General features: G+C 47.7%; 16 protein-coding genes and 3 long non-coding RNA genes across 33 annotated transcripts; 9 read left to right on the top strand and 10 right to left on the bottom strand.

The window, feature by feature from the left end:
* Nucleotides 1–6,581: 6,581 nt before the first annotated feature.
* rhbdf1b (rhomboid 5 homolog 1b (Drosophila)) lies at nt 6,582–27,418 on the bottom strand. The gene is made up of 20 exons (XM_084669995.1): nt 27,353–27,418; nt 21,027–21,168; nt 20,683–20,816; nt 20,027–20,176; nt 14,703–14,928; nt 13,725–13,931; nt 12,780–12,902; nt 12,447–12,610; nt 12,008–12,262; nt 11,722–11,833; nt 11,062–11,136; nt 10,810–10,971; nt 10,183–10,283; nt 10,009–10,072; nt 9,843–9,937; nt 9,573–9,648; nt 9,358–9,458; nt 8,732–8,885; nt 8,113–8,336; nt 6,582–7,868 (listed from the first exon to the last, which is right to left on the bottom strand). The coding sequence occupies exons 2-20, from the start codon at nt 21,138–21,140 to the stop codon at nt 7,673–7,675; spliced, it is 2,733 nt and encodes a 910-aa protein (XP_084526121.1). The 5' UTR covers nt 21,141–21,168; nt 27,353–27,418; the 3' UTR covers nt 6,582–7,672.
* Nucleotides 27,419–36,137: 8,719 nt separating this feature from the next.
* Nucleotides 36,138–37,663, top strand: hbae4 (hemoglobin alpha embryonic-4). The gene is made up of 3 exons (XM_084671126.1): nt 36,138–36,504; nt 36,969–37,173; nt 37,416–37,663. The coding sequence occupies exons 1-3, from the start codon at nt 36,413–36,415 to the stop codon at nt 37,542–37,544; spliced, it is 426 nt and encodes a 141-aa protein (XP_084527252.1). The 5' UTR covers nt 36,138–36,412; the 3' UTR covers nt 37,545–37,663.
* An 870-nt stretch (nt 37,664–38,533) lies between these two features.
* LOC146259916 (hemoglobin subunit beta-like) lies at nt 38,534–39,479 on the bottom strand. The gene is made up of 3 exons (XM_084669728.1): nt 39,355–39,479; nt 38,914–39,136; nt 38,534–38,742 (listed from the first exon to the last, which is right to left on the bottom strand). The coding sequence occupies exons 1-3, from the start codon at nt 39,444–39,446 to the stop codon at nt 38,614–38,616; spliced, it is 444 nt and encodes a 147-aa protein (XP_084525854.1). The 5' UTR covers nt 39,447–39,479; the 3' UTR covers nt 38,534–38,613.
* Nucleotides 39,480–40,724: 1,245 nt separating this feature from the next.
* hbae5 (hemoglobin, alpha embryonic 5) lies at nt 40,725–41,623 on the bottom strand. Its single transcript, XM_084669729.1, has 3 exons — nt 41,492–41,623; nt 41,125–41,332; nt 40,725–40,930 (listed from the first exon to the last, which is right to left on the bottom strand). The coding sequence occupies exons 1-3, from the start codon at nt 41,584–41,586 to the stop codon at nt 40,802–40,804; spliced, it is 432 nt and encodes a 143-aa protein (XP_084525855.1). The 5' UTR covers nt 41,587–41,623; the 3' UTR covers nt 40,725–40,801.
* Nucleotides 41,624–45,707: 4,084 nt separating this feature from the next.
* LOC146259914 (hemoglobin subunit beta-like) lies at nt 45,708–46,590 on the bottom strand. The gene is made up of 3 exons (XM_084669727.1): nt 46,433–46,590; nt 46,035–46,257; nt 45,708–45,941 (listed from the first exon to the last, which is right to left on the bottom strand). The coding sequence occupies exons 1-3, from the start codon at nt 46,576–46,578 to the stop codon at nt 45,813–45,815; spliced, it is 498 nt and encodes a 165-aa protein (XP_084525853.1). The 5' UTR covers nt 46,579–46,590; the 3' UTR covers nt 45,708–45,812.
* A 1,464-nt stretch (nt 46,591–48,054) lies between these two features.
* On the top strand, nt 48,055–49,445 carry LOC146259913 (uncharacterized). Its single transcript, XR_014729587.1, has 2 exons — nt 48,055–48,240; nt 48,430–49,445. It is a non-coding gene; the product is annotated as an uncharacterized LOC146259913 (long non-coding RNA).
* Nucleotides 49,446–50,048: 603 nt separating this feature from the next.
* aqp8a.1 (aquaporin 8a, tandem duplicate 1) lies at nt 50,049–52,911 on the bottom strand. The gene is made up of 5 exons (XM_084670039.1): nt 52,599–52,911; nt 52,121–52,247; nt 51,659–51,873; nt 50,834–50,968; nt 50,049–50,371 (listed from the first exon to the last, which is right to left on the bottom strand). The coding sequence occupies exons 1-5, from the start codon at nt 52,871–52,873 to the stop codon at nt 50,329–50,331; spliced, it is 795 nt and encodes a 264-aa protein (XP_084526165.1). The 5' UTR covers nt 52,874–52,911; the 3' UTR covers nt 50,049–50,328.
* Nucleotides 52,912–53,438: 527 nt separating this feature from the next.
* lcmt1 (leucine carboxyl methyltransferase 1) lies at nt 53,439–59,218 on the bottom strand. The gene is made up of 11 exons (XM_084669723.1): nt 58,806–59,218; nt 58,586–58,677; nt 58,229–58,350; nt 57,967–58,043; nt 57,588–57,649; nt 57,058–57,160; nt 56,144–56,264; nt 55,783–55,884; nt 55,086–55,177; nt 54,884–54,981; nt 53,439–54,362 (listed from the first exon to the last, which is right to left on the bottom strand). The coding sequence occupies exons 1-11, from the start codon at nt 58,889–58,891 to the stop codon at nt 54,340–54,342; spliced, it is 978 nt and encodes a 325-aa protein (XP_084525849.1). The 5' UTR covers nt 58,892–59,218; the 3' UTR covers nt 53,439–54,339.
* A 619-nt stretch (nt 59,219–59,837) lies between these two features.
* Nucleotides 59,838–81,454, top strand: arhgap17a (Rho GTPase activating protein 17a). 7 transcript variants are annotated; one of them, XM_084669718.1, is made up of 22 exons: nt 59,838–60,402; nt 66,726–66,765; nt 69,489–69,593; nt 69,888–69,920; nt 70,655–70,731; nt 71,154–71,265; nt 71,516–71,592; nt 71,754–71,871; nt 72,686–72,754; nt 73,032–73,113; nt 73,658–73,785; nt 74,590–74,701; nt 74,784–74,865; nt 75,022–75,102; nt 75,319–75,432; nt 75,546–75,637; nt 75,739–75,895; nt 76,305–76,562; nt 77,371–77,522; nt 77,674–78,192; nt 78,466–78,488; nt 79,773–79,898. In XM_084669718.1, the coding sequence occupies exons 1-21, from the start codon at nt 60,350–60,352 to the stop codon at nt 78,468–78,470; spliced, it is 2,466 nt and encodes an 821-aa protein (XP_084525844.1). In that variant the 5' UTR covers nt 59,838–60,349; the 3' UTR covers nt 78,471–78,488; nt 79,773–79,898. The 7 variants fall into 7 exon arrangements, with proteins under 7 accessions (XP_084525844.1, XP_084525840.1, XP_084525843.1 ...); XM_084669714.1 differs by lacking the exon at nt 78,466–78,488 and having other exon boundaries at nt 79,773–81,454; XM_084669717.1 differs by lacking the exons at nt 66,726–66,765; nt 78,466–78,488 and having other exon boundaries at nt 79,773–81,454.
* Nucleotides 81,455–81,462: 8 nt separating this feature from the next.
* LOC146259909 (testis-expressed protein 47-like) lies at nt 81,463–83,327 on the bottom strand. 3 transcript variants are annotated; one of them, XM_084669724.1, is made up of 7 exons: nt 83,177–83,327; nt 82,974–83,055; nt 82,561–82,664; nt 82,386–82,447; nt 82,082–82,280; nt 81,753–81,903; nt 81,463–81,602 (listed from the first exon to the last, which is right to left on the bottom strand). In XM_084669724.1, the coding sequence occupies exons 1-7, from the start codon at nt 83,291–83,293 to the stop codon at nt 81,565–81,567; spliced, it is 753 nt and encodes a 250-aa protein (XP_084525850.1). In that variant the 5' UTR covers nt 83,294–83,327; the 3' UTR covers nt 81,463–81,564. The 3 variants fall into 3 exon arrangements, with proteins under 3 accessions (XP_084525850.1, XP_084525851.1, XP_084525852.1); XM_084669725.1 differs by having other exon boundaries at nt 81,753–81,900; XM_084669726.1 differs by having other exon boundaries at nt 82,974–83,038; nt 83,177–83,313.
* A 61-nt stretch (nt 83,328–83,388) lies between these two features.
* grid2ipb (glutamate receptor, ionotropic, delta 2 (Grid2) interacting protein, b) lies at nt 83,389–103,478 on the bottom strand. Its single transcript, XM_084670178.1, has 23 exons — nt 102,589–103,478; nt 101,477–101,730; nt 100,793–101,143; nt 100,376–100,530; nt 94,779–95,066; nt 93,368–93,453; nt 92,448–92,517; nt 91,557–91,874; nt 91,174–91,325; nt 90,711–90,851; nt 89,847–89,932; nt 89,402–89,531; nt 88,732–89,033; nt 87,665–88,483; nt 87,090–87,177; nt 86,617–86,706; nt 86,147–86,343; nt 85,782–85,937; nt 85,596–85,682; nt 85,357–85,486; nt 85,081–85,199; nt 84,720–84,884; nt 83,389–84,564 (listed from the first exon to the last, which is right to left on the bottom strand). Exons 1-23 carry the CDS (start codon nt 102,671–102,673, stop codon nt 84,493–84,495), a joined length of 4,341 nt encoding a protein of 1,446 aa, XP_084526304.1. The 5' UTR covers nt 102,674–103,478; the 3' UTR covers nt 83,389–84,492.
* A 1,171-nt stretch (nt 103,479–104,649) lies between these two features.
* On the top strand, nt 104,650–107,103 carry zdhhc4 (zDHHC palmitoyltransferase 4). 4 transcript variants are annotated; one of them, XM_084669911.1, is made up of 7 exons: nt 104,650–104,767; nt 105,194–105,324; nt 105,452–105,525; nt 105,743–105,837; nt 105,998–106,123; nt 106,312–106,556; nt 106,692–107,103. In XM_084669911.1, exons 2-7 carry the CDS (start codon nt 105,202–105,204, stop codon nt 106,986–106,988), a joined length of 960 nt encoding a protein of 319 aa, XP_084526037.1. In that variant the 5' UTR covers nt 104,650–104,767; nt 105,194–105,201; the 3' UTR covers nt 106,989–107,103. The 4 variants fall into 4 exon arrangements, with proteins under 4 accessions (XP_084526037.1, XP_084526034.1, XP_084526036.1 ...); XM_084669908.1 differs by having other exon boundaries at nt 105,659–105,837; XM_084669910.1 differs by lacking the exon at nt 104,650–104,767 and adding an exon at nt 104,814–104,832 and having other exon boundaries at nt 105,659–105,837.
* A 170-nt stretch (nt 107,104–107,273) lies between these two features.
* On the top strand, nt 107,274–109,183 carry LOC146259906 (uncharacterized). Its single transcript, XR_014729505.1, has 3 exons — nt 107,274–107,289; nt 107,421–107,599; nt 108,797–109,183. It is a non-coding gene; the product is annotated as an uncharacterized LOC146259906 (long non-coding RNA).
* A 181-nt stretch (nt 109,184–109,364) lies between these two features.
* On the top strand, nt 109,365–110,964 carry LOC146259905 (glycerol-3-phosphate phosphatase-like). The gene is made up of 2 exons (XM_084669913.1): nt 109,365–110,245; nt 110,372–110,964. Exons 1-2 carry the CDS (start codon nt 109,651–109,653, stop codon nt 110,695–110,697), a joined length of 921 nt encoding a protein of 306 aa, XP_084526039.1. The 5' UTR covers nt 109,365–109,650; the 3' UTR covers nt 110,698–110,964.
* Nucleotides 110,965–111,990: 1,026 nt separating this feature from the next.
* LOC146259904 (uncharacterized) lies at nt 111,991–113,441 on the top strand. The gene is made up of 2 exons (XR_014729504.1): nt 111,991–112,167; nt 112,863–113,441. It is a non-coding gene; the product is annotated as an uncharacterized LOC146259904 (long non-coding RNA).
* Nucleotides 113,442–113,655: 214 nt separating this feature from the next.
* LOC146259903 (glycerol-3-phosphate phosphatase-like) lies at nt 113,656–116,038 on the top strand. The gene is made up of 2 exons (XM_084669912.1): nt 113,656–114,552; nt 114,678–116,038. Exons 1-2 carry the CDS (start codon nt 113,958–113,960, stop codon nt 115,001–115,003), a joined length of 921 nt encoding a protein of 306 aa, XP_084526038.1. The 5' UTR covers nt 113,656–113,957; the 3' UTR covers nt 115,004–116,038.
* Nucleotides 116,039–116,691: 653 nt separating this feature from the next.
* On the top strand, nt 116,692–120,654 carry bricd5 (BRICHOS domain containing 5). Of its 2 annotated transcripts, none has more exons than XM_084669915.1 (6): nt 116,692–116,745; nt 117,092–117,223; nt 117,385–117,534; nt 117,859–117,966; nt 119,561–119,711; nt 120,560–120,654. In XM_084669915.1, exons 1-6 carry the CDS (start codon nt 116,692–116,694, stop codon nt 120,652–120,654), a joined length of 690 nt encoding a protein of 229 aa, XP_084526041.1. The 2 variants fall into 2 exon arrangements, with proteins under 2 accessions (XP_084526041.1, XP_084526040.1); XM_084669914.1 differs by having other exon boundaries at nt 119,558–119,711.
* A 1,828-nt stretch (nt 120,655–122,482) lies between these two features.
* On the bottom strand, nt 122,483–126,131 carry mlst8 (MTOR associated protein, LST8 homolog (S. cerevisiae)). 3 transcript variants are annotated; one of them, XM_084670872.1, is made up of 9 exons: nt 126,003–126,131; nt 125,485–125,636; nt 125,271–125,322; nt 125,035–125,197; nt 124,879–124,954; nt 124,211–124,363; nt 123,988–124,112; nt 123,632–123,795; nt 122,483–123,094 (listed from the first exon to the last, which is right to left on the bottom strand). In XM_084670872.1, exons 2-9 carry the CDS (start codon nt 125,611–125,613, stop codon nt 122,976–122,978), a joined length of 981 nt encoding a protein of 326 aa, XP_084526998.1. In that variant the 5' UTR covers nt 125,614–125,636; nt 126,003–126,131; the 3' UTR covers nt 122,483–122,975. The 3 variants fall into 3 exon arrangements, with proteins under 3 accessions (XP_084526998.1, XP_084526997.1, XP_084526999.1); XM_084670871.1 differs by having other exon boundaries at nt 125,925–126,045; XM_084670873.1 differs by having other exon boundaries at nt 125,485–125,622; nt 125,925–126,024.
* A 99-nt stretch (nt 126,132–126,230) lies between these two features.
* meiob (meiosis specific with OB-fold) lies at nt 126,231–130,529 on the bottom strand. Its single transcript, XM_084670870.1, has 14 exons — nt 130,284–130,529; nt 129,999–130,097; nt 129,744–129,801; nt 129,356–129,487; nt 129,105–129,177; nt 128,801–128,996; nt 128,392–128,492; nt 128,089–128,141; nt 127,907–128,002; nt 127,664–127,756; nt 127,270–127,414; nt 126,859–127,045; nt 126,679–126,765; nt 126,231–126,578 (listed from the first exon to the last, which is right to left on the bottom strand). Exons 2-14 carry the CDS (start codon nt 130,068–130,070, stop codon nt 126,471–126,473), a joined length of 1,401 nt encoding a protein of 466 aa, XP_084526996.1. The 5' UTR covers nt 130,071–130,097; nt 130,284–130,529; the 3' UTR covers nt 126,231–126,470.
* Between the last annotated feature and the right edge of the window lie 4,586 nt (nt 130,530–135,115).

Genomic DNA, 135,115 nt, shown 5'->3' with positions numbered 1-135,115 from the left:
TTTTCTGAAATGGCAGAGGAGAGAAGAGGAGAGAAGAGGAGAAGAGAGGAGAAGAGAGAGGGTGAGTGGAGAGGAGAGAGGGGAGAATACGAGAACGGAAGAGAAGTGGAGAAGAGAGGAGGAGAGGGGGAAAGGACTGGAGAGGAGGACAAGCGTGAAGATTAGAGGAGGGGCGGAGCGGAGGAGAGAGGAAAGGAGGAGAGGAGAGGAGAGAGTGGATGTCAGACTGAGAGGGAGTCAGTAAAACAACACAGGGGGAAACCAGATGGACGCCTCCCAAGGTGGTCTCCGGCCAGAGACCCCGATAACACCCAGGGACAAAGAGTAGGCCAACAAAGAGATACAAGAAGGCGGGGGACGGAAGAAAAGGATACAAGACAAGAGGAGCCCAGAGAAAAGAAAAGGTGCTGCGGGTGAAAAGAGAGAAAGGTCACGTCAGAAGCCCTTGTAACCGACTTCCGTGGTTATGAGACTAAGAGAGAGGGAGAATGTGTGTGTGTGTGTGTGTGTTCTCTGAACACACAGGTCACGGTGGATGTTGTCCAAGCAGTGGGGAGTGAACAGGAGGAGGGAGGGAAGAAGAAGAAGAAGAAGAAGAAGATGAAGATGAAGAAGAAGAAGAAAAGAGGGAAGAAACAGGGCAGAGAAGAAGAATAGGAGGAGTCTTCCCTCTCTCTTTCTCTCTGTCCACCATCCTATTCCCTCCCTCTCCCCACTCTCCCCCTGCGTCTGTGCAAATGTGTGTGTGTGTGTGTGTGTGTACACACACCCCCGCCGCCACACTTGAGTCTTTTACTGATTACCTCACACACGTCACGTCGGTGTGGAGTGGTTTTAACGGCACAGGATAATCCAGCAGGTTTAACCCTTTCCCTGCTCCCCTCTCCCCAGCTGCTGGCTCAACCTCACAGGGTCTTTCTGTCAGAGAGACCCTGTCCAATCTCACCACACGCACACTGTGGACTGTGTAATACTTCCTTGTGCATCCCAACTTTGCAGTGAGTAGCAACCCCAATGTCAACAATTGTGTATGTGTATGGCATGGGTTTGTCTTCCTCTTTGCGTTGTGTGTTTTGTTTTCTGTGTATTTCTGTTGTTCTTTGTGTTGGAGTGTGTGTTTGTCTTGTTGTGTGTGTTTGTGTGTGTGTGTGTGTGTGTGTGCCTATAGCGGTGTGCGTGGATGTGTGCATGCGTGTGTGTGTGTGTGTGCGCATGTGTGTGCCAGCTCTGAGGTGGTGGTGTGTTTGCATCTCCCTCCCCCTGGCGTGTTCCTCTGTGTGTCCTCGCCGTCCTCTTCCATTCAGCTCTCACTTACCATGACAAAGCCCTCCCTATGAGCCCCCCACCCACCACCCAGAGATGGCAGACACATTCACCCCCCAGACCCAGCCCCATCCCAGCCCCAGCCCCAGCCCCAGCCCCAGCCCAGCCCAGCCCAGCCCATCCCAAGCCCCAGCCCCAGCCCCAGCCCCAGCCCCAGCCCCAGCCCCAGCCCCAGCCCCAGCCCCAGCCCCAGCCCCAGCCCCAGCCCAGCCCCAGCCCCAGCCCCAGCCCCATCCCAGCTCTCTCCCTCCCCATCAAAGTTTGGGACTCTCACTCTCTCCTGTCTCTCCTCAGAGATCCAAAGTCAACTAAAATCCTGTTGCAGAGAAAGTCCTCCTCACATACCTGGTTTGTTTTCAGCCCCCCCCCCCCCCCACCAGTGAAGATGACCGGGGACTGGGAGAGGTGGGGGCCGTGGGTCGTGTGGAGGAGGGGCGCAGGGAGGAGACAGGATGGTGCGGCTATCAGGTTTATGTGTCGGTGCTCTGGTGTATGGAGGCTGTTACGGGTTCGGCAGGCGCTCGGCAGGAAAGCAGGGGGCTGGTGAATGGACAGGAAAGCTGTCCGCCAAGGGAGGGCCTGGCAGCCTTTAAACTGGACATAAAAAGCAGAGAACTTTGCCTTTTCTCTCTTGCCTGGGTTTATGACGCGAGGACGGTTCCACTAACAGACGGTCCTAAAGACCTATCTGTCTCAGGCTCCTTAGTCTCTGCTGCTTCCAGTGTGACCTCGCTGCTGTGATGGCTGTCTTTCACCAGGAGTTTCGGCAGTAAACTTTGAAATGGGCTGTGGAGAGAGGTGCGTGGAAACTCGGCCCTTTTCCTCCTCTGCTAGAATGCAAAGAGGTGTTTGAGACCCACAGAATCAGGACGACTGGACATGAAGCTGTGACACAAAACCAAGGAGCCCAACCAGGAAGTGCTCATTGCTTGAACACACTCACGAGCAGCAATCACTGTACCAACACCTGCTGTGTTTATATGGCTGCTTACCTGAGCTGTTTCCTGTCACAGCCCCTCAACCTTCAGTCACCTGATGATGTTTGTGGAAGGGGGGTGGATGGGTATGGATCATTGTGGCCCATCAGAACAAACTATAGTAATCATCCTTACAGCCTGAACTAGACAGGTTATCCTTGCAGGCTGAACCAGACAGGACCTTCTTACAGGCTGAACCCGACCATGGGTGATTGGCTTTGTTTGAAGAGCACCACTCTCACCCAAAATCACGCCAGCTGTAATTTTGTAGCGAGGCATTTACAGGGGTCTGTTGATGATTGGAGAACAGATTGGGATTCTGTGTGTGTGCGTGAGTGTGTGATGTTTGCCCATCTGAGAGAATACGTTCCTGTGTAAGTGTGAAGCAGTGCATGTGCCACTGCTGGTTTGCAACTATCGGTGTGTGTGTGTGTGTGTGTGTGTGCACACCCTTATGTGTGCCGCAGACCTTGGGAGGCCTGGCTGAGCAGGTCTCAGCTTGCCTGCTGCTGTCACAAAGCCTGTCACATCAGACAAACAGCGGTCAGTGTGTGTGTGTCTGTCCCTGTGTGTGCGTGTCACAAGAATGTGTGCTTGTGATGCATTATAAGACCCATTGCCTCTTTACAATTCTACATCTACCCATGAGACCAGGGAGGTTGCAATCCTTATCTCTGCTGCACTTTATCTGCTATCTACAGGAAGACTCACATTCAACGGTCCTGACGCAGGTGACAGATAGCACAGTTAACACACACACACATATGCAGACACACACACATGTATATACAGACGTAGCCACAAAGGCAGACACACACATAGGCCGACACACACACACACACACACACAGACATACACACCTACTTGCATGCACACACAGTACCATATAGTTTAAAAAGGGGCAGATTGTCAAAACAGGGCGTTCTCTCCCTGTAAATCCATCAGGAACAGATATGGTCACCTGCAGTTGATGACCCCGCATGAGTCAGTGTTTGAGGAGGCTGTGATTACGCTAACAGCCATCTAATCCTTTTTCTATTGACTGTCAGTGCCGTTGCAGTGGTGACACTGCAGAAAGGAGGCATGGAGAAAGAACTGGCCTAACCCTTTCATGGGATCTCTACAACAGAAAACTCAAACACACTTCGGCAAGTTTATTTGACGAACGAAAAAAAAATATGGTCTAGGTTGTAAAAAGTAGGTCGAAGAGACGCTCTTACCCTAATCAAGCACCTACCACAGAGACTGTGGAATCCAGAGAAGAAGCAGTGAATACTTCCCCATCTATGAGTTACCAATCCACAGAAGCCCCAACAACAAAACCGAAGTACGGGGGGAATGTACTTCATCTGCACTCGTTGAAGCTGCTCAGAAGGATCCGATCATCAGACATTCAAGTGAAATGCCCAATCACAATTTAGCACTGAGGACGTGATGGAGGGATGATGGGAAACGAAGGCCCAGCCGGGTGTGATTGGACCGGTCATGATTGGGGCCAGTAAAAACCCAACCTGCCTTTGTGTTTGCCTGGTCATACACGTTGTTTTCTCACTGTGACTGTAACGTTGGATCTGGAATACCTTTGGTAGGTGGAGTGGGGGGGGGGGGGGGGGGGGGGCTTCAGGAGTGAGGAAAGCTTTCAGCTGACGGGTCTCTGGAACATGATGATTGATCAACACAAACGGCTTCTAGTAAGACCTGGGAGAACATTGTGTGCTGTCATGCCGAACAATATGGAAGGTCAATGGAGTGTATAACTAGAACAGTGTTATCGTGTGCTTGGATGTGTGTGTGTGTATGTGTGTGTGTATACATTTGTATACATATACGTGTTCCCTTTCTTCTCTCTGCCAAGTCATGCGGAAGCTCTGGCCAGTGATAAAGGCCTCTCCTTGGTCCAGGGCAGGTCCAGACTTGCCCTGTTGATTAGATTCACAAAGTCCCATAAGAGGACACACAACAATGGACCTTCCTCTGAACCCAGACTCTGCTGCCAGGGACCCATCAGCCCAGCGTGCGGAACACGACTGCAGGACTGGACATTCTGCATTCTCCGAAACCCGAGAGCATGCGTAGTGACAATATGATCATTATGACTCGAAACACCTCGGTGAATGGTGGACAAATGTCTTGTCTCTTTTCCTCTCCGTGTCCTTCCTTCTCTTCTCCTCCGATGTTCATTTTGTCCCTGCACCCCAACGCTGCACCTGTTCCTTAAAGGGCACACACGCACAGGGAGAGACAGGATTCTGAGAGGGCATTCATGGAAAGAGCCTTGTTAAAACGATCCCCTACGAGAACGGGCGCGTGAGTGTGTGCGTGTGTGAGTGTGTATGTGTGTGTGTGTGTAAGTGTGTGCGTGTAAGTGTGTGTGTGTGTAAGTGTGTGTGGAGGTAATTAGAAGGGGTGAGTGGAGGCTTAGGAGGATGAGGGGAGGGAGGACGGCTGCAAGGCTGCTGGGGAAAGGCTGGAACTGACGGGCTGGTGGGGGCCTGGTGATGACGGGCTGGGGAGAGGAGGGGGGTGAAAAGCAGGCAGGGTGACAAGGTTAGAGGGGGCAGGGATGGGGGAGGAAGAAGAAGGTGGGCTGGGCCATATTACGGAGACAATCACACACGAGAATGACCTCACGCCCACAGAGAGATGTCAGGAGAAGATCCCGCGAGGAGAGAGTGAGAGCATGGCTGATGGTTTATTCATCTGCGGGGGGCCCACACACTCCTCTCCTTGTGTGTGGTTAGGGTCTACAGGGGGGGCTGTTCCTGCCAGCCCAGGTGGTAGATAGGCCTCTGATCCAGGCTAACATTACCACCTACACTACCTGACTTGTCATTGGTCGCCTCAGACAGGTGCACTGTGGGACAGGACAACTCCCTCCCCCACACCTGAGAATTGGGGCCTGGGGGCTACAGCTGGTCTGAGGTGTGTGTTTGTGTGTGTGTGAGTGTGTGTGTGTGAGTGTTCCTCATGGCCATGCTTGGTACAATGAGGAGACAGGGTCTGCCAGTGACCACCTGTCTGGCAGCTGTCAGGGTCCAGTTTCAGGGTCGTCTTTCCAGCCAGGGACAGTAGCAACAACACACCTCCTGGCACCTCCCTCTATTTACCCATCCAGTTATCTCTGCCCTCATCCCTCCATCCATTTAGCCATTTATCAATCCAGGAGAGGAGAGCAGCGCAGAGGAGAGAAGGAGAGAGAGGAGAGGCCGTGAATCTTGTTTGATGCTGATCAGAAGCATCCTCTTATCTGATTACCATATCTATAGAGCTCACGATGGCGGACATAAGAGGACCAGGAGGGACAGAAAGCAGCCAGGAATACATGAACAAGAACAGAGAGAAGGAGAGGAAAAAAAGGGGTTTGGAGGTGACAGAGAGCAGAGATAAGGATGGAGGAAAAGTGGACGTATGGGAAAAAGAGAGGCGCAGACAATTGGCGAGGAAAAGGAGATTGGGGGAGGAAAAAGGGGGGAAAGGGACGATTAAAAAAGAGGGGGAAGGGAAAGAGCTCATTTCCTAGAGGAAGGAGGGGAGGGGGGGGGGTTAATGGCAATTGGTGGCTCCTTCAGCTGCCCAACTGTATTAATGAGGAAGGAAGAGAGAGGGAGATAGACGACAGAGAGAGGGGGAAAGAGAGAGAGCGGGAGAGAGAGTGAGGGAGAGACAGAGGGGAAGGGAGAGATCAAAGGCAAGCTCTAGGCAAATTTCCATTTAACAGTATTGTGATTCACTTGTAGACTTGATCAGTTCAGTTCAACTGATGTAACAACAGGTTTTTCTGTTGATGTGTGTGTGTCCGTGTGTGTGTGTGTGTGTGTTTTTGTGTGTGTGTATGTATGTGTGTGAGGGGGGCATGTGAGCTACTCAGCAGGGGGGATGGGAGCAACAGTCTGATCATGCCAGACAGAACAAAGAGGAGAACATAATGAAAACCTTTCATGGATCTCAAAGGTAAATATGAATTGAGCTTGAATTAAGGACATTCAAATGAAGTTAATTTAAATCAACAAGGCTTACAGATATAGAGTAAAGAGAAACAATAGCCTTACCTTACAGAGTCGTCATGCAAGGCAAGAACACTGCAGGACAACTCTGCCACCTAGTGGACATTGTTAACACAAGCTGACGCAAATCTATTAATTCTCGGAAAAACCCAGACCCAAATCTAGTATTAATCTAATTCCCTTTGCCTAGTTCACTGCATTATATAGAAGTTGAACCCAATGAAACTCAAAGCTCCCCCCCACACACACACACTCAAAAAACGACGGTAACACTAGCGACGTTCTTCGGCTTGTTTTACTGTGCATTGTAGTTTCAGGTTCATATGAATGGGTAGCTAAAACACAACCCTTCAAACACAACACTGGAACACACGTTTACATGTTTACATGCTCTGTCGATACAAAGGCCAGGTACCAAATCCCACCCAACGTCCCATGAAGTCCACTTCATTACTCCTATGCAGCCTACGAAGCGCACTTCCTCATTCCCTACTGGGTTTAGGGCCGTCTGGTTCAAGCTGGTGCACCAGGCTGATCGGAGCATAGGCTGATGGGGAAGACCGATATGGCAAACACGGTTCCCTGTGAGTCTCAGCGTCGTCGAGGCACGGAGGCGTTCATGGTCCTATGGGAGAGATTTCACTCTCTGAGGTCATCCAATAAACGGATAATACCCTTAGTCCGGTGTTATGACGTGAGTAAAAAAAATCCGCCCAGCTGTGCAGTGTGGTGCTGGACTGAGAGAGTAGTTTCCTTCGTTGGCCAATAGGGGCTGCCAAAGGGCCAGTTTTCAGTTGCAGCCAAGTGAGAAGAGCAGGATTGAAGGCAGAGAACAGAAACAGCCTTTTCCATGTGTAATCTCTATGAAACAGACGTGTCTCTCCAGGAGAGGGCATAGAACACAGAGAAGCAGCTGATAGCAGTGGGTGTTTTACTCCAGATTGTCCTTGATATCGAACGTTTTATTGTACCAGCACCCACAGTGCACCAGTACCAAAAGTCCAGAAGGAAAAACCAGACCTGCCCCAGGGTCCAGGGTTACAGCTGGTGGGACAGCTGTTCATTAGGGCTCCACACTCCGGAAGGCCTCTTTAGAGGAGGTGGGCACTGGCCAAAGCAGTCATTCATCCATGCATCCATCCTCCATCTCCATCCATCCATTCATCCATGCATCCATCCATCCATCTCCATCCATCTCCATCCATATCCATCCATCCATTCATCCATGCATTCATCCATCTATCCATCTATCCATCCATCCATCCATCCATTCATCTTCATCCATCCATCCATTCATCTTCATCCATCAATATCCATCCATCCATCTCCATCCATCCATCTCCGTCCATCCATCGAGGAGAGGCGTGGTCAGTGTAGGTGGGCGTTGAGGTCGTACTTGTCACAGAACTTGTCTGTGATGGGGATGCAGGTGAGGTACTCGCACCAGTCACACTTGACCGGGTAGACGTAGAAGAGCACGGCCAGGGCTGACATCAGGCCCAGGAACACCACCAGGAACACACAGATCTGACCACGCTTACGGTACATGTCCGACTGGCCAAAACTGCAAAGCACAATAAACAGTTTTCTTAGACTGGTGAATAAAACAAGAGGCCCTGGGGAACAGCATATAGTGAAGCTGCATTCTCTCTAAGTCTGTACATCATAGCTACTAGGACGCAGCACACAAACTAGGTTGAGAAGCTAAGAGCTGAACTCAGATCAGCTGCTGGGGAGGTGACTCCCTCTCACGTAAGATAAAGTCAGCTTAAAACCTGACCCTGGACCAGCATCATCACAGCACCCACCTGATGTAGGGGAGGAAGGCGAAGGAGAGGAAGAACCCAGAGATGAAGCCGCAGATGTGGGCAAAGTTGTCGATCCAGGGCAGCAGGCCGAAGGAGAACAGGAAGAGGGCGATGCCCAGCAGCTTGGCAAAGGCCCGCCACGGACGCTCCAGGATCTGCCAGCTCTGGAACAGCTCCACAAACAGGCAGGCCAGCGTCCCGAACTGGGACCCCGCAGGACCCACCTGGAGGGGGAGGGAGGGAGGGAGGGAGGGAGGGAGGGAGGGGGGAGGGGGGAGGGGGGAGGGAGGGAGGGAGGGGGGAGGGAGGGAGGGAGGGAGGGAGGGAGGGAGGGAGGGAGGGAGGGAGGGGGGAGGGGGGAGGGGGGAGGGAGGGGGGGAGGGAGGGAGGGAGGGAGGGAGGGAGGGAGGGAGGGAGGGAGGGAGGGAGGGAGGGAGGGAGGGAGGGAGGGAGGGAGGGAGGGAGGGAGGGAGGGAGGGAGGGAGGGAGGGAGGGACACACCACACAACAGGTCCCACCTGTGATTGGGTGCAGGACTGTAACAACAGATCCATACTCATTGGATACTTAGATCTATCTGATGCACACAGGGTTCAAGGTAGAGCGGCAGGAATCTCACCTCTGCCCGGTAGGGCAGGAAGATGGCGCTGGCCAGGTTACCGGTGATGCCAGACAGGATGTAGATGATGGAGATCCGCAGCCAGCCGGCCAGCTTCTCCAGGTCCCTCAGCACCGTCATCTGGAACAGAACCGACACCAGGCAGTGCAGGATCCTGGAGGGACAGAAACACACGTGACACCAGGATCCTACAGGGACAGAAACACACGTTACATCAGGATCCTACAGGGACAGAAACACACGTGACACCAGGATCCTACAGGGACAGAAACACACGTTACATCAGGATCCTACAGGGACAGAAACACACGTGACACCAGGATCCGACAGGGACAGAAACACACGTTACATCAGGATCCTACAGGGACAGAAATACACGTTACATCAGGATTCTACAGGGACAGAAACACACGTGACACCAGGATCCTACAGGGACAGAAACACACGTTACATCAGGACCATACAGGGACAGAAACACACGTTACATCAGGACCATACAGGGACAGAAACACACGTTACATCAGGATCCTACAGGGACAGAAACACGCGTTACACCAGGATCCTACAGGGACAGAAACACACATACAAACAGCTAAAAAGATGTAAACAGATGCAGGGAGACTCACCCAGCGTGGAGGAAGAGGGACAGCCAGAGGCGGTAGAACTGGTCAGGGATCTCTGGGTTGAGGAAAGGCAGTAGCCCACACACATCATCCATACAGGCCACCTGGAGGAGAGGTAACACAGGGGTGAAGAGCCTGTGTTTGTGAGTGTGAATGACTGGGTGTGTGTGTGTGTCTATTTGTATACGTGTGGTGTGTGTGTGTGTGTTGGTGTATACCTGTGAGCAGAGAGTGGCCTCCTCGTGAAAGTAGCCCTTCATGAAGTCACAGTACTCTCTGGAGGTGATCTCACACCTACACAACACACAGGATATGACCTCGGCACACTCTGACATCAGTTCCTGCCACTGAATAGTGCCAAAACATGACAACACCCAGGTAGCTACCGAACATCCACAGCTCAGTATTCTATCAAAGCAAAGTTCAAGAAACGTGGGATTGGCTGTGAAGCGTCCAGACATTGGCCAATCACAGGGCAGCGTTCTCACCTTCCCTTGGTGCCGATGCAGCAGGGTCTGCCTGTGATGGCACAGTCCACATGGGGGAGGTTGGTGTGATTGGCAGGGTTGTATCTGGTACATACCTAGGAACAGGGAGACATAGTAGGTGGATGTGTGTGGGTGTTTGTGGGTTGGGGGGGAGGGGGGTACTTACTGGCCACTTGGTGATGTCGTCAGGCCACTCGTGAGGAGACACAGAGGCGGGCTCCAGACAGATCCTGGACCAGGTGGAGAGGACAGGAGAGTGGGTGCCACAGTATCTCTGGGTTATTTGTAGGTGTGGTGTATGACCTGGCTTTCTATCTGAGCAGTAGGTGAGGTGTTTTACCTGGGGTCCTGGTGACACACAGAGCCATGCTGGCGCAGTTTCCCATCATGCAGCGGGGCACTGGGGTGCTGAGGCCACTTCACCCACACTGCCAGGGTGGTCTGGAGGATTTAGGATTGAACTCAATTCAATGATAGTGATTTAGGGCAGTCATTTAAGTTAGCAGTGCAGCCAAATACTCACCATATAAAGAAATGTGTTCTGACATCTGAACACGAATTCTGTCACTCCTCTCCCCCCTCCCCCCTCCCCCCTCCCCCCTCCCCCTCCCCCCTCCCCCTCCCCCCTCCCCTCTCCCTCCTCCCTCTCCCCCCTCCCTCTCCCCCCTCCCCCTCCCCCTCCCCCCTCCCCTCTCCCCTCTCCCCTCTCCCCTCTCCCCTCTCCCCTCTCCCCCTCCCCCTCCCCCCTCCCCCCTCCCCTCTCCCCTCTCCCCTCTCCCCTCTCCCCTCTCCCCTCTCCCCTCTCCCCTCTCCCCTCTCCCCCTCCTCCCCCTCCCCCCTCCCCTCTCCCCCTCCTCCCCCTCCTCCTCCTCCCCCTTCCCCTCCCCCTCCTCCCCCTCCTCCTCCCCCTTCCCCTCCCCCTCCTCCCCCTCCTCCTCCCCCTCCCCCTCCCCCTCCCCCTCCTCACCGAGCACTCGTCCTGGGAGGTCTGGACACAGCCGGAGCGGTCGTTCCGGACGCAGCAGGCGGACTCCCTCTCTCTCCCTCTCTTCTCCTGGATGAGCTCGTGCACCTCTTTGTCCTGACGCATGCAGGGGGAGAACTTGGCCCCCAGGTGGATCAGAGCCTCCTGCAGGACAGGAGCGTGAACTGCAGATCAGCAACACAGCTGACGTTCCTCCATACTTGCAAGGAGCCATGTTACCGGGACGACACTTACAGAACTGGGGCCCACCCAGAAGTTTTCTTGTTGCACAAACTTGACGTTTTCGTACACCCCTTTATTTCGCAAGACCTTGAAGGAAACAGAGGGTTAGCCAAAGACGACCCCACTGATGTTTGTATAAACCGCCTTTAACTGCACACAACAGAGGACACACCAATACACGACCAGAACCTTTCACCACATTCAGAACATTTCACCACAAACATTCACCACAGAACATTTCACCAAATTCTGAACCTTTCACCACATTCAGAACATTTCACCACCTTCACAACATTTCACCACAAACATTCACCACAGAACATTTCACCAAATTCTGAACCTTTCACCACATTCAGAACCTTTCACCACCTTCACAACATTTCACCACGAACATTCACCACAGAACATTTCACCAAATTCTGAACCTTTCACCACATTCAGAACATTTCACCACCTTCACAACATTTCACCGCATTTAGAACATTCACCACAGAACATTCCACCACACTCTGAACCTTTCACCACATTCAGAACCTTCCATCACATTCTGAACCTTTCACCACATTCAGAACATTCCACCACATTCTGAACCTTCCACCACATTCTGAACCTTCCACCACATTCCAAGCAGAGAGCCTACAGCAGGCGGTGCCCCGTGCCGGGGGGACCCACCGAGTCGACAGTCTCGTGCTGGGAGAACCCCACCGGGGCGATGCCGTAGATCGCCACGGCCAGGATGGTGATGAGCAGGTGGACGAACGTGATCCAGTAGGTGAAGAACGGCCTGCCGAGAGATCACACACACACACACACATGCAACACACACATACACACAAGTGCACACACACACACACACAAAGTCAGACCCCTCAGGGGCACCATGAGGGTGGGGAAACGTATGGTTGTCCAGCCTCGCTGGCTAAGCTTCCATCTGAAACCTATTAGCTCTCACTCCTACCTGTGGTCATCCATGTCTTCTATCTGCTGCTGGACAAAGCTGTCGATGCGCTTGCGGTACGTCCGGTTGGTGAGCTTGCCCACCATGCCCAGGCCGTAGGGGCGTTTCTCCCGGGCGAACAGCTTCTGGACGGGCACAGTGATGCGCTGGCCCCGCCGCGGCTGCCCGTTGACGCTGACCACCTCCTGGCGCAGGCGGACCCTGGGCAGCAGCAGGGGGCCGTCCCTGTCCTTACGCCAGCCTCGCTCCAGGGGGCTTCACAACAGATGGGGGGGGGGGTCTGGTTGAGTGAGCCGGTATGATTTAGTGCGTGTGTGTCTGTGGGGGGTCTGGGTGTGTGTCCGTCAGTGTGTGACTGTTTGTGTGTGTCCTTGTCTGTCAGTCTGTCTGTGTGTGTGTGTATGTCTATGACTGTGACTGTGACTGTGTGTCGCCTCACAGCATCAGGTGGCTCCTCTCCAGCTCGGTCTTGTCCAGAGCGCTGCCCGTCAGCTCCCCCTGCTCCAGGGGCAGGCCAGACTCCGCCTCCTTGATGGCCGCCTCGGACGGCGACTCAAACACCTCGTCTGCGTAGGTGGACAGTTCATCATGCGTCACACCGTCCTGAGAAGGAGGCGAGGAGAGGAGGAGAGGAGAGGAGGAGAAAGAGAGAATGGGGCATTTGGTGCAAAGTGAGCATTGATGGCATTTTTTCTTCGTTGTTCTATTATTCGATCAAATATAGACCTGTAAAGGATAGAAAACGATTGTGTGTGTGTGTTTGTGCAGTCACCCTGGCGAAGAAGGAGGTGTCCAGCTCATCGGGGAAGTCGACCGTGTCATCATCAAGGAAGCTGGGCGGCATGAAGCTCCGCCTACGACCTCGCCTGGCAGGGGCAGCATGCACTGTGCGGCCCTACGTACACACACACACATACACACACCCCAAATTCACACACAGACGTGTCAATATGCTGTCATAATGGATGTCATTTGCAGGAACTGAAGGATATTTCCTATGCTTTCTGATCAGCTGACCGACACCCACATCAGTCATCACGCTAACATGTAAGTGTGTACAGTAGCACCAACTGTAGCCTCCCACAACACACAGACACATCCACAGAGGCTGCTGGTCAGGGCCACAGCTTTTCTGCCTGGCGACCAGCTGTGAGGGATGATTATGGAGCACTGACCTCCGGGCTGGATAAGCCTTGCCAGAGAGCCAGAGTTTTCAAATACTCTGCTGCTAGTCTGGCTGGTCAACACACAGCTGAGCATTCTGACCACATTATCCCTACCCATCTGTCTCGCCCTGAGGCCTAGCAGAGAGGAGAGGAGAGGAGAGAGGACAGGAGAGGAGAGAGAAGACAGGAGGGGAGGACAGGAGGAGAGGATAGGAGAGTAGAGGAGAAGAGAAGAGAGAAAAGAAAAGCATAATCCAGCAGGAGAGGAGACCCGTAGGAGGGGAGTTTTGTACTGTATGTGTCAAAGCCTAATCCAAGACAAGCTCTGGCTCAACTATTACATAACAGACATATTGATACATTTAAACACATACACATACATACAGTACAGAACACACACAGTTTAGAATAACAACCAACCCTTATAATCTGCTAGCAGTGATCCCTTGTGTTTGATGTATATGTCACTGTCATTTCTATCTGACATCTGTATGGCTGTACAGCAGTCTGTGCTGATGTTTGGCTAGTGTCACACACACACACACACACACCTTCATCAGGGCAGCCGCTGCCTTGAAGCTCATAACAGCGACAGACTCTCGCTTGCGTCGGCGTGGTAACCGGTTGAGGAAGGAGCGCGAGCTGGAGAAGGAGCAGAGGGAGGCGGAGCCTGGCGTGATGGGAGTCTGGGGAACGCTGTAGCCATCAACCTCCTCTACCATGCGGAACGCACGGCCTCGCGCTAGAGGGTCCACAATCTGCACTCACACACACACACACACGAGAGCACACACACAAGAAGACGCACACACACACAAACACCCAACCAGACCAATGACACGCACCATCAAACTTGAATGAGTATTTCAAAAATAGATTTGTATTCAGTGTTTGTTTACTGAAGGAGGGTAAGAACAAGAAGACGTCTTGGGTTTAAAATCCACAACACAACACAGCACAACACAACACCATCCATGATCCCTTCATGCAGCATGCAAAGCCCAGGAGCCCAGGAGACTTCTACAGAGTTTTAGAGTACTGAGAGTCCAATGGAAGTCTAGAGAGTTACATTGAGTCCTTTAGAACCCTTTACAGTTTTATAAAGTCCTGTAGAGTTCTAGAGAATCCTATAGAGCAGTGCCTCTCAACGTGGGGTTGAGCCATAGCCAGGGGGTCCGCAAAACAATTTGACATAAATTATAACATTAAAAAATTGTGCTGTATCATTAAAAAGTTAAAGAATAGATAATAATCTACAGATGGGTGACTGACCATTTGCACCAATAAAATAAGCATATTGTGTCCATTTAAGAGCACCACGGGTATGCTCAATGGGTGTTACTAGTATGGGGGGGGGGTCCTTGGGAAATGTTCTCCCCTGTAAGGGGTCCCTGGCCCCCTAAAGTTTGAGAACCCCTGCTCCAGAGAGTCATATGGAGTCCTATAGACTCCTGAGAGAATCCTATAGAGTTCTGGAGAGTTCAATAGCGTTCTAGAGAGTCCTAACAGCGCTGGTGTTGGTGGCCTACCCTCTGCATGCCATGGTGGGAGTGAGGGTGGTGTGGGGGCAGGTAGAGGGGAGGTGGGGTCTCAGTGCTGGCCAGGGACAGGTTGTCCTGGCTGGGCAGGTCCATCTCCCTCATCACCTGAGCCTTCAGACCCCCGTACAGCTGGTTGCAGTGCTGAAGGCTCTTCCTCCTCCATCGCTGGGTGCTGTCGTTGTCTTTGCTCACGCCGAACCAGTCCGCCGTGCCCCTGCAGGCACACACACACACGCGCACATACACACATGCACACACACACAGGAAGAGGGTGAGGAGCTGTGGTTGAACCTTAAGGTCAGAGACTGTGCCGACCCAGAATGCCAAACCCAAGATAGATTGTGGAGAGGTCAAGAGTCGGATAAGTGATAAGGTTACTGGTCATAGAGACAAAGTCGGAATGACAAGATCCCAACTTAAGCCTTTGCATCAGGTATGGAACGGGAGCTGACCGAATTGAATGTCAACAGGTAGACACTGCCGACTAAAAGTTCAAAGTTGCTGACTGATTGGAAGGACTAAGACATCCAGTGCACAAACACACAGACCCATGGTAGAGGAGAGACTGCAACACTCTCTCTCACACACTTCCTTTGAACCTCTCTCTCTTTTTTCTCTCTCTCCGTCCCTCTCTCCTCTTTACTGGATATGAATGAGCTGGCGTCCCTAGTTAGACCCCTGGGCAGATGGCCAGACCAGTACACTCCTGTGACAGTGTACGTGCGTATACAGTATAATTGTGTGCATGTGCGTGTGTTTATGCGTGTGAAAGTGTGTGTGTTTGTATATGTGGGTGTGCGTCTGTGTGTGTACGGGTGTGTGTGTGTTAAAAGCGTGTGTGTATAACTGAGTTGAGAGGCCTCTTCTTCTTGTGGAGGAGTCACTCCCGAGTGTTTACAGAAGAGGAGCCTCAGCGAGAACGCTCGGTGTGGTTCAGCCACTGGGGAGGCCTTTTAAGGCTGCGCCAGGCCACAGGGGGGCGGCGCAACGCTGATTGTCGTCGTCCGCTTACAGGAATTTAAATAGGGGTCACAGGAGGAGGACAGCTGGGAAGGGGGGGGGGGGGGGGACTCGCCCAGGTCCTCTCAGACCAGGATGAGATGTAAACAGAGAGATAGAGAGATAGAGTGAGATGGAGATAGAGATACACAGGTATTGACGTACAAGCAAGAAAGAGAGAAAGACAGAGAGAACGAAAGAGTAAAAGAGTTGGTGAGAGAGTGAAAGAGAGTGAGGTGTGTGGTTCCAGGGAGAGGAATAGTAGCCAGCTGCTTAATGTTCAAGCAGTCTTCTGAATGGGATGCCAAACAAAGCAAAGAAAACATGTCTACTCTTGAGTGTGTATGTGTGTGTTTATATATACAGAGGATATTTTAAAAGACCAGGATAGACCAGTCTGCCAACCATGAACCTTCAAACCCTCATCCTCCCTCCTCCTGGCCCTCATCCTCCCTCCTTCTGTCCCTCATCCTCCCTCCTCCTGTCCCTCATCCTCCCTCCTCCTGTCCCTCATCCTCCCTCCTTCTGTCCCTCATCCTCCCTCCTCCTGTCCCTCATCCTCCCTCCTCCTGTCCCTCATCCTCCCTCCTCCTGTCCCTCATCCTCCCTCCTTCTGTCCCTCATCCTCCCTCCTCATGTCCCTCATCCTCCCTCCTCCTGTCCCTCATCCTCCCTCCTCCTGTCCCTCATCCTCCCTCGTTCTGTCCCTCATCCTCCCTCCTTCTGTCCCTCATCCTCCCTCCTTCTGTCCCTCATCCTCCCTCCTCCTGTCCCTCATCCTCCCTCCTCCTGTCCCTCATCCTCCCTCCTCCTGTCCCTCATCCTCCCTCCTTCTGTCCCTCATCCTCCCTCCTCATGTCCCTCATCCTCCCTCCTCCTGTCCCTCATCCTCCCTCCTCCTGTCCCTCATCCTCCCTCCTCATGTCCCTCATCCTCCCTCCTCCTGTCCCTCATCCTCCCTCCTCCTGTCCCTCATCCTCCCTCCTCCTGTCCCTCATCCTCCCTCCTCCTGTCCCTCATCCTCCCTCCTCCTGGCCCTCATCCTCCCTCCTCCTGGCCCTCATCCTCCTCCTCCTGTCCCTCATCCTCCCTCCTCCTGTCCCTCATCCTCCCTCCTCCTGTCCCTCATCCTCCTTCCTCCTGTCCCTCATCCTCCCTCCTCCTGGCCCTCATCCTCCCTCCTCCTGGCCCTCATCCCTCAGGGACAGGGAGATAAAGGGTGTGCTGGGTGTTCACATATCAGGTTGTGACAGCTACACACAAATCCACTTCACAAAAAGGAAAATCTCCTTAGAAATAAAGCTATGAACTCATGCCTCTCGCCAAGTGAACGGCCAATCAAAAGCAGGAAAGATCGTGTCAACTGTCAAAGTCCTCCTTAAGCTGCTGTTTCTATTGAGAGGGGAAGTCTGTTGTTACTTGGTTGTCTGGCTCCTTACAAGGAATCTCTTTGATGCTTCACATTCTTCTGAAATGTTTAGAGTTGATTTGTTAGCACTTTGTAGTTCACACAGGTATCATAAAGCCATCTCCTCTCCCCCCCTCCCTCCCTCTCCTCTTCTTTCCCCTCCCCTCCCCTCCCCTCCCCTCCCCTCCCCTCCCCTCCCCTCCCCTCCCCTCCCCTCCCCTCCCCTCCCCTCCCCTCCCCTCCCTTCCCCTCTCCTCTCCTCTCCTCTCTTCTCTTCTCTTCTCTTCTCTTCTCTTCTCTTCTCTTCTCTTCTCTTCTCTTCTCTTCCCCTCCCCTCCCCTCTCCTCTCCTCTCCTCTCCTCTCCTCTCCTCCCCTCCCCTCCCCTCCCCTCCCCTCCCCTCCCCTCCCCTCCCCTCCCCTCTCCTCCCCTCCCCTCCCCTCCCCTCCCCTCCCCTCCCCTCCCCTCCAGTCAGTCCTACCTGTCCAGTCCATCCCAGTCTCTGGTTGGGGGCAGGGTCAGGGTCATACCTGGGGCTCCCAAGGAGAGAACACCATCCTCTCCCCTTGTGACCTCCTGACTTCTGAGCCCTCAGTCTCAGAGCACAGTTGCAGTTCTCAGCTGAGCTGGGCTGTGTTGGAAAGCTATCTTCTGTACTGGCTGGTTCAGTCTGTTCTGGCTGGTTCAGGGTTAGTCCAGGCTGGTCTGGCTGGTTCAGGGTTAGTCCAGGGTGGGCTGGCTGGTTCAGGGTTAGTCCAGACTGTGTTTGGCCATGAGGCTTTAAATGTTGCGTCTTTATCAAAGGTCTATGCTCCTCTGTAGATGTTGCTCCAGGATCCAGATCTCTTCTGTCGTCTCTCTGACCAGATGGATATGTGGTCTTCCACGCACTCTCCCACACCCGCTCGACCACACGGACCCACACACACGACTGCTACACGCATACGCAAGATGACAGTGAGACACACGCACGCGCATCCACACAGCAGTGGGATCAGATCAGGCTTGGCAGACGTCCCAGTGTTGTTCAAAAAGATGGGCTCTCCTCCGCCGTGCTCTGATGCTGGGACGGGACGCAGCTCTGCTCCCTGTCACCACACCGCCGCTCTCCCCTCTCCGCCCCTCGGCTGCTCCCTCTCTCGCCTTCCCCTCTCAGGTTACTCCTTTGTTGGCTCGTTATCTCGGTCGATGGGGTTTCGTATCTTTCGGACTCAGGGATTCAATGAGTCTTTATCCTCCCTGCCTCTCTCTCTCTATTTCTCTCTCTCACTCACTTGCTCGCCCTCTGTCTCCCTCTATTTTGTTTCCCTCTCTCTGTTTGGGGAGTGTGTAAACACGCCTGCTCTCTCTAACATACCAGCACTTCCCAGAAAAAAAGGATATTATGGGAGAGAAAGAGAGGGGGGGAAGGAGAGAGAGAGAGAGAGAGAGAGAGAGAGAGAGAGAGAGAGAGAGAGAGAGAGAGAGAGAGAGAGAGAGAGAGAAATGAGCGAGAGAGAGAGAGAGAGAAGATGGGAGTGTAGGAAAAAACCTGTTGGAACAAGTCACTCCAAAAGAAGATAAACACACACACACTTCAGAGCATAAGAAGCTGTTGTTTCAGTCAGCTGAGGCCTTTTAGTGTATGTTCATGAACAGACTGCTTTGACTTCACAAGTGTATGAGTGTATGTGTGCGTGCGTGTGTGTGTGTGTGTGTGTGTGTGCATCTGCATCTAGTGTGTACGGTGGGATTCATTCCTAACACTCCAAAATAGCAAGACACAACCTGAACCTGACAGAACCCTCAGTGTACATCATAAATCAAGTCACTATTATAAAGGTGTTCTATATAAACAAACAAACACACCCTAGCACCTTCAAACAGAGAACTACCCTTGCCTAGATAGGGCTAAGAAGCATTTTTTCCAGTCGTTTAGAATCATTTGGAGTTGTTAGTCTATCCAATATGTAGCTAAACCCACACAGGCAGACACTGTGAGACTTTCATGTGGTCATACTAGCGTGAGAGGAGATGAGCCTCTCTCTCTCTCCTTTACGACTTTGAAAGTGTGTGTGCGTGTGTTCAGGGTGGGGTGTTGACTGGTCTGCATGCATCACTATGAGCAGTGAGTAGTGACACACTGGTGTGCAGGTGTGGTCCTGGGATGTTTGAAGACTCCCACCTTCCCCACCCTCTCCTCAGGTCCTTCACCCCCCCCCCCTCTCCTCTGTATCTGCCTTCCACCCTCCCTCTACCCCCTCTCTCTTTCTCTCTCTCTCCCCCTCTTTCTCTCTCTCTCCTTCCTTCCCTCCCTCCCCTCTCTCACCCTCTGCCCCCCCCCTCTCTCTCTCTCTCTCTCTCTCTCTCTCTCGATCTCTCTCACCCTCTGCCCTCTCTCTCTCTCTCTCTCTCTCTATCTCTCTCACCCTCTGCCCTCTCTCTCTCTCTTTCTCTCACCCACTGCCCCCTCTCTATCTCTCTCCCCCTCTTTCTCTCTCTCTCCCTCTTTCCCTCGCTCTCCTCTCTCACCATCTGCCCTCTCTCTCTCTCTCTCTCTCTCTCACCCTCTGCCCTCTCTCTCTCTTTCTCTCACCCACTGCCCCCTCTCTATCTCTCTCCCCCTCTTTCTCTCTCTCTCCCTCTTTCCCTCGCTCTCCTCTCTCACCCTCTGCCCTCTCTCTCTCTCTCTCTCTCTCTCTCACCCTCTGCCCTCTCTCTCTCTTTCTCTCACCCACTGCCCCCTCTCTATCTCTCTCCCCCTCTTTCTCTCTCTCTCCCTCTTTCCCTCCCTCTCCTCTCTCACCCTCTGCCCTCTCTCTCTCTCTCTCTCTCTCTCTCTCTCTCTCTCTCTCTCTCTCTCTCTCTCTCTCTCTCTCTATCTCTCTCACCCTCTGCCCCCTCTCTCCCTCCCCCTTCCCCAGTACCTGATGATCTGTTTGGGGATGGATGAGCGTCGGCGGGTGAACAGCTTGGGGACACAGGAGCGCCTCCTGAGCGTGGACACCCTCCTGGGCCCCGCCCTCTGACCCTTAGGAGGCACCGTGTTCACACGCTCAAAACGCACCCTCTTTTCACTGCACATGCGCACACGCACATATACAGACGCACACACGCACGTGTTCACACACACATATACACACACACGCGCACATGCAGTCGGAGACGACCGTGTGATAAGACAGACAAGGAGAGAAAGGGGAAAGATAAGATAGAAAGATCAAACAAGCTAGAAAGGAAGTTAGTAGCTAGTTAGTCACAGTGACAGGAAATGTTACTCGTGTTTCAAAAGAAGGTGCAGAAAAGTAAGCCAAGGAAATGTTGGTGTCTGTCTGCTTCAGAATATATTTGTGTGGGTGTGTGTGCGTGCGTGAGAGAGAGAGAGAGAGAGAGAGAGAGAGAGAGAGAGAGAGAGAGAGAGAGAGAGAGAGAGAGAGAGAGAGAGAGAGAGAGAGAGAGAGAGAGGGAGGGAGAGAGAGAGAGAGAGAGAGAGAGAGAGAGAGAGAGAGAGAGAGAGAGAGAGAGAGAGAGAGAGAGAGAGAGAGAGAGAGAGAGAGAGAGAGAGAGAGAGAGAGTGTCAAACCTCTTGATGGTCTGTGTGATGGAGGGCTGGTTCTGATGAGGGATGCTCAGGTGGTTGGAGGAGGACTGGAGCGCTGCCTGAAAGTTCTCCCCTGGCATACTCACACTGCGCAGGAAACCCTGCCTCTTCACCGGCTTACACACACACACACACACACACATACATACAGGCAGAGAGAGAGAGAGAGACAGAGAGAGAGAGAGAGAGAGAGAGAGAGAGAGAGAGAGAGAGAGAGAGAGAAAAGAGAGAGAGAAAAGATAGGAAAATTCACTTATGACCAAAAAACCTTTGTGTGTCGGTGTGTGTTTGTGTGTGTGTGTGTGTGCATGCGTGCATGTGTGTACCTGTATGATCTCATTGGAGTCATCCAGGGTCAGCTGGATGGTAGGGATGTCCAGTTTGAGCCATGGTGGTTTCTTCCTCCTCAGACTGCTGTTCTCCTGGGCAGCCTCAGCCATGCTCTCCAGCGCTCCCTAGCCCTGCCAGCTGGAAGCACAGCAGGAAGAGAGAGGTAAGAGAAAGAGACACACACCAACATTTCTAAAACGTGTGTCATGTCATCCTGTTCTCACACTTCACATAAAAGAGATAAAGCCCTTGAAAAAAAACATAAACATCTGTAATCAAGCTGAACTAGTTTAACTCACTCTGTGAAAAATGTAGCCTACATGTGCTAATGCACTGTTAGCTGCTCAGGGCTGTAACGGACTCAACATCAAGGGATGAGGAAGTGATTTAGTAAGCTAACTGAATAGCGACATGATCCCACCTGAGGCACATACACAGATTGTAAGCTTCCAGTCCACTCAGAAATCTGCAGTGGGAGTTTAGCATCTGGTTATAAAGGTCAGTTACTGTAATCTTCCTTGATGCCTGTCCCGATCTGATCTGCCCTGTATTAACCCCTTCCACACACATACACACACTCAAACACACACACACACACACACACACACACACACACACTGTCCCTGGGTTTCCTCCTGTCATCTCAGACCTTTTGTCTCCATTTCTCAGGATCAGATGTGTACCTCCTCAGTCATCCACTAGAGGGCGCCTGTACACCCATCATCCCTACCGCAGTCTTCAGACTCCGAGCAAATATTCACCAAATACCTCCACACATCCACGTACACACACACACTTCCTGTGCAGTCTGATCTTTGGTAATGAGCCCTCTGACCAGTGGAGGAGCAGAGGGATGAAAAGACTCTGACTTTTCATTCCAAACATCATTAGGACTGCTAGCATAAACCATAGAGACCTTGTGTATACACACACACACACTCAACACAGACACAGTAGTAAACCCACAACCAAAAGCAAAGCCCACATCATCCTCTTGTGGCTGTCAGAGGCAGAGTAAGGCCTGAGGCTGGATATAGCACTGTACTGGTTTAGGCTGGGTAGTAAGAGAAGATTGTTTTGTATAGATAGAATGTCCAGTTAATCCCTGGGTGGCCTGAAGTGTGTGTGTGTGTGTGTGTGTGTGCCAGTGGTTCTACAGACCTTGCCAGGACACAAGGCCTGGGTCAGGACTCAGGAGACCGACAGAGGAACAGATCAAAGACCCAAATTTCTATATGGTGTGGTAAGATGTTCCAAAGACCACCAATCTAGAACCCTTAGGAGAACACACCATTTCCATGACTCAGACTCCAGCATTGTCTACTAGAACAATACCGTTCGACAGAGTACAATCAACCTCTGTGTCAGAGGTCATTGTGGACCCTGGATCAAGGCTGAAAGTTATTTAACACCACAGGGAAATGTGGTTGGCCAGCTGGGGCAGACAGAACGTCTAGGTGTCCAGCCAGCCAGTTCCCTACCAGCCAGCCAGTTCCCTACCAGCCAGCCCCAGGGTACAGTTGGTGTGACGGGAAAAGAATCGACGGAAAACAACAATGCATAACCAATGCTTTTGCCCTTGTTTGATTTGGTTCAGAGGGTTGTTCTGTGGTTGGCCATACCCAGTGTTTTAGACACACACACGTGCACACACACACATATATACACACACACACACATACACACACACACGTTTGATTAATGCTTTCCTGCAAATAGAGTTTCAATACTACAATATAAATGACCGCGTCTTGGTTAGTCTCTGGCAACATGTGAGATGCACACACACACGCACGCACACACACAAACACACACCCCAACTCATCCACATCAGAACTGGAGTAGTAAAAAACAGAACCAGTAGCCAGTGTGGTCAAGCCTTAGTGCAATGCTCTTCATTCATCCCTTATTTGACATTTCCACCCTGGTTTGTCATTCCATGATCCTTCTCTCCCCCCAGTCATTTAATCTGCCTCTGTGTATGACAGGCAGATTAAAGTACATACAGGCTTTAATCCCTTTGCTTAGGAACCCACATGACCCACCCCCTTCCTGTCCATCAGCCAATCAGTACCACAAACGGCATCATTCCTGACACACACAATCCCACATTCGAACAAGAAATGCCCTGGACCACACAATCTTCAGGACTTGAATATGGTGGACTGTGCGAGCATGCTTGTGTGTGTGTACTGTATGTGTGTGTGGAGTCAAAAATTTAAATATCCCAGCAGCCTAGCAAAGCAGGGTCTGTTGTACTATAGCGGTTTTGAAACCAAATCCTCCATAAAATGACAGACACAGTACTGTGTACCGACACACAGAAATAAAATCTAAATATTTGGCTTGGTTTTGTATCACAAAAGGTTCCCCTTCTAGAAATATTCAGCCACCCAACCACGCAAGCTCAGGTTACTCCTCTTGACGTGAATCTTTCAATAAGCTCCTTTAAGGAAAAAAAGCCATTCACCCTCTTGATTTCGATACAGCCGTTCTCCCCATCGTGTTTTCTATCATGCTGGCTTTTCTCTTGGTCTATTTTTTGTTTTGCTCTCTCTCCCTCAGTCACTCCAAGAAGTGTGTGGCAGCATTGGTCTGAGATCCTTCTCTGTTGTTCCCTGGAATCAGCTCAGCCTGCAGAGGAGTCACAGAGAGTACAGACTGAGGCCACCGCAACCTTCCACAGCCCTCTCTCTCGCTCGCTCGCTCTGCACCAGGCCACAGACCATCTGAGGCTTTACCCTTCCTCTCTCTCTCGCTCGCTCGCTCTGCACCAGGCCACAGACCATCTGAGGCTTTACCCTTCCTCTCTCTCTCGATCTCCCTCTCTAGCTTTTACTCTCTCACAAACACACAGATCCACACAGAATCAACAGCTCTTAGATAAGTCAGTTATATTACACAACCCTTCCTCTCCCTGTGACATCAGAAGGGTTGTACGTTTTGATCTGTGCCAGATGTTGCAGTCATTTGTGTATGAGTGTGTGTGTGTGCGTGTGTGTGTGCGTGTGTGTGTGTGTGCGCGCGTGTGTGCACGTGTGTGTGTGTAGTGTGTGTGTCTGTGTGTCTGTGTGTCTGTGTGTATGAGTGTGTGAGCAAAAGTTAATACTGAATAACGAATTAACTTGCTTCCTTCCTGCGAGCAACATTGTGTTTGTTTGTCCATGTTGATCTGAGTGTGTGCGTGCGTGGTCCTTGTGGCCGGCTTTCCTCCCTTGGTGTGTTTGCTGAACAGGGTCAAACAACACACGCTCAGACCATCTGCATCTGTCTCTGGACTAACAAACACCATCAAATCATAAAACAAAGGACATGTGTCACAGAGAGAGAAGGAGGAGAGTGAGAGTGAGAGAGAGAGAGAGAGAGAGAGAGAGAGAGAGAGAGAGAGAGAGAGAGAGAGAGAGAGAGAGAGAGAGAGAGAGAGAGAGAGAGATCATGATCAGGATCATACCCAGCATTATCTAGTGCTAGCTCATTGTATTAGTAGTTGTAACTGTAAGACTCGGTCAAATGGACAGCCGCCCTACCATCTACAGAATAGTGTAGGTCCCAACCCTTACTGCACCAATTCCACATGACTCTAACACTGAGCAGGCTCATATAAGTGGGAGGGTAGCTCTCCAGGCACAGGGGGTGGTGCTGGGGCCCAAAGGTCCCGCCCCACTCGGTCCCCCTCCCCACCCTGACCCCCCCCCCCACCCTGACCCCTCCCCACCCTGACCCCCCCCCCACCCTGACCCCCTCCCCACCCTGACCCTGTAAAGAAACAGAGTTTCCGGGAGCGTACACAGAAGCACCAAATGAAGACAAAATATAATGTAGAGACAACACAATAATCTTCTTTTGTGTTTATTTAAATATGACATATGCCAACCAGTTTAAGCTGGAATTATGGTTCCCTTCTATTTACCTCTCTCTTTTGGGAAAGCGGTTGTGTGTGTGTATGTGTGTGTGTATATATGTGTGTGTTTCGAGTGAAGAAGCGTACCTTTTTTATATCCGAAAGTGTCTAAATACACAGCTGTCTGAGAGCTTCAGAATCCTGTGTATTGTAGCCAGGTGGGGCAGTGAGCCTTTCTGACAAGCAGGACTTCAAAGTAACAATCCCAGCTAAGGTCTGAACACACCCACATCTGAAAGCCCGCCACCAGAACGTCTTGGACGTGCATGGGCCCTTTAAGGAGTCATTCTAGAATCCTAACATGAGACATGTGCGTGATACTAACTAATGCTAAAGTTCCTACAAATCTCCCATGGATATCACTGCATGATTTATGTGAGAGGCTGTGCTATGAACATGCCCAGTTGGACCTGGTGGATGTTGCATGATGTATGGTTTGGAGGATCAGCGAATCGGGTGTGTGTGTGTCTGTGTGTGTCTGTGTGTGTCTGTGTCCGTTCATACCTCCATGGTTTCATTGGAAGGCTGCTGTTTATCTAAGTCATCAAACCTAGATTAGAAAAGTCAATTCTCTCATACAGGAAATATATTAACTTTTCAGAGTGCAATGGAAGAATGTGGTGCTTTTTAAAAAACCTTTTCTTGCTATTTTGTTTTGTGTTTTTAGGGAGTTATGTGGATGTTTTAACAGGCGTGGTTTGTTAGACTGTACCTCTGGGACAGAACAATTGTGTTATTGTGAGGAACATCACACCAAACTGTAAATATTTGATATCCATTTAATTATTCATTCCACTGATGTATTTTTATTTATTTTTTGTCTTTCTCTCTTATACACACACTCATAATCACACACACACACAATATAAATCCACAACATGAACTTACAATAGGGTAAGGATATCAGCTTCTCCATGTTTGGACTTGTTCAGATTCCTTTTCAAAGACAATATTCTAGAACAGTGGTCTGGTTAGTCAGCATGGAACCAGAAGGAACCACCTACAACTTTACAAATGACCAACTTGGTGAACTACTCAAACTTTCCATATGTCTCAGCAGCTTCCACTGGTCTAACCTTCATGTTTTAATCATGACGGTTTATAGAAGGGGAGTTGAGGAGGGAGCTGGCTCAGTGAACCAGACTGGTGGTGAGAACTACCCAGACCTTGTACGTAAACTGAAGATTGAAGTTCCATGTACCCATACCTAGGCTTTGCTTCAACAGGATCCAATGTTGACATGCAGCAGATGTTTGTTGACCATCCTGTCTTTTTCTTCCCCTCCTCACAACGTGATGTTTTAGTGGTGTACTTATAATCCTGCTTTGAGTTTCTTCAATAAAGAGGTCTTTAATCACTGATGTTACAGTTGCTGGCCAAGATTATGTGCCATGATGTCTTAAGCAACAGTGACTCTCCCTCTCTCTCTCTCTCTCTCTCTCTCTCTCTCTCTCTCTCTCTCTCTCTCTCTCTCTCTCTCTCTCTCTCTCTCTCTCTCTAACTCTCTCTCTCTCCCCCTCTCTCTCTCTCTCTCTCTCTGTCTGTCTGAGCATTACATAGTACAGACTCTCTCTCTCTCTCTCTCTCTCTCTCTCTCTCTCTCTCTCTCTCTCTCTCTCTCTCTCTCTCTCTCTCTCTCTGTCTCTCTCTGTCTCTCTCTCTCTCTCTCTCTCTCTGTCTGTCTGCCTGAGCATTACACAGTACAGACTCTGCCTCTCTCTCTCTCTGTCTGTCTGAGCATCACACAGTACAGACTCTCCCTCTCTCTCCCTCTCTCTCTCTCTCTCTCTCTCTCTCTCTCTCTCTCTCTCTCTCTCTCTCTCTCTCTCTCTCTCTCTGTCTGCCTGATCATTACACAGTACAGACTTGATAAAAAGAAGCAAGAGCACAAACACTGTGTGTCAACAACAGTGTCTAGTGAAAACAATGTTTGGTGAATCTCTGTTCCCACATTGTTCTTGCAGCTATCTTGCAGCTATCATCAGGCCAAGCACACCTGCCACAGGCTCGCACAGCTCCCTCCACACCCTGCCCAATCACAGCACAGCTCCCTCCACACTCTACCCAATCACAGAACAGCTCCCTTCTCACCCTGCCCTATCACAGCACAACTCACCCCACTTTCCAGTAACTACTATAGGTAAGTAGACACTTGCTTAACTTTAAAGAGTGAAGTATAAAACACATTGTTTGGGTCAACTTCTCGATTAAGAGTGAGTCTCTCTCCCGGCCACATGTAAAACCAGATTGTCTTAGACCAGCTCTTCACGATAAAAAGGCCTTACTGATGACTCATGAGATCATAATCAAATTACAGCCAGCCTTATATAAACTATATAAAGACTATATAAAAACAAAACAACGACCAGAATCAAATGGATTCTACACAGAAACGGGTGCCAGATCCCATTCTTCCAGTACCTCATGGCACTCGCCTGCCAGGATCTGGTCCCAGCACACAGAGCTGCCTGTCCAGCACTCTGCCAGGTCACTTCAATAGGCTGAGTGGACCGGGAGCTGAGAGCAGGCCATCTGACTGTCATACCGTCACATCCAGGCACTGAGGACAAGGACGGGAGAGAGAGGGAGAGAGAGAGAGAGAGAGAGAGAGAGAGAGAGAGAGAGAGAGAGAGAGAGAGAGAGAAAGAGAGAGAGAGAAAGAGAGAGAGAGAGAGAGAGAGAGAGAGAGAGAGAGAGAGAAAGAGAGATAGAGAGAGAGAGAGAAAGAAAGGGAGAGGGAGAGAAAAGGAGATAGAGGGAAACAGAGAGGAAAAAAAAGAGCATGCCATGGAGCAGTGAGCAGAGTCTCTGGGGCAGGGAAGAGACGGGGGTTGGCCATGTACCTCTCTCATCACTGGCACAATCTAACCTGCCAGATAGAATAAACAGCTTGAGAGAGAGAGAGAGAGAGAGAGAGAGAGAGAGAGAGAGAGAGAGAGAGAGAGAGAGAGAGCGAATGAGAGAAAGAGATGAAATGAGAGAGATGGAGAAAAACAGACAGAAAGAGAGAAGGAAAGAGTTGGAAAGTAACACACTCCCCCAGCAGCAAGGCTTAACTCATCTCAACTGGACACACGTATCACTTTGAATGACCCATCAGATCACCAGTCAGTGACATCATCTCACCACCACTGGTTCAAGGTCCCGGGCCAAGAGAGGGGCCAGTGTTCCATTTCTGTCCTACACTGCATTCTGAAATGGAACTTGGCACCTGGAACTTGACAGTAGACTGTGTGTAGGATGGAAAGGTGCATGCACTGCATGTGATGTGAGTCCAGGCTGATGTAGAGTTGGGGCCCCATTAACACAGAGAGGGGTATTACCAGGAATTAGTCTTGGCCAAGAGGGCAGACATGCCATGGCCATTGAGAGCAGTCCATAAGCTGGTAAGCTTCATGGATCCAACTGACTAATTGTGTGTGAATTCAAAATAATCCTGCATTACCATGGCCAAGGCATAGGCAGGGCAACTCCACCTGTAAAAAGTCCAGCCAGACAGGACAGTGAGCTGAAAGTAGACAGACTTAGAATGGACTTCTCACATTCCCAACCAACGTGATACAACAGTATGTAAATAACTATCTAACCTTATGTTCAGGTCACTGCACAGTGAACTGAACCGGTTTTGAATGTTTGGGATTTGGTAGAATACCATGGCACTATATTGTAGTTGCATTATTAATCCTAAAGTGAAATTGTACAAGACAAAGAAATTGCATGCAGGTGACACACTATACAGTAACAAATACCAACACTACACTATACAGTAACAACTATGAAGATGTGTGTGTGTGTGTGTCTGTGGGGGATGTAGGGGGTGTGTGGGTGGGGGGGTCACTGTGGATGTGAGGGTGGGGTGGGGGGGTAAGGGTGTGAGTGTGGGGGGTGGATGGGGGTGGGGGGTAAGGGTGTGAGTGTGGGGGGTGGATGGGGGTGGAGGGTAAGGGTGTGAGTGTGGGGGGTGGATGGGGGTGGGGGGTAAGGGTGTGAGTGTGGGGGGTGGATGGGGGTGGATGGGGGTCGGGGGTAAGGGTGTGAGTGTGGGGGGTGGATGGGGGGTAAGGGTGTGAGTGTGGGGGGTGGATGGGGGTGGAGGGTAAGGGTGTGAGTGTGGGGGGTGGATGGGGGTGGAGGGTAAGGGTGTGAGTGTGGGGGGTGGATGGGGGTGGGGGGTAAGGGTGTGAGTGTGGGGGGTGGATGGGGGTCGGGGGTAAGGGTGTGAGTGTGGGGGGTGGATGGGGGTGGGGGGTAAGGGTGTGAGTGTGGGGGGTGGATGGGGGTGGGGGGTAAGGGTGTGAGTGTGGGGGGTGGAGGGTAAGGGTGGAGGGTAAGGGTGTGAGTGTGGGGGGTAGATGGGGGTGGGGGGTGGGGGGTAAGGGTGTGAGTGTGGGGGGTGGATGGGGGTGGGGGGTAAGGGTGTGAGTGTGGGGGGTGGATGGGGGTGGGGGGTAAGGGTGTGGGACCTGAATAAAGCTCCTAATGTGCCAATCCGTCCCCACGCTGGGATCCCCACAATCCGAGCTTCCTGTGTTGGCGGACTTTCTATGGACCATCTGATAACGGTAATCACACACAGATGCTGCAGAGGGGACAAGGCCGGGGAGGAGGGGGACAAGTGACTCTGAAAAGAATATTCAAGAGAGAGAGAATTGAAGGTCACAATTGTGGTTATTCTGAAGTTGAGGGGACCTATTGATGCTGTCGTTAGGGCTGTCTGAGGAGGCCTCCACAGGGAGCCCTTGGCCCGGGGACAACCTTGTCATCTGTCTCCAGAAGAAACTTTTCAAAATCAGCTCCCCATGAAAAATGTGTTCAGCTTCCTTCAGGGTCTTTTCACAGTCCATTTATTCCTTTATCTAAAATCGAGTTCTTCTCAGCTCAAGATGGCCCTAGGATATTTCATCATTACTTTTATAGTATAATACAAGTTAACACCGTCCATTACTGTAATCCATCCAACCATTCATCCAACAGTATATCCAAAATGCTAACCATTCATCCCTTCAGCCATTCCTCTGTCCTTCCATCAACCATGTATCCAGCCTGGAAACCATTTATCCCTCCCTCCATCCATAAATCCATCTGCCTATCCATCAACTACCCATTCTGCAAACCATCCATCCATCCACCCCCTCCCCTCCCTGCCCTCCCCTGCCTGCCCTACTCTGGCCAGCTATCTGCAGTGGCTCCCAGCAGCACTGGGCTAGTCAGCAGGGGAGGGACAGGGATTACCCTGACAGATCACTGAGGATCATCTCAAATCTTGATCATTTTGTCTTTCTGTCAAGTCAAGCCAAAACAAACGGCTTTACAGCAACAATCACTTTAAACGTCATTCCCTCAGGCCACTGGCTGGATGAAGGGGGTTGGGAGGGGGAAGCAGGGTGGTGGTTGGGGTGGGTGGGGTGGGGAGGTCTGTTTGACTGGTATTCCAGTGCAGAGATCCACCATCTTGTCATGCATAAGATTGAACAAAACACACTGAACAGTGAAGTTATCTTTGTAAACGTGAGGTCCAAATGGAAAGGGAACCTGGTGCAGAATGAAGCCCCACACTCCACCAGCAGAGCTACAGAGGGACAAACTTGGTTTCTATCAGATCTGAGAGGAGTTATAATGAGCTGGACTGTATTGCCTGCTAAGTTATGTATGCATCACCCCAGTGTACAATACTAACCAGCACACAAGGCAAAACCTGATCTCACTATAGGGTTGAGGCTATGTGTGTTTGAATGTGCTCCTGTGTGTGTGTATGTGTGTGCGTGTGTGCGCGCGCGCGCGCGTGCGTGCATGTGTGTACAGAATCTGCAGAATGGAGAGGGGCCAGGGAGGTATATATGACAGAGTTCTAAACAGGAAACGAACTGCAGCAGGCAGATGCTTCATGCTGTCTGGATATTCACTCTTCACGTTCACACACACACACACACACACACACACAGAGAGAGAGTTGGTGTGTGGGAGAAAGAGAGAGACAGAGACAGAGAGAGCGACAAAGACAAGTGAGTGAGAGAGAGCAAGAATATCCATCTTCAGACAATTATTCTTACGTTACTGGAAATTCTTCTGTCCTCAGTAGTTCGCTTCCTGAATGCAACGATGCGTGATGTTGCACTCCGATGTTTGCAACTCAGCCCGTAACAGGACCATCGGCGACAGCAAAATGATATTCAAGTAAATATCTCGGACTAAAAATGTGTTCTGAAAAGAGGCAGGCTGGGTGTTGGCGCTCACGCGACCGTCTTGGAATTCCAATAACCGGCGGAAATCTCTTCAACTGTCATCGAGGCATTGCCTACCTCAACCGGTGTCCCCGTATCGACGGCGGGTTGTAGTCTGTCCCGTAGTTCAGGGTAGCTCTAGCGTCCACCCACGCGAGGAGATGAGAGGGCAGGCAGATGGATGATGGATGGAGAACTGTCAAAAGTCTCCGCCCTCCGGTGAAAGCGCGCTACAGCAAGTACACTTTAGTTCCAAACCAAACCTATTCACAATTCTTTGTTTGTTGATCCATCTGTGGATTTCTTCCAATAGACACGTGATTTCAAACATTTGCAGCATTCTAGCCATAGTCCTACCCAAAAGTCCGAGCATACCTCCCCTTGTGAAAACATGGTCTACGTACGTGGGATTGACCTGACACAGTCCACTGTAAGATCCTACACAGACTGGATGTCTGGTGTTCAGTCCTGACCAGCTCCTGTTTCAATCTCATCATTCCACCTCAGTATCACACACACACACAGAGCTAGAGGATGTGTTTGATGTGGGTACTGGATCTCACAGGATCATTGTAACTGCATCACCTTGAGACACATTTAACTGCTTAAGTGTGCACAGAAGAAAAGAGACGTGTGCAGTTACATACATGTAAGTTAGACCCTCCTCGGTGTAGATTGATTTAGAGTATGTGGGGGGGGGGTCTTTCTAAAGGGGGGTTTGGAGGGGGGTCCAGAGAGACCAGACCTGGTGGCAGATTTGTGGCTTACGGTTGGAATGAACAGTCAGAGGTAATGTGGATCTGGTCCCCAAGGCTCTGAAGAGTTCATGACGCCAAAATGTAGATACTGCGAAAGAATAGAAGAACTGGACCCAAGTCATTTGTCTGTGAATATGTTTGTGTTAGAAAGTGTGTATTTAGTGCTGTTGATGTTTGCGATTGCACATGCTTTATTCCTACGGGACAGAAATTTACAACAGTAGAAAACCAGAAAGACTTCATCGCCGTGGAAACAACAGAGGGACCACAGAACCCTGGCCACAGGGACAATGAGGAGGTAAGAAAGCAGAGGTTTAGAGTTACCATTTGTCTGCTTGTAGGCTACTCCTTTATTCTTTTTTTAAAGAAAGAAAAAAAAGAAAGACAGAAATGAAAGAAGAAAGGAGAAAGGAAATAACGCAGCAGAATAATTTTCTGTAAAGTAAGTAAATCTGGCTCATCAAAGTACAGAAACATCTGTTTATTTAGAATGACATCTGGTTTATTCAGAAGGCTTTGAGAGTTGAGGGGCAGTGGTGCATGACTGCCTCTGGAGCAGGTGTGTGTGAGAGATAAAACACATTCACCAACACACAAACACACACACGCACATTACACATGACATGGAGGCACAGCTAAAAACGTCAGGCAGAGTATGTTACTAAAAACAGTAACATGACTGTAGCTCAGGTAGTGTGTGTGTGTGGTGGGTGTATCTGTGTGTGTGTGTGTGTGTGTGTGTGTGTGTGTGTGTGTGTGTGTGTGTGTGTGTGTGTGTGTGTGTGTGTGGGGGTCCAGAACACCTTGATTAAACCTGTCCTGATTCAGGTACTGGAGCAGGACTCTGATGTCCCACACGCCCAGGGTTTAGCCAGGTGCTGCTGGTGAGGACGATCCCCCAGGTGATGCTGGTGAGACAGGAAACAGCCAGGGACAACCAGAGAGACTGAGAGAGGGATTGAGGTGAGACGAGTCAAAAGACGGAAGATTTAAACATCCTAGCATCTGCACCCACAGGACTACAGCCCCCAATGGGAGGGGTAGGGGGGGGGGGGGGCTCACGTCGTTAGTCTGTTAGTGTCTTCAACTTCCTCCCCTGAACGCTTGCCTGCCGGGGGGGGGGGGGGGGGGCTGTTGCTCGGTTACGCACCACCGGGTGATTTCCTCCCAATGGAGCTTTGGACAGGAAGGAGCTCTGGCATGGCTTCTGAGGAACAGGGTCAGGGGACTGGGGCCGCGACACACACACATACACACACACACTCTTACATCAATGACATGGCCTGCTGACCACAGGAGAGCTGTAAAGCATTATAAACTACCTCTAGGTTTGTGTATGTGTGCTGCGTGTGCGTGTGTGTGCTCAAGGTTACTTTTTCCACCGCCCCATATGTCTCACTGTCACTTCCCATTCTCTCCTTGTTTCCTTTCACATTTTCATCAAATTGCCTCGCTCGAATGAAAGGGGAAGCGAGAAGGAAAAGCCAGAAATTAGCTTTCAAAGGATTCAACTCTAAGGCTCCCATTAGATCCATGACTTGGCTCCAGCTTTGCTAGCATTGCCAGTCGCCTTTTGAATCAAGTCCCGTACTAATGAGGAAACAGATGCGGTGGGAGACAACCAGCATGCTTCCGCCTTCACCCAGGATATCCTGTCGTCATGCACAAGATGATGATGTTCTGCCTCAGTGAAGTCGTTTACCTAGAACAGCGGCTGTGTACCCACACTTCTGTGACCCCCCCCCCATACACCACACACACTCACACCAAACACACAAACTTTTCACTCTCTCCGCCTCCTTCACACAGACACAGATGCAGACAAAGACTCTGCAATAGCTTCTGTTGATGCCCTTGCTGTTTTGTATTCCGAGTGAGCCTACATGCAGGCCATTGCAGAAAGCCACTTTGCTTTGTGTTAGGCTTGTTACGGGGCTCCGCCACAGAATGCAAGTCCACTGTCTCATGACTGTGAGCAGAGATGCAGAGTGAGGTCACATTCTGACGGGGGATCTGTGGTCTTCACAGATGTTAAATCTTCCATTGTTCACTGAGGTTCTTCTGTACATGAACATACAATCTTCACCTATTGCGTCATAGGTAGCTAGTTGACATGGAATGGATCATTGCTCTCACCGTCGATAAAAACCTACTCCCCTGCCATGGTCTGTTTATATGGTAGGCAAGCTCCATGTTTGTGCTCCAGCCACATTCATCACCTATTCTTAACATGTCAGAGGGGAATGTGTGGGACTCTTTGTGTTGTGTACAGTAGGAGTAACACACAAACACACACACAAGGTGTGTTTTCAAAATGAGTCATACCAGAAGAGGTCAATGTGTGACCTAGAAAACCGTTTTGACTCACAGTGGATGAATCCAGAGTGAAAAACAGATATGGGCGGAAATAGTGGGAAGAAAGTGAACGAGAATTGGAAGGGGAAGGCAACGGGAACAGAAAAGAGGAGGAAGAGATTGTTAACTTGATGAGAGGAAAGATGGAGCTTATTGTCCGTTTCAAGGCATACTCAGCATCATGTAGCCTACCTTACCCGATGAAAGTCATCTTAAAGTGCATCATTACCTGTATTTCCACGGAGAAATGACTGATACTGATCTGACAAGATGAGGTTGATGAGTGGTAGAGAGGACCTCATGTTTTCACCCATCCAGTCATTTTAAATCAGTCAACAGAGGTCTCTTCCTTGGGAAAGGAGGAGGAAAGGGTTCATTTTTAAAGTCCCATTGACATCTAATGTGACGCTCCTCTGCTTTCCAATAACAAATTGTGACATCTGCTGGACAATGTTCAGAACTCCATCTAGTCAACGGATCTCTGTTACTGAAGTGTAGAGTTGGAACGGGTAGGGCGAGATAGGCCAGGTCGTGTCAAGTGTTTTTGGGTCGTCTCTGGTCTTCCTAGTTTTCTTTTTTTCCATGTACACCAGTCAATACAACAGCGATTGACGACATTTTTTTGTCATTTTGTTTTTATTTACTGTTGCCAAAACCCTGAGAAAAAAATAAACAAATGGCTAATCATGGAGGCGATTACAGCTACAGTAGCAAGTGTACATTTGTTTGGTAGCCTACTTGTTCCAAACTTGTTCTGCGTCTGTGGCCGGTTCAAAAGGGAAATTGAGTTGTAATAGTAGCAAAAGAAAGCATGACTGTGTGTTTGAGGCAGGCCAGTAGTAACTCGTTAACAGATAAAGTTCATTTTGCTGAGTCATGCTAAGTATATTTCTACTAACATCTGACCTGGGGCAGATACGCGTTCAGTAAAGAGGTCTGAGGGATGACGTGTACGGGGAGGGGCTCTCTGGTCTCACGCTTCTGTCCCGACCTGACATCTAGCGTGTGCTGCTGATAAGAGCAGCTGCAGAGGCTTTATCACTCCTGGCCCACAGCCCCTCAGACACACCCTGATCTCCTGGCCCACAGCCCCTCAGACACACCCTGATCTCCTGGCCCACAGCCCCTCAGACACCCTGATCTCCTGGCCCACAGCCCCTCAGACACCCTGATCTCCTGGCCCACAGCCCCTCAGACACCCTGATCTCCTGGCCCACAGCCCCTCAGACACCCTGATCTCCTGGCCCACAGCCCCTCACAGCCCCTCACACACCCTGCCCTGATCTCCTCACACACCCTTCCTTCCCCTCTGTCCCCCCTCAGTTCTCAGCCTGTTATAACACTCTTCACGCTCCCTGGTCTAAACAACACCAGTGGACACACACACACACACACAAACAAATTGCAATCTGGTCAACACATTTGTGTTTGTATACATTCAATGTTAAACTTTATTGCTGTATCAATAGAGTTGAGAAGAACATGTTACCATGTAGTTTTAACAGTAAATACAGACAAGATACTGAAGGGCATCACATTGGAAACATCTATTCTTCTGCTTCCTTGTTCACTGTTTGTGTCCTCCCTTTATTTACACTGTGTTGAATACCTGTTAAAATGTATGCCACCAAAGTATGAAAGATTCTAATTCGGTGCAACGAAAATACACAGGGCAGCGATAGGTAAGATAAGCTGTTTAATAATGCACCATAAATCTCCCGTGTCACAGAGAACACACATTTAAACTAAGAATTATTCATCCGATCAATATAGGGAAAGTCGTAGTAAGATGCACACGCACCGCAGAGGACGGCTGTTTACGTGCGCAACTTCTTGTGCGCAACCTACCCACCAACGTGCGTGGTTTCTGCGAAACATGGTTTCTGCGATAACGTTGACTAAGGAAACATCCAGAAGAGAAGAGCACCGACGCTACACGAAGTCAAAGACTTTAATCGATTAAGACGATATACAATATTGTTTTTACATTTTTATACGGAATCTGTAGTGGCGTTAGTAGCTTTGAAGCCAAGATGGTTGACTAACACTTTCTACAAAACTGTACCCTGCGCCCTGAAGATCTGTAAGCACGTTAAATGCCGTCTGGATATTACACGCACGTTTACATAACTTTGGGATAGCTTGCAATGCTCTCAAAGTACGAGAAAGAGTTAATAAGTGAGATATGGGAAAAACTGACTCCTGTGGCATCTGATATTGGAGCAGACGCTCTCTACAGGTATGTTAGGTAGGCCATTGGTTATATCACTATAGCCGGATTGTAGTCAAAGCTCTGAAGCAACGTTTTTGCTGGAATACCTTTAAATGTATGCAGTAGCCTATAAATGGTCCGCAAATAGCTTTGTCGCTGTAATAGAAAAAAAATAAGAAAAATAAACTATTTTATTTGGACTAGAATTGAATTCTAAATGCAACACGTGTTAAAGTGGAGGTCCATCATTGGAGTTTAGAGTCCTCTTTATTGCCAAGGTGGTAAAGTCCCAAAATATTCAAAACAGTTAGTAATCAAAACCATCGTTGGTCCATCGAAGATCCAAGTGTCTCTCCACTAAAAGGGATTCGGAGAACATGTGATAAGACTATTGTCGGCCATGGATAGCAGATTACATGTCCATATGGAAGGTAAAGTTCACCAAGTTTAAGGGATCCATTTAACTTTGTATCTTTCGCTGTTGCCTCCAGGATGTTCACGACTTTCCCCGGCACTAAGACTTACTTCGCGCACCTGAATATAAACCATCGGTCCCCACACCTGCGGTCCCACGGGAAAAATATAGTGCTGGCCATAGCAGAGGGAGCGCGAGACATCAGCTCGCTAACTGTTACCTTGGCACCTCTTCAGACCCTTCATGCATACCAACTTCGAATTGACCCAATTAATTTCAAGGTTGTCTTTCAGTCATATTTCTTTATGTTATCTCTCTTATTATGGAATTAGCTGTCAAATAAGAGATTTTACAGAATGGTATATATGTTTGTCTTATTATTAGGGGGCTAAACTTTGTACAAAGAGTATATCCCGACTTTTTTTATTATTTTGAAAAAAGGATGTTATAAACGTCTTCAAAATATATTTGATGAATTGTTATCAGAAAAAAAGTGTTACTAATCATAGTTTTATGCCGACAGTTTCTTTCTCACTGTATCCTCGTGACCCTGGCGTGTCACTTGAGGGGAAACTTCACACCAGTGGCGCATGCAGCCATGGACAAGTACCTCTCGGCCTTTGCAGCTGTGCTGTCTGAGAAATACAGATAACGGCACCAGCATATGACATGCATGTTCTATTAAATTATTTATAATTTATTTACTGAATATGTAGCTATTCATTAACGTATTTTTTTCCTTGCCTAATAAACTTTTAACACAAAATGTCAGTACAATTTCATCATTGAGCACTTCTATGGGATTATGCCAAGACAAAATGTATAGAGCCCAAACTTGTATACAGTATATCCTACATAAAACAGGTTCACACTGTTTCATTTAAAATGCTATATTTACACCCTCGTTTGGAGGGGATTAATTTATTCGTATTCTGTGAAGTCACAAACTACATCATCGCAAAACTACAAGTCAATTATTTTTCATTAATTTATTAATCTCAAGAATGATTTCGGCACACAGAATGGCACGTATTAGACAACACAAGCGTTCTGTCAGGCTGTGAAGTGGGGTAGGACCCAAATGTACAAGAGTACCGAGGCATTATGAGGAACAGAGGTTTAATTATCAAAATGGGACACAGAAGGGTACTCACACGACAACAAACAGGAACCTAAATACACAGAAACAAACAAGACACAGGTGGACACAATGAAACTAAAGAGAACTGAACGAGACACAGGTGAAGACAATGAGACAGCGAATACTAGGACAGGGCAAAACCAAAAACAACACGGGGGCACGGCTGTGGCCGTGACACGTTCATTGGCGCATGAGCATAACCTGGCGCTCTCCATGGTTCTGAAACAGTCCGTTTTGTCACACATGATCCATCCTGTATTGCACGATTATTTTACCCGGAAGTAAAGGACCCTTTTCGTTACCTCACATTGTAAATCATACCAATATTTTACCTATTTGTGGTCAAGACTAGTCTACAAGAAGATTGGAAACCTATTATATGGCAGTCAACCATTAGTTGAATAAAAATGAGAGATGTACTTAGGGCATTGTACGTAAGCATTCATCTTCACAGCACCAATAAATTCACGAAAAACATTGTATTTTGTTTTAAACGTCGTTTATTTTAAAATGCCTTTTCGTCAGCATCGGGGTCTAGATAGATAGAGGTCTACCCACCGGTGCAAGGCGAGGAGAGTATTTAATGGTACTGCCTGCCTAGGGCAGACACTACCACAGACAGGAATTTGGCAAAGGCAGCCTGCATGTCGGGGGAAAATTCGTAACCCATCCGCCCAGCGATAACAACAACCAGGCAATCAGCCAACAGCTAGAACAGAAGATGGATTACAAGATATGTCAGTCATAATGCAGATGGATGTAACTTATATGCTGGAACGTAAAGCTGCCCTTTACAAGTCATGCAGTAGGCTACCCTGAGCAAGACTAAATTCGCATCTACAGTATATTTTATTATATTTCAGATATCTGTACGGCTCACCCTGAAGTTGTCTGGGTCAACGTGCAGTTTCTCAGAGTGCAGCTCACTTAAGGCAGCATAAGTGTTCTTGATGTCATCCATGTTCTTCAGCGCGCGGTCCAGACCGTGCAGCACCAAGGTGCCATGAGCAGCAATCATCGGGTTACACATGATGGCCTCCGCATTGTACAGGTTACCAAACCCCCCGAAATAACGCTGGGTCCAGGGATACACGATTAGACACCTAAACAGGGAAGGAATTCACAATTTTAAACATTGACATGCACGTGCACACAGATAATTATGAACATCATTGTAACTAGATTAGATGATCAATTATCTTCTCTAAGAATAGACCACTTATAAACCGAGTCAGCTATATGCTCAAAGGTCAGATTTGGCTGGTGAGATGGTGTGGGAAATCAAGATCTGGTTAGACAAGCCAGCCCAGCGCGTACCTACCTAGACAGAGCCTCTGGCCCGACGGAGTCGTAGTCGAGCTTGGAGAAGATTGTGTTGATGGCAACGCGCTCGTCGTCTGTCCACTCGACCATTTTGACAGGTTATACTGTTTCTTGAGCTTTACAGGAAACTGTGTCGGTTGTACATCTGTCTTGGGTTTTTATGGAGTAAAGACGCTCCGCCTCTGTCCGGGAGAATACATCTGGTTGGCTGGCTGACTCCAGGTGTGCCGGCAGAGAACTGATGTTGATGCTGAAGATGATATTCTGAACGTGTGCAGCGATTAGATAACACCTTTTTCCTAGGTCTATAGGCCAATAACAATGATTTAGTTACTGTATAGGGTCTATTGAATTATTATAATAACTTTTAGTGAAGTTTTATGTATTGTTATATTAAAATAGATTGTGCATACATGTTTCAATTTAAATTGTGGTAGACTAATTGGCCATTTAAAGCATATAGTATATTATTTATAGACTTTAAAAATATGAATGTTTTATTTTCTGAATTAAGGTATCAACTTACTTGAACTGGTTTGTATTACTCTTTTGAGGAAAGCTGACGTGTACATCTAATCATTAACATTCGTTACTTTGTTAAAACTTAAATATAATAACAAATGTAGAACTTTATTACTTTTAATACCTAGTATCGAGTTATGAATAATAACCTTTACTTATTTATAGGTCGGTAAATATAGACTAAATCATCTAATATTTATCAAAAACATTAACAACTTATCAACATAAGTTTTTTTCTCCAGAAAACTAGTTTAAAAGTTCATGATGTTGAGTTAGATAATTACATTTAAATTTAGTCTTGGATACTTTGGTATCCATTCAAAAATACAATAATTCGTTTATTTGTGCATTATTTTTGGCACAATCTTGAAAAATAAACAACTCAATAAAACGTGTTTAATCCCATTAGTGATGTATTTTAATATACATTTGTGATTTAATTAGGCAAACTAAAGGAAGACTGTCTTTTAAAGATTTAATTAGGTGTATTTTATGGTGTTCATCTTTAAATATCTATTTTGCGCTCTGCTACTCTGTACTGCTTTCTGTATACATTTCAATACTCAAAATATGTAAATTATCTCTTCCATCAAGTAGACTCCTTGTATGATCGGTCTATTGGTCAAGTACGTTATAAGTGGCTTGAACTCTGAATTCTTTTTGCTGTCCAAGCATTTGTCAATATCGTGAATTTGGTGACAAATTTAATTTTAAATTGTCAAACAATTTAACACACCAACATGAACAAACCTTCATGTTACCTCACCCTGTGTAGCTTATAGGCAACTATTACCGTTTTAAGGTTTTCAAAATCACAAAACAAACGTAAATGTCATTGCACCATTTTTATTTCTCAATGAAGATTAATTTCAAACACGAGAGACACATCTGGCTGGTGCGACGTGCACGAACTGTGCCTGCTCTTAGCGGTATTTCTCAGCCAGGGCCAGGGATAGGAGGGCCATAAACTTGTCCACAGCAACGTGGACTTGGGGGGTGAAATCTTCGGGGAACAGCATGGCCAGCACCACAAGGATGCAGTGGGACAGGATCTAAGGACGGAGACAGAGAGGTATGACTTGGCTGGTAAGTTATGCATATAGCGACATAAACATTAATTTTGTATAACAGAAAGTGACCTGTTTTCCAGATCCTGTATCATGTTATGTTTACACAGTAGATGGTTTTAGTGTTACGTCAAGTAACACTTTGTGCTTGTTCTTTTGCTGTCATGTAAGCCTATTACCTTGAAGTTGACAGGGTCAATCCTGAGCATGAAGGCGTGCAACTCGCTAAGGGTCGTGAGACCACCGACAATATCGTCGATTTTGCTCACGGCCTCGTAGACGCCACCCATGACGGTGATTCCATGCTTCCTGACTGGGGGAGACCCAGGGCTCAAGTCCTTCCAGTGGGCGAAGTACGACTTGGTCTGAGGGTAGACCACCAGCATCCTAGGGAGGTACCAGAGAAAAAAAGCAGTGAGCACAATAAATATGATCCAGTCTATCCTCAATAAAAAGTTATGTTGTGTGCATGGCTATTGACTACAGAATAAAACTTAATTCGTAGTGCTAAATTTTGAAACCCAGGCTTGAAACTAATGGATTTACCTGGAGAGAGACTCAGTCCCGACCTCCTCGGACCTGCTGGACACCTTTGTGAAGAAGTCCTTGACTAAAGTTTTCTCCTTGGCTGACAGGCTCATTTTGGCTAACCACACAAGCTGCTCGAGAAGTGAACGATGCTTTGGAAGGAACTGGGGTTCTAGAACCTGAGGCCTCCTTTATGTTGCAGGTCCATCCTGCTCCTCCTCCACTGGTCTGTTATTGGCTCAGGAGATAAAGTAAGTCAAATGTAGGTGAAAGAGAGAGAAAGAAAGAAAAAAGGGGAGGGGGGTGCATCAGTTCTTTGAAATGTGGGTGTCGTCCCTCTTATCACGTATCTAAAAATAAAACAGCTGATCCACCTCGCAGAGTTCAGATATAGATCATATCATCAAGAGATAATGGGTCGAGAAGTAGACCATACTGGTATAAAGTGCTAAGTTATTGGACGATGTCGTGTGTTACGATCCAAACAGGTTTTTGATAGTTTTTGCGGCACAGCTAATTTTACATGCATTTTTTATGATGATGAGAGTGGACATATATTACTGTAACACTACGAGCACTCCTAGTGTTAAATGAACACTTTGAAATTCGTTGTGAGATAGTAAAAAGGGGAGGGGAATGGCATTGCCTATATCTGACAGCTAAAAATAGAACTGACACCCTCCTCAAAAGAGTAATTTTCAAATGTATTTAGCCTACAAAAAATTATTAAACATTATTTTCCCAAAACTCTTATTAGTGATTCTATTAATTTAAGCCTTTGTCTTTTTATATCAAAGAAATTCTCAAAATGAAGCTCAATAATTGTTTTCCTTTTTCGAAATGGTATAGGTCTCAGATGTAACTGGGATATGTTTGAATACGTCTGATGATCTCAGCCCTCTCTGACATAATGTGTTTGTTATAAATTCCCTGATTTGACCTAACTTAGTTCAAAATGTATCAATCCGTTTGAGGTAGCCTATTATGGCAAGTCGACTCTAGATTTGGGTTTCCATACTGTAGGTGCGTGTGTGGTGAAAGATAACCGTAGTTTGTCATTCTTATCTCAGTGTCTAAAACTATATATAGGCTCATGGCACAGCTGGTTGTGGATACTGTATGGATCTGTGGGAAGATAATCAAGCTCGAGTACTCGGTTACGTTTTTCTGTTAAATATAAATAATAAACGTACAATTATTGTTTTGTTCTATAGCTACGCAACAAAATCATATTTTGTTCAACATCACTGAAATGACAATCCTGCATCCATTTGCTTCATCAAATGTGTTTGCCTATTGGCAAATAATAATCATAAACATCTCAATATAATTGAAATGTTTTTAAGCAGGCTATGCATTTATTAGTGTTTCGACGTATTGGTTAACTCCTGGATCAGATTAGACGTCAGAGGACAATTGTTTTTAACCAAACAAAAAAAAAACAAGTACAAATAAATGTTATTTATTTAATACAATTCATGCATTTTACAAACAGCAAGTGCAGATGGATATCGGGAACCGACCATGTGGGCCACACCAAAGAAGTTGAACAAATCTGGATATTCGTGGTACTGTTTTTGTATAATAGGCTACTGCAAGGATCTTCAACGTTTTTCAAGCCAAGGTTTCCCAAACTGATGGCGAGGTAGAGCAGGGACCCCCTCATGGGCGTCGCCACAATATAACTCGGGGGGGTTCACGTCCCCCTCACTTAAAAAAGAGTAGTTTAATCCCCCCCCACATTTGCAAACAAAATACTAGTGCATGACTGGTAGTATACTTGTCCAGCGTTCTTTCCATTGCTTCACAATAAAATCCGTTCCACTCTTTATCAGTAGGGGGAATACCCATAGCAATAGAAATCCACTCCGCGTTTTCTTAGTTTCCTACACAAACAGCATCATCACGCACGCAGATTCAACTCCCATACTCTTTGATCGAAACAAATAAAACTCTTTGATCGAAGCGTCGCGCTTGCAACTAATATTTCAGACATGGACTGTTCCACAGACGAGATGGACATAAGGAGTTTGATTTCAAGGAAGAGGAAAGTAAGTCAGAGTTGCCCAAGTTTTCCCTTCAGTGGCCAAAGCACCCTTCTGAGAGTGAGACATTCTCTGACTATAATAGCATTAAGTCACAAAGATCCTTCTGCAATCATTATGATTATAGTTACATAAGCAAGCTATACCTATAATTAGCACTAGGCAATGCCATACTTTATTTACCCATTACAAGTGGAACAACATTTGTTGATTTCTTAATCTGGGTCTGAAATATGTTGTGCTTTTGGCCGTGCTCAGACCTAGGCGTTTGTTTCGGGCAGAAAGCGATGACAACATCCTTAAGGATATTTGCTTCCAAGTAGCTACAACAAAAACAAAAAAAATCTGGTGTTTTTTCTTTATTGCCACAACAACCATGCTAATCTGAAATTAACGTTAGCTAATATCCTAGTTTTTTCTGGACTGAAAAAAACAATGATTTCAGAAAATTTCATTTTCATTTTATTTCAGAAATGTGTTCCAAATTAAACAATGTTGCTAAACGTTGTAATTTTGGCCATTTGCAGAATTTCATTGCTACATGTTAGTCTGTAATATGAAGGCAAAACTAATTCAACCATTAAAACCATTTCATCTGAAAGCTTATAGCCTACCCACAGGATGTAATGATCTAATGAGACAAGAGACACGTCCTTCTCTCCATATTAGTATGCTGCCCATGCACAATAAATTGGTTATTACTAAATAGAGTATATGGCTGATACTTTTTTGGGCTGTGCCATTTAGGGAAACTGATGAAGAAAAAAAAGTGTCCCCCCCATTCTCAAAATGCTGCTGACGCTCATGGACCCCCTATATAAATGGCATACAGTTGTGTTTACATTATACTGGGCCTAGTGCCATATATAAACATAGCTACCCTGTTATTGTGCATTCAATACTAAGCTATTCAAATAAGACACAGGTTCATATATTCATTAACATTTTTATCTTAACATGTGTTTTATACGTCAGCAACTGACAAGTGTAAAATACCAAATGAAAAGAGCTAAAAATGCCATATATCACGGTCGATACGTTCAAGCCTCAGTTTGATATTTCCCGGCATGACCTCACTCTATGGTTATTATTATATGGAAACGACAGTACGAGCGTTCTGATTGGCTAATGGGTAGTCATGCCAGCCACGTATTGACCTCATCGCCGGTCCGCGGTCTGATAAGTATTAGCCTATTAGGTGCGTTCGGTTCGACATGCCTGCAACTGCATGAAACGACCAGCGAGAGTAGCCGCTTGCAGTCGGGGAGGGGTTAAAAAGTCGGACAAAAAGTGTAACCAGAATTCACTGTTTCAAGTCAGCCGCCTGTCGTTCTCCTGTGCTCTAGCAACTCCGCCCAGGCTGCGAGTTTTTCAGAGGAGATCTCGGTCTGTTTTTATGCGTTGACACAACCAATCCCGTAGGTTGTCAATCAGCCACCATGTCGGGAACACCTGTAGGGATGTCTCACTAGCACAGACAATAAATACACAAACAGAGATTTGCTGTCCCGCCCCCAAACATGTTCAAAGTGATGGCATTTGCCCCCGTTACAATTCCCCCCTTAATAGTGGTCGTCCCGAGCACAGTCCTGATCCATTCAATGTGTCCATTTTATTCCCGTTACACAGCTACAAATATGTTATCTATGTCGTTCATAACTGGACTTTTAAGTTTTTTATGGCCAATTTAGTACGTTCTATCATCTTTTATGTTTATAGAGCTGTTTTCTGTGAAATCAGATGCGTTCTCGGAGAAAACGATTGATAAACGGCCTTTATCTGGCCTGCATTGGAACTGCTCCTCCTGGCTCTCCGCCATGAATGACACCCACCCACCGCTTCAACGGTCTATGGGCACGTTGACGCTGCCTGTGACAGGGTCCATGAGCAAACAGATTACGAATGTGAAGTGAATTGCTGTTCAACTGCAACAACACGTTTTTGTTGAAAATACATTCGTTAAAAATGCTGAAGACCCAATGACTAAACCAATGATAGCATAACATTCATCTTGAACTGTTGTTTTGATGTTCATTGGAACGTCAATGGTTCTTTCTCTTCATTGGTTGAAGAGTTATGACTTTTGTTTTTCAGGTATTGTTGACTGTTCCTATGCGATGAAAATTAATTAGGTCTAATCTCAATGGTAAAAAATAGGTTCAAATAATAAAAACACCGATGTCATGAAGCACATTTTACAGAAAAAAACACAACCTGTTAGGTTTAATGCATTTTCTGTTCTTTATTTAAGAGTTTATCATTTAGAAGTATCTGTATCCTGATGCATGTAGGCTCTAGTGGTACTGTCTGCACAGGGCTGACACCACACTATTCAAGAACTTCTGCCAGTGCGCCTGCACGGTGGCAGTGAAAGCAGGTCCCATCTTAGCGGCCATAACGACGGTAAGGCAGTCTCCCAGAAGCTAGAAGAAAAAACGAGACAGTATTTAAAAAATGTTAGAAATAGAAAATATAAGAAATGTCTATTTTAAAAAGTAGACATGCAATTGTGTTACCCTGAAGTTGTCTGGATCAACATGCAGTTTCTCAGAGTGCATCACACTGAGGGAGGCATAGGCTCCCTTGATGTTTTCCATGTTCTTCAGGGCAATATCCAGACCGTGCAGCACCTTGATGCCATGGGCAGCGACTTTTGAGTTCCCGATGATGGCTTCCGCATTGTACAGGTTTCCAAACGAGGCAAAGTAACGCTGGGTCCAAGGGTACACGATCAGACATCTGCGGAAAAAACAGGATTGACGTGAGGTTCTGCTGGACAGTAGCCTAACTGCAATTAAAATGAGTTTATCCTCTGTGCAAAAAATTAAAAATGGATTAGACTATCTGAGGAACATATTCCTTCAACGTTTCTTCATTCGTTCGTAGGCTGTGCCATAGGCAGTTTTACGGTTACCTTTGCAGAGCCTTGGGCCCGATGTCTTCATAGTCCATCTTGTCGAAGATGCCGGTGATGCAAGCGAGCTCTTCTGCTGTCCACTTACCCATTTTTCCTGGTGATTGGTCTCTGGAATATGAATAATAATAAAAATTCTCTAGCATCCCCGCTATTTATGAATCTTATTCACTCCGCCCATTGACGCATGCCATTACTTGATAGTGACGCATATCAGATAAGTGTTGTGTTTGCTTCGATTTGTGGCGCACAATATATGCCATCCACAAATATTTTTAGAGTTGCAGAATTGAAATATGCATTTTTCTATAGCCTACATTGAAATACAGGCCTATCCAACCCATGTGCCCATCGATTGCAGGGCAATTGGATAATTTCAGTTTTAGGATGAATAATGTCAGTTTTTAGGATGAACTATCATTCAAATGTGCAGAGACGGATAGTTTGTTAGAAACAGCTGGGCTCTGTTGACCTCAATTAGCCTATACGTCCTAAAATTGGTTGGAGCCCCCATTTAGACTGTTTATAGTAGTTAGACCCATACACTTATGTATTCAGTCGATTTATTCAGTCTGATATTCTACTCTGTTTCGAGTTTACGCATGTATCTATTAAGAATATGCCATATAGCCTACTCCAAACATAAATTTACTGTAGGCCACCATCACAGGGTAGATATTATTGCTTGCTTTTTTCTACTCTTGCACTTCTGAGGTTCATGTTGTTTAATTGTAACTTACATGCTCTTATGGTTCTTCCCTTTGGGACTTATTTGTTTTTTCATAATGTATGCTTCATGTTTTGGCTACCCGCAATGTTTGGGGCTATCTCGTTGTTATGATCAGTGACCATGCACTTTTGTAAAGCTCTGTCTTGGAAGTCGCTTTGGATAAAAGCGTCTGCTAAATGCATAGGCCCCACATGTAAATGTTCAGTAAATAATAGATGTACCGTAGGCTATATAATAGCAGACTACATTAGGAGTTTAAGTATGAAAAACTGAAGGCTAAGCCGCTTCATGGTCAGTAACTAACGATTTATCGTTTGAAATGAAACACATGCTTTATCTCACTGAGCAGTGCCCCCCACCCTGCCCCATTTTTGCCGTTCCCGAAGGGCATGTTGGTTAATATCCGAATAACATTCTTGGGCCAACTTGTGAAAATAGTCTTCGTTTTTTCTTCACTTCCATGGGCCTAATAAGCTACTGTAGGCCTATATAGGCTACTGTAAAACAAAAACAAAAAATATCTATTTAAGACTAGTGTTCAAAATACTTTTTTCAAAAATGTTGACGTTAATAACTGGGCTTTTATATTCTTACATAAATAATTTAGATTATTGGCATAGTTAACAACCGGACCACATCCTATTTAAAGTGAAGACGAATCCCTCCTCTTTGATATCTAAAATGTTTGCACACCACCACAACATGTGAATCCACAAGGGCCGGGTTTCCCAGATTCGTTAAGAAGCTCTAAACGCTAAGAGCTTCTTAGGAGCGTTCTAAGAACGCTCTAGAACGCTCTTAGAATGCTCCTAAGACGCTTTTAGCGTTAAGAGCTTCTTAACAAATCTGGGAAACCCGGCCAGTAACTCTAAAATCAACCTGATGTGGATCCCCTCTTAATTTCCTCTAATTAGCCTTAGCGTTATCAGCTGAAACTGATCCAATTTGGCACCACTGACTGGGTGTGCGCTCACAGTGCACAGCACGGTTACAGCATGATAACCATTATCCTTGCACTGAGCCTTTGGTAATATCTTTATTCAGAAGAAGTAGAGAAAGATCCAGAACGAACTTCAAGGTGAGGTCGAATCAAGATCATATGTTTGTATTTTTGCTTCGATGTATTCCCCATATCTTTCCTAAACTATATTATTTTAGATAAAACGAACATGAAAACGAACTACAAAACTAACTTAACCCCCCCCCCCCCATGTAACTTTTGCTTGAATTAAATCTATTCCTATGGCGTCTGCAATTTTTTCACTAGTGTGTTAGCAGCAGCTGGTCTTGTTGAAGCCAGAAGGATAAAGCCAACCTATACCCACATAATGGGACCGTGTTTAGCCTATACCAGCAACTTAAAAGTGATATTAACAGGTAAGTAGGCCTGTGTGATCCATTGGATAGTAATATGATATCCCTGTAATCTTGACCAATGTCAGCAGTCAACTAAGTCAACTAAGGTTAGTGTCTGTATTAAATTGATGAATTATTGTGCAGGAACAACAGCACGCTGAAGCTACAGATGAGCAAGTTGGTGATTAATCGCATTGCATTAAATTGCAGTTTTGGGATGTTTAGACAGTGTTACCCATGAATGTTATTATTCACACTTATACTTGTAAGTAGTAATAAGGTGCTATAAATTGGGATGCCCAAATGTATGCATCATATAATTAATTAATACATTATTTCATTGTTCAGAAGTCCAGTACAGATGATGTAGGCCTATTACAGCACCTTAAAACCTGAACCAATTGCCTACATATACAAAAAGGCTGTCCCTAAGCTGAACCCAAACCTACGTCCTTGAGCGAAAGCCACGTTGGTCAAAAACTTGTCCAAGCAAGGGCGCAGGTTTGCATAGGGTCCATAGGAACTAGTCACAGTTTGGGAAAGACACTGGTCCCCACCAACAGTTTGTTAATTTTCAATAAAAAATATTTTGCAAAACTCATTCATATTATGATCTATACTATGTTCGTCGCCCAGTAAAGTGAAAAATACATTTCTAAGTTAACCAATGCGCCCTCGAGCCTGCGAGATAAGATTGTCATTTAATTGGCTGAAGTGGCAGAGTCAGGAACACTTCGTGAAACGTGACTTGCAGAAAGAGAGCTGGCAGTAGTCTAACACGATAGCCTAAACTATTAAATGAGTCACGCTCTCTCCGAGAAGTAGCCTACCGCAAAGGAACATTTTGTTTTGGTGCATCCCGTTGCTGTCCAATGCAACTCTAAAAGATGACAGCATGAAACAATAAACGGCAAATATCATATTGTGTTTTGGTATCGTTGTTTTTCTTTCATGAAAAGTTGAAAACACTATCCTACATAGCAGAACAAGAAGTTATGTAAGTTAAAACGAAGATGGACGTTGCAACATTTAATTATTTCTCCCGTTAGACAGACAAGCAACTTTTGATCAGCTGCATAGTCTTGAGTAGAAGTAAAATTTATTTAAAAAGGGACATTTACTGTCATAAAAAGCTGAGCCACAGGCTACACACCTTCATAGATGCACATAAGAGTTAGAGGCTATAGGAAACATATATATTGAACAGGTTAATGTCTCCTGTTAAAGTCACAAACAACTCATTATCAATCTTGATGAAGCTGGAGAGGGATGTGGTCCATCAATTATAATGTATTTGAAGTCATTCTTGTGTTACAAACGCCATACTGAAGATTTCTTAAGGTGTGAAACTCACATATGATTCAATATACATGCTTGGCAGGCTACACTTGGGCCAGTTGTTCCATCACTTTCAATATAAACAATCATGATAAACTTTTCCCTTCAAGAACATTGAGCCTTCTATAATATAAAAACTTGGTTGGTACATTGCTGACTGCTGTAAATACATAAACGGAATAATTGATCCCTTTCCTTTATTTGGTTTTCTGAACAACAAAATCACACAAATGCTGGTACAGTTACATAAATGATGTCCACAAGGCTACATGATGCACTTTCTGAGAGGAAGAATGAAAATAAAACAGAACATGTCCAAAGGGACCCTGATAACATACTGATGCACCTGGACAAAAATACAGTTTTACCGCACTTGGTTACTAGTAAATAACGCTAATGTATAAACAGCAACAATTTTAAAAATGATATTTATCTAAACACATTGACATTCCATTTGATTGTTGATGGCCATTTACTTCCATATCACCCGGGTCTTCTGGTCACCAAAAAACAACCTGAGAATAAATGGTTGTAAATAATGAAGTGAGTTAGTCACCAGTAGACTATAGTTAAAAAAGTAGGCAATATTTTGGTTTATGTCATGTTAAAATAACAGAAATACAACACAATGCATTTTTAGAAGAATTTTCTGAAAGCCAGGAAAATGCTGTTTCAATTTTAACATGTGCAACCTCAAAATACATGATGTTTAAATGAACTTGAGAAGTAAAATATGTGTATTTTTTTAACAGAAGTAAGAATTATTTTACTAAATACATTTTAATGTACTGAACATTGAAATGTTTAGCTATTATAACTATATTTCACTTGAATAATCAACCATGTTCAGCTGAATGTTTCTATTTGGATTTCAGGTCATGAAGCCTTGCCTTGACATCAAATGCACACAGCACCTCTTTAGTAAGGAGACTAAAAGGCAAATCCCATAGGCACCCCCCAGACCAGCAGCTCCATACCTGACCATGCAGACAGTGAGGAGGGCTCCACAGATGGGGCCCACCCAATATACCCAGTGGTGCTCCCAGTGTTTCGCTGCCACTGCGGGTCCGAAGGCCCGGGCTGGGTTCATACATCCCCCAGACACAAACGCACTGGGACAACAGAAGATAGACCTTTAACACTTTTAACCTTCAGACGTGGTAGTGTTTCTGTGCTCCATGTCTCATCAAGCCAGGTTGTTCTAGTGTTTCTGTGCTCCATGTCTTATCTGACCAGGTTGTTCTAGTGTTTCTGTGCTCCATGTCTCATCTGACCAGGTTGTTTTAGTGTTTCTGTGCTCCATGTGTCATCTAGCCAGGTTGTTCTAGTGTTTCTGTGCTCCATGTCTTATCTGACCAGGTTGTTCTAGTGTTTCTGTGCTCCATGTCTCATCTGGCCAGGTTGTTTTAGTGTTTCTGTGCTCCATGTGTCATCTAGCCAGGTTGTTCTAGTGTTTCTGTGCTCCATGTCTCATCTGGCCAGGTTGTTTTAGTGTTTCTGTGCTCCATGTGTCATCTAGCCAGGTTGTTCTAGTGTTTCTGTGCTCCATGTGTCATCTAGCCAGGTTGTTCTAGTGTTTCTGTGCTCCATGTCTCATCTGGCCAGGTTGTTTTAGTGTTTCTGTGCTCCATGTGTCATCTAGCCAGGTTGTTTTAGTGTTTCTGTGCTCCATGTCTCATCTAGCCAGGTTGTTCTAGTGTTTCTGTGCTCCATGTCTTATCTGAACAGGTTGTTCTAGTGTTTCTGTGCTCCATGTCTCATCTGGCCAGGTTGTTCTAGTGTTTCTGTGCTCCATGTCTTACCTGGCCAGGATGTTGGCTGTCACAACGAGCCCGATGCAGAGAGGAGCCAACGGAGTCTTTGTTTTGGCGTTGACGGCGCCCATACAGACCACCAGGGTCAACACCAGTGTCATTAGCATCTCTGCCACCGTGGCAGCGCCTACGGCACCGCTGGTCTGCACCACGTCAAATGCCCCACCGGCCGCACTGGAGAAGCTGGCGCTGGGGGAGACTGCCTGAGGGGAGGAACACATTTCAGGTTTCGAGTAAAAAATTTGAAGATGTTTTGGGCTTTATTGGATCGTGACAGTTACAGAGAGACAGGTAAGGCATGGGAAAGAGGGGAGGACATGTAGAAATGGCTTTGAGCCAGAATCAAACCCAGTCCATACACATGTCATACCGTGTACAGGCAGTGCTTAAATATAAACACAGCTGGTGAGTTGTCAATTAGGATTTCAGTAAGCATGGGTATTTACTTACTTTGGCCAGCGCAGCTCCAGCCATGCTGCCTAAAAGCTGAGCCAGAACGTAGGGTGCTAGCAGAGCCAGCTTCATCCCCCCACACAGGGCCACACACAGCGTCACCGCAGGGTTTAAGTGCCCCCCACTGTACTCGCACAGGACATTATGTATTCAAGGCAAAACATTACATTGGTAAACAATACAATTATAGAACTCTGTTGGTATACTTTCCAACCAAAATCCATCCCCAACTAGCATTGTTTTGTAAAATCCATTTGTTCACTGTTTTACAGAAATATGGTGGATGTTTAGAAATAAATGGACTTTTAAATCTCAAGTCACTTAAAATATAGTAGTACATCACAAAATGGTCATGAACTTGCAAAAACTCCATGTTCGAACTTATTACACAACACTATTACAGGTGTTTTACGTGTGAGCGCACTCGTATGAGAGCACATTACAGTGAGACAGTGGGAGGTGTGTATTTCCTCACCTGATCTCTCCAAACACCATGATCAGCACACCCAGAGCCAGGCCGTGAGCCAGAGCAGGCTGGAGACACCCCGACAGCCCTGCGTTGCCGACCACAGAAACGCACCCCACAAATACAAACAGAGCTGTGCCCAGCAGCTCCGCCAGGCAAGGCTGGATGTAGTGCTCAAACACACTGCTCTCACTCCTGGGGGCCTCCCTGGCCTTGCCTCCGGACTCCACAACATCGGCCCCGCACACGGTAAAGAGCTCTGACTTGGACTCTTTGACGGACATGTTTGCGTCCTGTTGTTGCCGCTTGTCAGGTCCACCTGCTCTCGTCTCTGCAGAATGAGTGCCCGCTGTGTGTGTGTGCGCTGATAAACTGGAGTGTATGGGGGGGGGGGGGGGGGGTTGGGGTTGTGTCCGAATATGTTGTGGGAGGATTTCTCCAGATTCCCACCCCTTAAAAGTTGGATTGGCATGGGCTGGAGTATGAGCATCATTGTAAATCTTATGTCATAGACTGCATCAGTGTGATACTGTGGGTACAGATCTGTCTGCGTGTCCCATTTCCCCTGGAATGAACCCCACCTGTTCAAGGTCATACTGGAGTAATAATCATCAAGGATGTCCCCGGCTCCAACTGAGTCACAGGGGAGCTTGGGTCCGGAAGGAGGCTAAACTAACACTGTTCATGGTTTCTGTTCTGTGGGGTTCCTGTCAGTTGTGGGTCTCCGTCTGCACACCGCGCTGGAAGGGCACGTACACACACGGCTACCATCCAATCACAATCAGACATTAGATCAGAAGAACAAAAATAGGTGTAAGGAATTTGTGAAATTAAAATAAAAGCAGGGGATTCGTTCCAAAAAAATGGATGTTTATTCACAACTCATTTGCAGTCATAGTCTTTTACATGCAACACTGTCAAAACATGAAATTACATTGACAGTCTAATGGAGGCAAAATGGTTGCAGGCAAATCTAAATCGATTGTGACTGGCGCAACTTTTTTTTTTTTTTTTTCTTCTAAACTGTTCTATATGCACTACATAGGTAAACTACTCCTTTTTGGGGGGGAAAATATATTGAATCAGATGACATTTAGCAGTGCAGTTCAGAAATAAATAGCAGAAATTTGGCTCAAAACATTGCGGCACATACAAATCTTGTCACACAGACAAAAAGGATTCCAACATACTTCACCCTCTCACCACAAACACAGCCAACTCATTCAACAGTTTAAAACCAACAGAAATCAGAAAAATAACATTTTCCCACAAATGAATACCGTCAGTCCTTTCCAGCATAAACTGTGCTGCACTGAACTTTCAGAGGGAACAACTCGTCTTCTTCAACAAGAACATCTGGCTGGTCTCGAAGGGATGTGCTGAACAAACATAAGCCAGCATGGCAACCGCTGACGCGAGTGGGTTTTCACTACCATAGCGACGGGAGCTCGAACATGATGAGACGCTTGACTCCTTCCTTCCTGTCAAGTAACATGTCGAGGAGGAAGCGACGGACGTTGTCAGCCACGGCGGGTCGTGAGAGGACTTGGAGATGCTTCAATGGAAACGTGACAGGCAGCAGTATTTCTGAAAAGACTGCGACAGGAGGATGTCTCTTGATACTTCCTCCTTGAAATGTCCCTAGCTTCTCCTCCTCGACGGTGCTCGTAGTGGAGGAAGAAGGTCTGGCTGGAGGGGGGTCACGGACAGAGAAGCAGGCCAGGCCCCAGCAGGCCAGGCCAGCTTGTGCTCAGAAAGCCACGTGAGAAAGTCCTGCGAAAGATCATGGTTGGTCACACTGATATATCCATTTCTCCTATGTCAAATCGACAGAGAGGTAAGTAACTGTAAAAGGTATCAGATGGGTCGATAGGGAACATACAGTACACGTACCTACACCCCTTACTTACACCCCACCCCCTCATCGACACCCCACACACTCACCCTAACCCCATCCCACCCCCTCACCTACACCCCACCCCCTCATCCACACCCCACACACTCACCTTAACCCCATCCCATCCCACCCCCTCACCTACACCCCACCCCCTCATCCACACCCCACACACTCACCTTAACCCCATCCCACCCCCTCACCTACACCCCACCCCCTCATCCACACCCCACACACTCACCTTAACCCCATCCCTCACCTACACCCCACCCCCTCATCCACACCCCACACACTCACCTTAACCCCATCCCACCCCCTCATCCACACCCCACACACTCACCTTATACCCACCCCACACCCCGCCTACACCCCTCATCTCATCCACAGCCCATGCCCTCACCCAGGCTGAGCTTGTCCTTGGTGGCCCAGCAGATGCTGTAGTGTTGGAGCAGCTGCTGCAGCAGCTCCTTCTCATCCAGGAACTCCAAACGCTCGATCCTGAATACACACAAAAACACATTGTAACAGGCAACACAGTTGTACCTCATGACAACCACTGACTCGTACGTTGGGGGGCTGGGATGGTGTAGCACGGTGGTCACCTGGCCACATCTTCCTGAGGGAGAACACTGTAGACTGTCATCATGTCCAGAGCGTCTGCATGCTCCCAGCCTGCCTTTAGAAAACGATCTTTCTGAAAACACAACCACACACACATGGTGTGTAAAGTGAAATAAACAATACACCTACTCCGAATAACAACTGAAAGGGATGATTCAGAGAACAATTTCTTAATATTGAGACCTGCTATACTATAAATTCCTTATGGTAAGATTAATATTATATGTATTACTTAGGATCACTTTGTTAAATAATAACAAAGTGGTCCATACATATCAGCACACAGCAAGATTCCAAATGCTCATTTAACTCCAGGGGTGTTACTTTGACTTGTGGTGTGTTTACGTGCCTACACAGGCAGTGCAATCAAGGTTCAACCAAGTTAACTGATAGCAGTTCAGTGGTTCAGCACTAAGGCCTTGAGAGTGGCTGTGAGAAACCTCCTGAGGACTACAGCTGTTCGAAATGACATCGCGGGCTGACGTGGTGTTTTGCCTGTGCCTTTCGGTTTGCTTGAGATCGCCGTGTATGATGACGGTTATACGAGTGTAGGGTCGACTTAAACGCTTGGTGCCCTCGGTGATGAAGGCTGTGGTATGGCTGCAGCGATGTTTGTGAATCGTTAGTGGAGTGTTGGTCCAGGCGAGGCTGGATGTGTTCCCTGTAGGCGAGCCGTACCTGGGACTCCAGAGACTGGCAAACCTCCACTCCAGCCAGGTTACACTGACGACGCTGCAGATTCTCTACCATCACCTGGCCAAAGCGGTCCATCATGTTGACCTAAACAGAGACAGTATGGGAGGGAAAGAAAAAGAGAGAGAAAGAGGGGGGGGGGTATGTTAGAGAGAGCAAGAGAGATCATAGAGAGTGAAGGAGAAATGGTAGAAAGAGAATAGAGATAGAGAGAGATAGACAGAACGAAAAGGGTGTTGTGGTCTTCCGTTGATCTAAATGAACCGACATGGCAGATTAGCCCCACACGCCCCATGAAGCAGAAGAGGCGAGCGTGCACACAGCTGGACAGAACAGCAGTATTTACCTGTTCATAGTTGATGAACATGGCAGTGTGGAAGGTATCTGCAGCCCAGTGCACCAGCTTGGAAGCCTGCTCTGGAGTCATGTAGACCAGGACACACTCGGACAGGAACAAGGTGGGCAGCCTGCAACATCGCAGCAGAAAACATGGTGTATGGTCATCCCCGAGACGTCAAGTTACCAAGAAATAATCCTGTTCTGAGAAGAGCTGTTCGATTGGTGATCGACACAATACAGTGACCACATAGCTGTGGTCGTCTAGTCTTTTCAAAATGTGTTTTTCCATTGATGTATTACACTGTTAAAATGCTCAAGTATTAGCATTAGTCATTATAGAAGGGACAAGTACAAAAAGTACTTATTTAAAGTACTTATTTGAAGCCAATACCTCACGGGGAGGAAAGAACAGCGCCACAAAGACAATATAAGACCCTGAACACGGAGTCCTTAGTTGACCTGACGCCAGGACGTGAGCAGGCTTCCACACAGACATCAAAGACAACGGCAGCGTCTGACGCACAGAGCAAGTGGTGGCAATAAAGCACTCCCACGGGGGGGGGGGGGGGGGGGACTGTCGTCATGAGGAACTGACCACAGGACATTTCACCCAAAATATCCACACCAGGACTGTCCCGTTCCATATCCACAATGCCACCACCAAACATCCTAAAGTATTGCACAATGACTGGGCTACTCATACGACGATGGACACTCACATTACCAGGTAGTACGTTTATGGGGGAAATATTTCCCAAGATACTGGTTTCTGTTATTAACAGATAATGTGTTCAACACAACAAAACATAGAACTGACATACTTTTTTTCATGGAGTCTAAATTGAAAGTGACACTCATGCTGTTCAATTGCATGTTTTCAATGTTTAACATTGTTATGACAACAGATGACTGATGACTCACTCTGGGTCCAGTTGGAACTTCTTGAGTTTTTCGTCTAACCCTGAGATGTCCCGGAGGTCTGCCCCGATGATGCAGTACCTGTCTGAATCAAGGCTGTGGCCATCTGAAGGGTGTACACACACACACGTACACACACACACACACACAACATCTCAGTTCTCTGGCAGACATGGGTAGAGCAGGAGCAGCCAGTGTGAATTACATTCTGATTAGTGGTCTTCAACTCTGGTCCTCAGGGCCCACTGTCCTATATACTTTGGATGTTTCCCTACTCTAACACATCGGATTCAAATGAATGGCGTTATCAAGCTTCTGCAGAGCTTGATAATGACCCATTAATTTAAATCAGGTGTGTTGGAGCAGGGAAACATCTAAAACATCCAATGGGCCGAGGGTTGAAGACCACTTGGTTTAAATTGTATCTTTGATACAAATGGGTAAGGGGTTAAACCCACTGGTTTTTCAGGTGAAAGGAAATTAAGTAGCTTCCTCTAGTCCTATCAAGTATTTCATCATATTTAGTTGTTTACCTAGTAGTAGTGAGTCAGTGGAGTGGGTCTCGATGAGAGGTTTAGACAGGGGTGGTTTTGTCCTGAGAGAGTAAAAACAGAGATATACATTAACACCTTCAATACTTACTTCAATACTGCCCAACTCCAATTTTCAATAAAAATGTATGTGAACAGATCAAATTAATCTAATGCCTATTTAATGAATGGATGAAACATAACTGACTACTGTTAGTGCAGGTACATTTTACAGGTACAGTAATGGATCCAAATGCTCATGCCTATTTCTGACAGGTATGTTTAAAGAAGGGCTCTGTCGCCCTCTACAGGATACTCTCAGAGACATCAGGATTTGAATGACACAAACAAGCCTACAAACAAGACTAGTCCACTGACTTACTTGATGTTGTGTATTTTCCTGGCAACGATCATGGGAAAGTCAACTTCAAAGTATTTCCTTGGCATTAGGTTTTCGTCCTAGGAGTCCAAACATAAAGTGTAACATGAAAACACTTCCCACCTTAAGCACCAGAGTGAGAAAGGAGCAGTGTTAGCATAAATTAACTAGCTTGTGGTCTCACTGTTGAGCCAGATAAACTGAGCACTAACAACAGTATCCAAAACAATGTCAGGTCATTCAAGGAGATCTCTTTCCTACCTACCTTTAGTCTCCAGAAGGTGGTGTCCAGGCCAGCCCCAAAATTGACAATCTGACAGTCACAATCTGTCTTCCTGAGGAATGCATCCAGCAGGTGGTTCATCCCCTGCACACGGGCATAGTAACCTGGGACATTTTTTTAAATTCAATTCTTTAGTAGGTGATAGTTACATACTCAGATAACAGGTGAGTACAAACATGTATTGGTGGTAGTTATTGGGCCATCTTTCTGTTTATTTTGTTATGAGCTGGCCTGAAAAAAAATGTTTGCAATATTGACAAACAAAATATAGCATCCCGTTTCATTTTAACAGACTGTATTAACTGTCAAATTAACTGTTAAAACATATCAATGACTGACCTCTGTTAATTTCAGGAGCCTTCCTCTCGCCTACTGACCTCACAAAGTATTGGACATAAGGGTCAGTCCAGTAGCCTTTACTGGTTGCAAATCTGTGAACCAAACGCGGGTGTTGAATTGGATGACATTTTATATACTGCTGAATACACTATCATCACAACGGTTTGTTGTGGTTCTGGATGATAATAGCTAGTTCAGCTACAACTATATGGTAGGCTACCTTTTAGATGTCGTTGCATCGTCACAGGTCGCCCTCACTGCTTCATCTGCAGTGTCGGAGTCTGTGAAAGGCTGTCTTGCTGCCATCTTCAAATGTTCAACTTTAGGTAATATTTGACAGTAGCTTGCAAAGCCCCATCGACCTCGCTAGCTAGCTAGAGCCTCTAGCTACTGGTGTCTATTATGAAAAGTGGCTGTGCTATTGTAATCACGTTACAGAAAGCTAGTTCAATTGATACTCCGCCCAAAAACGATCCCTTCTCAAACTTTAACTAGCTATATCAGAATATGTTGCGTTACAATAGCTCAATTCTGTACAACAGAATATTCTCAATGCTTGTTGTTGAATTACTGCTAGCTAGCTAGCACACTTCTCTCTAGTTTGCCCTGCCTGGCTTGCCTTATCCGCTTCCGTTGGAGTGTTCACGCATTCAACGCTCCATTCATTTTTTCGCTCCTTTCCATTGGTCAACTCACTACAACACCCAATAGCGTCAAAAAGAATAATTATAAAGTATTCAGTGTGATCAATGTATATCACAGGACAATGAAACAAAGAAACAGAACAAGAATTGGGTAAACTTAAACTTAAAGTTAGTGGCTTTTTGTATAGGATAGGAATTGTATAGGACATTTTATATTGGGCTCAGTCCAAGGCGATATGATAATTTAAACTCCAAATATTTAACATGTCATATGTATCGAGGAGATGCTGCTACTGAATTATTAAAGTAATTTCACCTGTTACTACTTTGTTCAATACACATTGCTTTTCAAAGTGTCTGTTGATAAAGTGACTCAGTATTTGGTCATTTAGGTCATGTTAACCATGTCAAAGAACAGTTAAATATCTGAAAGCCTAGTATGGTAGGATAACATAATGTATTAGGCTCACTAACAGTTTTACTTTTTGTCAACCATGACAAACTACACACTCAGCATATTTAGGATTATGGAGAGATGTGCTGGGTGATGCTACGTACACTTACCCCCCCCCCCCCCCACCCCACCCCCCCTCCCATCGAACGCTTTGCTCTGCGAGTGGCAGAAGAGCGCTGCTGGTTAGGAAAGCAGTCAGCCGCGGGGATTAGACAGCCATATCCAGCAATGAAAAAGCTTCCCAGGCTACTTAGTGAAAGTCTGGATTGCCTTGTTTTGTGTTTTCTTTAGTTCAATTTAATTGAAAGCCACGATAGTTGGTTTCGAGGGCTAGCGAAATATAAAAAATGTCGTCGTGAGCTAACAAGGGAACTTTTTCCTGAAAACCACCACTTGGAAAACCCAGTTTGCAGTGGTCTCTCTCCTAGCGACGCTAGCTACAGTAGCAACGTTACCACCAAGAGAGGCTAGCTAGTTAGCTAAACATAATTTTCTGGTTCTGGAAAGCTAACCTCTTGTATTTCCACTGCGAAAATAGCTTATAATCTGTAGCTGAACTTCATGACCAACTAAAGCCTTTAAGGACGGACGGCTGATGCAGAACAGAAGAGGGGGTTTCATATCCAGCTCCACACCGTATAAAGAGTCGTCTGGAAAAGGACTAAAATGAAGAAACAGTTCAATCGGATGAAACAACTCGCCAACCAAACAGTTGGCAGGTAAGCACCTAGCTTGCTGTAGTATTTTCCTTTTGCTATTACAAACTAGTATGCTTGTAGGTTAGACTAGCTTTCGTTGGGGGGTTGAAAATGTGCCCTGATTTCTATGGCCTTGTGTATTCATTTTAACAGCAAAGCACCAACAAGTTGCTGGTCTAACGGTTTGCGATATGGTTCATGGTTCCTTTTAACGTTAACAGAGATGTCATTTCAAAACTATTCTACATGAAGGCTGCGTGATGTCTTAGACTTTTAATCACATTTGCACCAAGTCAACTTTTTCAACTCCATCCCCGCAGATTCTGACAACTACGAAGCACCGTCTTGGTCTCATCTGCTTGCCTGTTCTTTATCACTATCTGAGCAATGCCTGGTGTTAGACAGGGGCAGGATGGAATTAAAAGTCCCGTGTTCTATCGGGACCACAGGTGCAGCCGTGTCATTGCATTGAAAAGGGTACAGCATCAAGCAGAGTATGAGTTTCAAATGAGGTAGGAAAGGAAGAGTTTGCCTTGCTATTTTAATAGCCTTCGTTCCCTTGTGCCCATGGCCATACGATCTGAGGGAAGACTGGTGCGCATATGATGAAATGATGAGATGGGAACATCACACCTGTATCCCAGGGTCACCATATCAAACAGTCAGTCATAGCAGTGACTCATCCCTTCACCTCAAATCTACTGTCTGGTCCATAGCTATAGACTTGGCTAGAATTGTCTCAGTCAAGGCTTATCTCCAAATGAACGTAATGCATTCTTACTGACTTTGATACGTTATCAGTTGGCACGGATGTGCCGCACTGTCTTCAGAACTCTCAGCCTTCCTAATGGCTTAAATTTTGAGAGTGCGTCTCCAAAAAGGTGTGGCTAAATGTTTCATGTAAATGTAGCATTTCTACTGATGTCTGATGTCCTGCTATGTAATATCTTCAGTAACATGATTCTGTGAGCAGAGAAGGGGAGCAGAGAAGTGTCGTGCCCAAAGGACAGGGTTTGTGAAGAAGGGTATGGTGTGTGTGTGTTTTGGGAGGGGGGGGGGGGGGGTTAATGTTCTAGAGGGTGGAACCCATCACAGGATAGTACCCCTTTAGAAAGCATCTCTCTCTCCCTCTTTCTCTCTCTCTCTCTCCCCCCTCTCCCTCTCCTCATACTCCCTCCTCTGTTCATCTCCAGATGAGAGTAACCATTGCAGCACTCACAGCTTGTCAAGTTTTAGCCGACGGAAGAGGCATGGCTCGTGATTGACATCATCCCATGTTCGAGGTTACGATATGGACTGTCTTCCCTGCTCTGTTCTCTTCATTCCACTACTGAAGACAGTGTTCTCAATACCAAGTCCAGGACAGCAAGGCTAGACCATAGACTACTTACTACTTTATTTTCATCAGTGCAGAAGTGGTTGAGCTTGTTGGCAGAGTAGAGGGCATCCACTTAGTCAGCTAGTCCTGTGGTGTCTATGCGAGTGTAACTCTATCTGCAGCAGGATCCACAGTAATACTAATACTGCTGCCTCAGACCTGGAGAGAGCTCTGGAATACTCATCCCCCCCCCCCACACACACACACACTGTATTTCACTACCAGGAATCAGGAGAGTGTGTGATGTGGAAAACAGACCTGTGTGTGCGTGCGCGTGCATGTTTGTGTGTGTGCATTGCACGTCTTTGTCTATGTGCAAGTTAACTTGAGAGTTTGCAGGATACTATTGATGGTCAGTGTAGGTGTTTGTTTGTGTGTGTGTGTGAGTATATTTGTCTCAGGGCATTGGCTATGGTTAGATGCGTGTGTGTGACAGCAGTGCGTGTGGGTGTTTGTGAGTAAATGTGTTGATGACAGGGGCCTTTAGCCCGCCTGGCCCTGGGTTCCTGTGATTGTGCAGAGTCAGAACACGGTGTCCAGCTTGCAGCCACTCAGAGGAAATCTCTCCTTATTCCTCTCCAAACAGGAAATGACCTCCCAGGCGGAACACTGACTGCTTCTAAGAAGGAGAGACAGACAGTTGAACTGAGGAAGAGAAGGAGAGAGAGACAGTTGAACTGAGGAAGAGAAGGAGAGAGAGACAGTTGAACTGAGGAAGAGAAGGAGAGAGAGACAGTTGAACTGAGGAAGAGAAGGAGAGAGAGACAGTTGAACTGAGGAAGAGAAGGAGAGAGAGAGACAGTTGAACTGAGGAAGAAAAGGAGAGAGAGACAGTTGAACTGAGGAAGAAAAGGAGAGAGACAGTTGAACTGAGGAAGAGAAGGAGAGAGAGACATATGGAGAGAGAAGGCTCTAGTGAGGCTTGCGAGGCAAGATGGATGGTCTTACCTCTGTGTCACTGTGGCTTTCCTTCTTGGAATTCAGCTTCATCAGATCACAGGTTGATGCAGTGTGATTTTTGCACTGTATTGCCTCGTCCAATACATTAACGTAGTACATTGACATGACATTGCACAAGTAGATGAATATGATCAACTGTGGAGCCACACAACTGACATAACGATCCGCTTTGAGTCAGCCTGGTTTGGGGAGACCCGTGTGCCACACTGTGTGCCACACTGTCCTATCAGACCAGATAGCACAGTGTGGGAGTGGACGTATAGGATGCAGGCTTGAACACAGGCCTGAACACAGGCCAAGATATCCAGCAACCGTTTGTCCCACACACACAGGGTTTCTACATTGTGTCACTTGTCGTTGAGACCAAACCTGTCAGGGCCATACCCTTCCACAGAAGAAAGAGAGTGTTTGTCAGTACTTCTTATCAGGCTTTGTCCTGACATCAGTCTGTGGGCTCAATCAAAGCTCTTCCTGTGTGAAGTCAGTGTTCCCCCTGGCTACGGCTTGTTACTCAGCTGTTTGCCATTCCTTTCATTTATATCCCATTTTCATTACCTGCCTCGGCCTGAGCATCTGCCAACTGTTGCAGACTTAACCGACCCCACCCACCCACCTCTCCTGCAGTCCTCTCAGGCCTGGAGGGGTTAGCAGTAACAGCTGTTGGATGGGTACTGGCTCGCTAGGCTAACAGCTAGCGAGGCTCACCAGTGTTCTCTTACACAGGCACAATGACACCATGTAACCGTGACTACCACGGGCCGAACTGGCACCAGCTGAGCTTTAAAGGCTAACTGCCGTGTCACCCCATGTCCCTCCGTGTTTAGCCGCGTGTCACATGCAGGGAGGAAGCGGTGAGACAGCCAGCACAGCAGGCTGTTCTGGACTGCAGTCAGACCGCCACTATTCCCTACCAGCCCCGGTCAGCTGACTCCCTCAACAACAGTTCTTGTTTAGTTTTTTTTTGTTTTCTAGTCCTGAGGCGTTGTCTCAGCAAATCCTATTTTTGATCCAGTGACGCAGTCTCCTTACACTGTCAAATTTAAGTAAATGTGAGTTTAATCTGGAGACCAGAAACCCCTGATTATTCTACCAACAACCCTGCTAAAGTCATCCATTGATTTTTTTTGTCATTGATCAGTAGACCAGCAAGCTCTACAGGGCTGCATTAGAAGCCGTGTTCCTGAACTACTTTCAACTGGCTCTGGAAACACATGTGAGCCTTGATCTGTTCCCTGTAGCACTGGGTTCTTACTACTTGGTGGGTGCGTCTCCAGACAGCTTGAAGTCTGTGTAGTGTTGTAGGCCAACTCAGTGGTTGGATGCAAAATGCTGTGGTGTGTGTGTGTGTGTGTCTTAAGGGCTGTCTGCGTAGCTGGAGACCATGTTGTTTGGCTGCTGGGTTGAGACCTCCACAGAGTCTAAACTGGGCCAGGAACCTCTTCAGCCTGACTTCCTGCAGAACACAGACAAGAACCAGGACTTTCCGAATCAGCAGCTATGATTTCTGGTTTCAGGGTCCCCGCCCCCCTTTCTCCCCCTCCCCGTTCCCAGTTCTCCCGCTCTCTGTTTTCTGGCCTTTCTCCCATATCCAAATAGCCCTTTTTTATCTTCTCATGGCCCCCACCTCCCTTTTCTCTTTTCTCTCCCCCTCCTCTTTATCCCTCCCTCCCTCCCTTTCTCCTTCTCTCCTCCTCAGTCTTTGGTCTCTATCTCTTCCCTCTGTTCCCCAGCCTCTCTGTGTTGTAATTGGAAGCAGCTGTCTGGCTGTCAGGAGGTTACTATAGTGCGCTGAGTCTGGAGGAGGGACTCTGGGGGAGGCTCCGGCTCCCGTTTCTCCTCCACAGTTTAGCAGCTGGCCCCTGATCAGTTGGAGCCGCTTCCTGGAGCACAGCTCCCCATTGCGAGATCCAGTAATGAAACTGGCCCCAGGTCAGCCGCTATGGGGGTGTGGAGAGGAGGGATAGAGGTGTGGGGCTGGGCTGGGGGGTGGGGGTGGGGGGGGTATGGAACGGGGGAGAGAAGGAATGAGAAAGAGACTGTGAAGGCTAGTACTCATGTGAAAAGCCTGTTGTCGGATTATTGAGTCTTTAGCCAGTGAGGTCTCCAATTGGTGCTGGACTGGTTTCAAAGGAGTCGCTCTGACTTCATTGATTCCATATAGGATACAGGCTGTTATCCAATCCAACCAGAGTTGGTTTTTAAGTCAAGTTATCCTATGAGGAATTACTTAGGAGTTACCCTGCACCACCGTGTGTGTGTGTGTGTGTGGGGGGGGGTGTGTGTGTGTGTGTGTGTGTGTGTGTGGGTGTGTGTGTGTGTGGGGGTGTGTGTGTGTGTGTGTGTGGGGGTGTGTGTGTGTGTGTGTGTGTGTGTGTGTGTGGGGGGGTGTGTGTAAGAATGTACATGTGGAGGGGGGAGGTCAGCAACCGCTGTGCCACATCATCCTAAAAAACAAGCACCAGGGGACAGCTGACAACAGGAAGTCGTAATGGTAACAAGGATATGCTGGAGTTTATAAAAAAAAACAGGCCTCAGAATCTGACTGTGTTGCCCCTCAAGTATCCTGCCGTCCATCTCAGCCAACGCTGGCATGTTGGTGCTCTCCTTTAGAACAGTTCAACACACTGACCTAGACAACGCACTGTCAGCACACCCTCGCTTCCTCAATAAGCGGAACTGGGTTCAACAAAACAAGCTTACGTCTTTAAACTAGATACCAGCCGGCCTTTAGGCCATAGTATGAGTTGCAATGTTATAATACAAAAGATATTAGGTTCCGTGTTGGTGAGTAGCAGCAGCGTTGCCAGGAGCAGCGGTTGCTAGGCCTCTCCTACAGTGCCTGGCTCCTCCCAAGGTGTTGATAAGCAGTTTGAGCTGAGCCTGGGTTTTCCTTCTCCCTTTAAGTGAATCTAATCTGTCTGACCCTTAAAGCATTCTATTAGAAGACTATGAATAGCCCCCGGCCGATTTGGGCTATGCTGGCTGGCACACTAGCTTAGGCACTAGCATGTAGCGCTGCTGCAGACGACAAGGCATGTGGTAGCATCAAACCAGGCCTGTGTTAGCATAGACTAGCAGACAAGGCCTTGGGTAACACACGCTAGCTGAGACACAGTGCAGTCCTCTTTGGGGTAGCTGACATACTGGGAGACATGCTAGCCTAGGATGAAGAAAGTTGTCTGCTAAGCCTGGCTAGGGTAGGACAGGACAGACTAGGTAAGGTTGGGGCAGGGCCAGAGCCCGGGCAGAACATGAGTCCTGTCCTAGGCTAGGCTAGGCTAGGCTAGCACACAGGTGCCGTCAGCTGTTGACCAGAGACCACCCCTTAGTCTGAGTAATGTCTGGCATGCCCTTGTGTTGGAGCAGAGCTTTTGATATCAGCAGTCAGCATCTATTATGTTGCTGTTGCTCAAAGAAGTCTAGACTGCAATGGATTGTTCAAGCTACGTTCATTCCACTGATTTCATTTAGTCAGAATGTAAAGATTACAGTAGATTACTTTGATCAGGTTAACATCACCACTATCTCCGTTCAGTTTGTTTACCTCTCACCAACATTGATTCAATCTGTACCTCCCCCTCCATAATCTGCGCCAATACAAAATAGATTTCCACTGTTTCTTCCTATTTGGTGTATTATTATTTTTTGTCATGGTGACGGTTACCTAGGAGAGACATCTCCAGAATCCCCATGGTGATGAGCCCCAGGGCAGCTGCTGTTCCTGTGTGTGATGAGGAATGTGGCCAGGCCGCCCAGGCCTGGGAACCCTCAGCATGTGTACCGTCTAATCATACAGACCCAACCATTACTGGATGCTTGTTGCGTAATCCTGTCAGCCAGCATTTGGCTTCCAAACTGCAGCTCAACCAAACAGACCAGCCAACAACTGGGAAGCCATTCAAACCACACCACAGTTTCTTTGTAATGCTTTTGTGTGGTTGATCTCTTGTGTCACCAGGTCTGACCTCTGACCTCTCCTGTGTTGTTCCCTCTCTCTCCCCCCCAGAGCCGAGAAAACAGAAGTCCTCAGCGATGACCTGTTACAGGTAAATCCTCCCTCCCTCTTTTCCTTCCCTCTCAGTCCCCGATACCGCCGCGGCCCGAGAAGCAGTCTGATGCAGCAGCCATCTTGGCTAACGCTGTCGCTGGAGTCCAACAGTCCAGCCAACAGCCGTACATTCTGAAGATCCTATTAATAGGAACCCTGGCGAGATGCAGTTTGTTTTGGAAGTCTGGATGTACAGGTGGAGCTCGTGAGAACCCAGTGCCAACACCGAGCATGTGCACATCCCCAGCCAGGTCGCCAGAAACCTCTCTCTGACCCCCCCCCCCCCACCACCACCCTGTCCTGGGGTGTTCCCACAGGGAACCAGCCAGCCAGCCAGGCAGCAGGTGGAATACGCCCAGCCACCTCCTGCCTCCAAACAAGACATTCCAAACACGTTATTTCTGGCGTACCAGAATGTGGTTTTCCCCGGCCCCGGTATGAACGGGAGGGGGGGGGGGGGAGCAACCATGGGCAGGTTCCTGCCTCCCTCACACCGTGTGACTTTCCCCTTTGTCCTCTGGCACCTCTCCTCCACCCACAGTTGGTGTGTGTGTGTAAACACTGCGTGCAGTAAACACCCACACTTCTCAGAGGAGAAGCTCCTGGACTCGGTAGTTCTCATTCCCTAGACAGCTGTCTGTCCATTCCATCTTTTGAGGGATAACATTCCCCACAGTCATCACTGTGAAGACACTGTCCAGTTGACTGTTTGATATAGCCCGTGTTGATCTGTCACTCTGGGAAGGACCTCCCCACCTCCCTGGAGAATGCTGTATGGCTTGTTCATGTGTTGCATTGGAAAGGCTTGTGTAGCCACAGTCAAACCGAGTTCTGAATTACGGAGGGCTGTTTATGGCTTTGTTTGTGGCTTCCCCCATTCCCCTCTCTGTCTGTGTCGCTCTCGCTGTCTCCCTCCATCTCTCGCTGTCTATATCTCCCTTGCTCAGTCCCTTTCTCTGCTTGTCTGGGCATGTTCACATCCCTTAATTGACTTACACGTACACAAACACACACCCCATCTCTGTTCTCGAGTCATAGAACAGACCGGACTGTGCCTGATCAGGAGCAGCAGCACACATGGGCTATTGTCTGTGCCTTCCAGCTAAAGAGCGTGTGTGTGTGCATGTGTATGTACCTGTGTGTGTGTGTGATGGAAAGGAGGACTAAAAACAGGACTGTGTTTATGTCTGTGTGTGTACTGTGATGGTAACGGAAAGGACCACATCCACACCCCCTTCCACAGGATCCCCCTGTTGAGAGTAGAGGGAGGGGGAATCCCCTGTTCTTGTGCCAGGTCATGTCTGAACGGCTTTCCCCAGCCTCAGCCAATGTGTGTGTGTGTGTGTGTGTGTTTGTGTGTGTGTGTGTGTGTGTGTGTGTGTGTGTGTGTGTGTGTTTGACCCAGCTGTGGTGGGAATGTTGGGGGGCCTCTTCGTGAGGGAAAGACGTAAGCAAGACTGAAAGGGAGGTGGAGAGAGAGGTGAAGGGCGACGGCGTGCAGGGCGGGTGTCTCCTCTCCCTGCTTGGAATTCTTGCATGCCGGTGTTTTCCGACACAGTGCTATTGAAACGCCGTTGCCTCTCTTGATCTCTGTCAACGCCAGGTCATGCTCCCCACGGGTTACACAAGATTCCATGTCTTCTCTTTGTCCTCAGCCCTGTTCCCACACACACTACTATTCTTAAGATTTGTTTCTTTCTTTTGTTTCTTTCCCTTTCTTTCTTTCCCTTTCTTTCTTCCTTCCTTCCCCAAGTGTGTATGACTCATTGTTAATGGAGGCTTGGAGCTGAGCCATAATAAAGTGACCAGAGCCTAGTCTCATCTGAACGACTGCAGCTATGGTTCCCCGTGCCTGTTCAGGACGTGTTCTCAGCCATGTCTGACCGAGGGCCCTGAAGCCCACAAGGTCACCAGCGTTGTAAAACACACCGCCCCCCCCGGTCACAGCCCAGCGCACCGCCTCCATGGCAACGCTGCCGATGACTCATCGGTGCTGGACAGAGAAGCATTCCTGCGCCTCCCCACTGGGAACGCCACAATCCATCACGCTTGACCTTTGACCCTTCCAGTCCCGCCTACTAGCCAGAGTACACAGTATGGGGCCAAACCTCTACGAGCCAACAGGAGACCGTAATGAGGCCGGAGAGAGTACTAGAGAGAGAGACAGTGAGAGAGTGAGAGAGTGAGAGAGTGAGAGAGTGAGAGAGAGTGAGAGAGTGAGAGAGAGAGAGAGAGAGAGAGAGAGAGAGAGAGAGAGAGAGAGAGAGAGAGAGAGACAGAGAGAGAGAGAGAGAGAGAGACAGAGAGAGAGAGAGAGACAGAGAGAGAGAGAGAGAGAGAGAGAGAGAGAGAGAGAGAGAGAGAGAGAGAGAGAGAGAGAGAGAGAGAGAGAGAGAGAGAGATTGGAGACATGGTTCGTGGTCAGGTCCCAGCGCTCTGTCCTAACCTCCACACGGAGCGCTAGCGTGGTCACAGACACCAGCTCCCACAGGGCTGTTACGTCATCCGACGTATGAGCAGTGTGTCTGCGAGGTCAGCTGACGGCCTCAGGTCAGGAAGCCCCGCCCTCCCACACTTCCTCAGCTGGTGCATGTCATCATTTGGCACGGCCGGGAATCAAACTGGCGACTTTCAGATTACTAGCCCGATTCCCTAACTGCTCAGCTACCTAATGTTGTGTATGTCTGGAGGGTCATGTATGTTGCGTGGTCTTTCCCACAGATTGAGAGGCGTATGGAGATGGTGCGGGTGGTGTCCCACAACACACACAAGAGGATGGTCACGTGTCTGCAGGGTCACATAGGAGCCGAAGCAGAGAAGAGACACGTGAGCGCACACACACACACACACACACACACACCCGAATCAACACGACCACTGTCTATCGTTAAGGCCATTTTAACCTGTCTAGTTGGTAACTCAATCACATAATCATTCTTGCCAGTAACCTAACCTTGCATATAAACCTGATTAAACCAACATGATGTTCCCCCGATCAAATATTATTAATATCCCAAACTGACCTGTGCCTCGCCACCATGGAGATCGTGTTTTTCACACCAGTCTTTTCTGTGTTCTCTACCTCTCACTACCCAACATGCACCATTCTGACCCTTCCAGTCCGTACCGCGCCTATATTCAGGAAATGGTCAGGTAAACAAAACGAACCAACCCAGAGACTTCCGCCTCTTCTTCATCCATCTCTTCTTTCCCCACCTCTCTGTATCTGTCCCTCCATCGCTCTAGGTTAGCGTGGTGCGGGGGCCCTGTGCATGGCAGTGGGCGGGGCCTGGGTTGGCAGTGGGCGGGGCCTGGGTTGGCAGTGGGCGGGGCCTGGGTTGGCAGTGGGCGGGGCCTGGGCTGGGCTTCCTGTCCAACATCATGGATGGTTGGACATGGCAGTAGGGTTTCATATCCCATGACCTCTCTTCCCCCTCAACACTTTCCTCAGGAGAGCGCCCTGCTCCGCCTCCCTAACCCAGAGACCCCCCCCCCCCCTCCCCCTCAACATGAAAATGATTCCTGACTTTCTGTTCATTTTGTTAACTAACCAGGGACTTTAAGGGTTTAGGCTTTAGGGGAAGGTTCGATGTTCAATGTTGAGCTTCACCTGTTGTCTAATGGATATCTGTTTTTCTTTCTCTCCCAACTATCTGTCCACACACAAATGTACTATCTCTCTGTCTCTCTGTCTCTCTGTCTCTCTGTCTCTCTGTCTCTCTGTCTCTCTGTCTCTCTGTCTCTCTCTCTCTCTCTCTCTCTCTCTCTGTCTCTCTGTCTCTCTGTCTCTGTCTCTGTCTCTGTCTCTCTCTCTCTCTCTCTCTCTCTGTCTCTCTCTCTCTCTCTGTCTCTCTCTCTCTCTCTCTCACAAACACACACCATTGCAGAAAAAGCTACCCCTGACAGCACTCTCTCAGGCCATGGTGGACGGAGGCAGTCAGCTGGGAGAGGAGTCTCTGATTGGGTGGGTGAATGAGTGACGTGTCCGATAAGGGAGCAAACTGCATTCAAAGATGCTCCGTTTCATAATTCGATTTGACATGGCATGAAAATCCTGCTAGCTATGTCCATATCCGTTGAAATGAACTGTTGTTCATAAGTAATCATATACTTTTTGTACATTGCAATGACGTTTAGGGTGTCAACTATACAAAACATCAGAAATCTCAATTTTGACAGAAAACGTTTTTTATTTTATTTTTGGCTTAAAGCCCTGTTCCTCCAGGCTGGGGGGGACACCGCTGGGGTGCCAGTCTGGGGTGATGGCGTCTGCAACACCTCGTTGAGACACTGTCACTGTGAAGGCGAGAACTGGTCATGTGATCATCAGGATAGTGTGATCCTCACACCCTCTGTGTGTGTGTGTGTGTGTGTGTGTGTTGACAGGAAGATGATGGAGGTGTGTGGAGAGGCAGAGAACAGGCTTGCGTCAGAGCTGATGCAACACGAGTTGCAACTGGAGAAGGACGTGCTAGACCCCCTCAACCAGCTAGCAGAGGTCAGCCACTTTCACACACACACACACACACACACACACACACACACACTGCAGAGGTCAGCGGCTCTCTCTCTCACACACACACACACACACTGCAGAGGTCAGCCACACACACACACACACACACATTGCAACAAGCAGTATAGTGCTGCATTCAACACCAACCCTGACATCCCACACCAGAACAAACCCACGATTGATGTGAATGGATCCATGGAGGTGATCACCAAGCAGGCTTTGACCTCCTCAGGTGGACATCCCCAACATCCTGAAGCAGAGGAAGCAGCTGGCCAAGCTGGTGCTGGACTACGACTCTGCCAGAGCAAGGTCAGCACCTCTAACCCCCACAAGTCCTTACTGTTGTTCACCACTACTGGTCACATGTCAGTCAAGTACAGCAGCTTGTGTCGCTCAGTCTGCTAATGATGGCTTAATCTCTCTCTGTGTGTGCGTGTATCTCTCTGTCTCTGTCGCTCTCTCTCTGTCAGATGGTTGCAGGCGACCAAGTCGATAATCTCAGGAACGAACACTCAAGCACTGACCGCCAAGGCTGACCTTCTCAAGGAGGAGGTGGATGAAGCTATGAACAAAGTGGAGCTCTGCAAGGTAGCTCAGCACACCCTCAGCACTCCAGCACGTCTCTCAGGGGCTGTCTGCATGCCCGTTTTGTCTCTCTGTCTGTCTCTCTGTCTGTCTGTCTCTCTGTCTGTCTGTCTGTGTTTCTGCCTCTCATTTCCGCCTGTGATGACCTCCTTGATGTTGACACTCGCATGACTGGAATGCCCAGTCAGCTGTGTGTGTGTGTGTGTGCGCGCTGCCTTGGTGCAGTGTGTGTGTGTGTCAGGTCTTGTGTCCAGGAAGGCCAGGCCGTGTGTTTCCACTGGCTGAACTGTCCAGGTCAGGTCCAGACAGATCTCCAGTCTGGCTGAACTGTCCAGGTCAGGTCCAGACAGATCTCCAGCCTGGCTGAACTGTCCAGGTCAGGTCCAGACAGATCTCCAGCCTGGCTGAACTGTCCAGGTCAGGTCCAGACAGATCTCCAGTCTGGCTGAACTGTCCAGGTCAGGTCCAGACAGATCTCCAGTCTGGCTGAACTGTCCAGGTCAGGTCCAGACAGATCTCCAGTCTGGCTGAACTGTCCAGGTCAGGTCCAGACAGATCTCCAGTCTGGCTGAACTGTCCAGGTCAGGTCCAGACAGATCTCCAGTCTGGCTGAACTGTCCAGGTCAGGTCCAGACAGATCTCCAGTCTGGCTGAACTGTCCAGGTCAGGTCCAGACAGATCTCCAGTCTGGCTGAACTGTCCAGGTCAGGTCCAGACAGATCTCCAGTCTGGCTGAACTGTCCAGGTCAGGTCCAGACAGATCTCCAGTCTGGCTGACTCGGCCCTCACTGTTGGGACTCTGTCTTTCTTCTCACAGGATCAACTGGCTGCAGACATGTACAACTTCTTCTCAAAGGAAGGGGATTATGCCCGCTACTATGTCATGGTGAGTACTGTGTGTTTGTACTGTGTGTGTTTGTACTGTGTGTGTGTTTGCGTGGTTGCATTACCTGTGGGAAAGTCCCCAGCTGAGTTGACCAACACAGTGTATCTGAGTGCTGTCTCTCTCTCTCTCTCTCTCTCTCTCTCTCTCTCTCTCTCTCTCTCTCTCTCTCTCTCTCTCCCGCTCTCTCTCTCTCTCTCTCCCTCCCCCTTTCTCTAACACTCTCTCTCTCTATCTCTCCCGCTCTCTTTCACAATGTGGGTTCTGTTCCCGTTTCCAGCTCTTAGAAGCCCAAGCTGATTACCATAGGAAATCTCTAACCGTGCTGGAGAGTGTCCTGCCAACTATCCAAGCACAGCAAGGTACAGCCCCCACCCCCTTTCCCCGACACTCTCTCTCTCATGGTCAGGTACAGTCCAGACCTCCAGCCTCTTGACTCCAGCCAGTGTTCTCTTCAGGACCATAAAGGTTCAGCACTGTGAGACAGTACAGTACTGGACAGTCTGGACAGAGTGCTGTACAGTACAGCACCATGCAGTACAGGGTGGCAGTGGAGCCACAAGGCTCCTTGGTTGGAGAGCACCATCCTATTTCCAGATTCTCTCTCTTTCTCTCTCTCGTTTTCACGACCGCATTCTGTGGTCGTTCTTACAGGGTTGTTTTTTTCCCCCTCGGTAGAACACAGGAGGTCCAAACCAGACAGGCCTCCCAGCATGCAGCCCATGACTCACACTCTCCTCACACACACGCACACACTTCAAATAATGATATTTCACCCACCCGGTGTTCACCGTTCTCTCTTTCTCTCTCTCATACTCGCATGTCAACACGCTCTCGCACACGCTCATCATCATTCAACACCGCCACCTTCCAGTAAGCTGTCTCTTCCCCCTCCCCCCTCCCCAGACTCGTGGACAGAGAAGCCTGCGTTCGGGACGGGCCTGGACGAGCACCTGAAGAGGAGCAGCCGGGAGATCGCTCTGCCCCTGGAGGCCTGCGTCATGATGCTGCTGGAGACGGGCATGAAGGAGGAGGTAGAGGGGAGGGAGGGAGGGAGGTAGGGAGGTAGGGGAGGGAGGAAGGGAGTGCAGGAGGAACAGCAGGGAGGAAGCGAAGCGGTTAGATCCCTCCTCGTGTTTGTTGCTGGCGAGTCCAAACGAGTCACGTTCCCTCCTGAAAGCTTCAAAAATCAAACACCTTAAAATCAAGTTTGATGTGGGTGTGAATTCAAACGGCCCCAAACAAGCGGAGTGCCACTCGGAGCAAGGCAGGGAGACGGGCAGTGAGACCGTAAACTCTGCTGTGTTTGTCTCCCTCTGTCTGCCCCCTCTCTCTGTCTCTCTCCACTCTTTGTTTCTGTGCTGGGATGTCGATTTATGGTGTTTATGTCCTGACCCCACCTCAGGCTCAATTTAGAACACAATAACAAACTACTTGTGTCTCATCTATAAATCAGATGTGTGTGTGTGTGTGAGGCGTGTGTGTGTGCGTGCGTTCCTCCCTGTGTGTAGTGTGTGTGTGTCCTCTCTTTCCAGTTCTGACCACAGTATTTGTCTTCCTATTTAGTCTCCAGTGAACAGCTGTTGTCAGTGTGGTGAAAGCCTTTGTTTGTGAGTGAAAGTAGAGAGGTTGCTGGCATGTTTGGGATTTTCAGCGTGTGCGAGTGTGTGTTTGTGTGTCCGTGTGGTGGCTCTCTGTGTTGTGCAGGTGTGTCTATGGGAGAGAGGGGTTGGGAAACGATCTCTACATGGGTTTATGACCAGGGTGTTCAAGTTGTTGACTTACAGAATACCTCATGGTGTGCGTGTGTGTGTGTGTGTTTGTGCACGCATCTCCAGGGCCTGTTCAGGATTGCTGCCGGAGCCTCCAAGCTGAAGAAGCTGAAGGCAGCTCTGGACTGTTCCACCTCTCAGCTGGAGGAGTTCTACTCGGACCCCCACGCTGTCGCTGGTACGGTCCACCCCCCCTCCTGAGACCCCCCCGGCCCCTGGGCTGGCCTCTGGTCCTACTGATGTGAATGTTGTGCTTCCAGGAGCCTTGAAGTCCTACCTGAGAGAGCTGCCTGAACCGCTGATGACCTACCAGCTGTATGACGAGTGGACCCAGGCCTCCAAGTAAGGCAGACAAAAGTCTTATCTCTCTCTTTCTTTTTTTCCCTCTGTCACTCTACATTCTGTATCGTCTGTATTTTTGTCTTGCTCTGTTTGTCCGTCTGCCTCCCCGCCCCTCGCTATCTCGCACACTGTCCTTCTGTTTCTCCCTCCCTCCAGTGTGTCGGACCCAGACAAGAGGCTCCAGGCTCTGTGGGTGGTGTGCGACCAGCTGCCAAAGAACAACAAGGCCAACCTGAGGTCTGTCCACACAGTAGCACTCACCTAGCCTCCACACAGTAGCACTCACCTAGCCTCCACCCAGTAGCACTCACCTAGCCTCCACACAGTAGCACTCACCTAGCCTCCACCCAGTAGCACTCACCTAGCCTCCACCCACTGCCACATGAGTTAGACCACTTTAGGTTGTCTTTGTCGTTTCATAGGTTGGTTTGCTTTGCGTGCGTGTTTGTGCAGGTATCTGGTGAAGTTCCTGGCCAAGCTGTCCCAGGAGAGCGAGGCCAACAAGATGACCCCCAGCAACATCGCCATCGTCCTGGGGCCCAACCTGCTGTGGGCCAAGACCGAGGGGTGAGGGGGGCGGGGGGGTGAGGGGGGCGGGGGGGTGAGGAAGGGAGGGAGCGGGTGAAGACCAAAAAAGGGACGCCTATATGACTTTTGTGTCGTTGTGTTTGGGATGACAGCACTCTCGCTGAGATGGCTGCTGCTACCTCCGTTCACGTGGTGACCATCATAGAACCCATCATCCAGCATGCTGATTGGTTCTTCCCTGAAGGTGGGTGTGCTCTTATTGGCTAAATAGCTGTTTGGCAGTCGTTATTGTCCAGTCACAATAATGCTCTCCCTCTCTCTCCCCAATCCCAATGATACTCCCAGACGTGGAGTTTAACGTGTCGGGCATGTTTGCCATGCCAACGCCACCTTCCACCCACGGCAACCACCTGACTGCGCCCGACTACGACTGTGGCACAGTTGAGAGGAAGAGGCCGGTCAGCATGGTGGGACCAGACAACGACACGCCCCGCAAGGATAGGTATGAGCTCTCACCCCCGGACAGGGCCACACACAACTCAAATGCCCCCCTCACACCCCCTGTCATGCTTGCCCTTCACCTCAAACCCCATAATTGCTTGTAAATTGAAATTGTCTGCTATTTCAATGTTCTAACTCGATTGATAATACCATCATCTGATATTTTTGGCGGGGTCTTCTAATCTCACTGTGGATCCGTGATTCAGGACTTGAGCACTGATTTTAGTTTGCTTCTAGTTTCTCTTTCTATCTCTCTCTTTCTCTTCTAACTATCTCCCTCTCTGGTGGTAGTGGAGATTCTGTGGGTGACTATAATCATGTCTCTGGTGTCTCTCGTCTCCTGTCCACTCTCTCTCTGTCTCTCTGTCTCTCTCTCTCTCTCCCTCCTCTCTCTCCCTCTCTCTGTGTAGCTCCGCTAACAAACACTCGGACCATAACCCGCGTAGAGGCAGCAACACTTTAGGTAGAAAGCAGCACGCTTCGCCTACCTTCCAGCCTCCCTTGCCCCCCGTGGAGGCCCCCGGGAGCCCGGGCCCCCTGGGGGAGCCCCAGCTGCAGGCCCCTCTGGGGGGCTTGGCCCTGGAGGGCTGCCAGCCCAGCCTGGCCCTGGGCATGGCAGCCCTGGTGGCGGCACAGCAGCTGCTAGCTCAGCACACAGAGGAGATCAGGTAAGGGCTGGGCGCTGGACAGGAGCCACCCCACCACACACTGCATGGAGGGGCTTACAGCTGCTGCATGTGGACGCTTCGTAGACGGTCGCTGTTCATCCGCTGCTCTTATCAGCGAGCTCTGTGTCGGTGAATGAAAGGAAGGCGCAGACCGGTCTAGCCGGTCTCGTCAGTCGCGGGCCAAGACGTGTCCCTTCTCGAACCCGTCCACTTGTTTTGTCCTCCCCGCATCTCGAACCGCATTTTCTGCAAAGTGGTGAACCTTCTTTATGGCCCGGGCACGTCTCAGGGCAGCCCACAGGAACACCACAACAATGGCTGCTGTCATTTCCAGCATTCTCTAAGGACCCCTCATCCTCTTCAACCACTCTGCCCTGCACTCTGAAACGCCGCAGTCAGCAGAACCGGACTGAGCTGCCCTGAGATGTTGGGCGCCAATCCCCCCCCCCCCCCCTTTCCCCGCTGCCCTTACGTAACCTCGCTGCTTAAGAGCCTCTTTGAATCGTTCCGTGAAAGGATTCTATTGATCGGCAGGCTCCTCCTTTCCAGACAGATAGTTCAATTGATCTGTTATCTGCCTGGGATGAAAGGAGGAAATTGCGCGCACCCACAGCAATAGTCAAGGAAGACTCAAGACGATGGTTGTTTTGTATTGCATGGCCATAGAGGAAGTCTGTATGTTTTATGTTTTTTTAATTTTTTTATTTATTTATATATTTTTTTTTGGGGGGGGGGGGGGGTTCTTTGGAACCCAGTGAACTCGGTCTGAGATCTTGTGTCGTGTTGGTCTTGTTCCCCGTGTGTCCAGCAACCCAAAGCTACGCGACTTCACCTCCACCCCCCCTCCCCAGAGGAACGGCTCAGGAGGGGGGCACACGGGCGGCGCTAACCCCTCAGGGCTGGGCGTGGGGACCCCCGGGGCCGGACCCATGGGGCCAAGTCCTCACATGATGCGCAGAGGTGAGCCCCAGCCAGGCTTGATAAACACCTCCACACTCACCACGGTCCTGGGACCATGCTTGGTTTGTTGATGCACCGGGCTGATGTAGGACCACTGGGGGTACGTGATGTCGTTGACGTTAGCGTCTAACGTTGCACCTCCTTCCTCTAGGTACAAAGAAACCAGCCCCCGCCCCTCCTAAACCAGCCAACCCCCCTCCAGGCCAGCCCAATATCCCCTCCCCAGGCTCCGCCCAGTCCCTAAGCCCCTCCCCCCGGCCCGTCTCCAGCCACTCCCCCACCTCTCCCACAGCCCAGCCCTGCGCCATCCCCAGACGCCACTCCAACAACCAGCCCCACATCCAGGCCCCCAACCACCCCCCTCCCCAGCCCCCCTCACAGGTCAGCCCCCCCCCACAGCCAAGAGCTCTCCCCCAGCCCCAGGGGGACCCCCTCGGGACGGAGCACTCCCCTCCAGACACCCCCACCCCACCAGACACCCCCCCGCCGTCCTCTGCCCCCCAGGACAGCCCTGGCGTCCCCTCAGCCACGCCCTTCCAGTCAGGATCCCTCCCCAGGCCGCGGCCGGTGCCCAAGCCCAGGAATAGGCCCAGCATCCCCCCTCCTCCGCAGCCCCCCAACCCTGGCGGCGACACCAACGGCCTCTGCAGCACGGCCTACAAGATCATGGGTGAGGACAGCCAGCTGGCTCGTTTAGTGTCAGTACATGAGGCATAGCTATAGGTACATAGATGTAGTACGCAGGTCACATCTGGATCCATATTTGCTGCCGTAAGATCAGATTTGATCATGGTTTCTTGCTCATTCCATGTTTTCGCACAATGTATTACCGTAAAGGGTCACCTGTTTGTGTTGAGTCTTGCCTATTGTTTAACCAAGTAGCACCATAGAGGTGCTCTCTCTTTCTCTCTCTAATAAGTGGTGTGTCACAATACCTTCACAGGTTAAGGATCGCTTGTGACAGAGGTTTGTAGCTACAGTAATCCTTCAAACTAGCAGCTCCTGCACGATCATTTTGTTTGTGCTCAACCCCGTCACGACAATGACATCATTCTCATCATCATCATTTATACCTTCCACTCCTGCTCCAGTTTACCGTGGTTACCATTGATTATCAATCATTGACCTCCCATTACCCAATCATTGAATGTCAGTAACATTTTGATAAGGATTTGCAAATGACAAGCAACATATTAAGTGTTTGCAAATGTCAAACAGATCTCAGAATCTGAAAAGTAATCAGGTTCTACAATCTCGATCCAGTACAACTTCCTGTATGTCTTTTGCAAAGCCTTCAACTCTAAGATATATATATATATATTTATTTTTTTACTGTTAGTATTGTGTTGAGTTGTGTATTAATGAATACAAAGCTTGTCACTGATAGCGGCCACATCTGTAGTCCACACAGTGCTAGAACCAGGAGCCCGTGTGTCCTAGACCTGTCAATCTTCCTCAGTAATCTCCTTCCAATTTCACTCTTAATTACTTTTTATATTTTAATTACATTCAAACGTTTCTGTCTCAAATGGAGCCTGTTAGCCACACAGTGTCCCAGTGTTGGTGTCCACTGGTCTGAATGGCCTTGAGAAGCATGACCCTGCAGTCGCCTCCCAGCATGCCCCTCTGTCCCTGCCCACCTCGACACCAAGCACGGCCTTCTCACAGAGCAACGTCCGTTTCCCCTCCACCACGACGCAGCCTCAGCATGATCTGTCTCTGTGGACCGGCTTGTCTAAGCTCCCCTTCTCCGCTTGATCACCCCCCGGCAGCGCAGCAAGCCCACCATGAGTGTCCCCTCACACGCTGCCTGACACAACAACGCCATCTGTGTTTTCACCAGCGCTTAACCCTCTGACCTTTTCATTGATCTCCGAGCCAACTGGGAAGCCACGTGCTTCGCCACGTTGACGAAGAACGGAGTGAAGTCACTGAATGTATTGTCCACCCGTTTGTCTGTGCGATCGTTACTTGTTCTTGTGACAGTACGCAGCATGAAGGATGAGCACAGGACGTGATCAATGATACGCATGCTTGCCTAGGCTGCTAACATCCAACACTATTTGTTATGACGAGTCTAGGCTACATGAAGGGCCTTTTCAAAGAAAATCGACAAGAGGGGGTACATTCTATAACGGCAGTACATTCTCTACAGCACACTAACATGTTGTCATGGGAGGTCTGTGTCAGACTGCATGTCAGACAGTGTCCTCGTCCACCTGTGTTGACCTGTGTTTTTTCGTCCATCAGACCCCGCCCTCTCCCTGAAGGGCTTGACCAGAGCCTTCGTCCCTGACTTTGCTGTGGACCAGCAGCCAGTGGCGCCCGGCCCCGTGCCCTCTCACCGAGACTCTGAGCTGGACACTGAGAGCACCGTCCTGTGAGGAAGGGGACGTGCTCGGCTTCCGAATCAAGCGCACCTTCCTGTCCCCCCACCCCCGCCGCCCGGTCCTGCCTCTTCTCTCCACCGCCCGTGTCCCAGCACCACCCTCCGCCCTTTAACTGCCACACCTCAGCTGCTCTCACTCTCTCTCTCTCTCTCTCTCTCTCTCTCTCTCTCTCTCTCTCTCTCTCTACACACACACACGCACACACACACACTAGAGCCCCGTTTCAGCTTGTGCTCCAGTCGTGTACTTGATAGCTGCCACTCTGTAGCATTGGCAAAGCCACGATGAACCTTGGTTTAACTGGATGACGCACAGAAACTAAGAGCTACAGTAAAGATGCAGAGAGAAATGGAACTATGTATTTGGATGGGATGTTGCACCTTGAAGGGACAGGGTGTGGGTTGGCAACTATGGATTGACAAGACCAGTAGTGGTATGAGGTGATTTTGATATTGTTTATTGACCAAGGCCTTAGATTATAAAATGCGTTTTTTTTTTTGTCTCTCAAGCACAGGAAATGTGTTGGAAATTGTAGAAACCAAAAAAAAAGAAAAGACAAACATGTCTGTTGCTTAAAGTGTAGCTGGTGACTGCAGGTTTCCAGTCAGATCAGACCACTTCCGTACCTGTTTTGTATGAACCTCCTCCTTTTTCACCTGTTCTGTCTGTATATGTTTCTCTTCCAAAAGACCCATTCCCTGTGGCTTGAGTTAACTGCAGTCTTTTGGATCATGCCTTACTGTGTTAGCACTGCTAGCATATACAGTACATGCTAGTAGTGGTAGGATCCTTGTGTTACCCTACATGCTGTATGTTCTAGCTTTGTAGGCGATGAATATTTTGCCTTTCTATTTGTCATGTTTACTCTGATGTTGCTGGGGCATTAAAATGACTTTGAGTGAATGTAGGGAAAGGTGATCCGAAGCGCATATACACATTTCTTTTTTTCATTTAAGCCGATGGCTTTAGAATCCCTCAAAATGATTCAAAATGCCCTTGAAAGCATCTCCAGGAGAGCTTCTTGGTGAACAGGTTTCCATGTGGAACTCTCCTTTCTAACACTCTGAGCTGGGTTTACAAGCATTGTAAAATCTCAGTGGTGAGGTGGTGTTAGCTTTTTTTGTTTTCTATTTGTGTGTAAAGTTTAGCTTTTGCCTTGAATATAATGCAGGGATAGGTTGGCAAACTGCCCACTATGGTACCAATAGCAACGTCTTGGATGCGTTAGTTGCCCTGGAAATAAGTTCATCATATGTACTGTTTTTCAGCGACAATCATGCCTTTAGTCTTGCTGGTATTTCCTGCCCTCCTCTCTCTCTTTCTCTCTCATACCTCGCTGCCTTATCCTTCAGCATAGAGGTCTCTATAGTGAGGCACCAAGAAACGAACAAATGCCATGAAACTAGAGATATGAAGACAGCCCTGCATTTGGAGCTCGGTAGTTTTATATGCAGATTGTTGAGCTGATTCATGAAATAAAAATGTAATATGAATGCTTGGTTATATTCCCTTTCCAAAGAAAATAAAATTATAAGAATAAAATGGAATTGTGTCGTCTATATTATAATGTGTACTCACTACTCCTGGTAAGACAGGGTATAATCAGGGGATGTACTATAGAAGGATTGTCAGGAAACTTCTCTTCATGCCAGCTACCAGCATAGCCTACGATGGGTTGGCCACACAATTTCTACAAGGAGAAACAGAACCTGTGTTATAGTGTCGCCACACATTTGTTCTCTCACCCCTTAAATATCAGTACTCCCCCCCCCCCCCCTCTCTCTCTGTCCCTCTTCTAAACACACACACACACAAAGGTCCTAAAGGGCAGAGGCTGTACCGGAGTCCATGAGGATGTGTTGGGGCTTGTTGTAGACTTCCAGATAGGTGGAGGGAGAGCGCAGTATGGGACTGTGACAGAGGTGAAGGACTGTGTCCTCCTCAAGAACCAAAGCCTGCTCCTGGGCATCCAGCCCTGGGAAGATGTCCTGCTGAACACACACACACACACACCTTGGAAACATACAAAATTGTTTTGTTGTACAGGAATGTCAACTTTGCCCCTCAGCCATCTCAATCCAAGGCCCGATCGCAGCTTCGCTGCATGTGGTGCAGGGAGGATAGACAGGTAGAGGGGGCTGGAGAGAGAGGAAAGGGTTCTTCATGTACTTTTCGTTTGAGCAGGCGGAGACAGAGCTTGTAGATGACGGCCAGACAGTCAGGAACCAGAGTCTCCACAGGCTCGGCCTGCGGGGAGGCGTCCTGCAGGCTGAGGGGCGGAGTGACAAAACGGTAACCCCACGACGGGAACAGCCGGTTCGGGATCATGTGAGACGTCACCAGGATCCTCCCCTGCTGCAGAGGAGAGCTGGGCAGAGGGAGAGGCAGCAGGACGGCGGTGAGATCAGCAAGACTGAGGAACATCAGGGATTCCTTGGTTGGGAAGATGTGTTGAACCTGAAGGAGATATTACCTGGGATTTTGCTCCATGTTGCTTAGATCTTTCAGGAGCAGTGTCAGAACATCTGCAGAGGACTGCAAATAAAAGAAAGGCCTAAAACATATGATAGGGGTAGCGAAGTCCTAAACATTGTCTACATGAGGGTTATAACCTGTAAGACTAATTTAGTTGATCAAGGAGGCAGTACCTCTAGTACATGGATGATACATTTAGGATACAACAGGAGGACACCAGTAACTCCCTCGGTCTGTGTGTTTTTCTGAAACTTTGATAAAAAACCATCGTAGTACTCTGTGAATATAAAAGTACATATTTGAAAGTCAATTAAACCCATTTAAATTCACAGTTCATTATCACATATTATCCTCATTGATACCATGAACACTACTAGATATTGAGACCACATTCAGACTATATAATCTATTTTTAAATATTATTTTTGTGCAGCAATTGTTCTGCAACCACTTTACAGTTCCATCATAGTGTGTGCCATGCAATTGTATATTACATATTTGAATATAGGCCTAATATTAAAAGCTGCCAGGTGATGCCACTGGTGTTGTGTTGCTGAGCTCCAATATTTTTTTATGAAGGAATTACCTCCAATAGTGGTCCTTTTTTCTTCGGAGTTAAACTGTGGAGATGTAGTAGCCACATACACCAATCTGTGAACAAATTCTTTCTTAAAAACAACAAAACAGTTTGGTTAGAATATGTTGAAAACTGATAGGGGCAGCGCACTCGCACTCCGAACTGAGTAATTAGCTAAATTAAGGCCGTTCATACAGATAATGTCGACTTACTTTGTCATTAGATTTTTGCTTATCGTAATCGGCAAACAATGAGTTTTTGTATGCGTTATAATATACGTTCACGCAAACATTGGCAGCCAAAGTCGAAGGCAGAGAATTTCCGGCCATTTTACTAAGCTCTTCACTATGGCAACAGCATCACCCGACGAGTGTACCAGAAAACAGACAGTAGTCGCGAGAAGGTGAATGTTTATTTAGTCAAGCGAAAGGCTACAATTGTGTCAAAAGCAAATATTCAACATAAATATTTAATACAGGACGGTAACAAGATACGTTCAGTTAAAACATAGAAAACATATAAAAGTAATGTTTCAATAAATTATCTATTAATTTAGTAGACCCCACGATGCAATTAGTTGTTGTTTAATATACATTTCTGAGAAAGTAAACAATTTCATCTACGTAAATAAATCATTTCAGATGCACAATTTATTTCCACGTAAAATACAACACCTGAACCAACATGCAAATGATTTGGACAGATAGTTAACACTGTATTCCGTTAGTAACCTGAAAAGCTGTGCAGCAAGAAGAAATACTGATCTCATACAAGAGATGGTTGAGGGTACGAACATCAGTTTCATAATAACAGAAAAAAAACATCTGATAAATGAAATCATTCTAAAAACTAAAGAAACTGTGATTCACAATGCAAGTGAAATGTGTATGACATATTTCATGTATATGATTAAGATATATAAGGATCAGGAGAGACAGATTAGCTTGATATCACCCTTCGTTGTTTTGCTGAGATACTGGTGTTAGAAGGGCTGCATTTGGACCAGAAACCTGCCAATGGTTCTATTATGTAATACTCAAAAGTACATGTCATGCCATGGTGAGGATTGACGGTGAGCTAAGTTCAGCCGATTTGATGTACATGATCAGCACGATGGGATGTAAATCTACAGTGTGTCGTTTCATTGTGCATGTCTGTAAATATTCAACCCACTGACTCACCTGTCCACTCGTCAGACATGTCGATTATAGATACATTCATGTGCTTCTGAATCATCTCACGCCTACTATACGTCTAACATACATCAGGAGCCTATATCAAAGCGCTTTATTTCAAATATAGTCATATCAAATATAAAATCATATGATCTTAGAATGATGTATTCTGGAGTCGTTCTTAATATATTTCCGGTAGTGTCACGTGGTCTCTGTCCTAGTGGTTCTCAGTGTCTCTGTGTAATCTTGGCACTTTGGTTGAGGAGAGCAGAGTGAAGGAGAGAAGCCGATTGGCCGGTGGCATCCTGGCTAGCAAGACAATTGGCTAGAGAGGAGAACTCCACTGGATGTGTTTACCAGGCTAGGGGGGAGGAGAGTCGAGGACTGCGAGGGTTGTCTGTAGCCTGTGTCTCAGTCGAAGCTCTCTGAAAAGAGAAATATGTATGAGGGCCATGCATTACAATTGAGTCTGTGACAGTTTAGAAATGCACACCCTGGACATTTGTGATTACTAACATCCTTTTAGTAATCACAAGGATTCCAGTCCTTGACCAACACATATCCGTTTTTAATGTCTCACCTCAAACTTGGAGATGAACTCAGCGAAGATGGCGAAGAAGGCTTCCGTGGAGGTGGTCTTGCTGTCTTCTCCAAAGTAGGATGCCACCTTGGAGAACTCCTCCATGGCCCTCAGCTGCAGTGAGTCCAGTGACTGCACTGCTGGGTGGCTGTTCTCTAAGAAACCCTGTCACGCCAGGGTCAAGGGTCAAACTAGGGTGGGAATTGACTTCCAATCCACCATTCTGTTTTTACCATTCTAATGTACTTGTGTTATACAACCTGAGTCCCAATGAGTAGCACCCAAGCTACCAATGATCAACGTTTCTACTGGTCAAAAAGGACAAACTTCTCTGAGGGACTATTTGTGGGTGGAAGGATACGCTCATGATGCTGGCAAAGTGGTCCTCGGGTGTAGCAGGGATCTTTACGCAGGCCGTCCTGATCTCCTGGATGGTGGCATGGATGTCATTCAACTCTACCTTCAGAACTCGATGGTTCACTGGAGGAAAAAAACAAACGAGATATCATTGTACAACTACGCCTTTCCAGATACCTAAATTGATTTTATAACGTTTTTCTGACATATATCTCAAAGTGACCTCAAGGAATTAAAGTCGGGAAGCAGGGAGAGTGAGTGTTGGTGTGTGTTACTGTACCTTTGGCTGCCAGCGGTACAGTTGTGAGGTCCCTGGCAAAGTTGAGCAACTCAGGGAAGTGTTGGCATAGTGATTTGGCCAGAATGTGCAGGAAAGTGGATTTTCCATCCACTGTTTTAGTGGTGCTGAGCTACAAAGCAGGAGGAAAAGTACAAGACATAGATAGCATCGCAGTCTTACTCTGTATACAGACTGTGATACCAAACACACGACTCCACAGTCAGGGTTCGTACAGATACCTCAGTGAGAAAGTTGATCTTGAAGCCAGTGGTCTTGTTGGTCTTGGGTTGACCGTTATTCAGGTAATTTCCCATCGCTAGAACAAACTGTGGGCAGAGACATTCATCTTACCAACCAACAGACCACAACCAGGCCACCAACCAGTCAGCAAATTAATAACTCCACCAATGAGCGAGCCATGTTACCTCTAGGATCTTGGCCAGTTTCTTGCTGGTCCGAAGCTCCACGGAGGCCTTGTAGATACACTCATACCCCGTCCTCATCTCCTCAGTCTTCTCCTGCAGGGTGCTCTTAAAGTGGAGGCTTCGCAGACGTGTCTTATACTCAGGTACCATCAACATCTGACACACAAACACACATGCCACAGTCATTACAAGCCGTTTTAGGGTTACGATCGTTTTGTAACTGCCTATCGGAGAGTCCAAGTGTCCGAACTGGCATTTTAAACTATTCCACCTTCCAGATCTCATGGAAAAAACGTTTTGGAATCAAACTAGAGTCTTGTAGCATAGGGATTCACGTCTTGTGGCGTGACGCTCCATCTGATTACCTGGAAGATGAATTTGTCAGGCTCGCTGAGTTTGGTGAGGTCCTGGTCAAACTGCTGGTACTGCTTGACCTCATCATCGTCGGGGGCGTACAGGAGCAGCTGTTTGATGTGAGCGGGCTCCAGGCGGTCGGAGGTCAGGGTCATCAGCATCTGCCGCAGCTCTCCCGGAGACAGCTTCAGATGGGCGATCAGGATGGCTGGGGGCAGAGGAGGGTGTGGAGGACACCCTTTATTGCTGTGCAAAGTATAGGACTCAACTGATTGTACACACGGGTACAATAAAAAAAAAAAGTTCTGTATAGGCAGTGGCCTGTGGCAAACCCTTAACACATTTAAAATAAAAATGAATGGTGAGAATACATCCACATACTGTACCATTGTACTTGGAAACACCAGGCCTAGGTCCAACCTCAACCCCCAACCCCATGTCCGGCCCCGGCCCCAGCCTCAGCCCCGGCCCCAGTACTCACAGGCGTTGTAGGCCTTCTTATGAGACAGGATCTCCACCACATCCCTCTTCTTAAAGCTTTCTGGCAGGAAGGCTGGCTCTGGAGGGGAGACTGACAGGTTTAATCACTGTGTCAGCACAGGTTCTCCAGGCACCAGGAGGGGAGGGACACACACACTACGGTGGAGGGATGTAGAGGGAGAGAACTGAACGTGACAGATGGGAAAGAGGTGGAGGGTGACAGAGGAGAATGAGTAAGGGGAGATGGAGGAGGAGGAAGGGGGTGGAAGAGGAGGAGGAGATGGTGCCTGAATGGAGAATGAGTGTGCTGAGGAGCTGGATGGAGCAGCTCCAAACATGATTATGGTCAACATGAGTCTCAACAAGCTGGGCTGTGAACACAACAACAGGCTTGATCAGCATAGCACCACGACACGACAGGGTTACAGTGAGGATGGTGAGATGAGCAGTGGGCAGACGTTTGGAAGAACTTACTAGAACTGCGCTGAGTACCAAAGTGCAACTCCAGATCCAGATACTTCACCATGTCGCTCAGCTTGTCATAGTCAGGATCTTCACCAAGCTAGAAGGAGAGAGAGAGAGAGAGAGAGAGAGAGAGAGAGAGAGAGACAATAAGAGAGAGAGAGAGAGAGACATAGAGAGAGAGACATAGAGAGAGAGAGAGGCAGAGGACAGAGAGGCAGAAAGAGACGACAGGAGGGATTTGTTGGCATTGAGAGACATGGGTGTTGCTACCATTCCTTTCACTCCCTATTCTATTCTCTAAATGTCAACTTCCCATGAAAAAGTATTGTATTTGTGCATTGGCAATGTTGACATTTAGTCTTGCAGAAGCAGACAGAAATAGGGTTTTAATTTTTCATGGCATCTTGTTCCAAAGGGCTTGAGCAGTACACTTTACCAAGAAATGTCAATTCTCCTTTCTGGCATGTGGATTTTAATCATCATATTGTCTAGACAGTTCAACACCTTCTCCTTAATGACTATCCAACCATCCTTTATTTTCTTCCATCCATTCATCCATCTACAGCCCTAGTGGTGGTGCTGACCTGTCCCCAGATGGTGCCCTCGGAGTTCTCCACCTGCTCCCAGCGCAGTCTCTTCACACTCATGTGGTTGGTGTCCCCCGCTCGGGGGCTGGACTTGGGCAGAGGGGGAGGCTCGCATGGGGGAGGCAGGGGTGGAGGAGGGGGCGGTGGCACCTTGTGAGCCTGGAGATCTGAGAGGGGGGTTAGGGGGGGCTGGCTCTGTTGCTGCTGGGGAGCTGGTCCCTGGGTCACAGACTGGTTCTGGGGCTGGTAGACGGGGTGGTGGAGCTGGTGGTGCCTCTGTAGGACCTGCTGGGTCTGCCTGAGGGGCTGGGGGGAGGTGGAGGAGGCCTGGTGCAGGGGCTGGGGCTGGCTGAGCTGCCGGGGGAGGTGGCTGGGCCGGGAGGGCTGGGGGGCCAGGCCAGCAGGCGGAGGCTGGGACAGCCTGGTGCTCTGGAGCTGGCGACCAGCCCGGAGCTCCTCCCTGGTGGGCAGCACCTTGTGGTGGGGAGGCCGCTGGGCCAAGAAGACCCGGGGAGGGGGCGGCGGAGGGGGGATGATGGGGTGATGGGGCTGGAAGGACGTCCGCGCGCGGGGGATGTGCTCCGGGGAGAAGCGGACCGGCGGGAGGGGGTCGGAGAACTGGAAGGGGGGCGGGGGCAGCGGGGTCGGGAAGGGGGGCGGGGGCGGAGGGCTCTGGGGGGGCGGTGGGATGTGTTCGGAGCCCGAGGAGTAGGTGAGGGAGGTGGTGTCCTCGCTACTGCAGCTGTGGTCCTCGCTGCTCGCGCTGCTGAGCTGGCCAGGCAGGAAGCTCGCCTCCTGCTCATCCAAGAAACTCATCTGAAAAGGCCGGACAAGAGCACACACAGACACACACACATCTTTTTAATTAGACCTTAACATACCCTATCATCAAATGAATCACCGTTGTGCACCCAGCAACATAACTCTCTATGGAAACCATGGCAACGCCCTTTGGCGCACCTATCCATGCCTGTGATGTGATTGTCATAATAACATACACTTGATCAAGTGTGTGTGTGGTTGTGTGTGTCCAGTGTGTGTATGTGTGCTCCAGTCTCTCCCACCTCCTCGTAGTCGTTCTCCCCAGGCAGGAAGTCGTCCACCAGGGTGACGCGGTGTCCCAGCTGCTCGCTCAGCGCGTCCAGGAAGCGGTCGGTGTCCCGACTGCGGGGGGGGCGGGAGAAGGTGAACAGCTTCCTGCGGCGGGACAGCGGGCTGGACGGCTCGTCCGGGGGGCTCTCCAGGCTGACGTAGGGGTTGGAGTCAGTGCTGCCAGGGGAGGGGAGGGTGCCGTGGTGGTAGAACTCATACAGCGGGCTGGGGAGGGGCTCCTTCCACGACAGAGACGGACCTGTCTTGCGGTTCGCTGGGGGAGGGAGGGAGGGAGGGAGGGAGAGGGGGGGGGGTAGTGCGGGGGGTATGACACAGCATTTAAGCAAGATGGCCACCGGCTTGAGTGAGAGGCACCTCCTGCAGAGTCCAAACTGCTGAGTGACCTGCTGGGTCAGAGCTACAGCAGGCCGCATTGTTTCCATCTGGTTCGTAAAATCCTGCAGTCTGATCAGAAATGTCAGTGATGAAGAGGCCTCCTGTTTACTGGAACTCATGACAGTCTGAAGTCACGGGCCGGTTGTGCGTTATCGTGGCAACAGTGTCAATCGAAAGCATCATCAACTGCTTGCAGGGTGTGTGCGTGTACTGTAGGTGTGCGCTAGCGCAGCAGCAGTGTAGTACCTGTGTTAGCGTGTGTGAGGGGGGAGTGCGTTTGGCCCCGCCCCTCGGGGTCAGGGGAGGAGCCAGTCTGCTGCGCCGTCCCACTCCTCCCCGAGTACACGCCCTCCAGCTCCGCGTACACGCCTGACATCTGGAGGTGGGGCGTGGTGGAAGCAGTTAGCACACTGGCGCACTTCACATCTTTATTCAAAGGTCTGCTTGGGACGCATTAACGTTGTCAACCATTGGCCGGGCCAGAACCGCATTTAAGTCCAAACAATCAAAGGTTTTCAATGCGTTTAGCTTCGAAGCAAAGGTCAACCATGCGTTAATGAGAGTCTTTTTTTGTTGTTGCAGACTTTCAAATGAAGGTGAGTTTGAAAGCACAGATAACATGGTCTAGAATCTGGTGTGTGTCCAGACCAGGTGGATGGATGGAGCAGTGCTGTGTGGAGCTTCTACCCACGTTTTTGAGGTCGGGGGACTCTGGGAAGGAGGTCCCATCTCCACACTGCCTCTCCTCAGGGGTCTCCGAGGGCTCCACGTGGATCCCTGAGAGACACGGGCAGGGGCACGGACAGACAGGTGGACAGACACAGAGAGACAGGTGGACACAGGCAGACAGACAGACAGACAGACAGACAGACAGACAGACAGACAGGCAGACAGAGTGGGACAAGCAGAGGGAGACAGCACTATGAGGATGGAGCAGTAGACGCTGAAGCACAGCTGCAGTGTGGCACAGCTACAGACACCTGTACAGATCACAGATAACTATAGACACCTGTACAGATCACAGATAACTATAGACACCTGTACAGATCACAGATAACTATAGACACCTGTACAGATCACAGATAACTATAGACACCTGTACAGATCACAGATAACTATAGACACCTGTACAGATCACAGATAACTATAGACACCTGTACAGATCACAGATAACTATAGACACCTGTACAGATCACAGATAACTATAGACACCTGTACAGATCACAGATAACTATAGACACCTGTACAGATCACAGATAACTACAGACACCTGTACAGATAACAGATAACTATAGACACCTGTACAGTCTACTAGGCTGAAGATCACATCATCCTTGGATGAATCTAAGATAGGAATCCTCAACCAATCGTGTTGTGCAAATCTTCGGTTAGGATTCCATCCAAGGGAGGATGACAGCTGTGTTGTTCTACCAGTCATGTATGTGCAAGCAGCCATGTCTTTCCTTCTCCCCATCCTCCTATTTGTGTCCCTCCAAACCCCCTCTTCCACCCCCTCCTCTGCCCCCCCCCCTCCCCCCTCCTCCCAGGCACGTACCCATCCCCAGGTGGGTCCCGATGATGCAGTCGTCGGAGCTCCTCTCTCTGAGGCTGCTCCTGTGGGAGGAGCTTGTCACGCGCATGGAGCTGCTCCTGCGATGGTGCTCCGGGGCCAACAGCCCCTCTGACTCAGGCTCCGCTGTGGACACACACGCACGCACACACATTCACACCCAAACGTACACACACTCATTAAGTTCACTTGTTATTTGGTTATACATGTAAACGTAATTACTTATTTACTTACAGAAGCATCAAGGGAAAAGTTGCATTATGTAATACTCAGTTACAGTATTTACATAACTCCAAACAGCAACATCAATCCATACTATTACACACAAGGTAGTAACTCACCAGATAATGACATAAACCCACAGTAACCCACTTTCTTATCACACAGACAACATATGAGACGACTCCATCCAGCCCTACATCCAGGGTCTAGTAAGGTGAGTCTGTACCTGCCGTCTTGAAACCCAGGAAGCGGGAGATCTTGCCCTGGCAGTGTTCCTGCTCCTCATAGGTCAGTAGCTGGTAGATAAACTGCCAGATCAGCTGTTTGGCTGGTGTGTCCAGTACTGGGAACACGTCGACGATGAGTGTGTCCACGTTCCTGAACACACACACACAGGCAAGGGCATCAGATCATCGTTTTCTTGTAGAAGAGTATCAAAAGCCTCCAATGTGTCCTTTATGTCTCCTTTTCTCCTTCTTGATATAGTATTAATCTCTAAGGTGATTTGTTTCTTGGGTTTTCCTCCCATACCGCCCCTCCAGCACCCCTCCTCTACCCCGTCTCCTCCTCCCTGCCCTTACCCCCTCTCCTCCCCCCCTCCTCTCCAACCTGTGCTGGAAGAAGGTCTCCAGGGATTTGCAGACGGTGTATCTCTCCTGGACGGTCAGCAGGTGGTCAAGCTGCTGGCTGAAGGTGCGCCCGTGGACCTTGATGCTGGGGGGCAGGATCTCTGCCACCCACTGGAGGGAACTGAGGGCCGGGGAGCGGGACCGGGGCGGGGGCCCGGCCGGGGGAGCCAGAGGGGGGCAGTCGACCGGCTCCGTCTGGTCGGCGGGGGAGTGGAAGGTGGGGCCGTCTTCCACCACCAGGGTGGGTATGGCGCCGCTGCCCTGGAGCATGGAGACCACCTTCTCATGGGAGCAGCTCCTGGAGAACACAGACCAGACACCTCCGTCTGTCCAGCGCTCACCACCAACCAACGTCTGGGTGAAGCCTCCCGAGGCTACAGAAGATGTGTCCTACAAGCCTCAAAGTAGGCGACATCTGGTTCTGTCCTCTGGAGAACCTGAGTCAGATGTCACTACATTCCCTATCCTCCACCATCCTCCAACCTTCCCTTCTCTGGCTTTAATATGACGTCTGTAATGAACAACGGAATACTGAGGAGAACTGCTTCTAACAAATCCTTGCCCTCACTGCCTCTGACAGCTCATCCTCCCATCTGACCTTCGCCCTGCTCCTGGAGATACAGACCGCCTCTGTAGCTCTGCTCCTCACTCCTACCTGGAATCGTAATGACTGCAGAGGTGGACTTATGTGGAGAGATGGTGGGTAAGTCTAGAGGCTACAAGAAACGTATTGATTACTGTGAGAGTCCGAGGATGAACACCAATTTATACATTACTTTTCAGCTGTATCGTTATCAGATTACCGGCCCACACACACACACACGCACACACAAACACACATACACACACTCACAGACACACACTAACTAACCTCATGTCCAGCCCGTTGAGAAAGAGGATCCGATCTCCAGGTTTGAGTCCACAGTCCTCTGCAGGGCTGTCTGAGGATGGAAGGACGGATATATGAGAGGAAAGTATGTAGTAAATAAAAATACATCAATATTATCATTACCGGTCATACAGGGTCATAGACTTGAACTTTGCCATACAATGTTTATTCCTGGCCATAATTATGTGGCAATATTAGAAAAAACACAATATTATCTTATTGTTGTTATAATTATTTTTGGACAGCTATACGAATGGACGGACATACTGACAGATTGATAAATAGATGGATAGATAGATGGATAGACAAATGGATAGACAGATGGATAGATGGATAGATACATTTGCCAATCACATTTGAGAGACACGAGACCAGAGAGTACTCTGGGGGCGGTGCAGTCCCCGCCTCCCTGCCTGTGCATCACGAACTCATACGCCCACTGGTGATCCATATCTGTCTCTCCATAAGGCCCACTGAGTCAGCCTGCACCAGCCCCCTGGAGGTGGGCGCACGCAGCTCCGTCATCACCACACACACACACAGTCAAGCACACACACACACAGTCAAGCACACACACAGGCACACGCTCAAGCCTCCTCCTCCTCCAGCTTCCAGCACCCAGACAGAGAAACATCCGGCAAACCCCCCATAACAACTCCTCCATTTCTCCCGCTATGAATAACAATGTTCCTCACACTAGGGAGTCTACATCAACAATGTTCACCTCCCAGGTATGACCTACACTCATCTCAGTTCTTCAGTCTTCAAATTCTGTCTGACCTGAATGTTCAGCCTCCAGCTTCCCTCCCTCCAGTGACTCAGACAACATGTCCATTTCCTGTACCTGGGATACAGTGAAGGGGAACACATCCTGATCTCCCATCAGCCCCTGCAGCACCCACCTGGGATAACAGAGTCGATGCAGACTGGGGCATGGCCTCTCAGGGTGAAGCCAAAACTCTGGTTCCCTCTGTATACGCGCACCGTCCTGAAAGAGAAACAGGAAAGGCAGAGAGAGAGAGACGGACAGAGAGAGAGAGAGAGAGAGAACGAGAGAGTATGAGAGAGAGAGAGAGAGAGAGAGAGAGAGAGAGAGAGTGAGAGAGAGAGAGAGAGAGAGAGAGAGAGAGAGAGAGAGAGAGACAGAGAGAGAGACTGTGAGAGAGTGTACAGGTGCTCCATGCATAATTATTGGAGAGACTGTTTGGAATATTTACAGTGTATTCAGATCACATTCACACCAAGCTGTGTTTTCAACCTTAACACAAATATATAAGACCCCCCCCCCCCCACCAACACTACCACTACACACACACACACCACCATGCAGCCATCTCCAAGTCAAACACCACCTCTAGGGAAGGCTGTCTCCGTTGCCATAGAAACTGCTCAAGGCAATGACAGAGATGTAAACAGGAGTAGCACAGACAGAGAAGGAGGACAGAGATGATGCAAAATCACATCTTCTCCTCCCGATTGTCTGTCTGACTGTTACATAAATCGGGCTAGATACAGAAGGGTTCACTGCATACGGAGGGTGATTGCAGGCTCAGCGCTGCTGTGTGTGTGTGTGTGTGTGTGTGTGTGTGTGTGTTTGTGTGAGTAGGTGGGAGTGTATGTGTTTGTTTACGATCATACTGCAGTTGTGGTGTGGAACGCCAGAGATATTGGAAGTGACAGACAGGTGGTCAGGGTGTATCAGCAACGTGTCACCAGCTGATTACCAGAACAAAGTAGCTTTCTGTGTCAGCTGAGGTCATCTGCCTGTTTAATACCACCATCAACACGCTTAGCCAATCACTGAGTACGACCAGGGTCTCTATCTGATACACCACCAGCCATGTGATTACGGCGTTTACTGCATGACAAATTCCAACATGCAGTGTGTGGGTGCGTGTGGTATTGTGTATGTGTGTGCTGTGCAGATGCTTAAAGGCTGAGCTTGTAGTAGGAGTGTTTGTCAGCCAGTAGCACCATCCTAATCCCACTGTGGTGTTGCAGAGGGACATCTCGGAAGCTGCAAGCCCTGATCTGAACAGTAACTTAGCTCATTAACTCTGGAGGATATAAAGGCTACGACAAAGATGAAAGAAAGTGATCTAATATCTTGTACAGAAACTGAGATACTAGATAGAGAAAGTAGTACAAGTACATGACTAATACACATGATTCATGTATATTTAACACCTTCCAGATTGAATCCCAAAGCCAAACAGTCAGAGCATTCCCAGACAGAGAGGGGTTGAGATCAAGGTGGTGGTGGTGGAGGGGGGAGGGGGTCACGGGCGAGCGCACATCGCCGCTCGTACTCACCTGTGATTGGCTCCAACAGGGGGATGTCCTGGCGTCCCTGACACAGACTTCCTGATCCCCCTCTCCCTCTCTCCTCCACCCCCGCCTCCCTCCCCGGGGTCCCGGGGGACCGAGCTGGCCCGTTTGGAGCGGTGGTGGCGGTCGGGGTGGTCCTCGCTGCGGCTGCGCCGGAGCCGTCCCCGGGTGCCGGCCGGCTCGCTGATGCTCTTGCTGCGGCAGATCCGGTTGATCAGGTTCTGAGACACGGCGTCGTCGAAGCGCTGTCGGTGCTTCTTGGGGATGAAGATCCTGGTGAACATCGTGAGAGGAGAACCAGCATGAGAGAGCACAGAGACGGGAGGAGACACTGGAGTCTACGGGGGCTCCCTGGCGAGGGCTGCCCAGACGACGCCTAAGAAACCCTTCTCAGTTGTCTGTGTCGGAAACACAAACATCCATTGTGAAAGGGGGTTTGAAGGTCGGTGGCAGCGTCACGCTTCCAGGAGACAGGAGTTGACAGATGCGTCGGCGTCAAATATCATCCGGAGAGACACGAAAACAAACGGGAGGCAGGAACTCGAAAAGTGAAAGTAAAACGAAACCCAACGAGCTGATCTCTCCTTCCCCTGGTCACGGTCAGACCTCTGAGGGAGAAGACAGGAGCTGGAGGGGGTTGGATGGAGGGAGACACGGACGGGGAGGAGGACGGTGCCTGCGTGGACACTCTGAGGCTGTCTTATCTGATGTGCCGTCACCGTGGGTTCTCACTCTGCAGCTTGGTGTTGGAGAGCCAGGACACAGCATAAGGAAAGGTGTGGGAGGGAGCGTGGAATCACTGTTACACCAACCTCTCTCTCCCGCTCTCTCTCTCTCTGTTTCTCTCTCTCTCACTCTCTCTCTCTCGCTCTCTCTCTCTCTCTCTCTCTCTCTCTCTCTCTCTCTCTCTCTCTCTCTCTCTCTCTCTCTCTCTCTCTCTCTCTCTCTCTCTCTCTCTCTGTCTCTCTCTTTTCCCTCCTGCAGTGTCACCCCTTGTCATCTTTCCCCTTCCTTACCTATTAACCTCCTATGGATCTGTGCCATAGAGATAAAGTACAGTAGAAAGATATTTGACTGTACCTCCTGTCACAGTATGTGTTTCATAACACGAGTGATGAACATGTGCTATAATCCGTGCCACCAATCTAAAGGCAACAGCTGACAACCAAAACAAACCGTTTTGATCAGGACCACAGCCAAGTATGCAGCCCCCCCACACACACACACAGAGTGTTTTAAACAAACCCCAACAAATCAGCTGATACAAACACAAATGCCATCGTTTGTAGGAAAATAAAACCATCCATCCAAATGTCATTTTCGGCTCAGCCACAAATGAAAGGAATGACTGTCAATTTAGAGATGTCATCTTAAATACAGCCATATGTAAACAAGGGGAGGCTCTCGAGCTGCTGATTTCCTCCCACACCAGTCTGTGCTGCTGACCTCCTCTAAGCACCTCGTTATTTTATGTTCCAACGACCCGATGAATCAGACCAGCGCCGCCTGGCTGAATGAGTCGGCCTACCGAAGCGGAGGTTCTGAGAAAAACCAACCGAGCGAGCAATTACACAATGACGAGGGCAGAAAGTTCCAAGAGCTTCTAACGAAAGCACGGCAATGACAATGTGCCTGACTGAAAAAAAGCAAAACAGCCAATTATGCAGAAACAGTAGGTAAAACAACTACAGCTAAATCAAGCAAATAGGACAGAGAGAGAGAGAAAAGTGAGAGAGAGCAGGGAACTTCTGAGCAGATATGAATTCTGCCCACCATAGGGGAATGTTCAACTAATTAGGCAGATATTCATGTTAGGCAGACACTATTCAGAAGCCTGCCAAGGTACTCAGCAGGATAAATATAGATCTATATCACCCAGAACATTCTCTTGACTACATGTCTGTTTATGGATAAGGGAGAAGGGCCGTTCAACACCTGGCTGAATCATAGTTCAGTGTCATTCGGTTTGTATTGTGGGTGTCTACATCGATTCACAAATTTAAAAAAACAATTGTTGTTTTTTTTGTAATGTTTTTATTATTTATTTTGCTTTTAGATTCCCACCCCTACTATATAGATATTTTAGATTCCCACCCCTACTATATAGTCTAACACAATAACATTCTTGAAATGTTTATTTCATAATTTGTGTTTATTTATATATATATATATATATATATATGTGTGTGTGTGTGTGTGTGTGTGTGTGTGTGTGTGTGTGTGTGTGTGTGTGTGTGTGTGTGTGTGTGTAAGCACTGTGTCTGTCTAAATAGCTTAATAGTAACACTTTTAAGTGAGCCTTGTATTCGTAGTGACACACTGATGTGCTGTAGCTTCATATGTAGGTCTCTCAACATGTGTTTGCTGTGCTGTGTTTTGTCAATGTGTAGTGCTGGTTGTTATGTATGTTAACTAATTTATGGATTATTTATAAAAATGATATAATATATACTTAAGACTTAAGACTATGGTCTTAATTGCCTTGCCTGGCAAAATAAAAGGTAAAATAAATTCCATAAAATGTACGTCACAGTGCAAAGCTAATACCTGAAGACTACCAGCGGAGCGACCCACCTCTGGCTCACAACCATCACTGTCACCATGACAACTGTGTGTTCATATAGGGGCCTAGCGCAACATCTGCCCAAACAGCCATCTCATCGGAAAAGTTGAGGAAACTCAAAACAGCCTTATCTCTCTGAGAACTAATTGAGTTTCCATGACGTGACCTGATTTACAAAGAATTATGCTTTAAAATAACCAAGAGGGGACAAGGCAGATGGAGGGAGGGTGAAGGAAGGAGGGGGTGATGAAGGGGAGAGCGTGGAGGGGAAGGGGGGAAGACATTCTAACTAGGAGACCTCATTTCAGTCCCAACGTCCAAAAAGAGAGAGACACCATTTGACCTCCATGAGCTGTGTCTGGAGTGCTGCTCAGTCCTGCACCTGGTCAGTCAGGGTGGACTGAGCATACGCAGTAACATCACGCTGAGATATTCAAGCAGTGATTATGGGCACTGTGTCACCTTCTGGCTGGGTTTCAGGTCCTAGACCAGGTGTAGGACCATCACAGCCAGATGAGACCAGGTCTGGGTCCATCACAGCTAGATGAGACCAGCAGCGTTCATAACACAGTCACCTGAACACCACAAACTGCAACCGCGGTCATTACACAATACTAAAGCCAGCGATGGTGACGAAGATCGAACATTCCCCACAGACTACACATCTCCTACATCCTCAAGGACGACAGTTGTTCAAAAAAGCAGCCCCTAACATCTGGACTCTACGGAGAGAGCAGGTAGAGGATGTCCACGGAGAGTCACGGTTCTCTCGTCTTCGTACCTAGCTGTCACTGGGGTGAAGATATTCACTCCAGCGGCTCCCAGAGTGTGTCTCTTTTAGATGCTGTGTGTTTACAATCTTCTGCTCAAGGCTTTTTTTTCTTCACAATCCTGTCAGTTCCATAGATCCACGCATTCCTTCATTCTCATGCCTCCTACATAAACAAGACTATTTCTGTTGAAGTACTTTACCATTGTGTGTGTGTGTGTGTGTGTATATGCAATCCAGAAATAAATTATGTAGTAACAACCTGGACAACTGTCATAGATTACAGACCAGCTGTATTGCACATGATAATGTCGTAACTGACATATCCCAGGAGCAGAGAAAGAAAGGCACAGATGTTGTTTAATCAAGTCTAGAAGTCAGCAACAGTGTATTTCACATTGCATTAAGGATAGGTTTGAGAGCAGCATGAACCTTCAGTCAACACTCACACACACATAGCGGCACACACAAATTGATGGCATTTGACAGTCATTATCTGTATGACTACGGGCAGTTTCTCTCATTCAGAGCATCATATCTGTCAAAGCGTGTTTACATTCTACTGTGTCACCAGTTCGAAAACACTGAACAAAATATGAGCAAAACCATAAACACACCGTACTCACCCTAAACAGCTCATAGCAGCTCTAGCAGCCTGACATCACACAGAACTGAAGTAACTGCAAGTCATCAGTTGAGGTTCACACTGCCAGGCACAGGTTTAGAGATGATGCTTAAAGGTATAGGTCCTATGCAGTATTTATTATGGTCTAGAGTTGCCATGGTGCATTGTCCAGAAAGGAAATGGCACACTTGGACCAGCTACAGCCTATAGCGCAATAATGAGGAGAAAATCCATCGAGTTACGCAGAAAGAAAGGGAGGGGAGAGAGAGAGAATGAGAGAGATGGCATTTTAAACAAGATGCTATTATTGGACAAATAAGATGACATTTCATCACGTGGGAGTCCAGAGTAATAACAAACCAATCTAAGGATATAACAGTGAGCTTGAATAATCATCCATTATTCATGGCAATAAATCAAATCCGATAAAACTCAACTTAATTCTCATGACTTCAGATACCAGCCTTTATTAAGGGCCCCTAAAATCACTAATCAACCACAGACCATCATTTTGCTCTGTACTCCTATAAGGCATTGCAACATTGTTTACCTCTTTGTCACTGCAGGAGCACTGGGTGAAAAGGATTTAGCTCCTCATCACAGTCAGATGATCAGGGTTTAGGGTGTGGCTGCCTCATTAGCCCAGTTCCCCACTGGTGTATGTGTGTGTGTGTCTGTTTATATCTGTGTGTGTGTGTGTGTGGGGGGGGGGGCAGTCAATCAGATTAGAGATTTAGATTATACGGCAGGCAGTTTCATATCAGATGACAGCTGTCGACCTGTCCCTCCCTGGGTTTGGACATGAGAGTTTCTGTAATCCGCACAACCTAAAAAGGAAAGGTGCTGGGGGTTTTGACATCAGTAGTGAGATTCCAGTTTTGAATGGAGTACACTGTCCAGTTTATAATGAAGGAATCTTTCATGACGTGTGCATCTTGTATATTCAACCTCAGATCAAATTCAAAGCCTTTCTCACAAATGAAGCATTCCTGCAGAGACACCAGAGACAACCACATCTCCTCCAGCAGCTATAGATGTTGGGTGGTGTCATCATCTTTGTGACAGCTTTGTCTTCACGTAACTCTACACCTGGGCTCTGAAGCCCGGTGGTTTCCCTGAGACCACAGTTAGAGACTTTGAGTCCACCATGAGCCCATCTTTTGTGGCAGATGGAGGCCACCCACTCAAAGGCACTGTGGGATTCATCCATATTAATGGTCCCAAAGCAAGACCCCTTAATCCCTCCCCCAGCAGAATAGACAAAGGGAAAAGCCTGTTAACAATGTCATTGCAAATAAATCCTAACAGATTACCCGTACTTTTCACTGGGCCTGTGGAGATGGGGATTGAGGGGTCGGCTGCATCCAACCTGGAATGAACCGTAGGAACCGTTCGATGACTTAGCGTACAAACATGAAAAATACTTCAGCAGCTTAGTTGCTCTGAGGTAAAGGCCCAGTATGGATTGAAATCACCTTTGATTGCAATGTAAGGATAATATGAATCAGAGAATGAAGAGGACGGGCTTGCGGATGAAATCTCAGGAAATGAAATTCACGGACTGGACCTTTCTAGGCCATGTCCCCCCATGACATGCTCACGAAAAAGCAAGGGCTGCTGGGTACCTGATGCTAGAGATGAGCTGGCGCTGATCGTCAGTGATCAGGATGTCAGGAAGCACCGAGGCCAGCCAATCGACTTTCTTCTCTGCAGCGTACTGCTTCAGCACAGCAAATAGCCTCTCCTTCACCTCCGGTTCCTCCCCCAAGATCTGGTCAATCTGGAACACAGCACAAACAGCGTTGGGATGGGAACAGGCTGGCGAAGGGACTAACAGCACGCGCACGGTGAAGGGGGCCAGCTGTTCATGTGGACAACTTCCTTGTAGCTAGAGTAGTCTATCTATTAACTACCATGTTCCACCACAGATTACCCAGCTGCAAGTATGCAACTAACATGCAACCGACCATGGATTGCAGTATCCCCAGTGAAGACTATAAAACCTCCCCTCCCTCACCCCACCCCACGCCCCTTCGCCTCACCTTCCTGTTGAACTCCAGAGCCTTGTGCTTGCGGTCCACCCTCAGGCCGTCTCCCCCGCCGCCCCCCTTCCCCCCCAGCTGGTTCTCCTCCAGACTGCCGCTGTTCCTCTTCTGCCGCGGGCCCAGACAGAGCACGCCCAGCCGCAGCGTCCGGCCCTGCGAGGCCTTGATCAGGGCCGCCGCCATCTCGTGCTGCCTCACGGGGATGCCGTTCACCTCCATGACGTAGTCCCCGGCCCGCAGGCCCCCTCGGCCGGCCGGGGAGCAGGGAGAGCAGTCCTCCACCAGAAGGGGGCAGTCTCCCACGATGGTGAAGCCGAAACGACCGTCAGGGCCTGGCGTTATGTCCATCTATGAGTGGAAGAGAAAACCAATAGAGTAAATAGCAGAGACATAATCAGAGAAGAGAGAGAGACAGACAGAGAGAGAGAGAGAGAGAGAGAGAGAGAGAGAGAGAGAGAGAGAGAGAGAGAGAGAGAGAGAGAGAGAGAGAGAGAGAGGATTAACAAACAGTTAAGACAGTTGTTTGTCTGCACACATCTATACATATCTATGAGACTTTCAAGGCTGTCATTTCAAGTCAATCTCAATAGCAGTGATGTTACAATATAATCACAAAATATACACAATAGGCTGTACCGCTGTGACTATAAAAACACCATGAGAGAAACTGAGGGTTCAGACCTGCTGGATGCGTGACACCACTCCGATGCTGGGCGGGATGTTCCTCTGGGTCTGGGCGATGGAGATGACGGCCTGGCTGCCCATCGTGGACACGTTGTTGCCCTCGATCTCCAGCACCTGGTCCCCTGGCTGCAGCCCTGCCAAGTAGGCACTGCTGCCCTCCTCCACAGACAGGATGTAACTGGGACCACTTCCTCCTAGCTGGAAGCCAAACTCCTCTGGCCAGCCCTGATTGGACGATGGCATGGCGAGGACTTTGAAGAGATAGAGGGGAGGGCATGGGGGAGGCGACAGGGAATGTAAGGGTGTCAGAATGAAAGAGCTGAGATCGAAGAAGGGTTGAGCTGTCGATGGATACCCAGGCTACAGAGCTAAGATGTCATTGGTATTCAGCGACGGCTGTTTAAAGATGACGACTGAAGCGCAGATCAAATGAGAACACTTTAAATCCTGGAGGCGCGCTCGTTCCACTTCGTGGACCTGCCTAGGAGTGCAACTCTGGGAGTGACAGAACACGGTGTCCTCTCCTCTCTCTCTCCTCCCCTGCTGAACTCTGCTGGAGCCCTCAGGGGTCACTGACCTGATTCACTCCTCAGCAGCTAATAGGAGTCATCGCAGAAGAAGGGCTTTGACCTTGGAGGGACGGAGCACACTCATCGCTCTAAACTTAATCCTTTAGAGCCAGGACAAGACTGACACTGAGGCTGTAGCACCTGAGTCTGCCTTGCTCCTCAAGCCTGCAAGAGCCTGTAAAACATCACTACAACAAACTGGGCTGAGGCAACAGGCGACTTTGGCAGTAAATGGATGATAATATGTGTAATGTGTCAATAGACGATATCTACAATGTGGGTTGTAATGTTGTAATGTATAGTATTGTGGAGGTATTTTAACATACAGTTCAGTTCATGGAATGTGCTGCAGCACAAGAACTTGTATGACCTCATTAATTGGTCAACAGACAAATATAGAATAACACTCTAATTTTGCCTCTTGAGCTAAAGATGGTCTAACATCACTGCATATGAGCCAGCTTCTGCTCTTCTTGGCAGGCTCCATAGCTCTGACACAGTAACATGCTCTGACCAAACAGATGAAACAGTGAGACTTACAGAAATCCTTGGGTGGATAACGTGGACCGGATTTGTTCTGGCGAAAGGAGTATCTGCCCTTCTTGTGCTGTAGAAACTTCTTCATCTTGTCTCAGACTCTATGAGATAGCACAGGCAAACTGCCTGTCTGTCAATCTCCTCTCCGGACGTCTGAATCACTCACAGCCTCCCCGGTCAAGGGAAACGGGCCGAGGATTCAGAACGCCCCCGTCCACATCAAGCCCCGCACAGAGAGCCAGGCCCACCTCGTTGTGAGGAAAGGGTGACAGTGCATGATGCGAGAAGCCGAGTAGTCAGGGAGGAACGAGCTACGGAGCCTCTCCTCTGAATCAGCCCGATCCGGCCCTCCGCACACGCAGTGTTAATCAGAAATCTGGGACGAGCTCGCTCCACTCTCTCTCCTTCATAATTCTCTCTCCAAAAAGGGTATTGTGAGGCCTCATTCTTCTATAAATACCCCCCTGCGTCTCTGCTCCTGCTCCCTCTCTCTCGGCTCGGTGGCTCTCCGAGGGACCACTCCTGGCCCAGAATCGCTGCGAGGCGATCCAAGAGAGCCTGATGAACATTAACTGGAGCGTCTGCCTGCCCGGTGTGCTGTTGAATGTGTGCTGAAGTGTTTGTAAGCGTGTACTATGCGTGAGTTAGTGTACCTCAGTGTCTGGTCCATTGAAAAGGAGCAGGGGACATTTAAGACTTTGCTGTGGATTAGTGGGATTATGGGCTGAATCTTCAGAGGACACAGGCCCCCCTCAGGGACACATGCCCCTTCAGTTAGACCTGTGGATCTCGTAGGAGAGTCACTGTACTCAGATTGGACGATTGTAACATGTTCATAGCCTGCTCATGGCTGTTGTGTACGAGGGTGTGTGTGTGTGTGTGTGTGTGTGTGTGTGTGTGTGTGTGTGTGTGTGTGTGTGTGTGTGTGTGTGCGTGTGTGTGTGTGTGTGTGTGTGCGTGTGTGTGTGCTATTAACAAGCACATGTCTCAGTGGAACCCTCCAGAGCACAGAGGCCTCCTGAATAATTCAACTTGTATTCCAAAACAGACCCTGTTCCCCTCAATCAAACTCTCATCTTACAACGCAGCCAGGATGGCTACTCATGTCTCTGAGTAACAGAGAGCATGAGATAGAACATTTTCCAGGCTGTTGAATCCTTGGCTAAACCACTCTTTTACTGAGTGGGAATAAGCCTATACAGTTCCCATTTTCCATATGGTAACTGCATTAACTGATTCAGATAAAACTTAACAAACATTGCAAGAATGAATTCATATAGCAACCATCACTATAATCAGACATAAATGGGCTATTTTAGATAGCAGATAATGCAACGTGTGAATTACAGTAATTAGGTAGCAAGTTTAGCCAACCACTGAACATGCACATCAGGCTTTTTGGGAGTGTTTAGCCACTAGACTGAGGATACTCATCATGTAAGCCTACGTTTAAGCATACCTTATATCATGTACAGTAGTCTTCTACAGTCCAGGTGTTTATAGGCTACTGTACTCCTCTCATCCCGAAGAGCAAGTCCTTCTGTGCTGCTCTACCTTGTGGACAATGTAACATGAGTGCTGGGACTGTTTGAAAATGCAAGCAGGCAAGCCCAGCAACAAGATCCATCGGGTGTTTTGAAGACCTGTAGAATGTCTTTTACAGACTTTGAGTGGCCGAGTAACACAACTGGGGAACACAGGAGAATCTATGACCATGTTGGCAAATTAACACATGAAACATTGCTTGGATTATTCTTTGTTGTCATTGTTTCGAAGTTCAGTCAACATTATTTTCTGTCTCCACTTTGTTTGGAGGCTCGGTGTGTGTTGCCGTAGTAGTAGAATAACATTAGTGGAATAACATTAAGCCCTACATATTCATAGTGTGCAAAAACATATTTTCCATAATCTGTGATGCACGAAATTACTCATGTCAAAAGGTTTATTGTGGTTCTGTAGTCAGTGATTTTTCCCTCCAGTCGAACTACATGCTTGTTGTACTGAGTTTATCACTTTCGTAATTCCTTGCATGCTTTCCGCTAGTAGCATTAGCATTGGAATACCCTATCGACTGCCTGCTATGGTTAGTTAGCAACATGCTAAGGAAGTAAAGCAAAGCAATGCTTCCAGAACAGAATGGGCGAGAATGAGGAAACCGGAAAGGGACTGTGTACAGTTCTGGGTAGGGAGCTACATTTTCAATATACACACTAAATAATGATATGAAAATTAAAACCTGCATGAAAGGTCAGAGACAAGCGTAGCTATTGGGGTGAGAAACAGCAGAAAGTTGCCAGTTAAATCGCTGACAATAGTAAAAAACAGAGTCGCGTGTACAGTGAAATCATTACCTAGCTAGCATATTAGCTTTAATGTTACTAGCCATAGTGGACACACCTGTTGCTGCCAGGTAGACTTACTAGATTGCAGATTTTACTAGATTGGTATCTCTGCCATTCTATTGTATAGTGGGAGTTGAAGTAATGTACAGTAATTTTGATGCGATTGTATCATTGTTAGTGCCAGCTAGCACTAACAGCTTGTCGTTGTTTGTTGACAATTAACGCTAGTTGGTGACACGCCGCTCTTTTCTCCACTGACTTTTAAGGTTGAACGATGGATTTTTTAACCCTGTTTGCTATCTACGTTGTGGTGGTGTTGGCATGCATTGCCCTGGTTTGCAAATATTCTGGTCAGCAACAAACTCCCTTTGGCTTACTACTCAACTCAGTGACTCGGGTAAGATGATTGCTACTCTTACTTCTGCAGTTCTCAGAACTGACACAGTGTGACGCTGTAATAACGCTGAAGGATACCAAGACCGATAGACTGATTGCAGATTATGCTTCTCCTTTTTGCTTTTCAGGTGTTATCACCTTGGACACCAAAATGGCTCCGGAGTTTGTTTCAAAGGACTTTACACAGGCTGTTTCATCAGCGGTGGGTCACAGCCACAGCTCACTGTTGTTTGTCAGGGAGGAGAATAGATTGTGTCATCCTGAATCAGGACTTCACCCTAACATTGGTCAATTCATTTTAGGACATGGATTGATTTTTGTTTAACCTCCCAAAGGAACAACATGTTTATCTACCTTCACCTGTTGCTGGAAGGGGCTGCATATACTGAGTTCAGTTATGAGGTGTTTGGCTACTGCAGGGACATGGGTACCACTCTGACCAGCCTGGCTGCACCCTATGTCTTCCTGGTTGTCAAATCCATCTTCTTCTACCTGTGTATCCGGAGAGATCCCGGTAGGTCAACATAAATGTATGAACTCCGACTTCCACATGAAAATTGACACTTCAACCATCAAATGAATTTCATTCAGGTTAATAACACTGACATTTAGCAGAGACATTGGACGCAATGAAAAATTGTATCAAATCCCACATCTTCCTGACCCCCTGGTAGGCTCGGTGACCAGGAGGAAGCATGCCATCCAGCTGCAGGTGTACCCTTATGACGGGACGATGTTCAACCCTGGAGTTTCTTGCCCCACTTGCCAGCTGGTCAAGCCAGCCAGATCCAAACACTGTCGTAAATAGAGCAGACCTGATTCACTGATTCACTGGGCTGACTACTGACCCACATGAATTAATCTGGGCTCAGTTTATAGCTTAAAATGAGTGGCCAATGGCCAATAATCACTTATTGGATCCTGACGGCTTAGATAACTGTTATTATCTGTTCTCCTCTGGCCTGCGTGTGTGCGTGTGTGTTTCCAGGAGTGTGTAACAGGTGTGTGCAGCGTTTCGACCACCACTGTGTCTGGGTCAACAACTGTGTTGGGGCCCAGAACACCCGTTACTTCCTGATGTACCTACTGAGCGTGTGCGGCATGGCGGGCTCCATGGCGGTGTTGACGGGGGACATGTTGTTGCAGGCGGTACTGAGGTCAGGGCTGCTTAGGGCTCACTACCTGGACCAGCACGGGCAGCATCAGCAGGCAGGGACTGCCTTCATCATACAGGTGAGGAAGAATGGGTGGAAGAGGATTTTCTGAGAACTTTGAACGTTTCCTTCAAATGTGATGACGTAAAACACCAACGAGATGGAGGACCCCAATGTTTAAATACAGGTTCATTATGCATATCTCCCTCTCCAGCATCTGTTCCTGACCTTCCCAAGGATTGTCTTCATGCTTGGTTTCCTGGTCTTTGTCTGCTTCCTGCTGGCCAGCTACTTCCTGTTTCACTCATACTTGGCTCTGGTCAACCAGACCTCCAATGAGTGGTACAAGCTCCGAGGTTCTGTCTGCCAGCACTGCCACCCCACTGCGCCCAGCCACCTCTGTGGCCCCCGACCGGAACACTCCACAAGGTACTTCTACAGCAGGGGGGTCGTCAAGAACCTATGGGAGATACTCTCTCCGCTCCGTCCCACTCACAAGAAAAACAATTAAGAAACACCTGAGACTTTCATAGGAAGATTGTTAGATGTTAGTATTGTTTTGTATTTTATAAGATATTGATATTGAGGCATGGGGTGGGTGAATAAAAACTATTTTATTTATTGAATGTGTGGGGTTTTTGTGTATTCCCTGTTTTTGGTGAAAGAAAATGGAAAACCTTCTTTGTTGAATTTCAAACTATGGAAAAAAATTTCTAAAATGACCTACCGGTCCTAGGAGTAAGCAGTATTTCAGTAATACTAACCTACAAATGAAAAGTTCAAAGGACGTTACATAGGCTGTTTCATCAGCGGTGGGTCTGGCTAAGTCTCCAAATCACTGTTTGTCAGGGAGGAGAATAGATTGTGTCATCCTGAATCAGGACTTTACCCTAACATTGGTCAATTTATTTTAGGACATAGATTTTTGTTTAACCTCCCAAAGGAACAACATGTTTATCTACCTTCACCTGTTGCTGGAAGGGGCTGCATATACTGAGTTCAGTTATGAGGTGTTTGGCTACTGCAGGGACATGGGTACCACTCTGACCAGCCTGACTGCACCCTATGTCTTCCTGGTTGTTAAATCCATGTTCTTCTACCTGTGTATCCAGAGAGATCCCGGTAGGTCAACATAAATCAGAATCAGAAAGGGTTTTAATCGCCATGAAAATTTGCACAGACAAGGAATTTATTTTGGCAGGAAGGTGCATATGTTCAACATATAGGAATATATCTTAAATAACTGGTGTAAGTTTAAACAAGTCCAACTATACTAAAGGTACAAAGTCTAACTAACTAATTTCAACAAATACTAAGGGGAAAGGTATGTAAAATAAAAAATAAAGTATAAAATAGCTATAATATACATATAAATATACATATATGAATACAGAATTCAAAAATGGCACACAAATATGGAACATAGTGCAAATATGGCAAAGTGACACAGTGCAGATAAAGTGTTAAGGTCTGTGTGAGTCCTTGGCCTTGTTGAAGAGGCCAGCAGCGGATGGGAAGAAACTGTTTTTGTGGCGTGAGGTTTTGGTCCTGATGGACCGCAACCTTCTGCTGGAGGGGAGTGGCTGAAAGAGAGTGTGTCCAGGGTGGGAGGAGTCAGCCACAATCTTCCTCACTCGCCTCAGGGTCCTTGAGGTGTGCAGGTCCTCGAGGGTAGGCAGATTGCAGCCAATCATCTTCTCAGCAGTGCGGATGATACGCTGCAGTCTGCTCTTGTCCTTGGCAGTGGCAGCAGCGTACCAGGTGGTGATGGAGGAAGTGAGGATGGACTCAATGATGGCTGTAGAAGTGCACCATCATTGTCTTTGGCAGGTTGAATTTCTTCAGCTGCCGTAGGAAGTACATCCTCTGTTGTGCTTTCTTGGTGAGGGAGCTGATGTTCAGTCCCCACTTGGGGTCCTGGGAGAGGATAGTGCCCAGGAAGCGGAAGGACTCCACAGTGTTTACTGGGGAGTCGCACAGGGTGATGGGGGTGAGTGGGGCTGTATTATGTCTGAAGTACACAACCATCTCCACTGTCTTAAAAGCATTGAACTCTAAGTTGTTCTGACTACACCAGGTCACCAGTTTGTTAGCTTCCCACCTATAGTCAGACTCGTCCCTACCAGAGATGAGCCTAATGAGGTTGGTGTCGTCCGCAAACTTCAAGAGTTTGACGGATGGATGACTGGAGGTTCAGCTGTTGGTGTACAGGGAGAAGAGCAGAGGGGATAGTACACAGCCCTCAGGAGATCCAGTGCTGATGGACCGGGAGTCAGAGACTTGTGTTCCCATCTTAACGCACTGCTTCCTGTCATACAGGAAGTCTGTGATCCACCTGCAGGTGGAGTCAGGCACGTTCAGCTGGGAGAACTTTGTCCTGAAGCAGGGTGGGGATGATGGTGTTGAAGGCAGAGCTGAAGTCCACAAACAGGATCCTGTCATGTGATACTGGGGATTCCAGGTGCTGTAGGGTGAAGTGAAGGGCCATGTTAACCACCTCTGTGGCCCCCCACCGGAACACTCCACAAGGTCCTTCTACAGCAGGGGGGTCATCAAGAACCTATGGGAGATACTCTCTCCTTTCCATCCCACTCAAAAGAAAAACAATAAAGAAACACCTGAGACTCATAGGACGATTGCTAGATGTAAGAATTGTTTTCTATTTTATAAGATATCTATAGGTATTGAGGCATGGGGTGGGTAAATAAAAACGTTTTTAATTTATTGAATGTGTGGCGTTCTTGTATGCCCTGTTTTTGTTGAAAGAAAATGGAAAAGTCTCCTAAAAATAAACCGTATTTCAGTAAAACTAACCTACGAATGAACATAGGATCAACATAGATGAACCCGGAAGAGTGAAAACGTCCCTTAAGCCGGTGCGGAAGAATGTCTCTGCCTGGTGCCATGTTCCGAGTGATCAGAAACAGTCAGTGCTAAGGTCAGCACTCGTCTGGCACACCTATACGGCACTAATTATAATCATGCTTTAATCAATTACATATTTGACACGACTAATCATCAGTGCTGCAGAGACGATCGATGTTATTCTAATTGTTGTGAGTATCGACCGATTTTAACATTGTGGGTAGTTTATGCTAACGCTAACAAGTGTATAGCCCAGCCTATTTTTGGACACTGACAGCCAAGTATAGCTAATACGCGTAGCTTTTTCAATGGCTGTGTCTAAATGCTCTCGCCTAAGCGGTCCACTGATCAAACAACTGCTAGACGCCGTGGATAACGTACTCTTTGACTGTGACGGTGTTATCTGGCGAGGAAACCAGGTTGTTCCAGGTGCACCGGACGTAATTAATCTACTCAAGGAAAATGGAAAAGCGGTATATTTCGTCACCAACAACAGCACCAAAACTAGAAAGATGTACGCAGATAAATTGACATTGATGGGATTCAACGTGACCGAGGATGAAGTCTTCGGGACTGCATACTGCTCGGCAATGTACCTAAAAACCGTCTGCAAACTCGAAGGAAAAGTGTACCTTGTTGGTAGCAATGCCATGAAACACGAGCTGGAGAAGGTCGGGATCAGTCAGACCGGCGTGGGGCCCGACCCAATCTCTGGAAACAATCTAGATTGGGCCAACGTTCCCCTAGATCCTGATGTGAAAGCAGTGGTGGTGGGCTTTGACGAGCACTTCAGCTATACAAAGCTAAACAGGGCCATGCAGTATCTCAGCAACCCTGCCTGTCTACTGGTAGGAACCAACAGGGATACCAGGCTGCCCTTGGAGGGTGGGAAGGCTGTGCCAGGTAGGAGGGCTTCTGTCAGGATTTCATGTTCCCATCGCTTATGTCAGTGTGCTGTGAAAATATGAGTTACAGAATCATTATGTGAGTAAACCACAGATGATCATTTCACCCTTTCCTCCCCTCCAGGAACCGGCTGTATCCTGAAGGCAGTAGAAACAGCTGCCCAGCGCCAGGCCCAAACCGTGGGGAAACCCAATCACTTCATGTTCGACTGTGTGGCCCAGCAATTTAGCCTGGATCAGGACCGCTGTCTGATGGTGGGGGACCGGCTGGACACGGACATCCAGCTGGGCTCCAACTGTGGCATGAAGACCCTGCTCACCCTGACGGGGGTCAGCACCGTGGCCGATGCCCAGGCCCACCTGGAGAGCGGCAGCCAGGAGAGGCAGGGCATGGTGCCTGACTACTATGTAAACAGCATTGCCGAGCTCCTCCCAGCTCTGCAGGGATAGAGCGCTGACTCACGGCAGGAAGCTAAGGACCTGAGTGTGGCACAGGAAGAACCTCCCACCTGTATGGAGACAAGGACAATGAAGCTAGCCCCATTCTCTTCCACTCTCCTTGCATCTCCCTCCAGTGTCCTGGCGCCTGCCTTCTCCACCTTTCAGCCACGCCTCAGTTTGGTCACACGGGACGACCTCTGGATTGACCAGTGTGGACCGAGCCTCATATGTTGACCTTTATCCTAATGTGTGGCTTCATATATATATATATATATATATATATATATATATATATATATATATATATATATATATATATATATATATATATATATATATATATATATATATATATATATATATATATATATATATATATATATATATATATATATATATATATATATATATAATCTGTGAATCAACACCCTATTCAAGGCTTCAAATTGTCAAACTGTTTAGGATGGTACGCACTCAAATGACAGTTACATTAATAACATACTGCATCAATCAAACTAATCAGTAATGTAATTTATTGTTGTTTAAAGTTATTTTAGCTATGAATAGATAACTGTGTACAAATCAACAATGTCCAAACTATATTTTTGAAGAATCATTGTTGTTAAAGTGTAAACCGAGATTAGACAGAGAAGTTGTGTAAAAGTGGATTGTGCAGAACATACATCCTGTGGTGCAATGGTCCCTCTGACGCAACGTTGCCATGGGGGTGGGCAGGGACGACGCGTGCCAGTTTTAGATTTTCCAAATGAGTGGTAGCCTACTCCTACTATATATTCTCAGTTTAAAGAATGTCTATGGAAATTGTTTGAATTAAATGTTTGAAGAGCTCTTCAACAATATTTCATCAGGAATAACTGTTTGCTATAATGAAGAAAACCAAGTGTCTGTATCTTTTGTTTACAGTCTAACCGTATAAGTCTATATACAAGTGAACTCTAACAATGTTAAAACAGCAGTTAATTGCGGGTCATAGTTATGCACAACAATATTCATGTCAGTTGCAATGACTACTTAATATTGTACTGTAATAACAGTTTATTTAACACACAAAGTATAATCCATGATCCATAATTTAATGTCTATCCAGCATGTCATTGTCAATTTGCCATCCACAGTTTCCTTTGGCGTAGACAACAGTATTTACCTTGACTGAAGTTAACAGAAAACACTGAACAAATTAATTAAAAATATTCTTTTACTAAGTCAAAGCTTGCCCTGTAGTTACTAAATGATCTCATGAGTTGATTTCTGTGTTTCATGAGCGTTCTTAAGCGTACAATTGGTCCTTGCATGCTGTACTTCCACTTCCCGCTAGTAGCATTAGCATTCAAATCCTTATCGACTGCCTGCTATGGTTAGTTAGCAACATGCTAAGGAAGTAAAGCAAATCAATGCTTCCAGAACATAGTTAGTTCCAGAACAGAATGTGGAAACCAGAAGGGGACTGTACAGTTGTAGGTAGGGAGCTATATTTTCAATATACACACTAAATAATGATATGAATATTAAACCTGCAAGAAAGGTCAGAGGCAAGCGCAACTATTGGGGTGAGAAACATCAGAACTTTGCCAGCTTAATCGCTGCCAATAGTTAAATATAGAGTCGCGTGTACAGTGAAATCATTCCCTAACTAGCATAATTAGCTTTTATGATTGTTACTAGCCATAGTGGACACACCTAGCGCTGCCAGGTAGATTTACTAGATTGCAGATTTTAATATATTGCTATCTCTGCCAATGTATTGTATGGTGGGAGTTGAATTACACTACAGTAATTATATTCGATTGTATCATTGTTAGTGCCAGCTAGTACTAACGTGCAGTTGTTTGTTGACAATTAACTAGTTAACGTGAGCTGGTGACACGCCGGTCTTTTCTCCACTGGTGTTTAAAGGTTGACCGATGGATTTTTTTGAACGATGTATGCTATCTACGTTGTGGTGGTGTTGGCGTGCATTGCCCTGGTTTGCAAATATTGTGGTCAGCAACAACCTCACTTTGGCTTAATACTCAACTCAGTGATTCGGATAAAATGATTGCTTAATGTACTTCTGCACTTCTCAGAACTGACACAGTGTGACGCTGTAATAACGCTGAAGGATACCAAGACCGATAGACTGATTGCAGATTATGCTTCTCCTTTTTGCTTTTCAGGTGTTATCACCTTGAACACCAAAATGGCTCCGGAGTTTGTTTCAAAGGACTTTACACAGGCTGTTTCATCAGCGGTGGGTCACAGCCACAGCTCACTGTTGTTTGTCAGGGAGGAGAATAGATTGTGTCATCCTGAATCAGGACTTCACCCTAACATTGGTCAATTCATTTTAGGACATGGATTGATTTTTGTTTAATCTCCCAAAGGAACAACATGTTTATCTACCTTCACCTGTTGCTGGAAGGGGCTGCATATACTGAGTTCAGTTATGAGGTGTTTGGCTACTGCAGGGACATGGGTACCACTCTGACCAGCCTGGCTGCACCCTATGTCTTCCTGGTTGTCAAATCCATCTTCTTCTACCTGTGTATCTTGAGAGATCCCGGTAGGTCTGCTCTACTACAGCAGGGGGGTCGTCAGGAACTTATGGGAAATACTCTCTCCTTTCCGTCCCACTCTAAAGAAAAACAGTTAAGAAACACCTGAGACTTTCACAGGACGATTGTTAGTATTGTTTTGTATTTTATAAAATATCGATATTGAGACATGGGGTGGGTGAATAAAAACTATTATATTTATTGAATGTTTGGCGTTTTTTTTGTATTCCCTGTTTTTGGTGAAATACAACGGAAAAGCCTCCTTTGTTGAATTAAACAATGGAAAATAAGTTCCTAAAATGGCCTTCAGGTCCTAAGAATAAGCAGTATTTCAGCCTATGACCAACTTAGATATGAACCCGACAGAGTGAAAATGTCCCTGTTTCTTTAAGCCGGTGCGGAAGTATGTCTGCTTGTTGACAACAAGTGTGACACACGGTGACAAGATCCAGTGTTCAGTTCAAGTTCAGTGATTAGAATATAAGCAGTTAGTGCTAGAGTCAGCTCTCAGTCTTGCACACCTATACGGCACTAACAATAATCATGTTTTAATCACTGACATATTTGACAAGACTAGTCATCAATGCTGCAGAGTATCAACTACAAGACAGACTTTAACATCGTAGGTACTTTAGCTAACGCTAACAAGTGTAGTACCAGCTCATTTTTGGACAGTATCTGACAGCTAAGTAGTTGCTAATAATAGTAGCTTTTTCTATGGCTGTGTCTAAATGCTCTCATCTTAGCGGTCCACTGATCAAACAACTTCTAGACAGCGTGGATAACGTAGTCTTTGACTGTGACGGTGTCATCTGGCGAGGAAAAGAAGTTGTTCCAGGTGCACCGGACGTAATTAATCTACTCAAGAAAAATGGAAAAGGTGTATATTTCGTTACCAACAACAGCACCAAAACTAGAAAGATGTGCGCAGATAAATTGATACTGATGGGATTCAACGTGACCGAGGATGTAGTCTTTGGGACTTCGTACTGCTTGGCAATGTACCTAAAAAACATCTGCAAGCTCGATGGAAAAGTGTACCTTATAGGTAGCAATGCCATGAAACACGAACTGGAGATGGTCGGGATCAGTCAGACCGGCGTGGGGCCCGACCCAATATCTGGAAACGATCTGGACTGGGCCAACGTTCCCCTAGATCCTGATGTGAAAGCAGTGGTGGTGGGCTTTGACGAGCACTTTAGCTATACAAAGCTAAACAGGGCCATGCAGTATCTCAGCAACCCTGCCTGTCTACTGGTAGGAACCAACATGGATACCAGGCTGCCCTTGGAGGGTGGGAAGCTTGTGCCAGGTAGGGGGGCTTCTGTCAGGACCTCATGTTCCTATTGCATATGTCAGTGTGCTGTGGAAATATGACTCAGAGAATCATTATGTGAGTAAACCACAGATGATCATTTCACCTTTCCTCCCCTCCAGCAACCGGCTGTCTCCTGAAGGCAGTAGAAACAGCTGCCCAGCGCCAGGCCCAAGTTGTGGGGAAACCCAATCACTTCATGTTCGACTGCGTGGCCCAGCAGTTTAGCCCGGGTCGGGACCGCTGTCTGATGGTGGGGGACCGGCTGGACACGGACATCCAGCTGGGCTCCAACTGTGGCATGAAGACCCTGCTCACCCTGACGGGTGTCAGTACCGTGGCCGATGCCCAGGCCCACCTGGAGAGCGGAAGCCAGGAGAGGCAGGGCATGGTGCCTGACTACTATGTAAACAGCATTGCCGAGCTCCTCCCAGCTCTGCAGGGATAGAGCGCTGACTCACGGCAGGAAGCTAAGGACCTGAGTGTGGCACAGGAAGAACCTCCCACCTGTATGGAGACAAGGACAATGAAGCTAGCCCCATTCTCTTCCACTCTCCTTGCATCTCCCTCCAGTGTCCTGGCGCCTGCCTTCTCCACCTTTCAGCCACGCCTCAGTTTGGTCACACGGGACGACCTCTGGATTGACCAGTGTGGACCGAGCCTCATATGTTGACCTTTAGCCTAATGTGTGGCTTCACTATATATATCTATGATTATATCTGTGAATCAACATTTGAGGCTCTGTGTGTTACTGGTGCAAGACTGTAGGTGTAGAACTATTTCAAGACCCTATTCGAAGCTTTAAATTGTCAAACAGTTTAGGATGGAACACAGTCAAATGTCAGCTATATTATTAACATACTGCATCAATCAAACTAATCACTAATGTAATTTATTGTTGTTTAAAGTTATTTTAGTTATCGCCAAACTACATACATCCTGTGGTGCAATGGTCCCTCTGATGCAGCGTTGCCATGGGGGTGGGCAGGGCAATGCGTGCCAGTTGAGTGTTTTAGATTTTCCAAATGAGTAGTATTCTTACAGTTATGTATATATTCTCAGTTAAAAGAATGTCTATATACGTTGTGTTTTAAGAAGTCTTCAACAATACTTCATCAGGAATAACTGCTGTAATGAAGTAAACCAAGTGTCTGTATCTTTGTTTTCAGTCTAACCGTTTTCATTATGTACTGTATTCATCAAGTGTACTGTAACATAATGTTAAAACAGCAGTTAATAGCAGGTCATAGTTATGCACAACAATATTCATGTCAGTTGCAATGACTACTTAATATTGTACTGTAATGCCAGTTTATTTAACACACAAAGTATAATCCATCCATATCTTAACGTTTATCCAGCATTTAATTGTCAACTTGCCATCCAGTTTTCCTTGGCGCAGACAACAGTATTTATTTACCTTGACTGAAGTGAACAGAAAACACTGAACAAATCAATTAAAATATACTTTTACAAAATCAAAGCTTGCCCTGTCATTACTAAATGATCTCATAAGCTGATTTCTGTGTTTCATATGAACGTTCTTAAACGTACAGTTGGTCCTCGAGCCCGCGAGCTCCCCTCACTCCAGCATGTGACGCAGTCTCCTGCATGACCGCAGCAGGTCTTATAGTCACCTTGGTCTGTCAGCAGCGGAGCATGGCAGTGGCCAGGCCTTGTATCACCTCTCCACGGAGATGACAGAGTCTCTCCACAGGGCTGAACATGTCTCTCCTTCCTTAGCCTTTTGTCCATTGTCTGGGCAGGTCCAGTCAGCCAATAAGTTTTCAGTCGTCACGTGTGTGTCTGTGTGATGGAGGGGGGGGGGGGGGGGGAGGGGGGAGGGAGAGAAACAGAGAGAGGGAGAGAAAAGTTGGCCAGGTGAGCTGCAGAGTGGCCCACCTGGATTTATGAGGGGGGAGGCAAAAAGGGCATGGCCAGACGGACACGGGGGGGTGGGCGGTAGGGACAGGGAAGGAGGGGGGGGGAAGGAAAGGGTGGAGAAAGCGTGAGTGAGCAGAGTGCCAGGTGTGTGTCGGAGCATCCATGTGAGTCAGAGTGCTGGTCATGTCCACAGCCTCATGCAGCTAGCTGAGAGACGGGCACAGACAGAGGAGCAGAGCCACGCGACACAGGATGGTCAGGTGCTGGGAACGTTCACAAACCGCTTTGGAGGACTCATCATGCACGGTAAGACCTCCCCACTCAACTCGGCTTCTGTAGCCGATCGAAATGATGTTGCAAGACCTCCTAAATGAACGTCAGCCTTTTCTCAAGAAAATACGTTTTGCTTTGGTGTAGTCTTGTTTTGGCTCCTAGGTGAGTTAAAACCTTCAGCCTGATCATGTTGGAGCTGAGCAATAAGTATAATACAAATATAAATAAATAAAGACCACAAATACCAGTAGAAATACCAGTCCTACCTTGTGTGTACTGTTAAACCAGTGAAGGGAAACTTTGAGGATGTTCTTTAGCAAGATGATTCAAGCCATAGCATGTAGATATGAACTATCATGATGTGTGTTGTCTCTGTCAGGATGGATCACCAACAATGTCACCCCAGTTCCCCCACAAAGCATTCTGGGCCATCGTGTCGGCCACTCTACTGCTGGTGCTCATAACCCTGAGTCTGACGGGACACTTAGGGCTGTCACAGCAGCACACACAGGTAGACAAAATTAACGCACCTGTACATGAACATAGCTAACACCCACAACTCACACACCTGTACCAGTTCACAAGTAACACACACACACACATAACTTCCGTAGGTAACATCCACACAGCTCACACGTGCTGTAGAGTGTGTTCATGTTCCCCTTGTTCTAGTCTCTCCAGGTCGTCAGGATCACAGCACCAGATCTGAATGGTTCTCTGGTCAACCAATCAGCTCTGGTGGACCGACAAAACGACCTGGTGACAATCTCTGTGAGATCACAGAACAACCACACCTCCACCGTGCTCTTTGACATCAAACAGGTGAGTGCACTGTGACTGTGTTAGCATTAGCAGGCTATCTATTTTTTAGTATTTATCATTGCGATGGTCTCGTTCTCTCTCTCTCTTTTCTGCATTGGACAATATAGTCTTGTCTTTGAAATGGTTGATGAACAAAACGGATCCAGCCTGGTTCATTCACTGAATTCCATCATTCATACTTACAACTCAGTGCCACAAACAGTGTTTGGTTGACTTAACACAGTGTGAACTGACGTGAAAGCAGAGCAGTGCTTCAGAGCTATTCTAGGATCATTCTGTTTCCATGTTTGATCTCCAGTTGTTTTTTGTTGTGTTTTTTCCCAGGGTGTGGTCTGCTACAAGCCTGATAACCAGGAGACATGCTTCCTCCGCAACATGGAGAAGTCAGATTATGAAAACATGAATTCTCTCCTCCTGGACTCAACAAAGAAGGTAGAGCAAGTTTCTCACTTGGCATCAACACTTTTGGAAACGTATGCTTATTTGTTTTGAATCTGTTTTGTTCTGGCCTTGACTGAATTAGAACATCTTGCCACCCCTGCACACCTGGTTGCCAGACTCCTCTCAAAGTCTGCCCTTTGCATCACTGTTCAGTCATCCTCTTGCTAATGTGTGAACTGGCAAAGGTAGTTACCATGACTGGTGCTTAACCTTCTCCCCAGCCAAGAATCGAGAGAGTGAGCAAGAGTGAGAGAGAAATGAAGACGTTGAGAAAATGAACCAAGTGAGCGTAGAGTCCCTCTCCTCCATGACTGAATTCCTCAGCACATCTGATCCCTCCCAGTCTTCCAAGCCTAACTCTCTCCCTCTCCTGGATCTCCTTACGGGATGGGGGGGGGGGGGAGGGGGGAGGGTGACAAGAGCCAGGCCCAGAGGCACAATGGGCACTCTGTCTATCAGTCTGTGTGGGGGCTTTCAGGGTTTTAAAGTTGAGCTTTGCTGGGTAAGAAAAGGAGAGCTCGTCTCCCTCACAGTCTAGGATGTGGGGAGGCCCTCTATGCTCCACTAATGAATATAGATGGATCTGAAGTCATTGTAAAGACTGGTTTCAGCAGAGCAAGGCTCATGAGGATATTGGAAACCCATATCAGATGCAGCCATGTTCAGCTCATTGAGTGGCTCTCTCAAGCTGGAATATCAATCAATGTTCATTATTGTGATCTCCATGACCTCATGTTCTCTGTAGTAGAGTACCCAAGTTAAACATGCCGTTGTCTGACTTCACCCAGCTCGTGATTATGTGTGGACTTCAGTTACATAGATGGCTGTGTGTCAAGTGACAGTGACGTGAGGTTTCTGTGTTTCATCGTTTTCTTGTGCAGGACTATGGGGAGTAAAGAATTTGCTTGTGAAGTGTTTTTGTGCGTGAGGACTTTCTCTCAGAGTGTCAAGTCTCATAGAGCCACCTTCCTGTGTGTCCTGGCCATTTGCTGATGCTGGTCATTAAAACCTTGATTGCTTTGATACATTTCCACCTCATCTAGATCCAAGCTTTGAACAGATGGCCCTTCTGGTGGCCTTAATCTCTGTCCTTCAACACAAAGCTCTTCAGAATGCAGTTCAACGGCAGGTTGTTAGAGGGCCCGGTCGGGCAGAACCACTCTGAAAGTGCTCCCCTATCCGCCCCATCTGCAGTGTAAACGCTGCAATTACTAACAGGCTTTGTGCTAAATGAGAGAGAGAGAGCGAGAAAGAGAGATGCCATAGCGCCGCACAGTCACGACTGCTCCAGTTTCAAGCCAATGACTCTCATCTCAAACCTCTTTTATACTCATTTGAATAATCATATCTGGGCCCTTTTGATCTTCTGACGATTACAAAAGGTTTTTGTCATTGCACGGGTTGAACATGACATCACTTTCATTTAGTTATGTGTGACACTGTGTTCCCATGCTCACTGAAATGAGGGTTGTTCGACAGCTAGGCTAATGACCCCGGGTATCCAATGAAAGAGGGATATTTCCTTTCCCCAGACCACAGTCTCTCTCCATTAAGAGAGCACTACAGCAGTGATGTGTTACAGGAGAGTCACCTGCTGTTGTCGGGGAACCAGACCCAGAGGCAGACTGAGTTCCTGGGGGTGCTGGGGGGCCGGCAGGTGGACCCATCCTCCCTGGAGCAGCCCTTCCAGGCCCTGTGTCAGAACAGCGCCATCCACTGGACCCGTAGAGCTGATGGTGAGACCACACGCCACCAGGACACCCTGCTCTCAGGTCCACTTGTACCAGATGGAAAACAACCCTTTTAGATTTGACCTAGACTCACGTGTTGACAGGAAGTGGGCAGCCTGACCCCTGAGTAAAGCTTTTGGCAATCCCTTTTGGCAGTAACATTACAATGACTGGCCTTTCAGTTGCGGTAAACAACAACTAGAACCTTTAGGCTGAGCCCTTCTGATATGCAACCTCAGTAACTATCTGTACAGTCTACTACTACACTAAGTACAGCTGTGGCCAAAAATATTGGGAGCGACATACATTTTGTGTTTGCAAAGCTTGCTGGGCCTTGGCATAAAATGACTGCTAACATAATTTCAGTAAGTCATATCATCAGCACAGGGGGAAATCTGAACTAGTTCTAGCCAGGTGAAATCACTATCATTCTGATGGGATTTTAAGTGCAGATTGAGTCCTGTAAAAGAGGGGACTGCTTGCATATATTGGAAAATGTTTGCCCCCAAAAAGCTCCCAAAATATGAAATGTGCCTTATTGTGATTCCAGTATTATATAGAACACGTGAAACCATTTTCCTCAATACTGAACCAGCAAACTTTGCAAAACACAACATTTGGCATTGCCAAAACTTATGGCCATGACTGTAGATGGAACACCCATCAGGGACAGACTTCTGAAGAGAAAGTCAAGCGGTGTAACACCGCCGGTGCTGTGAAGTATTCACAGAGAGCAAGTAACACAGCGCATCATTTCAACAATTTGGAGGGGCATTTGTGTGTGGATGGGTGTCTTAACTACTAAAACACCAACTTAGTGATTGTCTCTCCTTTGTCTCTCTCTCTCTCTGCAGGCCCAGCAAAACAGAGACTGGTTTACTTCTGTATTGACATATGTTTCCCTAGCAACATCTGTGTCTCTGTGTGTTTCTACTACCTGCCAGAGTGACCCCCCCCCTCCCCCACGCTCCTCTCCTCACCAGGAGCAACATTCCATACCAGTTAATATCAGGGAACAATAACCTCCCTCTCATCCCTGCTAAGCCCAAGTGCCAGCTTTAAAAAAAAACTCTCAGAAGAGCGAGAACCAGTCTGCCTGCACTTTCCTACTGCCTGCCACATAACCAGCCTGCCAGCACGTCTTCCTCAGTATTGCCTTCCCTACTACCTGTCATATAACCAGCCAGCCAGCCCCCTCTCCTACCCTACTGCCTGTCATATAACCAGCCAGCCAGCCCCCTCTCCTACCCTACTACCTGTGAAATAACCAGCCAGCCCCCTCTCCTACCCTAGTGACTGTCAAATAACCAGCCAGCCAGCCCCCTCTCCTACCCTGACTGTCAAATAACCAGCCAGCCAGCCCCCTCTCCTACCCTACTGCCTGTCATGTAACCAGCCAGCCAGCCCCCTCTCCTACCCTACTGCCTGTCATATAACCAGCCAGTCAGACCCCTCATCTACCCTACTGCCTGTCAAATAACCAGCCAGCCAGCCCCCTCTCATACACTACTGCCTGTCACGTAACCAGCCAGCCAGCCCCCTCTCCTACCCTACTGCCTGTCATGTAACCAGCCAGCCAGCCCCCTCTCCTACCCTACTGCCTGTCATATAACCAGCCAGCCAGACCCCTCATCTACCCTACTGCCTGTCAAATAACCAGCCAGCCAGCCCCCTCTCCTACCCTACTGCCTGTCATGTAACCAGCCAGCCAGCCCCCTCATCTACCCTACTGCCTGTCATATAACCAGCCAGCCAGCCCCCTTTCCTACCCTATTGCTTGTCAAATAACCAGCCAGCCAGCCCCCTCTCCTACCCTACTGCCTGTCATATAACCAGCCAGCCAGCCCCCTCTCCTACCCTACTGCCTGTCATATAACCAGCCAGCCAGCCCCCTCTCCTACCCTACTGCCTGTCATATAACCAGCCAGCCAGCCCCCTCTCCTACCCTACTGCCTGTCATGTAACCAGCCAGCCAGCCCCCTCTCCTACCCTACTGCCTGTCATATAACCAGCCAGCCAGACCCCTCATCTACCCTACTGCCTGTCAAATAACCAGCCAGCCAGCCCCCTCTCCTACCCTACTGCCTGTCATGTAACCAGCCAGCCAGCCCCCTCATCTACCCTACTGCCTGTCATATAACCAGCCAGCCAGCCCCCTTTCCTACCCTATTGCTTGTCAAATAACCAGCCAGCCAGCCCCCTCTCCTACCCTACTGCCTGTCATATAACCAGCCAGCCAGCCCCCTCTCCTACCCTACTGCCTGTCATATAACCAGCCAGCCAGCCCCCTCTCCTACCCTACTGCCTGTCATATAACCAGCCAGCCAGCCCCCTCTCCTACCCTACTGCCTGTCATGTAACCAGCCAGTTGGTTTGAATCCACCACCTCTAGTCTCTAGTCCTTCCTTTGTTCTGAGAAAGAGGGAGAGAGTGAAAGACAGAGACCTGGAGAGGAGAAAAGGAAGCAACCTGTCATGTTATCAGCAGAGCCCTGTCATCACCTCCTTCAAGTTAATACCTTCCTCTGTGGCAGCGTTAGGAGATTAGGTTTTCTAAAAGGTTCCGCCTTTTAGCCCGCTCCATTTCCTGTAACCCACAACTGACGAGTCATTTTATATAAGCTCTCTGTGGAGCGTCTGGTCTCTCCAATAAAGGACTGTTGTGTACAATTGCTTTCCATATGTCATATCTCTAACGTGGACAGGGGTGACCAGGGGTCATACTTTAATGTTTTCCAGTCAGAAATTAGATTTCAAAGGAGGCACAAAGTCAGTGAGTGAAAGTATCAGCCATAATAAGCAATTTTAAAGGGGGATATAATATATTACACAAAGATAAGATCTTGGTGGGAATACTGTAAAATCAAACTCTAAAACTGTTGTTTTCCTGATCTTGACATATCTTACACTAACGGAATAGTTAAATATTTGTAAAAAAACATTCAACCTTAAGGTGTTGAAGCATGAGTGAAACTAACTATTAGATTTAACAAACAACGATAAACACAGGCATGTCCTCAGCCTGGTGAAATCTGGTCCTCAGGATAAATATGAATAAAACCTTCTTAGCCCACTTTTATGATAAAACATGATCAGTGACTTCAATAGCTTTATGCAGGTGATAGCTGTGAGACTCACACAGACTGACATGGGTCTGGGTTATAATAACCTTCCAAACAAGTCTATTCAGGGTAGACGGTGTGGCAGTGTGGCCAGGCGACCGTTCCAGCCCCCCCCCCCGGCTCCTCCAGAGGTTCCCTCCTCGCCCTCCTCAGCCCAGGACACTGTCGTTGAAGGCCAGACAGACCACGGCCTTCTGGTGTCCGCTATACTCCCTCTTGATTTCCCCCGTCTCCACACACCACAGGCGGGCCAGATTGTCAGACGAGGCTGGGGGGGGCGAGAGAGAGAGAGAGAGAGAGAGAGAGAGAGGAGAGAGAGAGAGAGAGAGGGGGGAGAGGGAGAGAGAGAGGGAGGGGGAGAGAGAGAGAGAGAGAGAGGGGGAGAGAGAGAGAGAGAGGGAGAGAGAGAGAGAGAGGGGGGGGGGGGAGGGAGAGAGAGAGAGGGAGGGGGAGAGAGAGAGAGAGAGGGGGAGAGAGGGAGAGAGAGAGAGAGAGAGAGAGAGAGAGAGAGAGAGAGGGGAGGAGAGAGGGAGAGAATGTGGGTGAAGAGTCCCTCTTTCTTTTGTTACAAATTGAGAAGTGTCCGAGGTAACAGAGAGGACACTATAACAAGACACTGTGTATATTGTAGATATTTACACATCCCCACGTCAACAAACACGCCGCCAAGTCTCCACCAAAACCGAACCAAAGGATGACACCTAACCCACTTGACCCACTGTTGACATGTCTGCAGGGAGCTCTATGGGGGCCTAATCCAGAGGTGTTGTGTAAACACACGAGCCAGGGTCAAGCCAGCACTGACCAGTAACGATGTACTGGGAGTCCCCAGAGAAGGCGCAGTCCCACATCCAGCCTCTAGAGGTCTCCCCGGGGTTGTTGCTCTTGATGCTCAGCTCCGTCATCAGGGAGAAGTTGGACGTCCTCCAGATCTTACACGTCTGGTCGGCAGAGCAGGTGGCCAGCAGGCTGGAGGGGGAGACGTGACACCAGTCAATACCCTCAACACCAGCTACTACGGCCCACAAGTCGGTGCCTGCGAGGGTTTTACACGGGGGCCCACGGTTACGGCTGTGCCGTCTGTGCTCTGGCGTTGCGCTAAAGGATGTGAGCCGCCGGCTTAATGTCTGCACGGCGCTCGAGGCTCGGAGGTGAACTCACGTGGAGTCTGGGCTGAACTTGCAGCGCAGGGAGTAGCGTTTGTGTGCTGGGATCTTCGTCTTGGGGATGAGCTGCGTCACCTCGTCGCCCATCCCCCCGGCCAGGTTCCACACGTAACAGTTTCCCTGGGGTGAGAGAGAGAGTGGCAGGCGTTGGTGTAAACACATGCACCTGTTCCACTACACCCCCCCCCCCCCAACCCTCTCACACACACGGTACTGACCGAGCTGTTGACAGCTGCCATGTAGCTGGCGTCAGGGTCGATGTGGACGGAGTTGATGGAGACTTCAGGCTCTGGGATCAGCTGCTCATTGTGGTCCGTCTTCAGGTCCCAGATGTGGATCACTCCACTCTGGTCGCCCACAATCAGCTCTGCCTGGAAAACACAGAGAAACACCTCAGCTGGAGAACAGGACGTAGACTTGCGTTTACTCACTAGGGTCATCTTAGGTTCACAGGGACCGGTATCTTACGCCATCTTAGAAAGATCGCCTAAAGTCAATGACTGACAGGGTCATTTTAGGACTCTGGGAGGAAATGCTGGTGATGCATCTGGAACCGATGTGGTGTTGCTCCATCAGAGGTATATTGGCCCATGTTCGCCCCTCACTGGGGTCAAGCGTGGCCACTACCAGCTACACCAACGAAAAGCTATCTGTTTGTTGATGCGGGTGGCCTGTTTACATACTTGGAGAGTGAGTTTAAACCGATACACATCTTCTAGGTTTGCTCATTCAGAGAGCTATAGCTCCCTCTAGAGGTGAAGGACTTATACCTTGTCACTTTTTCACAGTGTTTCCTGCATCTTAAATGGTTCTTTTTCCAGTGCCTAAGAGATCATTTGACCCGACACCAGTCCTCCTCCGAGCGTGGAGACAAGGCACTGCATACCTGGTTAGGGTGCAGACACACACAGTTGATGGGAGCGTTGACTTGGAAGATCCTCTGGCACTGGAGGTTCCTTGACCTGGGAGGCAGCACAGGGGTCAGCTGGGGAGGAGGACCATTCAAAGAAGTCTTCACACACACACACACACACACACGTACCTGAGGTCCCAGATGCGCGCCATGCAGTCCTCCCCTCCAGTGTACATCCATCGGCCATCTTCGTGGAAGCCGACTGACGTGATGTTCTTGCTGACGCCGTCGTAGTTTATGACAGGGTTAGGGTTGTTGGAGTTCAGGTCGTACATGCGGATGTGCTGATAACCTGCAACAGAACACTGTTGAGGACCGTTGTAATGACGATGATGATAAGGGGATATTAGCTGTTTGTAACAAACCTGCAGCGGCAATCATACTGCGGTCAGGGGTAACTTCAAGGGAATTTACTTGCTGGAGATTTGTTAAGAGAAGCCGTTGTCACACAGGTATGCAGCTATGGCATCTATGATGTTACTGTAATCAATGACGTAATGTGAAAGGATCTGTCACAGTCAATAGTAGCCTATGACTGCATTCAAAATAATCAAGTAACACTCAAGTACTAAAGGATACGGAGTCCTGGTGCTGCACGGTGCGGGTGCAGATACCACTGTGGGCCTGCCAGAACCGAACTGTGTGGTCATATCCCGCCGTAGCAAGGATGACTGGATCGCTGCCCACCGTACCCTGGTTCACATTCATGCTTGACTGCTGTCAATGCAAACCTATACTTCAAAACAACACACACTAATGACATCGTATTGTCCACACTGTGGGAACACAAACATACCAGAAAAACATGATCTAAAAATCTAATATGCAGACAGGCAGCTAACGATTATGATTGACAAATTGGCAGGAAAGAAGCATTTACAAATGTACGTGTCAATAACATACCAACAAGACAGACATAACGGACTAGCTAGTTAGCTAGAGCAATTTTTTGCAAGCGAGCAGTGCATTGCACGAGTACAAAGCTCACAACATAAGCATTTAATGTCTGATTATCTCACCTCCAATATGCAGTGTTAAATCACGTTGTAAAAGTAGATAATGGAGAAAGTCTGACATGAGAAAACGTATCAGCCAACCTTGTGTTGATTGTTAATACAGTCGTGCGCTGTCTTAACTGTTCCTCCCTGCGACAAGAATTGCAGTTATGGTTCCTACTCCACACCGTTAGTGAATTCAGTGTAGTGTAAGTTGATCGGATGGCATTGAGACTTCCTTCTGTTAAAAATTAATAGACACTTGTTTGAAAAATACATGAAATAAATATTTTAATAAAAACTGAATATTTTACATTACATACATAACATAGTACTTTATAATACATGCATACATTACATGCATAAAATAATATGAACAGAAATGAAAATACAGAAAATTATAAATGCAGATATTTTCAGCAAGTCTTCACAAAACAGCATTTCAAATATGTGTACTGTCCTTTATGAGTAACAATTAGTCCCTGAGATACAAGCCATCAATCTATAGACCCAACACACACAACACAACTAGACCAGACTGGAACAGACACAGACTGGGGCTGGTAACAGTTACTTCAGGCCTGCAGCCAGGCTCTGCTTGACCTCCCCAGGGTCAGCCAGAGAACAGGCCAGCACACTCCCTCTCACGCCATTCCTGGACTTAGGAGATGGGAGGATCTGGAAGAACATATTTTTAATGTTATCTACATCGAGTCTTTGAAAGTAAAAAAAATACATGTATCAATTGCAATATTTGAGCCGATCAACTGTTCTCCACCTTCAGGTAGATCTTGCATCTCTCCAAGAGGAACCTCCACTTCAAGGCCGTTCGCTCGTCATCAGTTAAACTGGCAAACTCCTCAGGCTGAAACCGGACATAAACAAAAGACATGCCAGTCTGTCTGCGAGTGAACACAGTCCTTCTGTGTCCTCCATATTGACCATGACCCTGACTCACGGTGCAGCCCAGGGTCTTCTCTGCAGCGGTGCTGTTGAGGTAGCAGGACTGCAGGGTTCCAGTGTGGTCAGTCACATCAACCAGTAAGTCAAACCCTGTGGTGATGCTCAGCGGTTGGCCCCCTGCTGGACAGGATGGGTTATTGCAGCTCTGCAGGTCCTCACTGACCTGGTACCTGCACTTGGAACTGATGTCATCCGCACACAAACACACACACACACACATATAAACACAGATGTATACACATACAAGCGCAGATATCTATAGTTTTATCACCATGCGATTTGCAGAAACCCTTGGCAGGGTGTCCAGTTCACATCTGTGATTCACCATTTCAGATCTGGAATGTGAAATGTTACAGACAGATACTTGTTCTGTCTGGCTGTGTCACTGTTGCCCTGAGATACCCACCACCTGCTCCTGATGACCCTGGACACAGAGGAGTCCAGGTCCAGCTTGGAGATGAAGCTGTAGGTGATCCCACAGAAGCCCTCTGGGTTCTCCTGGGCTCTCAGCTTCAGCTCAATGACTGTGTATACGTCACTGATGGACTCCACTGGACAGAGGGCCACAAATTCACACATTCCAAGATCAAACAACATGTCATATATTTAGGGTTAAATAATTGAATGAGGCTTGACTGGCCCTTTGGGCAGGAGGCCATTTCTTGAGCTAGGCCCTCTTATTGTGCAAGCACACTGCTGCTAATCTATGGCAGAAGGCAGCTACTGACATTTAAAGCTATGCCAGTGATGAACGAGCCATGAATCCATTACACTGTCAGTTAGTCTTCCCTGAGACCCACCAAGAACATCTCCTGGCCTGTCGTCTTCCTCCAGAGCCCCAGAGTCAGAGAGCTCCTTAGCATAGCTGAACAGCAGGCTGGCCTCCTTAGTGTCTGGCGGAACACAGCAAAGTGGACAGGCTGTTAGCGTCCATAACAGGAACTCAGGCTGCCCAGGCTGCCCAGGCTTCCCAGGCTGCCCAGGCTGCCCTGGCTGACCGCCTGCATGTGTTAACCTCAGATGGCCTGGTCCCTGATCCTCACCAGGGTTGACGGTGACGATGGTTTTGGAGTTGACCGTGGCTGCCATGCAGTTCCGGAAGCTGTCGAAACCGACGCGTGCGTCTGAGACGAAGAGCACTTCAGAGAGGGAGAGGCAGTCAGTGATGTTACGTTTGGGGATTTTCCCGTTTAAAGTCTCAGAGTATAGGGTCACTAGTTTCTACCTGTCTCTCTGGGCAGCAAGCTCTGGACCAGCTGTATGGCCTCCCTATCCCAGCTGTGTGAGGGGGGGGGGGGAAGTGGGACGCGCAGAAGGAAACAATTCAAATTAAGATCAGGCAGAAGAACAGACATGTAAGAACAGGCCGAACATTAAATACACCTGGGTTCCAGCTCCAGGCAACTATTTTAATAATGTGAAATAACGTGGCTACTTCTAAGACATGTGCCACCAGAGATCGTTCATTCTGCTTACATTCAGCATTGTACTTATTATGTGTAATAATAAAGAGATCCACCAGTCTCACCAGACCAAGGAGAAGGAGGGGACGCAGTCGTCAAACAGCTTCACCTCCAGCCTCTGGCCCTTGCGACCGTCTGACGTGGTGAAAAACTTTGGCTCTCCAATCTGGAAGGGTGAGAGAGAGCGCAAAAGTACTATTCCCTCTCCTGTAGGTCCTTCCTGTAGTATTAGCGATACACTGCCAACAATGTGCTTGTGTGAGTGAGAAGGTCCACATATCACATGGAACTCCAGCAATTATCCCTGGTCCAAGGGTAGATGTGCTGGTTCTACATTGGTTCTATCGCTTTGGATAAAAATACTAATAAAATTAGGACCCCTACACCCTCACATTCTCCTGTCAAGGAGACGGCCCGCGGTTACCCAACCACGGTAACCACTGTAACCACGGTATCCACGGTACCCGCCCTTACGGATCTCACGGCGGCCAGGATGTTGATGACGCTCCCGTCCAGACTCTGTCCGTTGGCCACGATATCCCCCAGGGAGTAGAAGTCTCTGGGGTCCTTCACAGGCAGGTGCAGCAGCGGCAGCAGCCGCTCTACGGCCTCAGTGTCTGCACAGAGACACACCCGGGAGTGAGCCTCCGTCACCAGCAGCCTGTAGAAACTGACCACACAGGTCAGGTGGTTATGTCCCCCATGGGGTGGCACAGTGTGACGTTAAAGCTTGGGGTGTTTCGAGCAAGAGAGTCTCACGGCAAGGTACTCTCCTTACCTTGGAGTAGAAGGGCAGAATTTATCCTCTTTGTCAGGATCTTTAGTAGCAACTAGAGGATTTTCAATGATGACTGTTTGGGATGGAAGACATGATGTTATGCTGTGTACAGTACAGGATTCAGTATATGCATGTACTGTATGGTAATGGGTAATGTGATGCGACATGGGTAATGTGATATATGTATTTTTATGTTTTATTCAAAGATGTAATTGGATTTGTTGAAACATCCTTCATATAGTTATACTGACCACAGTCTCCAATACTGAAGCTGCCAGAGAGATTGTTGATGTAGCCTTCGCCGCCCCATGACGTCACATTGATGAAGTAGTCGACAGAGTCTTTGACGGTGAAGCCAAACGTGAATCTGTCAAAGCCAATATCTCATGCACACAAATAGAAACGTTACATTTTCATTCAGAGAACTAGGGTAGTTCACAAAGTTATCAGCAGAGGGCGGTAGTCAGCAAGTCAAAAAACATTTAGAAGTGTGTCAAGAAAATAATAATCAGGGTACTCTTTAGGAGCTTTTTTGTTGTCATATAAATCTGATGAGTGGAGATGTGGAGTCATCCATTTGTAATCCATTTCTACATTGCCTATCATTTCTAGTTATCCGTGAACATGTTTCATCTCTACTTTTTCTGTCTGGGAAGCTTTTGACGTCAGTTTTTCCAATAATTACACCAGCAACTCTCTGAAAAACAGGCAGACAATTATTTTAAAATCAAGCTCAGATCACAGGAACCAATTTCAATATTGATTGACAACTTTACAGCACGGCCATATGGCCTTTTTACTGATGGTACTAATTGGAGCTGCAATGTGCTCTCATTTTGGTTCTACTTGCGTAAAATCTGGTAAACACTTTAAACTGAAGTGTGTTTGGCTCACCGGATGTAAAGTGTTTGGATGCAACTCCGAAATGGCAACAAAACTTTGAGCGCAGAATGCGTTGTAAGACATCTCGTTGATTTCAATGTCCTGTTAGGCCTATTTTAGGATTGGCAGAATATAAACATGACTGCAGTTGTATCAATATTAAGTCACAGCTGAGGTTTTAATAAAAAAAATTGTTGGCCTCCAAGCGACGTTTCTGTATATTAACTAGAGCTAACAAGCTAGCAACAGTTCAGTAGGCTACAGCAAGGAAGATGTTAAAGAATAACCTAGCGTTACCTGTTCTTTAAGTTCAAGGATGTGACAAGAAGTGACTTGACAATATAGTAAAATAAACGGGTTTTGTAGTTAGAGTAGGTTTTAGCTAGCAGTGTCACAGAACATTTATAAAAACTTTGTGGACTAATAGTTAACTCTCATTACCAAATGGTTATATAAAACCAGACGGCCTCTAACAGGTGCTCAGATTGCAGCTAGCGTGAATGTTCGCGGCAAACGCCAGCCGCTCGAGCATCCACGCCGAGAGTCCCTCTTGACCCGGTCCATGATTGACAGGCGAAGCGAGGAGAAAATGTGTCTGTTTCATATAGCCTACCTAAATGACCCTCCAAATTCTGTGTTACATATTGCCTACTTAATTAACCCTCCACCAAATTCACTTGGTCCGGTGTGTTATCATATTAGAATTAGCTCTATATTTTTGTTTCTATTAACAGGCCAACATATGGACATCTATTTCACCTTATGTACTGTCTTACCTGTCAAAGCATGAGTTCATGGTCTTGCCCATTATAGCCAGTTCAGACACAGTGAGTAACCCATGCTTTATTGTAATACATTCATCACCTCAGTACAGCAAGCCAACAGGCAGCTGAACAAACACAAGACAAATGGTAACAATATATCTAACTTACTAACATTGGAAGGCTTAGACTACTACACCTGCATTCTAGTTTGAGAACATCAAACATCAAAGTAGTAGGAACTGGCAAAGGCCAACCGTTCTGGAGCCATGATGTTCTCAGTGTTTCCCCTCACAGAGAAACTGAAGTGGGCCTCAGGCAAAGATATTGTCCCATCCGAGGGTTAAGGCCTAGTGATCCAGCTTGCCTGCTACCTGTCAGGTAGGATGTGTGTGCGTGTGTGTGTGTGTGTGCAAGTGTGTGTGTGTACAGGTGTGTGTGTGGGTGTGTTTGGGGAGATATGACAGGTTCCTCCCTCGCTCTGCCAGATGCCCTGAGCTGCTTTGATACCTTAAGCCCGAGTTGACATGTGATACAGTGTGTTACACAGCTGAATGCATATCAAAAGGTGTAACCAAAAACTTCATTCAGGTTTTGTCAGTCAGGCTCTGTATAGATACGGTAATCCCTGGTTGTGTTATGGGGTAAGAATCCTGGCTTTGTTGATTTTAGGAAACTCCTTTTCATTCTGAGGAAGATTGTATGGTAGAAACATGTTCAGCATTGTTTATTCCCTGAACGATATGCCACTAAATTAAAGCCTTTTTAATGAAATGTAGACTTTGCTATGCTTCTTTTTGACAACAATATCTGTGTAGTATTTTAAACAGCATGAATCACATGCACTGAAGTGAACTGTGTGGTACACGCTCAAGGTACATGTGTACAGTATCAATGATTGACAAATAGAAGATTATTTTATATACGAGATCTAATGCTTTGTCAATACATCCATGGGTATTTTACATTCTAATGTAATGTCATGGTGTTTACATGTGACCTGGTAGGACAAACCCATTTATCATTTGGCCAGACATTCAAAACACAAATTACAAATTCTAATTTCATTACTTATAACCAAACCCAATTTGTTATTCATTAGTTACTGCAGAACCCTTCATTGATCACAAACCATGAAAATGACATGAAATAAATCAAGCAAAGTCTGGTTTTGGTTGCATGGATGGTTTATACTCTACGTCGCGTGACTCTCTAAGACCCAAGCAGGGACATACATTAAAACGTACAGGGTCACCGATGGAATGTGCTGTGATTGGGTGGCCCTGAGGTCGGCCCCCATGAGTCCACAGCAGGGAGGGCCTGTGTGGTCTGGAGACCTCTGAACTATCAATCAACCACATTGCACATCTCTTTTCCCCAAAGGACAGCCATTTCACACATCTCCCTATGGCATCTAAGGCAGATTTCTCCACAGAGATCAGAACACTTGACCAGGACATAGTGATGCATGTTTATGTTCAGGTCATGTTAGAGATCTCCCTCCATGCTGCTGTACTGTGTGACAAAGCGTGTCAGGTGGTTGGTCTGTCCACAAACATGTCCCCACCCTCTGGTGCATCGTCGGTCACAGCTATTGCGAATTCACACTTTTTTTGTTGTTGTTACACCATGTATTTGGTGTAGGGTGATACCTGTGTTATGACAGGACAATAGAAACAAGTAGAAAGTAGGTTGATTATTTTCTCATTTGAATGGAGGCCAGCAACAAATATGATTGTGATTTGCAATTCAAAGAACTGTGCAAAGGAGCTACATTCTCAGGTGCTAGGTTACAGGTGGAACAAAGAATTTGAACCCTTACACACTCACGCACACACTCACACACAAAAACACTCACACACACACACACAAATAGCCTATGCGTGTACAACCACACTCACACACATCAATAACAATAGGACTACTGTTTGGAATGAGACCAGAATTACAATGCTGCATTGTAATTGAATACGAGCATTGCATGTTGCTACTGGTATCAAATTGAAGCAATCAGAATCATTCTATTTAATCAGATAAATACATTTTAACATACTTTACTGTTTGGACCTTTGACAACATTTAAGCATGAAAACAGCAACCGCAGTATATATGGAAAGCAAGTGGAAGACGTCAAACTAGTTTGTGCATTGTGTAATCATGTTGCCACCCTGTTGTGTTATGCATGAATACATGTGTGTGTGTTTCTGTGTGTGTGTTTCTGTGTGTGTGTTTCTGTGTGGTGTGTGTGTGTTTCTGTGTGTGTGTGTTTCTGTGTGGTGTGTGTCCAGCTGAGCCCGGACAGAACAATGCCCTCAGTCTGTTTTCCATCACGCCCAGGAAAGCTGGTAGAACTCCAGAAAGAGGCCGTGAAGCATCCTAATAACCTGCTGATGAAAAGGAGCGCCACAGTAAGAGAGGGCAGAGATATTACGCTGCTGCATGACGTCTGACATCCACCCATCAATGTAGCTTTGGCCTTCCTACATAATGATAACCCGCAGTCCGTCAGGGGTATGTTTAGCTGGGGGTTCCTGTGAGAGTTACACAGGAGCGTATTGTCTTTAATGTCCATCATAAAATACTGTTAGTGGTGTGTGTGTGTATGTGAGAGAGAGAGACAGAGAGTCTGTATGTCTGTGTGTGTGTGTGTTTGTGTGTTTTACCATATGCTTATTTTCAAGTAGTGACAGTGAGAGACAGCAATTTGCATGACGCTTTCTTCAACTTTTTCTGCTCGTACAAAACTCCAGTTTGAAATACAGCAACTGTCGGTGTAATGTTAGCCAGAGACATCTCTCTCCATATGTCATACATAGAGTAGAGCCGTAATTCTGAAACATGAAAGACCACTGCAGCTCGTCACCATCCGACAAGCCTTCAGAACACAACCTTAAGGTTTTCCTCGACCGAGTCGGCTTTGGAAAAAGTATCCTGCTCTGAGTTTGACCCCAAACGTCTTCATTTTCTCAACAAAACGAGCCTTTTGAAGTTCGGCCCCAAATAAGTATGAACACACATTTGTTCAATTATGTTTTCAGAAAACATATGAAACAGAAGCTTTCATTTCTCCATTGCACATGTTCCCCTGAACAACGAGTCCATTTTACTCCAGAACCCCCCTCGTCCCTAAAGAGGGTGAGATGTTGGACACAGTTCCACCGCATGATTACAATAATGCCATTCAATAACCCAGTCACACAGTTTATGTGGTGATTTCATACAGTACGTATGCATGTGATGTGTGGGTTAGCGATGGCTTTTGTCGACTGTGTGAGAGTGCGACACTGGGCCCCTTCAGGTGGGTGTGAATGTAAACAGAAGTAGTGGACCCTTAAAATGTCATGACATGACCGTCATGGCTGCCTCTCCCACAGACCTCCCATCACGCCAAAAACTGTGGTGGACGGTTTCTGGACCAGGTTGTCCTCTTTCATATGGGACATGTCAGCAGAAATGTACATTTTATATTGAAGTGGGCTATGTGTTGAACCGTAATTATAACCAGAAAACAAAGTTGCCATGGTGATCAGTGTAGTTGTGTATGTGATAAGCGATATTACAGCAGACAAGGTACTGAAATAAGGCAAGTAAGGCAAGTTTGTCTTACTTTGAGATGGACTGAAACAGAGAAATTGGCTTATTTTAAGGTTGTGAGTTGTCTGTCACAGGCACATTTATACTTTCAAGACCTCCAGGTCGTGTTATTTCCCTTTTGTGATGTCAGTTGGCCAAATTTGAAACCAAACACAGCTATTGGATGACAAGGGTTCACTTTATAAATGTCTCTCTGGGTCGATCCAGACTTGGACAGTTCTGAACTGTAAGTCCAGAGCAGTCAGCAGTCTCTCTGCCACACATATGGTCCCCATCACATTCTGTTTCAGTCAAACCCTTCAAGAAGCATTAATAACAGTGCTGGTTTGGCTTTTAATAAAAAAGGAATGGAACCAATTATGGACTTATCCCAGTCATGTAAGGCATGAATATGGCTGGCGGCAGTTGGCAACTGCCAGTGATGGAGAGATGACAGAGGGAGGAATGTCGCTCTGAGGAGAAGACAGGCCTCGAGGAGTTACCAGTCATCCCCAGGGCTCTGTCTTGGTAAACTGAGAACACAGAGAGAGAGAGAGAGAGACTTGGGTATCTTAGACCTATAGACCTCTACACAGCCAAGCCAAGCACTGTACTGTACTGCCAGACAGCATTGAGTGGTAGATTATTAGCAACAGCAGCTCAAGTACATGTAACCACAGGTTTCAACGGGCTGAATGTCGTCGTTGGTTCCAGGTCATTTTAGGGTTAACATTACACCCTAACTACAGGGGGTGCCTCAATGATGACATCCTTGACAACAATTCATTAGTGTTC

This window comes from Hypomesus nipponensis, chromosome 13 (assembly GCF_054491055.1).
Source record: "Hypomesus nipponensis isolate SF chromosome 13, ASM5449105v1, whole genome shotgun sequence".
NCBI classification, from domain to species: Eukaryota; Metazoa; Chordata; class Actinopteri; order Osmeriformes; family Osmeridae; genus Hypomesus; species Hypomesus nipponensis.
The sequence above is the reverse complement of the archived record's forward strand: the minus strand, read 5'-3'. Positions and strand labels throughout refer to the sequence as shown.

Bases quoted from the DNA above. Each gene is read 5' to 3' on its own strand.
- LOC146259909 (XM_084669724.1), bottom strand. From the start codon at position 83,293: ATGGCCGGAAATTCTCTGCCTTCGACTTTGGCTGCCAATGTTTGCGTG. The intron at 82,448-82,560 runs GTACTGCCTCCT...TTTTATTTGCAG, and splicing joins GTATCATCCATGTACTAGAG to TCCTCTGCAGATGTTCTGAC. The intron at 82,281-82,385 runs GTAATATCTCCT...CCCTCTGCCCAG, and splicing joins AACATGGAGCAAAATCCCAG to CTCTCCTCTGCAGCAGGGGA.
- grid2ipb (XM_084670178.1), bottom strand. From the start codon at position 102,673: ATGAAGAAGTTTCTACAGCACAAGAAGGGCAGATACTCCTTTCGCCAG. The intron at 101,144-101,476 runs GTCTGAACCCTC...TTCCACTCATAG, and splicing joins TGGTGTCACGCATCCAGCAG to ATGGACATAACGCCAGGCCC. The intron at 89,933-90,710 runs GTACGTGCCTGG...CGTGTCTCTCAG, and splicing joins CGGGACCCACCTGGGGATGG to GGATCCACGTGGAGCCCTCG.
- LOC146259916 (XM_084669728.1), bottom strand. From the start codon at position 39,446: ATGGTCGAGTGGACAGACGACGAGCGCGTTGCCATCAACACAATCTTC. The intron at 39,137-39,354 runs GTAGGTACGCGC...TTCCCTGTTTAG, and splicing joins GGGCCAGAGGCTCTGTCTAG to GTGTCTAATCGTGTATCCCT. The intron at 38,743-38,913 runs GTGAGCCGTACA...CTTCTGTTCTAG, and splicing joins TTGACCCAGACAACTTCAGG to CTGTTGGCTGATTGCCTGGT.
- lcmt1 (XM_084669723.1), bottom strand. From the start codon at position 58,891: ATGGCAGCAAGACAGCCTTTCACAGACTCCGACACTGCAGATGAAGCA. The intron at 58,044-58,228 runs GTAGGTAGGAAA...TTGGACTCCTAG, and splicing joins CCACCTTCTGGAGACTAAAG to GACGAAAACCTAATGCCAAG. The intron at 55,178-55,782 runs GTACGGCTCGCC...TTGTGTTTTCAG, and splicing joins GCCAGTCTCTGGAGTCCCAG to AAAGATCGTTTTCTAAAGGC.
- zdhhc4 (XM_084669908.1), top strand. From the start codon at position 105,202: ATGGATTTTTTAACCCTGTTTGCTATCTACGTTGTGGTGGTGTTGGCA. The intron at 105,325-105,451 runs GTAAGATGATTG...TTTGCTTTTCAG, and splicing joins TACTCAACTCAGTGACTCGG to GTGTTATCACCTTGGACACC. The intron at 106,557-106,691 runs GTGAGGAAGAAT...CTCCCTCTCCAG, and splicing joins GGACTGCCTTCATCATACAG to CATCTGTTCCTGACCTTCCC.
- hbae5 (XM_084669729.1), bottom strand. From the start codon at position 41,586: ATGAGCCTGTCAGCCAAGGAGAAAACTTTAGTCAAGGACTTCTTCACA. The intron at 41,333-41,491 runs GTAAATCCATTA...GTACCTCCCTAG, and splicing joins GGGACTGAGTCTCTCTCCAG to GATGCTGGTGGTCTACCCTC. The intron at 40,931-41,124 runs GTAATAGGCTTA...CTCCGTCCTTAG, and splicing joins TTGACCCTGTCAACTTCAAG to ATCCTGTCCCACTGCATCCT.
- bricd5 (XM_084669914.1), top strand. From the start codon at position 116,692: ATGGTCAGGTGCTGGGAACGTTCACAAACCGCTTTGGAGGACTCATCA. The intron at 117,224-117,384 runs GTAGACAAAATT...CCCTTGTTCTAG, and splicing joins TGTCACAGCAGCACACACAG to TCTCTCCAGGTCGTCAGGAT. The intron at 117,535-117,858 runs GTGAGTGCACTG...GTTTTTTCCCAG, and splicing joins TGCTCTTTGACATCAAACAG to GGTGTGGTCTGCTACAAGCC.
- LOC146259903 (XM_084669912.1), top strand. From the start codon at position 113,958: ATGGCTGTGTCTAAATGCTCTCATCTTAGCGGTCCACTGATCAAACAA. The intron at 114,553-114,677 runs GTAGGGGGGCTT...CCTCCCCTCCAG, and splicing joins GGGTGGGAAGCTTGTGCCAG to CAACCGGCTGTCTCCTGAAG.
- aqp8a.1 (XM_084670039.1), bottom strand. From the start codon at position 52,873: ATGTCCGTCAAAGAGTCCAAGTCAGAGCTCTTTACCGTGTGCGGGGCC. The intron at 51,874-52,120 runs GTAAGTAAATAC...TCCTCCCCTCAG, and splicing joins CTGGAGCTGCGCTGGCCAAA to GCAGTCTCCCCCAGCGCCAG. The intron at 50,372-50,833 runs GTATGGAGCTGC...ATTTATTCTCAG, and splicing joins CTCACTGTCTGCATGGTCAG to GTTGTTTTTTGGTGACCAGA.
- hbae4 (XM_084671126.1), top strand. From the start codon at position 36,413: ATGCTCTCAAAGTACGAGAAAGAGTTAATAAGTGAGATATGGGAAAAA. The intron at 36,505-36,968 runs GTATGTTAGGTA...TGTTGCCTCCAG, and splicing joins GGAGCAGACGCTCTCTACAG to GATGTTCACGACTTTCCCCG. The intron at 37,174-37,415 runs GTTGTCTTTCAG...TTATGCCGACAG, and splicing joins TTGACCCAATTAATTTCAAG to TTTCTTTCTCACTGTATCCT.
- LOC146259914 (XM_084669727.1), bottom strand. From the start codon at position 46,578: ATGCTAGAGAATTTTTATTATTATTCATATTCCAGAGACCAATCACCA. The intron at 46,258-46,432 runs GTAACCGTAAAA...TTTTTTCCGCAG, and splicing joins GGGCCCAAGGCTCTGCAAAG to ATGTCTGATCGTGTACCCTT. The intron at 45,942-46,034 runs GTAACACAATTG...TTTTTCTTCTAG, and splicing joins TTGATCCAGACAACTTCAGG to CTTCTGGGAGACTGCCTTAC.
- arhgap17a (XM_084669714.1), top strand. From the start codon at position 60,350: ATGAAGAAACAGTTCAATCGGATGAAACAACTCGCCAACCAAACAGTT. The intron at 72,755-73,031 runs GTGAGTACTGTG...TCCCGTTTCCAG, and splicing joins ATGCCCGCTACTATGTCATG to CTCTTAGAAGCCCAAGCTGA. The intron at 74,702-74,783 runs GTACGGTCCACC...TTGTGCTTCCAG, and splicing joins GGACCCCCACGCTGTCGCTG to GAGCCTTGAAGTCCTACCTG.
- meiob (XM_084670870.1), bottom strand. From the start codon at position 130,070: ATGTCTTACAACGCATTCTGCGCTCAAAGTTTTGTTGCCATTTCGGAG. The intron at 128,493-128,800 runs GTAAGGGCGGGT...TCACCCTTCCAG, and splicing joins TCCTGGCCGCCGTGAGATCC to ATTGGAGAGCCAAAGTTTTT. The intron at 128,003-128,088 runs GTAGAAACTAGT...CCCTCTCTGAAG, and splicing joins CTTGCTGCCCAGAGAGACAG to TGCTCTTCGTCTCAGACGCA.
- mlst8 (XM_084670872.1), bottom strand. From the start codon at position 125,613: ATGAATGTGAACCAGGGTACGGTGGGCAGCGATCCAGTCATCCTTGCT. The intron at 123,796-123,987 runs GTGAGTTCACCT...CTCCCCCTCCAG, and splicing joins AAGTTCAGCCCAGACTCCAC to CCTGCTGGCCACCTGCTCTG. The intron at 123,095-123,631 runs GTCAGTGCTGGC...CGCCCCCCCCAG, and splicing joins CTCCCAGTACATCGTTACTG to CCTCGTCTGACAATCTGGCC.
- LOC146259905 (XM_084669913.1), top strand. From the start codon at position 109,651: ATGGCTGTGTCTAAATGCTCTCGCCTAAGCGGTCCACTGATCAAACAA. The intron at 110,246-110,371 runs GTAGGAGGGCTT...CCTCCCCTCCAG, and splicing joins GGGTGGGAAGGCTGTGCCAG to GAACCGGCTGTATCCTGAAG.
- rhbdf1b (XM_084669995.1), bottom strand. From the start codon at position 21,140: ATGGCTGAGGCTGCCCAGGAGAACAGCAGTCTGAGGAGGAAGAAACCA. The intron at 12,903-13,724 runs GTGTGTGTGTGT...GTGTGTACGTAG, and splicing joins CAGCGGCTGCCCTGATGAAG to GGCCGCACAGTGCATGCTGC. The intron at 7,869-8,112 runs GTGGGTGCTGTG...TGTGCTTTGCAG, and splicing joins GCCTTCCTCCCCTACATCAG to TTTTGGCCAGTCGGACATGT.